This window comes from Trachypithecus francoisi, unplaced genomic scaffold (genome assembly GCF_009764315.1).
Source record: "Trachypithecus francoisi isolate TF-2019V2 unplaced genomic scaffold, Tfra_2.0 Contig01440, whole genome shotgun sequence".
Classification (NCBI taxonomy): domain Eukaryota; kingdom Metazoa; phylum Chordata; class Mammalia; order Primates; family Cercopithecidae; genus Trachypithecus; species Trachypithecus francoisi.
Genome location: NW_022681431.1, coordinates 11,943,598 through 12,087,776, shown reverse-complemented (window position 1 = coordinate 12,087,776; position 144,179 = coordinate 11,943,598). Strand labels below are relative to the sequence as shown.

Here is a 144,179-nt window from a genome sequence, read left to right as displayed (position 1 = left end):
GCACTATGGAAATGTTTTTAAGCGTTTTGTATCTGCTTTGCATGATTTGCCTAACACGAAACCTCATAAAATTAAAAAAAATTATCTTTTTCTAAAACCAGAGATTAATATGTAGTTTTTTTTTGTTTTTTCTTTTGTTTTTTTTTTTTTTTTTGAGACAGAGTCTTGCTGTGTCGGCCAGGCTGGAGTGCAGTGGAACGATCTCAGCTCAGTGCAACCTCCGTCTCCCAGGCTCAAACAATTCTCCTGCCTCAGCCTCCTGAGTAGCTGGAATTACAGGTGTGTGCCACCACGCCTGGCTAACTTTTGTATTTTTAGTAGAGATGGGGTTTCACCATGTTGGCCAGGTTGGTGTTGAACTCCTGACTTCAAGTAATCCACCCACCTTGGCATCCCAAAGTGCTAGGATTACAGGCGTGAGCCACCACACCTGGCCACCACTACACCAATATGTAGCTTAAAAAAAACAAGCAAAAAGCAATACATATACTGTTCCTGTATTTTTGGGGATGTACAGTGAAGCAACATTTTGCATATACACGTGGTAGGGAATGTATTGGTAGAAAGGAGGTTAAATATATAGACAAACATGCTATGACATGCTATGCATGTCAATGAGGCTATCATTTTGAATTTGAAATTGCTATAAGAATAAGAGGCATATGTAAGTGAGTCAATATATGGGTAAATATTGGAAACTTGCCTAAGATCATTTAGCTAGCTAGCTAGCTAATTTATTAGATGTGTTTTATTGGCATGTATCATTTATGTCTATCTATACTGTGTAGCACATAGGTCAACAGGAACCTTCTTGCCCCTGGGGGAAGTAGGAAATCCTCCTCACAATTTTTTGTGTGTCAGTTATTGCTGCCTAGTCTCTCATGGCTTCCTCTATCTTATCTTATAAACGTAGTCTTTTAATTGTACTAAGTAGCCAAAAGTGGAAATCAATAGCTGTTAGAGAACTGACCCCCTCCACACAATCCCAGGCCAAAGAATCCACAGGTGTAAAGATATCAGTAAACCGTGGAATTACTGAAGTTTTCATTTGGGAAGAGTATAAATCACAACATAGAACTTCAATTTTTTTTTTTTTTTTTTTGAAATGGAGTCCTGCTCTGTTGTCCGGACTGGAGTGCAGTGGCTATTTAGCTCACTGCAAGCTCTGCCTCCTGAGTTCACGCTATTCTCCTGCCTCAGCCTCTTGAGTAGCTGGGATTACAGGTACCCACCACCATACCGAGCTAATTTTTTTTTTTTTTGTACTTTTAGTAGAGACGGGGTTTCACTGTGTTAGCCAGGATGGTCTCAAGCTGGTGACCTCGTGATCCACCCGCCTCGGCCTCCTAAAGTGTTTGGATTACAGGCGTGAGCCACTGCGCCCTGCCGAAATATATTTTTTCTAAAGTTCCTGCCAGAGTCTCGCTTTCTGATTTCCCTAAGCATCTAGCCTTCCTGTTGTGTTCTTTTGTCTCTATTTTTGTCTAAAGAACTTCAATTCTCTTGTTCTCAATTGCAGAGTAATTTAGCAGATTTGCATCTCTCATATTTGCTTATCTAAACCTATCAATGTGCTCTCAAAACAGGGCTTTTCTTATTAACATAATTCATCCTCCTTAGGAACAGTTGGGGTTATGTAACATAAGCCTTTTCTTTTTAATTGAACACACAATGGTTTTTCTTATGCATGAGTGCACCTGGGTTCCATTTTTTTATTATCTTCTCACACAGTGTTCTTCCTGTGTACGCTCTCCATCTCTAGTGGCTCAAACTCCTGTTTCTATTATAGTGATTTGCAAGTTCCTGTCTCACCTTCTACCTCCACCTGCGTCACAAACCCACACACAGATCTGTATCCCAGACATCTAGACTTGGAGGTCACTGAGCACCTTAAATTCAACATATTAGAAACAAATCTCTCTATATATCCCACAGGCAACATGTTTTTATTTTATTTCATTTTTCTATACTCTTTATATGTATTAATACTACCACTATCTTCATGAGCACTCAGAAGTCTTACCTTACAATTAACATTGGATTTCTAATGAAAATCTGTCCCCTCTAAATTTGTCATTTCCTTTGCAACCTCATTAGCCTTCCTTGAAACCCTCATTATTTTTCTCCTAGACTCTAGAAACCAACAAAGTAGTCTTTTTTATTTGGTCTGTTTCTACGTCAGTCTCCCTCTTCCACTTGTGTCAGAGATATCTTTCTAAACTATAAATCTGACTTCCACTCCTCTGTTCCTCCTCTAGGGTCAAACCCAAGGACGCAATTAGAGTACAGTGTCCATCACAATCTGGATCCAGGTGACTACCTGCCTTACTCATTTCCATTCTTCTTCAGGCACCCCATCTGGGTCCAGCCTCTTCTTGCATCTCTCAATGAGCTATCATATTTGTTTTGTATTTCTGAACCTATATAAGTGTTGTTACTTTTTCCTTGAACGATATTCCTCAATTTTATTTTTCTGATCTGCAAACTCCTACCCTTCCGTTAAGACCCAAACCAAAAGAATCAACTGCTGTGAAGACTTCCATGACCCCTGTATTTTTCTCTTCTCTTCAACATCAATTCCCTTCCCTCCTTGTGTTTCATAATATGTTCTTTACCCTCTATTAAAGCACATGCTGTATTACATTGTGATGATTAATTCACACTTTGGTCTCTCCACTAGAGTGGGAATTCTCAGGTCAAAATTGCATTATATTTGAATTTATTTCTTCTATATTAAGCACAGTGCCTACAGCAAGGTCAGTGGATGCAAACTGTTGAATTAAATAATGGCCAAGTCTTATTTATGATATTTGGAGACAAATGAACTTCAGAAGAGCTCTTGATAATGATCTTTCGTGTAATAAAGATTCTCTCCTTGACCAGACATTAGCCGGGCTCCTCTGAGTCGCCTTTAAGACTAAGCCTCATTCTTGGGTTTTATTTTAGGCCTGCTCAGTGCAATTTTAATCAGAATCCTACTAAGTCACTTCAGCAAGAATCTCTCCAACCTTGATATCCGATCAGCCTCGATAACTCATCAGATTTCTCATTCTCAGCCTTTGGTGCATATATACTTGGCTTACCTTCAGTAAGAATCTTGTTAAGTCAGTTTAGCAAGAATCCCACTACCCTGGATCCTAGCTGTTACCTCCTAGTAATTTTCTTTTCTTTCTTTCTTCTTTTCTTTTTCTTTTGAGACAGATTTTCACTGTGTCACCCAGGCTATAGTCCTAGCTGTCACCTCCTAGGAATCTTCCTTCCTTCCTTCCTTCCTTCCTTCCTTCTTCCTTCCTTCCTTCCTTCCTCCCTCCCTCCTCCCTCCTCCCTCCCTCCTTCCCTCCCTTCTTTTCTTTTTCTTTTTCTTTCTTTTCTTTTTCTTTTCTTTCTTCTTCTTTTCTTTTCTTTTCTTTTCTTTTCTTTTCTTTTCTTTTCTTTTCTTTTCTTTTCTTTTTCTTTTTCTTTTTCTTTTTCTTTTTCTTTTCTTTTCTTTCTTTCTCTTTCCTTCCTCCTTCCTTCCTTCTTCCTTCCTTCCTTCCTTCCTCCTTCCTTCCTCCTTCCTTCCTTCCTTCCTTCCTTCCTCCCTCCCTCCCCCCTCCCTCCCTCCCTCCCTCCCTCTCCCTCCCTTCTTTTCTTTTCTTTTTCTTTTCTTTTCTTTTCTTTTTCTTTTCTTTCTTTTCTTTCTTTTCTTTTCTTTTCTTTCTTTTCTTTTCTTTCTTTTCTTTCTTTTCTTTCTTTCTTTCTTTCTCTTTCTTTCTCTTTCCTTCCTTCCTTCCTCCTTCCTTCCTTCCTTCCTTCTTTCCTTCCTTCCTTCCTTCCTTCTTTCTTTCTTTTCTTTCGACAGATTTTCACCCAGGCTATAGTGCAGCTGTGCTATCTCAGCTCACTGCAACCTCAGCCTCCTGAGTTCCAGTGATTCTCCTGCCTCAGCCTCCCGAGTAGCTGGGATTACAGATGTGCACAATCACGCCTGGCTAATTTTTGCATATTTAGTAGAGACGGGGTTTTGCAATGTTGGCCAGGCTGGTCTTGAACTCCTGGCCTCAAGCCATCTGCCTGCTTTGGCTCCCAAAGTACTGTGATTACAGGCATGAGCCCCTGTACCCAGCCAGTAATTTTCTATCCACTGATTCCCTCACTCCATTCTTTGGCTATAAATCCTTAAAGGTCTGTTTTGTATTCAGAGGTCATCTCTCTCCTCTACTCTAATGGTGTTGATATCTATGGTAATAGCCCTGATTAAAATCTTTTGTATCCTTTTAACAAGTATCAGAATAATATTTTCTTTAATATATGCCATATTGTTTCTTATGAAGGTACTCCCTCTGCACATCAGTAAGGTTCTCAGAGACATACTGATTCTTCTAGATCATTTTAAAAATTCTTTCTATCTAAGATGAATTCTCAACCTGCCTGAATAACTGGTTAACTTGGGCTTAGAGAGTAACTTACTCATGTATCAGAATTTCACTGTCTGTAGTCAGGATAATAGATGATATTTCAGTACTTTGTTGGTACACGTGTTTATACATAAACAGAAAGGACTGATTTTATAATGAATGCATAAGAATATGTACATCTAAATAATTATTCATCACTGAGATTCTTGAAATTAGATCAAAATGCTAAAGAAAGAAAATCGCCCAGTGTCTGAGTAATTCTAAGCATTCATTTGTACATTACTTTTTCCTGTTTCTCCAATCAATAGAATGTCCTTCAGCAGCTATCCACTTAGTCCAATGATACTGACACTGACTGAATACCTCCTCTGGGAACATATAAATTACAATATTTTTAGGATCAGTTTTAAGAATTCCTAATAACACTTGATTTTTCCTTAAGTATTAAATATTTTATGACTACTTCAAGTAAGATATGAATACAGTACCTTTCCTGGGTACTATATTTAAATATTTTTCAGCACCTACTGCTAGGCGCTGTGAATATAGAAGAAAAATGATGAAATCCTTGTCCTCATGGAGCTTATGTTGCTGTGCAAAAGGATGACAATAAACAAGACAACCTAAAATCTGTTAGACAGTGACAAGAACTGTAGAGAGAAATATAGCAATGTAGAAGAGAAAGCTTGTGTGTAGAAGATGTAATTTTGTATGGGTTTAATAGTCAAGGTTCTATAGAAAAACAAAATATGTATGAGGAGATTAATTATACAAATCAGTTCATGCATTTATGAAGATGATGACCCATGACTTGCCATCTGTAAGCTGGAGAACAAGGAAAGCTGGTGGTGTAATTCAGTCCAAGTCTGAAGGCCTGAGAACCAGGGGATCCCATGGTGTGATTCCCACCCTGAGTCTGAAGGTCTGATAATGAGGGGAGCCCATGGTGTGATTCCCACCCTGAGTCTGAAGGACTGACAATGAGGGGAGCCCCTGGTGTGACTCCTAGCCTGAGTCTAAAGTCTTAAGAACAGGGTGCGTGTTTGGAGGGGGTGCTAGGGTTGTGCTAGTGTAAGTCCTGGAATCTGAAGATGCAGAGACCAAGAACTAAAATTTCTGAGGGCAGGAGAAGATAGATGCTCCAGCTCAAGAAGTGTGTGTCTGCGTGTGTGAGAGAGAGAGAAAGAGGAAGGAAGGGAGGGAGGAAGGGAAGGAGGGAGGAGACAGAGAGTGAATTTTCCCTTCCTCCACCTTTTTGTTCCATCTTGTCTCTCCATGAATTTCATGATGCCCACCTATCTTGGTGAGGAGGGATCTTCTTTACTGGGTATACTGAGTCAAATTTCCTCTTCTGGAAATAGACACAACCAGAAATAATGTTTCATCAACTACCTAGGCATCCCTTAACCCAGTCAAGTTGCCACACAAAATTAACCATTGCAATGAGAGTAGATTAAGAATGTCTTTGAAAAGGTTATAATTGAGAATAAAGCTGAAGAGAGAGCAAGAGAAAAATTGCTGGAAGACAGTCTTCTGAGACAGAGGAAACACTCAGTGCAAAGGTGCAGAGGGCGGATGCCAATGCTTGCTGTATTCCAGGAACAGAAGAGGGCAGTAGTAGAAGAGGAGTAGAGAGGTAGTGTTGGGGCCAGGTCAGTGTAAGGCCTCTGACTTTCACGTTGAGTGAGATGGGACCTCTGAGGTTCTGGAGCAGAGAGCTGACATTGCTCATTAACTGTTCAGGAGAATTACTCAAGTTGCTTTTTGAACAATAGACTGTATGAGATGGACGTAAGCAGGGAGAGTAATTAGGAAGTTTTTGCAATAATCCAGGGGGAAAATGGCAGCAGTTTCCACCAGAGTGATAATCACAGTGGTGATTATGAGTGGAAGAGGCTGGATTGTGAGTGGATTTCAAAAGTAGGTCCCCTGTATTTGCTGATAGAATCAAGGTTGGGTGGAGAAAAAGAGGAGAAATAAAGATGACTCCAAGATGTTTTGCTTAAGCAACAGGAAGGATGGGATTGCCATTTACTGAGATGAGAGAGGTGGGGATTTGGGAAGGCTAGAGTTGGGTAGAAAGAATATCAAGAATTTTGCTTTTAGATATGTTAAGATCTATACCTAGAACTCTCTCCTAGAAAATAAATCTGTTGCATTTTTTTTTCTTGCCAAGATAGCAACAGACTTGAAGCTATAGATGTGCCTATGCAGTGGATTGTATACTTAGATGGCTAGACATTGCAATGAGTAGTGGGATACTTTCTTCAAAGTCTTGTGAGCTTGAAGATAGGATTGGAAACTCCCAATGGGACAAGCAGCCTAACTATACTCCACAAAGTTAAGAGAGCTATTCTAATTAGATAATTAAGTCTCAAGACAGTTTGGCTTGGATAGAACTCTACCTCAAGAAAACCTGTATCTTCCTCCCTAATATTAAGGCAGACTGCCTTCTCAGTTCCTGTTTTTTTTTTTTTTTTTTTTTTTTTAACATATGGACATATCACATCTAGCAAGAGGATTTCTGTGTTTGCTTATAAAGGGTACTAATGTTACCTCAAAAAGGGGTCATAATGTCATCTGTCCCTAAAATTATAGAAAACCATAGAAGTTGAGGTAGATGTGATATCTTTCAGAGCCCTTGCATATTCGATATTTCATTGGATGCCCTTGCATGCAAAAATTCTGTGGAATAGGTAGGACTGCCACAATTATCATCATTTTTCAGCAAGAAATAAGAATTTTGAAAAACAAAAACAAGATGAACTTAAATCCTAGAAGTGGTAAGTAGAAGCACAAAGTTGCCAAGATGATTGTATCAGAGCTTGGATTAGGAATGAGATGTGTTAACTTATAGTTTAATATTCTTTCCAACATAGTACACAAATATAATTACTTAGAATTTTACTCTGCATTTCTTAATCTCTTATGTAGATTTTCTCTTGGAACAAGCAGAAATCCCTGCAGGCTAGTTTATGTATGAGTTTGTTTGGAAATAATTCTAGGCTATTGGCAAGTCAAGAAGGGACTTGCTTTTACTGAGTGATCATAAAATATCTTATATAAGCAATTGGAGACTATCCAGTTCTTTCTGGTTGCAGAGAAACTTGTCCTCCAACTCCTGGAAACAGAAATTTTAGACTCAACCAATGAAGCTTAAGCAAATAGCATTACCTCATCAAAAGAGTGTTTCATTGGCTGTTCGCTTTCCATGTAGCTTTAAGATAGTTTTTAATACTTTAACCCTTGTGTGTATAAATCTATGTAGTACAGTGTTGGAGCTAACTCTTGATTCTAAAGACTTTTCGGTGATATACATATAGCATATGGATAGATTAAAGAAGTGAATGCCATTTATTTCCTTTCAAAACATACAACAATACTAATAATCAATTTGACTTATAACAAAAACTTTATTTTCTTTTTGCTGACTCATAATACCCCTATTTGCATACTAAAAAGATATCAATTCTTGAAAAATATAAAAGAGCAAGGAGAACTATAGACTGATGCTCTTCTATATGTACTAAACCTTGTGACTTCAGAAACATCGATTTCCCATGGATTACACCTCCTTAACCATCTGTCTTTGGTAAACTGGGAGTTAGTGTTGGAGAGGGGAATAGAAATCTATGCATGTGGGAATAAAAAGGATGAATACAGCTAAAGAATTTGAGCAGCATTGGAAGGATCCGTGAATTTAAAATCTATAGCTCACTTTGGGAGGCCGAGGCGGGCGGATCACGAGGTCAGGAGATTGAGACCATTCTGGCTAACACAGTGAAACTCTGTCTCTACTAAAAACACAAAAAATTAGCTGGGCGCTGTGGCAGGCACCTGTAGTCCCAGCTACTCAGAAGGCTGAGGCAGGAGAATGGTGTGAACCCGGGAGGCAGAGTATGCAGTGAGCCCAGATCGCGCCACTGCACTCCAGTCTCAGTGACAGAGTAAGACTTTATCTCAAAAAAAAAAAAAGAAAAAGAAAAAAGAAAAAAAAATCTCCTATGGTTAACCATTAGCACCTTACTCAGTCTTCTCTGGTATAGGAATGTTTTTGCCATTACCTCTCTTTCTAGTCCCATGAATCCTTTAGGTCATAATAATATCTCTTCTAGTTAAAGCAGTTCCTGTTAGTCTGAGTTCACATTTTTGACTGCTTACATTTTTTCTTCTGTCCTGCTTCTGGACTAATATGGTGACCTATTTACAATATTTATCTTGTGCTGCCAATTAGATTATAAACCCTATGAGGTCAAGATTTAGGAGTTAAAAGTTTTCAGTCTCTCTCAGAATCTAGCACAATATGCATCTGAAGATTGGTTAATAGGGATGATGACTGGAGTCAGACTCCAGAGTAAGGGCCTGAAAATGATCACATTTCTTAATAGCTAACAGGTGAGGACAGCCCAGTCTAAAAAAGAAGGGCAGACAGTGTCTTCTGTTTTTGTTGCAGTTCATAGACTTAGATTCTCAGAGTCTTAAGTTAGCTGACAGTACCATAAGATTGAAAAAGATCTACCTTTGATACCTATCTCTGTCTCTTCCTGTATTGTACATTTTTATAAATTATTTAATTTCTATGAGCTTTAGTTTCCTTGTAAAACTGGGAGAAATGAAATCTAGATCACAGAGCAGTTGTAGGGATGACAGGCAGGTACGTAGACCCGCCCTCTCTGGCATCTTCTTTACCATCTCTCCTTTACTCTAGATAAGGTTCATTCATCCTAGGTGGTGAGAAAGAAAATGTTGCACTTAGCAGGAATTTTTTAGTATTACTCTCTATCTGTCAAATTACAATAAATATAAAGCCAATACATAGATTTTACAGAATCCACCAGAAGCGTCTGTTTAAAATGACCTAATGCAAGGACAAATACCCCAGTGCCTTTTGTGACTCCCCACTTATTTCTGCCATGGGATACTGAAGCCCTCACTGCGCCCTAACTTCCCTCCCAGTTTGTAGCCAATCCCCATCAGAATAGAAAGAAGTTCAGTGACAGCATAGGTCATGAATTAAATTTGTTGTCATTGATCTGCTTCAGCTCTCATGAGCCGTGAGCATCTGAAAGCCACAGGGCTACAGCCTTCACCTTTGCCTCTGAGGTGTAGGCCTCTTTGTTCCTCTTTATCTTGTCTTCCTGCTCAACTTTTCATTTTCATGGTGAGATAAGAGATTTAACCTCAGCTGTGGCTCAGCACTATTAGAATCTAGACATCGTTCCTGTCACTTGTCTTTTCTGAGCTGTGCCATCCATTCAAACTATGGAAACTCATGCCAGGAACCACAGGTTTGACCTGATTGTATGTTATCACTACATACAATGTAAGTCAAATGCCTCGGCCTATTTGAGCATTATTTGATATCACTGGTTAGCTGATTAACAGACACATCCTTCAAGATTATTTAATTTGTTCACTTTAAACATTTTTCATCTGTTGTTTCATCCGGTTTCAGAGCACATTCTCTACTTCAAATTCTTGCCTAAGCCCTAGGATACAGAGCTAAATATATTAATGTTCATTCCATTGGTTTTGATCTGACCATGCCTCAGCTTCACCTTGAACTGTACTTATCCCAGAGTGACTCATAGCTCAGCCTGAAGTATCCTTAAAAACTACCTCGTAGTGTTTTTAAAAATTTTTTCAAATAGAAAATGAAGATGTGTTAATAGATTCAAATGTATATTGAGTATTTTTTATATTTCCTGAAGTCTTTAATTTACCTCAAAGCAAATAAGCAAATAATCTTTTTAAAGTGAAATTATTTACATGAAAAATAAAGATATTGGCCAGGCATAGTGGTTCATGTCTATAATCTCAGCACTTTGGGAGGCTGAGGTGGATGGATCATTTGAGCCCAGGGGCACAAGACAAACCTGGACAACATGGTGAAACTCCATCTCTACTAAAAATGCAAAAATTAGCTTGGCATGGTCATGCACACCTATAGTCCCAGCTACTCAGAAGGCTGAGTTGGGAGTATTGCTTGAGCCCAGGAGGTCGAGGTTGCAGTGAGCCGTGATCATGCCACTGCACTCCAGTCTAGGTGACAGAGTGAGACCCTGTCTCAAAAAATAAATAAGCGCTTTTTTGTCTTTCTAGATTATTATTTTGTTAATCTCTTTTTTTTTTTTTTTTTTTTTTTTGAGACGGAGTCTTGCTCTGTCACCCAGGCTGGAGTGCAGTGGCCGGATCTCAGCTCACTGCAAGCTCCGCCTCCCGGGTTTATGCCATTCTCCTGCCTCAGCCTCCCGAGTAGCTGGGACTACAGGTGCCCGCCACCTCGCCCGGCTAGTTTTTTGTATTTTTTAGTAGAGACGGGGTTTCACCGTGTTAGCCAGGATGGTCTCGATCTCCTGACCTCGTGATCCGCCCGTCTCGGCCTCCCAAAGTGCTGGGATTACAGGCTTGAGCCACTGTGCCCGGCCCAATCTCTTTATTTTTATTGGTTTATTTATTTGAGACAAGTTCTCACTCTGTTGCTCAAGCTGGAGTGCAGTGGTGTGAGCATAGCTCACTGCAGCCTCGATCTTCCAGGCTTAAGGGTTCCTCCCACCTCTGCCTTTTGAGTAGCTGAGACCACAGGCGCTGCCACCACGCCCTGCCCAAGTAAAAAAAATCTTTAGAAGAATAGTTAAGCAACATACTGTGTTTGTTTAGGGAGAGACAGAGATTGGGACAAAACAATTTTAATGTGGGACTCTGTCTTCTCTATACAAATGCTGTAGTCTTAATAGATGACTGATTTGTTATAGTCCTAATGAAGTTAATGGAAAGAATCAAACCCTTTCCAAGGTTTTTTTTTTTTTTTTTTTGCTTTTACTCTAAAAATCAATACCCAGCTTTCCATCAAATTACAATAAAAATAAAACCAATACGTAGATTTTACAGAATCTGCCATAAGCGTCTGCTTAAAATGACCTAATGCAAGGACAAATACCCCAGAGCCTTTTGTGACTCCCCAAGGCTTGACCTATTAGCATCATACTTTCTGTTCTCTAAGCAAAACAAGAACAGGGGATATCAGTGGTAGTGTCTTCTCTTTGGTTAGACTTGGGATTAAGCCATATGCTATGCCCTGAATTTCAGTGGTCCCATGGAGTCTCTGCCAGGTTGACCTTGGGTATTGTCCATGGAGGTGAGTCCATATCACACCCACAATTTCAACCTGGTACTTGCCTGATTAATTAGTTCCCTTATGAAGCTTTGCTTTAGTGTTCTACCTAGACTCATGGCTAAGATACTGCTGTTTGTGTAGCTTGTTGGTTCATTTGTTTATATAACAATTATTTATTGAACAGCTACAGTGTGCCTGCTGGGTACTGGATTAGCGCAGGATAAGGCTGAGATCCCCTTACCTTCACAAAGTTTACAGTCTAGTGAGGTGACAGATAATTAACAAGAAATTGCTATAAAATGTGATGAATGTTTATGGAGGAAGTATAATTCCTAATCCCTAAAGAGGGTAGGCCTAAAGTTCTCAATGAGGAAATTTCCTGGACTCATAGCAACAGTTTCTCTGATTGCCAGGAATGCTACTCCCTCGTCCTTGGATTTTTCCATACTATGCTCTCACTACCTCATTCTGTTCCTCAACACTGACCACTTGGAATACCTTAACTGAGGCCAGTTTCACTGTGCTGGAACCTCCCTGGTCATCTCTGCTGCTGGCCTTTCTAGCAAGGTCAGATTCTTCTAGAATGGCTCTGGTGTGTGTGTTTCAGGCCAGCCATTATGTCTTACTCTCCCTCTCAATTGCATGTTATACAGATCCTATGCAGATCAGTCCTATGCAGATCAGTCCTGAAGGCTGCAAAGACCCCTGCAAGCGTATCTTCATATAAATTTTAACTTGGAACTGACTTTCTCTGCAGCCAAACTGTGTGGTAACTCTTAAGATACAATGCAGTGCTTCTTTAAGGAACTTGGAAATTCTTGCAGAGAGCCTAAATCACTTTAAAGCCACTGATATACTATTTAGTACCTTAATAAAGGATGAACTTTTATCATGTACAAAACGAAGAAAACAAATATTGATATAAGGATCAGAAAGAAGGGAAGACTTCTAGCTGCAATGCACCATGACATGTAAAGCATTCTTGCAGTTATTTGCTAAGGAACACCCTAGTAGCATAAAAGAAGCCTTGTATCCACCAGGATGAACTTGCTTACCCAAGAGAGTAAGATCTGTGGCTGGATGACTTTCTGACATTAACATTGATTCCATGAAACTATTGTATACTAGAAATGCTTAAATATTTCAATAAGATCAATTCATAGAGAAATCTACTATCTGCAAACATTTATTACACAAAAAGCAACTACAAGGAAGCATATCAAGTGATTGGGACTTACAATAATTTGACGTTGGATCATGACCACTGAGGGGCTTACCTATTTTAAAAGACAAGCGGCATATACAGAAAAGAACAACTGTCAGTCCTCAGTTAAGTGTTAAATAAAGGATACTGGAAGCGAATAATGGGAACAAATTCACAGGGAGCCAATGCTTGTGTATAATGTAATCCTCGTAAAAAGTATGCAAGATTTATATTGGTACCTCCATCTTGGAGATGAAAGACGTGAGACTGAGCTAAGTTCAATCTAATCAAGGCGAAATAGCTATTAGCTATCCATATTCAAGTCAATTATACAACAAAATGTGAGGTTTTCCACTCAATTGAAATTTCGATAGTTTGGAAACTATAGGTTTCTTACCATATAATCTACTACCCAAACTGGGAAGCGTTTGAGAGTGAAAGGGGCTATTGTCAATAATTACTCTGGAACAACAGAAGTAAAACGGTAAGGACCTGGGAAAATGGAGACATAAGATCATCCTACCTATCAGATTTTATTTAAGTTATATCCCATGGGAAAAAAATAAAGATATAGGAATGATTTAGAGCAGGGTCAAAGGCAGGTGTCTCAATCAATAACTTAGGGAGGAGCCATCTCTATGACCCTGAACCTACGAGATTCAGCTGTGTTCTTAGACCCACAGTACTTGAGTCTAATATTCTTTAGCTGCATAGTCATAAACCAACCAGTTATTTGCTTGAAGCTTATAGCAAGTGAATACTGTGTTAATGAACATGAGGTCCCAAGATGGGTCCTCAAATGAACCTGTGAACTTGCTTGGTCACCCCTGCCCCTTCTCTGCAGCTAGCTGCCTTATATTTGTTACAGCGGTGCTCAGGACTCACTAACTGGCCTCGATTTGAATCCTCATCTTTCTCTTAAATGTGTGATATTTGGCAAGTTATGTAACTTGATTTTGCCTGAATTTCTTTATCAATAAAATGTGGAAAATAATAGCATGTGTGTCATAGAACTTGAATTCCAAATGTATTCACAATGTTTAGTATTAGCATTGATTAGAATTATCATTACTTTCTATCACGCAAGGTATGGGATAAGTAGCTCAATACGTATAATCTTCTGATATTTTGCAAAGAGTATCATTAGTAATAGAGTGGTGAGTTTGGAACTGAACATCTTGGGTTAAAGTCCTAACTCCTCCACAGAATGTTCCTGAACAAGTCATGTTACTTCCCTGAGTCTCAGCTTCTCAAATGTATAAATTGGAGCTAATACCTACCTTCAGAGAGCTTTGCCTATCCCAAAAGGTCATTGTAAGCATCAAGATAAGGTATTTTATATTCTGAAAAGTGATATATAAAAGTAAATTATTGTAAGTTTTAATTCTAACATGTTTTATTATAAATGATTTAATAAAGTTTGTATGGCCCTTGGCAACTTTCAAATATTTTGGAATAATAATTCCTAGCTCTTGGATCACCTTTGAAGTAACTGATTGATTTATCATTGCAGAGTTGGCTCAAGAGCTAAAAATAAAACCGCTGTTGTCAATTTTCGTGAAGTAAACTGGGTTCAGAGTTGGCTTATGAGACAAAATAATGGCCAGGAGAGCAACTGGCTACAAACGTCTCATTATATCCAAGCCTTTGAGAAACAGCTAACTGAATCCTCCCAAACGTGTAAACTGAGTCCCAATATTAAAATATATTATAAATGATGAAAACATTGCCAGAGTTAGAACTCACTGTGCTTGGGAGAGAATGCTGTGCTGCATTGCAGAGAAATATGAATAGCAAGGCTGAAACCAGTTAAAGAAGTCAGTTTTAACCCCCATTTTCTCCCCTATTGAAGGAACCAGAGCAACCAAGAGTACCAGAGTTCAGCGGTGGGCCAGAGGGGTCCCCAGGGCAATTTCCAGGGAAAGATTATAAATCAGGCACAAGAAAAAGGCCTCTACTATATGCAGTTGCTATAAAAATCAGATTAAATGTGGAAGTTTCCAAGTGAAAATCTTGTTAAAACAAACAACCAAAACATGTAATTTTCAGGGAAAAATCTGTATTTTAAAAGGTCATAGTGAGATTAATATTCACTACACTTGAAAAAGATGCAAGCACTTTCATCCACATGCCCAGAGCTGGTGTGGAGTAGGGATGCTTGATGCTGTAATACCAATCCCCTATTCATTATTCACATCAAGTAAGACAATCTCATTGTCCAGTTAGAGGAACCAGACTGAGTTAACTTCTCTAAGCTCACAAGCTGGCTGTTTTCAGGCTTGTTCTTTCTCACTAGTAAACTCTAACATCATTCAAGTATATCAAGCAGAGAAATTTTGTAAAATGCACTTAAAACTTAAGTGGTAGAAAGAGCTAATGGTTGCCTAGCAACAGGGCTTCCAGAGGTAAGCAGAGTGACAAGCTGAAGAGATCTCTAGAGAAAAGAGGAAACCTGGCTTCTTGCTGCAGCTTTTTCTGGGTATATTAAGTGGGAAAAGCATTTCAGCAGTTGGAGGGATGCCCCTATAAAATGGCATGCTTGAACTAGATGATCACTGGAGTTCCTTTCACTGTTTTATTTATGATTAGACGAACCGTCAAGTTATTAGAGTCTTAGCCTCTGAGACATGACACCTGGGTTTAGATTCTGATGTTATCAGTGAATACAACTTCTTCGGTCATTCCCAATAAGTTCTAGACTTGTCTAATTCTTTATATAAAATACCACCCTCTCATTATATGATTCTTTTGCATGATTTACTTAAAGAACACACATTTCTAGTGCAGTAACTGTGTGCAAGGCATGGTGCTTATGTTAAGGGACTTAACGTGAGTAAGTCACAAACTCCATCCTCTAGGGGCTTGTAACATTGCAGAGGATGTACACAGAGATTTATGAAACAGGGAGAAGCTTTAGAGGGCACCTAGCAGAAAGTCTTTTTGTTGACTCCCAAGGCTCTGTTGTGATCTGGAAGGCTTTCATTTTAGGATGGAGTTTATGTTGTAGTAAGTCCGGAAAATTTGCAGCCATCTTCCATATTTTGACATAATAAAAAAGGCCAGGCACAGTGGCTCACACCTGTAATGTTAGTACTTTGGGAGGCCGAGCTGGGCGGATCATAAAGTCAGGATTTCGAGACCAGACTGGCCAGCATGGTGAAACCCCGTCTCCACTAAAAATACAAAAATTAGCCAGGCATGGTGGCGCATGCCTATAGTCCCAGCTGCTCGGGTGGTCAAGGCAGGAGAATTGCTTGAACCCAAGAGGCAGAGATTGCAGTGAGCTGAGATCACACCACTGCATTCCAGCCTGGGCAACAGTTGAGCAAGACTCCGTCTCAAAAAAAAAAAAAAGAAAAAATTGAAGCTAAATGACTTGCCTCAAATCACACACTTAGTAAGCAACAAAGGTAGGATTCAAACTACTGCTTTCTCATTCTACATTTAGTATTTTTTTTGAAATTAGGCCCTTGATAAAAGGGAAACATTGATAAACACATATAAAAGATATAAAAATAAAGTGGTGATGGTCCTTGAAAGGAGGGAGAAATTGCACCTGGAAGGAATGAGGAAAAAAAACTTTTATCAAAGAGGTAACATTTGAATTAGACATTGTGGGATACGTAGAATTAGGTCTCTGAAGATAGGAGGATGCAAATCTATGGCAGAGGGCCAATTATGAATAAAAGAAACAAAATATGATTAGTAAGACTAGATGCAGCAAATGCTGAGAAAATCAGTCTAGTTATATGAATCAGATATGAGAAGTAGAGCAGCAAAAGGCCTAAGTGAGATAGCTTGAAACCAGCTATGAAGGCCAGGCCCAGGGGCTTTGATTTCATTCAATTAGCAATTGGGAGACATTAACACTTAGAAGCAAAAGAATGGTGTCAACATGTTTATGGTCTTGAAGGAGTCACAGTTATGATGGATACAAATTGTTGTGAAGACCAATTAGGTGGTAGCTACAATTGTCCAGGAAAAGGCATGAGATGGCAAAAACAATGATAATTATCAGGGAGGGGAAGAGAGAATGGACTCAACAGATTGTAGAGGCAAAAATAATCGTATTGTGGACACACTGTCAAAGTTGAGGAAGTGTTCAAGTGGTCCCGTGTAGCAAGTGTGCTTGACAGCAGGGTAGGGATCTCAGGGCTACAGCTATAGACTTTGGCATCATCTGCCCACAGAATAATATTGGTAGAATGAGGGTGGATAAATAACTAAGGGGAAGGTTAGGTACTATTTATAAGTCTGTAGCCCCAAAATTAAATAGCAGGAACCTTAACTGCAGGAGGTCATATTTTTATCTTTAATAATGTTATAATTAGAATACATAGTCAGAAAAGTACACAGATATTGAATGTGAAATGTCTGTCTTTTTACTGAGAGACTGCAATGAAACATTATCTACATCCTGGGATGCCTCAAGTTCTTCTTTTGTCAAGTTATAGCAGCTGGATGACAATTTCCAGGACTCACTGTAATATAAACTCTATCATAAAATAAAAGCCTTCCAGATCTCTAGGGAGCCTTAGGAGTCAAAGGAAAGGCTCTCTGCTTGCTGCCCCCTAAGGTGCTACTTCCAATTTCATAAACCTCTATGTACATTTTCCTCTTCTCTGCAGGGCTGCTAGCTCCTAGAAGATGGAGTTTGTGATTTACTCATGTTTACTTCCTAACTCTTGTTCTCTGTGTCTTCTCTTCTGTTTCCCAGAGGTAGTCACTATAGCCACTTAGTTTTGTCTGTTTTTGCCCTTTATATAGACACAACCACTGAGAATATATCCTTTTGTGTTTGGCTTTTTCTGCTCAGTTATGCCTACAGAATTTATCTATAATGTTGCATATATTGATAAATTATGTTTATTATTGTGTAGTACTCTATTGTATGAATATCCCATGATTTATTTTTACATTGTTGTTAAATGATTTGAAATAAAAAATAATCCTGCAATGACATTTTTGTGCATGTGTACATGTATTTCTATTGTGAGTAACTCTGGGAATATTATTTTTGTGTATGTGCATGTGTGTGTGTGTGTGTGTGTCTGTCTGTGAGTACGTGATTCTAATTTTTAATGAAGTAGGATTGCATTAGGCCCTTCTATGGGTCATGATGAACTAACCCTCTGTAGCTGCTCAATGAGGACATGAGTGGGTAGACATAAGCCAGGCCAGAACTAACAAACCCAAATGTGGTGCTATCTCTGAGAGCTTAAATAAGAATGAGAGTATCCACAAGTAGCATTAATTATTTCTTGATTTGAGCTGTCAGTTTACAGAGGAGTCTGATCTAAAGAGTGGTGCAGAAGAAAGAACTTCGATATAGTGGAGATATGACTGGTAAATAGAAATCAATGTCATAGTTCCAGGTAGTCCATGTGGTTTTGAACAAAATAAAAACCAACATATGAAATAGAGAAAAGTGGTCCAGTCCCCAAAGCAAATAACAATGGGGGTAAAGTTGTATGTCAGAGTCCTCTCTATTTCAGTTCCAATTTCCAATGCTATCAGGAAACTGGATTACAAATGGAGTGCAATTCAGGAAACAGGCAGAAGACCAGGTATGTGGTCTGGAAACTCATGGTAGAGGTTAATGCAAGATTGCAACTCACTGACAAGCAGATGTCTATGAATCACTGCAGAACAAACCATGGGCTGGTTGAAGCATGACCAATTCTTGACCCTATCCAAGGGTGGCTACCAGTTTTCTTATGGTATCCTTTGGTTTAATCTAAATTGGCTCAGAGCTGAGTCTTTACAGGATAGATCTAAGAGCTATAGTCCAGCCTGGAAGAATGGAGCAGGAATTAGCTCATAATCACGATACCCTAAGATGTTTCAAACTTATGTATTCAAAGAGAGATCATTCTAAGCAGATTACCTATGCATTTTAAAGGCAAAAATAGGAAATTTATTGCCTTATTCTTTTGGAAACAATTTCCTTTGCTCAGTGGAATGTGAAAGTAAGACAGACAAACCTCTAAGCTATGTGTAGGCTATAGGATCAGAAAGTTGCTTCCCTAGTGGAACTGCAATGGGAACTCAAGGGGAGGGAGTGTGGGCAAATTAAAGGCCTCAAAGTGAAAGCTTATGATAAACATGTTATGCCTAGGTTCTTCTAGTAAAAAATGCTGCACACTGTAATACTGAATTCAAACAAGGAAATTAAGTAGCATACCTGCCCTTCTGTTCCTTTTTGCAGTTGTGAGAAAATGCATTCTATTTCCAGATTCCTAAGCTAATGAGTAATGCATTGCGTTTTACAAAGGAGCCTCCTTGAAATGCATTGATTGGTTTGTATTCTAGGACATGAGAGCAACTTGGGAGATCTGGGGATGTGTAAAATGTTTATTCTTGCTCCTTGATTGCGAATCTTTACCTTCACTTTCCCCTGCTCTTCACTGGGCAATTTCAGTATTCATAAATTATTTTAATAGAATATTGTCAAGAAGGGAATAAACAGGAAATCATAGAGTTAATAAAGATCTTTTTAACAAGGTCAAATTTAATAACATGTACTTGTGTTTTCTCTATGCCAGGCTCTGCCCTAATTGCTTTACTTATATTTACTCAGCTAATTATTATAACAATCTTATGATGTAGGTACCATTATTACAACGTACCCTTGATGAAAGTGAGGCACAGAATGGTTATGGAACTTAACTGGGTTTACATGTATAAGTAGTGTAGTGAAGAGTCAGATACAAGTTTTCTGGGTCCAACCTGTGCACTTAACCACCATTCTATGCTGCCTTTTAATTATGTGTGAGCACCACAGGCAATAAGAAGACCAAACCCTAATTTATTCAATAGACCTAACCTTAGTGTCATCTATGAATTAGATAATGCTGTGATCTAAGTGTGGTAAATATGACCAAAACATGTTGTCACTAGAATTGATAGATATACGCTTCAAACTACAGATGTGAAAATAGGCACTTGAGTTCAAATTTTATGTCCAATATTTTCAAAGAATCAGAGCAGAGCTAGGAGCAAATCTATGGTTCTTTCAGCGCCTGGCTTAAACTTTAACTGTAGCCTCATAGATTTTAACCACAATATTTTACAGAAGAACTTCTTCCTGCAACTCTCATATCTGCTGGTAAAATTCCTTTGTTGGGATTTCATTTCTTGTTCTTATTCTGCTCACAGTCTAACTGAGTTTCCACTGACTATTTATTTCTGTAGCTGGGGTTAAATGAGTAAACGCCTATATTTTAGATATACCTTTTAGCACCTTGGCTTTGCTTATATGTACCATTCCCAAATATTGAGTTTTGGGAGCTGCAAGACTGGAGTTGTAAGGAAATTGGTGCTGCTTGCTAGAGGTCAGTGCAGTGTAAATCAGACTAACATTTATGTCGTGTATATGCATAGTCACACTATGAATGAAGGAATGCACACTATAATGAAGCCGAAGGAAATGAATATGAAAGCAGTCATTGTGTTGGCCACTGTACAAAAGTGTTGTAACACCATGACACTAGCACCTACCCCGCTGAACCCCAGTAGATTTTTATTACATTACATAATACTGGGTGACTTAAGGCCAAGCGTTCATTAGGTTGCATGGAGGCATTGACATTTCAATGTGATAATGAGTCTTCCACAAATCACAAACATCAGTGTCTGTGACTTTCACATCAATCTTGGTAATGTTTTCCACTTTGCTCTGTAAAAGAGACGCCTAGTACTTTATTTATTTTTATTTTACTTTTTTTAGACAGGGTCTCATTCTATCACCCAGACTGGAGGGCAGTGACGCAATGTCAACTCACTGCAGCTTCAAACTCCCAGTTTTAAACGATCCTCCCACCTCAGTCTCTTGAGTATATGACATCACAGGCAAGAGCCACCATGCTCAGCTTATTTATTTATTTATTTATTTATTTATTTATAGATACGAGGTTTGTTATGTTGCCCAGATTGGTCTCAAACTCCTGGGCTCAAGCAATCTGCTTGCCCAAGCCTCCCAAAGTGCTGGGATTACAGGCAGGAGCCACCACATCTGGCCGAGACCTGGTATTTTAGACAATAGCTCCCAGTGGCCCTGAGGAGTCTACAACAATTCTGGAGCTGAGATGGATGGGTTTACCAACCTAGGACATGGACAAAACCCAGGAAACTTTAAAAGCTGTAATTCATCCCTGCCTCTGAGGCCATAGAATGACAAAGTCAGTTCTGTTCAGACCACTCTACTCCTTGCCAAAAAAAACCAAAACAAACGAAACAAAACAACAAAAAAAACACTATGACTTGCAAAGTCACTTATAAAGATTTTCTCATTGATCAAACAAAAAATTACGGAACAGTTGGGAAATACAAAATGTCGTATCCGTTCAAACATGGTTCTGTTAATTTGAAAGCCTGAAATATACACATATATTTACACTATACGAAAACAAATATTGTTTTTGCTTAATTTCAGGGCAGAGTTGGAGATTTCAACGAGTAACCTGGTACAGTGTAAGCAGCAGGAATTTAGGTTCAGAGAAACCAAAGTTTCTCACACACCACATACACACTCGTCATGATTTGTGAGGGCTGAATGAGATAACTTAGGCAAAGTACCCAGCAGAATTTCTCTCTTGCAGTTTCCATAAGGTTTTCTATATAAATCACTAGAGGAGATCATGTTCAATACAAGAAACAGACTAAGGTGGCCCATCCCAGTAGAGGTGCCACAAAGAGAAAACCCTGTTTGTGTCATTTTTTCTCATTTGAGCTCCCTGCTTGGAATAAATATCCATGTGGACTCATAATAGTGTTTAATGAATAGATGAACACATTTTGAACCTCGTGCCATAATGGGTCACTATGAGTTTATTGATAATGGAAAAATTACATTGGAGAAGATATTGCTGTGGGTCAGATGTGGCTTGTTCCTGCCAAAGCTCATGTTGAAATTTGATTCCCAATATGGCAGTGTTGGGAGGTGAAGCTTAGTGGGAGGTGATTGGGTCACAGCGATGGATCCCTTATGAGGAGATTAATACCATCTAGGGAAGCGAGTTCTCCCTCTTGCAGGATTTGATTAGTTAGCAGAAACCAGATTGTTCTTTCTTGTGTTTGGTCTCTTTACACATTACCCTTCTCTTCCCCATCCATCCCCTCTTTCTACCATGAGTTGAAGCAGCAAGAAACCCTCACCAGGTGGGCTGCCTGATTTTGGAATTCCCAACCTCCAGAACTGTTATCCAAATAAACTTCTTTTGTTAATAAATTACCCAGTCCCAGATATTCTATCATAGCAGCACAAAACAGAGTAAGACAGGTATCCAGATAATATGTTGTAGCAGAAGTAACACCAGACAGGTGCTAGGTATTTAGGAATCTAGTTTCATCTGGCAGCTAGCTAGCAAGTCATCCAGTTTCTCTGAGTGTCAGTTTCCACACCTGAAAAACGAGAAAAATGGTCCAATGACCATTACTACCCTGAACCACTCTTTGAATCTGTGAAGTAAAATTCCTTTATGAAAGCGTGAGTTCTGCAGCTCAGCAAATGGACCAACTGCTATGGAAGATTTAGAAGGTTTTAGAGGAGTCAAAACACCTTTCTCTATTATTTCCCAAATGTGGGTTTAGCTTAAGGAGTTTCTGGAGCACTGGCTGATAGCAAAGCAGTGGCTCCATCACTGAGGAGAAAAGTGCAAATGAGTTTATTCCAAATGGGAATATTGCCTGCAATGCAGCAGTATTTTTCTAACAGTGTCATTAATGAAGCTATTCAATATCTTGAGGGTTTTACAACAATGTCATACGAATTTGATAGCATTTCATTGGGAATGTTTTATATAACACTCGTGCATTTTAATAAGCATAATGGATAATTAAGATGCCACAATATATTTATTATTCTCTCCTAATACCCCTGTGAATCCAAATGGATTAGCACATGTATTGCTTTGCATTTTACCCTCTCCCACATTAAGGAGATTTTTCTAGGTCAGGGACTGTGTGTCACTTTTCTCCTTACACCCAGCACATAGCATTTTGCTTAAACTATTATTTATTTGGCAAATAAGATAAAGAATCAATATTGGGTCACAAAGATCTGAGGAAGTACTGATTTGGGAGTTAACAGACATTCAGTTCAATGACAATCTACCAGGAAGTTTAAATTTAGAAAATGTAGAATTCAGGCCCTATCAGATCCAGGTAAGTAATTTTCACCTATCTGAGCTTGCATGTCCTCCTTGTCAAATAAGAGGATAGAACAATATAATTGTAAAGGTATCTTTCCGTTCTAAATTCGGTATTTTCATGCTACATACATATTGTATTTAGAAACTACACATATTCAAGGAATATTAAAATGTCCTTTCTCCTCAAAAATATAAAATGACTGTCCAGCGCCCAGATACATTTCAGTTCCTTAAATCTGGCATTCCATTCCTTCATCAGAATATACAATTTATTACATTTGACATGACACATTCTGCAAGATTACTTTCAACATACAATATTCACTATTGAATATACAACTTTAGAAGATCACAATTGTCCATTCACTTTATTTTAAACTTCTCAAGTGAGGGATTGTAGTTTTTATTTTGATTCTCACTGATGCCCTCCATATAAGAGGTGCTGAAATATATGAAAGTATGGATGAATAAATGATATCAAAGCTTATCTTCCTTCAAACACACACAGTGAATGAATAAAACAATGAGTAAAACCAGTTAGAAAAGAGGAAAGGACTATAGAGGGCATCTCCTTTAGCTATAGGCTTGATTTAATTCAGAGAGACTTAGCTCAGCAGTATGACTGTTGAAAATTCTTAGAGTAAAACAGATCAATTGGGCTGACCACATATATATTCAAATAAATGATTTCTGTTAGTTATACTAGGCAAGTAACATGTGAAAGGTATTGATTATGAAGACTGAGTGTCCTAATTTAAAATCTTTTTGTGTGATTTTGAGCAAACTACTAAACACCCATAGACTTAATAAAGTTGTTACTAAATAAGGAAATGCACAGAATATCACATAACCTTTTTAAAAAATATTCTAAATAGGCTAGCTTTCCATTTTCCTCCAAAGATTTTGTATTTCTTACAGTTGTCCATAAGGGAAAAAGAAAGTATCATATGCAGAAAATTTAGATAATCAGAAAGTATAGACCACTTTATGACCTGTAATCTTATTGGAGTCTTTGTCAGAGGAACTTTGTAGCCATTTCTAATCCTTTTCATCCCTTTGCCCTTTTTCTACATTATTGCTTCTTTTAGACTACATTTTAAACCATGTGTCATCACAGAGGTAGCCTGGGCCTAAAGAATTATTATCTACTCACTTTTCAAGAAATAGGAATTAAGGAAACTTTCTTATATGGAAACTACTTCTGGGTGAGTTTCTGAACATTTTGTCAGCTTTGCAATTTCCAAGTGCAGAGCTGTGTTGAAGGCTTATTTATCTGTCATCTCTCTTCTACTGAGCGGAGCTTTAGCAAAGTGCCATAATTCCTTGTAAGGCTCTCTTAACTAAAGATTTAAAGATTTCCACAGCTGCCATTATGAAAGAATGAGCTTGGCTTCTACTGGTTTCTACATTGTCCAGAAAGTTTAAAAGGGCGATTTTGAAGATAGCGCTACCAGGGCTCCAAGATCTCATTAATTAAACCAAAACTACTACAACAGAATTCCTTCCAGTGGCCTGTCACTTGTCTCTTCAGGTTGATTTTATACCTTCAATGTCTTCCTTTTGCTGATTACATCAAATGTAAATACTTCTATGTAACTTTCTTTTTTTTTTTTTTTTTTTTTTTTTTTTTTGAGACGGAGTCTCGCTCTGTCGCCCAGGCTGGAGTGCAGTGGCCGGATCTCAGCTCACTGCAAGCTCCGCCTCCCGGGTTCACGCCATTCTCCTGCCTCAGCCTCCCGAGTAGCTGGGACTACAGGCGCCCGCCACCTCGCCCGGCTAGATTTTTGTATTTTTTAGTAGAGACGGGGTTTCACCGTGTTAGCCGGGATGATCTCGATCTCCTGACCTCGTGATCCGCCCGTCTCGGCCTCCAAAGTGCTGGGATTACAGGCTTGAGCCACCGCGCCCGGCCTACTTCTATGTAACTTTCAAGATCCGCCTTCGAGTGGCTTTCTCTACCCATTTGACTTCATCTTCCATTGCTCCCTAAACCCCACTCCCCTCAATGTATTAATGTCCTACCTCATTATCTTTGCACAAATGTTACCTTTCCCTGAAATACTCTCTAAACTTCTTAATCCTTTTTATTTGTCAAGGTCAATTTCATCTTGTCTATCTTTTCTGATTTGTCCAATCTTTGTAATTATGTTTCTTACTCCTCCTGGCTTCTATTATTGGAACTGAGAACGTTCTGCTTGGATAAGCTAATGCTCTGTAAGCCAAGCCTTCCCAACTCATGCTCGCATCAGCCGAGCCTCTTTGTATCCAGAGGCAGGCAATGCAATTTTTGTTTTATGCCTGGGAGGAATGTTGTGATCATGAGCAGGGTTTATGAAGAGGATAGAGGATGGGAAAAATAACTTGATTCCTCATTTTTATTTTTTTTGCCTCTTTTCTAAGATTATAGGGAATTGAGTTTTATGAGATTTGGTGTAACTACTTGACTTATCTGGATATAAGCTTATCTGCTTTGGGCTCCATATAATTGCATGTGACACCTTTCAATTATATGGAGCATCACCTTGGCATGAAACGCAGCAGAATTTTGACATTTTGACATTGTGACATTCAGAGTCCAGGCAGGTCACAAGTGCTGCACTTGAATGGGGGATAATTGATAAGTGTGAATGAGAGGAGTAGCAGGAAGAGGATGATGTCCCATTTTGCAAAACGGTATACCTAGAGTTTCAGGAAAATCAAAAAGGATGATGAAGAACCCCAACACTATCAACAGCAGCTAGCCCTTACCACCCTCACCCTAAAGGGCAAAGGGAGTGAACTGTTGCTGGAAGAGAAAGGTGTGGGGGAGTTGCTCTTAGGGACAAGGCCACTTGACAAGTGTTGTGGACTTTAATAGAGTAGCACAGCAACTTCCCAAGCCATAGCCCTGTGCACAAGGAGTTGGGAGAATGCAAAGCCCAATCCCAGTCTTTCCTTTCCAAACTTCAGCCTATTGTGTCTCCTGTTGGACAAACTCCAAAGGAAGCCACAGAAAGGAAATGCTCATTGCTGTCGTCCACAGCATTCTTGAGGATGAAAAAAGGTTGTAAAGTGAATCTGAGAATCACCTAGGAGGCATCCTGATGATTGAAAGTTTTGAATGATCTGGAGAAGGGGTGTGCACAGTGCTGGGATGAGACAGCAGAAAGGAGCAAGCTTGAGCCTGGGTGGACAAACAACATAAACTTGCATGACTGTAGCCAATTCTGTGATTTGTTGGATATATGTGAGAATCCCTGTAGGACTCCCAGAACTATTATAAATTGAGGAAATTTAAATGAGAGAATAATACCTACCAGTGAAGCTTATGGGGAGGCAGTGAAAGGTTTAATAATGGCCCAGGAACATGCCACCTAGTATGTGTCAGAACTGAGAAGTCTAACTTGGGTGGTTTCACTGCAGAGCCTGCAGTTTTAACAATTTCACTCCTCTACCTCTATTTTGAAGTCACAGTGTAGGGAGACCTGGGATATCCACATTATATAACACTTTATATACTGTGCACTAACATCCAGCTTTGGATGACATACTTTGTATTATTTATAGGTAGATCTTATTTTCAAAATCCAAATAGAAGCGTAAAAACTGCTTATCTTTTTTTATCATGAGAAATAACAATGAAATTCTAAGCCTCCCAACTGACTGAACAGATCCCTTCTTGGCCAAGGGGACCTCAGAGAAACCTTGAAAACTGAATTCTCAGGCATGATGAGATGGAAGGTTAGATGTGCCTCGTTATACCCCTTCCTTTGCAAACTGCTATTAAGCTTTCTTCCCTAAGGGAAAAACAGAAACCAACCCTTTCAAAAGACTCTACCAATAGTGTCAACCAACTGCTGGACACTGGTCCACCCTTTTGCAGTTTCAACAAAACAACCAACCACATTCCTTTTGATAAGAGTCCACCAACCATGGAGTGGCTCTGGCCAGTCTACAAAGAATGTGTAATGAGGGTTTTCATATTCTCTGCTTCACCTTTTGCCATTAGAGGGCTGAAAACTCTGCCCTGGGGTCATGCGCTTGCAGCCATTTATACTTGTGAAGGGACATGAAACTCAACTGTGTATGCACACATTTCTCTTTTCATAAATATACACGGCTACCACAGCTTACCAACAATATATATTTGGCCACCCCGCTCAGCATAAATTCCTATTCCCTTTGCCCCTCCCTTGAGGTGTCTGTTTTTGGCTTCTGACCAGAGGCTATGCTTCCCAGTCTATCAGAATGGTCACTCTGTAGGCTGCAACCCTTTATGAGAAATAAAGTTCTCTTTTCCAAATTGATAAACCTCATTATTTTAACATTAACAAAAGTTATCATGTATATGTAGTAGTATTTCTGAGGGCTGAACACATAGTAGGTGACAATTAAATATTTGTTGATGGCTTAGTAGCCTTTGAAAGCTAAATTTTATAAAATTTAGTTATGTATAAATAAAAACAACTATCTGGCTATGGCTATTTTACCCCCATAGAACTTCTAATGAATGACACAGACAATGACAATAAGTATCCTTGCTTGAAGCTACTTTCTGTGTATCTCAATTTCCATGTGTTCGTACATTTAACATGGGGAAGAACAACTGTTACAATTTCTATATATGGCATATATTCTCTCACTGGTAAGGATGTTAGAATGTCATGAACAGGAATTACAATTACTTTGAGACTTTTTATGTAAAGTGAATTGAAGGGAAAGATCACCAAAGCAAGAACCAATGCTTTGAGATATATATACAGCAGATCTAGTTCCATGTTCTATAAATGAGTGCTTACTGCATAGCACAGTATTATAGCAGGAGAAATGGCTATTCTCATTCACAATCAAGTGATGAAAAGCTGAGAAAATAAAACAAGCCAAAAATTTCCCCACAACTGGATATAGAGAGCTTCCTATTTAGTATAGTGTTCTTCCAACTTTTTCTTTAAACTAGGATTTTACTCTGGTGCTTAATATTCAATACAGAAGACACATTTAAGTAGGCTTCATCAGGTATCTTCATCCTAAGTGCATCCTCTCCAATGATACACAGCTGTTTTGAAAACTCCAAGTTGATTTTTTACTTGTAGGAGTGGTGGGCAGTGGGGTTGGCAATGCCCTTCATGATCCACATTCTGTGTTAGAGGAAGAGTATGCGATGCCCTTGTTATGGAAGGAGAGCCTGTGTTATGGTTCTGCATCTGTTCTAAGATCTCAGATGAGCCATTTGCTGCTCTAAGAATGAGGATGGCAAGTCAGGTGTCTCATGTTTCTATCTTAAAAATAATTATCTATTTGTAGATTACTACAGGTAGTCCCCATTGATTTTAACTAGTAAATCATGCAACTTTGTAAAAAGAAATTTAACATCTCTGCCTCTTTCATTTTCCATTTCCCACAATGACCCATGTTTAGAGCCTGGAAAATAGTATTTCACAATGGCCTTCAGGTTCAGACACACAAACTCACATATAGGGCTAGATCGCCCTGTGCACCTCGTTTGTTTAAGGTTAATGTGTGCCACTTACCACGGGATTGTTTTCTTGTACATATTAGTCCTTCTTCCTAAGCTGGTATACGTTCCTGAGGACAAAAATGATTTAGAGTATCTTTTCTGCTTCCTTTCAGGTAAATATGATCCCATCTCCTAAGCCAATTCAAACTCACTTAATGCCAAAGTGTACTGCTGACCCTGTCTTGACATGACCTTTTCAATCATACTCTGAGGACCTATTAGAAATCCTAATATTTCTGTGGCTATCATTGACTTTCTTAAAAAAAAAAAAACTAAACTAAAACTAAACACCACTTGTGTTTCTTTTATTCTAATGTCTTGCCAAAATGCAACTTTCGCAAGGAGAAACTTTGCACCTCTTGTAATGGTGGAAAAACTATACATTTCACATGTGTAAGTAGGAAATTTGACTGTGAAAAAGGGAAAGATTTTAACAAATGAATGCAAGTATTAATATCACTAGCTTAGTGAAGTTTTAAATTTTTCTTGCAGCATAACTATTCTAAAAACCATCTTCCACTCCTCTTATACATATGCACAGCCTCTGAATACACACATAAAAATTATTATCTTAATGACTAAAGGAAAATTGCATTCTCATATTCTAAGTACTGCAATGTAATGCAAGCCATTCTAATCATTGGTTCTAATTAAAATAGTAAATCTCTTTTAAAAATCCTTGTGTTCTTGTTAAAGCCTTGATTTTAACACTCCTATCTTAACAGTGCTCCTTAAAGCAAAGAAGTGTGCCCATTACCTAGAAGAAATGAACCCTCAGTGCTAGGCTTTTTAGTCAAAGGCAGGATGCAGATATTTTGTCAAGTGAGTCAGATACTAGTGATGCTGTCATCCAATGATGCTGTCTCATCAACACAACAAAGAGTTTTGTCCTGATCACTTGCAGACTGGTCATCTCATCTATTTCATCTATTTGGAGGGCTCATAGAGACCATGGATTGAATTTCAAAATTCAATCCTTTGTGTGTTTGGGTGTTTGGGTATATATGTATTGGTTTTAAATTTGAGGCCTCCCATCATATGACAGACTAAAGTCATTTTTTTGTCCCATCCTTTTTAAATGGAAGAACTCACTTATGCAAACGTATATGGAGAATTTGTGCAAGCCTAGTGGTAGACATTGGCTCTCATGTCTGGAATTATTCCAGGCCACTTCTTATTTACTTCCCTCATTTCAGCCAGTTCTCACCAAATTGCCTAGCTCTCCAATTCCAGTTGATCTCAATATGTGGACCCTTGACGCTTCCTCTATTGCAATTTTAAGGGCCCACTTGGCACATGCCTCTCTGGCTCAGCCTCAACTTTTCTCTCAGTCACAATTTCATGTTGTCCTCCTGGCACTAAGTAGAGATGACAAAGGGACAGTCCTGGTCCTCCCTGGACTTCTATGTCAACCTTGTAGACATCCCCCCTCATCCTACCCTGTATGAATTCTCCAATGGGGAAGTCAACTTGAAATTTTAAAAAAATCTATATCTATATTATCTATCTATCTATCTATCTATCTACACATCCATAAGCACCAATATATATGAGATATAATATTAGATATTTTGATCTTTATACATTGAAGACCAAAAAAATTGCATCTCTTGGTATTTCAACCAGAAAATAAAATTATTAAGATTTTAGCAAAATTGTCTAAGTTATTTACTCATTTGTATGAACCAGAAGTCGAATGTCTTTTTTTTTTTTTTTATTATACTTTAAGTTCTAGGGTACATGTGCATGACTTTTATATCATGTATAACTCCCCAATGCAATCCCTCCCTCCTCCCCCCTCCCCATGATAGGCCCCAGTGTGTGATGTTCCCCTTCCCGAGTCCAAGTGATCTCATTGTTCAGTTCCCACCTATGAGTGAGAACATGCGGTGTTTGGTTTTCTCTTCTTGTGATAGTTTGCTAAGAATGATGGTTTCCAGCTGCATCCATGTCCCTACAAAGGATGCAAACTCATCCTTTTTTATGGCTGCATAGTATTCCATGGTGTATATGTGCCACATTTTCTTAATCCAGTCTGTCACAGATGGACACTTGGGTTGATTCCAAGTCTTTGCAATTGTGAATAGTGCCGCAATAAACATACGTGTGCATGTGTCTTTGTAGTAGAGTAATTTATAATCCTTTGGGTATATACCCAGTAGTGGGATGGCTGGGTCATATGGTACATCTAGTTCTAGATCCTTGAGGAATCGCCATACTGTTTTCCATAATGGTTGAACTAGTTTACAATCCCACCAACAGTGTAAAAGTGTTCCTATTTCTCCACATCCTCTCCAACACCTGTTGTTTCCTGACTTCTTAATGATTGCCATTCTAACTGGTGTGAGATGGTATCTCATTGTAGTTTTGATTTGCATTCTCTGATGGCGAGTGATGATGAGCATTTTTTCATGTGTCTGTTGGCTGTATGGATGTCTTCTTTTGAGAAATGTCTGTTCATATCCTTTCCCACTTTTTGATGGGGTTGTTTGTTTTTTTCTTGTATATTTGTTTGAGTTCTTTGTAGATTCTGGATATTAGCCCTTTGTCAGATGAGTAGGTTGCAAAAATTTTCTCCCATTCTGTAGGTTGCCTGTTCACTCTGATGGTAGTTTCTTTAGCTGTGCAAAAGCTCTTTAGTTTAATTAGATCCCATGTGTCAATTTTTGCTTTTGCTGCCGTTGCTTTTGGTGTTTTAGACATGAAGTCCTTGCCCATGCCTATGTCCTGAATGGTACTACCTAGATTTTCTTCTAGGGTTTTTATGGTATTAGGTCTAACATTTAAGTCTCTAATCCATCTTGAATTAATTTTCGTATAAGGGGTAAGGAAAGGATCCAGTTTCAGCTTTCTACTTATGGCTAGCCAATTTTCCCAGCACCATTTATTAAATAGGGAATCCTTTCCCCATTTCTTGTTTCTCTCAGGTTTGTCAAAGATCAGATGGCTGTAGATGTGTGGTATTATTTCTGAGGACTCTGTTCTGTTCCCTTGGTCTATATCTCTGTTGTGGTACCAGTACCATGCTGTTTTGGTTACTGTAGCCTTGTAGTATAGTTTGAAGTCAGGTAGCGTGACGCCTCCAGCTTTGTCCTTTTGACTTAGGATTGTCTTGGCAATGCGGGCTCTTTTTTGGTTCCATATGAACTTTAAAGCCGTTTTTTCCAATTCTGTGAAGAAAGTCATTGGTAGCTTGATGAGGATGGCATTGAATCTATAAATCACCTTGGGCAGTATGGCCATTTTCACGATATTGATTCTTCCTATCCATGAGCATGGTATGTTCTTCCATTTGTTTGTGTCCTCTTTGATTTCACTGAGCAGTGGTTTGTAGTTCTCCTTGAAGAGGTCCTTTACATCCCTTGTAAGCTGGATTCCTAGGTATTTTATTCTTTTTGAAGCAATTGTGAATGGAAGTTCATTCCTGATTTGGCTCTCTGCTTGTCTGTTACTGGTGTATAAGAATGCTTGTGATTTTTGCACATTAATTTTGTATCCTGAGACTTTGCTGAAGTTGCTTATCAGCTTAAGGAGATTTTGGGCTGAGACAATGGGGTTTTCTAATATACAATCATGTCATCTGCAAACAGGGACAATTTGACTTCTTCTTTTCCTAACTGGATACCCTTGATTTCTTTCTCTTGCCTGATTGCCCTAGCTAGAACTTCCAACACTATGTTGAATAGGAGTGGTGAGAGAGGGCATCCCTGTCTTGTGCCAGTTTTCAAAGGGAATTTTTCCAGTTTTTGCCCATTCAGTATGATATTAGCTGTGGGTTTGTCATAAATAGCTCTTATTATTTTGAGGTACGTTCCATTAATACCAAATTTATTGAGCGTTTTTAGCATAAAGGGCTGTTGAATTTTGTCAAAAGCCTTTTCTGCATCTATTGAGATAATTATGTGGTTCTTGTCTTTGGTTCTGTTTATATGCTGGATTACGTTTATTGATTTGCGAATGTTGAACCAGCCTTGCATCCCAGGGATGAAGCCCACTTGATCATGGTGGATAAGCTTTTTGATGTGCTGCTGAATCCGGTTTGCCAGTATTTTATTGAGAATTTTTGCATCGATGTTCATCAGGGATATTGGTCTAAAATTCTCTTTTTTGTTGTGTCTCTGCCAGGCTTTGGTATCAGGATGATGTTGGCCTCATAAAAAGAGTTAGGGAGGATTCCCTCTTTTTCTATTGATTGAAATAGTTTCAGAAGGAATGGTACCAGCTCCTCCTTGTACCTCTGGTAGAATTCAGCTGTGAATCCATCTGGTCCTGGACTTTTTTGGTGGGTAGGCTATTAATTGTTGCCTCAATTTCAGAGCCTGCTATTGGTCTATTCAGGGATTCAACTTCTTCCTGGTTTAGTCTTGGGAGAGTGTAAGTGTCCAGGAAATTATCCATTTCTTCTAGATTTTCTAGTTGATTTGCGTAGAGGCATTTATAGTATTCTCTGATGGTTGTTTGTATTTCTGTGGGGTCGGTGGTGATATCCCCTTTATCATTTTTTATTGCGTCTATTTGATTCTTCTCTCTTTTCTTCTTTATTAGTCTAGCTAGCGGTCTGTCAATTTTGTTTATCTTTTCAAAAAACCAACTCCTGGATTCATTGATTTTTGGAGGGTTTTTTGTGTCTCTATCTCCTTCAGTTCTGCTCTGATCTTAGTTATTTCTTGCCTTCTGCTAGCTTTTGAATGTGTTTGCTCTTGCCTCTCTAGTTCTTTTAATTGTGATGTTAGAGTGTCAATTTTAGATCTCTCCTGCTTTCTCTTGTGGGCATTTAGTGCTATAAATTTCCCTCTACACACTGCTTTAAATGTGTCCCAGAGATTCTGGTATGTTGTATCTTTGTTCTCATTGGTTTCAAAGAACATCTTTATTTCTGCTTTCATTTCGTTATGTACCCAGTAGTCATTCAGGAGCAGGTTGTTCAGTTTCCATGTAGTTGAGCGGTTTTGATTGAGTTTCTTAGTCCTGAGTTCTAGTTTGATTGCACTGTGGTCTGAGAGACAGTTTGTTATAATTTCAGTTCTTGTACATTTGCTGAGGAGTGCTTTACTTCCAATTATGTGGTCAATTTTGGAATAAGTGCGATGTGGTGCTGAGAAGAATGTATATTCTGTTGATTTGGGGTGGAGAGTTCTATAGATGTCTATTAGGTCCGCTTGGTGCAGAGATGAGTTCAATTCCTGGATATCCTTGTTAACTTTCTGTCTCGTTGATCTGTCTAATGTTGACAGTGGAGTGTTGAAGTCTCCCATTATTATTGTATGGGAGTCTAAGTCTCTTTGTAGGTCTCTAAGGACTTGCTTTATGAATCTGGGTGCTCCTGTATTGGGTGCATATATATTTAGGAGAGTTAGCTCTTCCTGTTGAATTGATCCCTTTACCATTATGTAATGGCCTTCTTTGTCTCTTTTGATCTTTGATGGTTTAAAGTCTGTTTTATCAGAGACTAGGATTGCAACCCCTGCTTTTTTTGTTCTCCATTTGCTTGGTAGATCTTCCTCCATCCCTTATTTTGAGCCTATGTATGTCTCTGCATGTGAGATGGGTCTCCTGAATACAGCAGACTGATGGGTCTTGACTCTTGATCCAGTTTGCCAGTCTGTGTCTTTTAATTGGAGCATTTAGTCCATTAACATTTAAGGTTAATATTGTTATGTGTGAACTTGATCCTGTCATTATGATATTAACTGGTTATTTTGCTCGTTAGTTGATGCAGTTTCTTCCTAGCCTCGATGGTCTTTACATTTTGGCATGTTTTTGCAATGGCTGGTACCGGTTGTTCCTTTCCATGTTTAGGGCTTCCTTCAGGGTCTCTTGTAAGGCAGGCCTGGTGGTGACAAAATCTCTAAGCATTTGCTTATCTGTAAAGGATTTTCTTTCTCCTTCACTGATGAAGCTTAGTTTGGCTGGATATGAAATTCTCGGTTGAAAATTCTTTTCTTTAAGAACGTTGAATATTGGCCCCCACTCTCTTCTGGCTTGTAGAGTTTCTGCCGAGAGGTCTGCTGTTATTCTGATGGGCTTCCCTTTGTGGGTAACCCGACCTTTCTCTCTGGCTGCCCTTAAGATTTTTTCCTTCATTTCAACTTTGGTGAATCTGGCAATTATGTGTCTTGGAGTTGCTCTTCTGGAGGAGTATCTTTGTGGCGTTCTCTGTATTTCCTGAATTTGAATGTTGGCCTGCCCTACTAGGTTGGGGAGGTTCTCCTGGATGATATCCTGAAGAGTGTTTTCCAACTTGGTTCCATTTTCCCCCTCACTTTCAGGCACCCCAATCAGACGTAGATTTGGTCTTTTTACATAATCCCATACTTCTTGCAGGCTTTGTTCATTTCTTTTTCTTCTTTTTTCTTTTGGTTTTCTCTTCTCGCTTCATTTCATTCATTTGATCCTCAATCGCTGATACTCTTTCCTCCAGTTGATCGAGTTGGTTACCGAAGCTTGTGCATTTGTCACGTATTTCTCGTGTCATGGTTTTCATCTCTGTCATTTCGTTTATGATCTTCTCTGCATTAATTAGTCTAGCTGTCAATTCTTCCACTTTTTTTTCAAGATTTTTAGTTTCTTTGCGCTGGGTACGTAATTCCTCCTTTAGCTCTGAGAGGTTTGATGGACTGAAGCCTTCTTCTCTCATCTCGTCAAAGTCATTCTCTGACCAGCTTTGATCCGTTGCTGGCGATGGGCTGCGCTCCTTTGCAGGGGGAGATGCGCTCTTATTTTTTGAATTTCCAGCTTTTCTGCCCTGCTTCTTCCCCATCTTTGTGGTTTTATCTGTCTCTGGACTTTGATGATGGTGACGTACTGATGGGGTTTTGGTATAGGTGTCCTTCCTGTTTGATAGTTTTCCGTCTGACAGTCAGAAGGACTGTCTGTTGGTCTGTTAGAGATTGCTTGAGGTCCACTCCAGACCCTGTTTGCCTGGGTATCAGCAGCAGAGGTTGCTGAAGATAGAATATTGCTGAACAGCGAGTGTACCTGTCTGATTCTTTCTTTGGAAGTTTCCTCTCAGGGGTGACGCCACCCTGTGAGGTGTGGGGTATCAGACTGCCCCTAGTGGGGGATGTCTCCCAGCTAGGCTACTCAGGGGTCAGGGACCCACCTGAGCAGGCAGTCTGTCCGTTCTCAGATCTCAACCTCCGCGTTAGGAGATCCACGGCTCTCCCCAAAGCCGTCAGACAGAGTCGTTCGGGTCTGCAGCGGCCCGCTCTTTCCCCTAATGGACTGCAGCTGTGCGCTGTCGGCAGCGGTAGAGTCTACAGAGACAGGCAGGCTTCCTTGAGCTGCTGTGAGCTCCACCCAGTTCGAGCTTCCCAGCGGCTTTGTTTACCTACTTAAGCCTCAGCAATGGCGGGCGCCCCCCCCCAGCCTCGCTGCTGCCTTGCGGATAGATCGCTGCAGACGGCTGTGTTAGCAGTGAGGGAGGCTCCGTGGGCGTGGGACCCTCCCGGCCAGGTGTGGGATATATTCTCCTGGTGTGCCTGTTTCCTTAAAGCGCAGTATTGGGGTGGGAGTTACCTGATTTTCCAGGTGGTGTGTGTCTCAGTTCCCCTGGCTAGGAAAAGGGATTTCCTTCCCCCTTGCGCTTCCAGGTGAGGCGATGCCTCGCCCTGCTTCAGCTCACGCTGGTCAGGCTGCAGCAGCTGACCGCACCGATTGTCCGGCACTCCCTAGAGAGATGACCCCAGTACCTCAGTTGAAAATGCAGAAATCACCGGTCTTCTGTGTCGCTCGCGCTGGGAGTTGGAGACTGGAGCTGTTCCTATTCGGCCATCTTGCTCCGGAAGAAGTCGAATGTCTTAATAGCTCGCTGTATCTTGTGATGGACAGCTACCTTATCTTCTTTTTTTTTTTTTTTTTTTGAGGCGGAGTCTCGCTCTGTCGCCCGGACTGGAGTGCAGTGCCGGATCTCAGCTCACTGCAAGCTTCGCCTCCCGGGTTTACACCATTCTCCTGCCTCAGCCTCCCGAGTAGCTGGGACTACAGGCGCCCGCCACCTCGCCCGGCTAGTTTTTGTATTTTTAGTAGAGACGGGGTTTCACCGTGTTAGCCAGGATGGTCTCGATCTCCTGACCTCGTGATCCGCCCGTCTCGGCCTCCCAAAGTGCTGGGATTACAGGCTTGAGCCACCGCGCCCGGCCTACCTTATCTTCTTTGAAAATATTTTTTTCATAAAATGTACACGTAGTTTAAAAATCAAATAATATCCAAAGATTTATAATGAAATACAGGAGCTTCTGCCCCGTATGTTACCACTTCTGATGCTCATTTGTTATATACTAGATATTCCATACTTTCCTATTCCCACTACCAGCTACCTCTGTATTTCTAAGTAAGTTATTTCTATTTCCATTTGTACCTTTGTCAGTTTTAGGAATTATATGCTGTCTTGCAACAAAGAAAGTGCAGTCTGATAAGCATTTTCCTTCAACTCTTGAAGCCTTTGCTCCATTTTCTTCTAACTTCCCAAGTTGCATTAAGAAATATAATGCCATCCTATTCGTAATTCCTTTTTTATAACCTGTATTTTCTCTTGGAGGTATTGGATTCTTCACTTTAAACCCTATGATTGAAATTTTACTATGACTTTTAAGAAGAGTATTCTTACCTGGAAACTGACATGCTCTAGTTTTGAAAACATTTTTTCTTTTCTTTTTCATCTCTTTCTTTTTAACGTTACTGGAACATCTATATCCATCATTACTTGAATAATGTCAATCCATTGTATCATCACTTCAGTTAGATATGTTACATCTTTTCACTTTCTTTGACATCTTTCCTAGTCTTTTATTTTTCAACTATATTTATTTTCAACTATATACTGTGTTTTGGAATAACTTCTTTAGAATTGTCATAAAACTAACTGTCTCTTTGTTTATGTTCAAAATACTGTTCAACACATCGACTGCATTTTACATTTCAACTATGTTATGTGTTTTGCATTAAACAGACTACTTTTATTTACTATTTCTATTTTTCTGGTCATCCCATAACTTTTTAAATACAATGAATGTACTTATTTTATATTTTGAGTCTATCCCAAAATTGATTATATCTGAGAGGCTTTTTTTTTTTTGATGGAGTTTCACTGTTGTCACCCAGGCCGGAGTGCAATGGTGCGAACTTGGCTCACTGCAACCTCCACCCGCAGGCTCAAGCAATCCTTCTGCCTCCTGAGTAACTGGGACTACAGGCAAGCACCACCACGCCCAGCTAATTTTTGTATTTTTAGTAGAGATGGGGTTTCACCATGTTGGTCAGGCTGGTCTCAAACTCCTGATCTCAGATGATCCATCTGCCTGGGCCTCCCAAACTGCTGGGATTACAGGTGTGAGCCACTACATCTGGCCATATTTGTGAGTCTTAACATTGTTGTTTACTTTTTCTACTGACCCTTGTTCTGGATGACTTAGTTCCAATTCCATTCTGTGATTTTCTAAAACAATCTCATGTTCACAGGAACCTTATTGTGAGATGACACATTGAGGTTGTGATTAAAGTGGTTTGTATTTAGCTTACATTTCTGGATTTATGTTTCTCATTGTTTCTGGACTCTGAGAATAACCTTTACTTTCTTATCATAACAGCAATCCATTGAAAAGTTAATCCATTGAAAAGTTAAAAAAAAAATTCCAGAACTTTTCAGAACTTTCTGATGTTTTGTACCAGGTATATTTCTTTAGCTTTCTTGTTCACTATTTTGCCAGCTAGGGAAGCTACAATTCAACTTCACTCTTTACTTGTATCCAACCAGGCATTAACTAGAGAAACAAGGACCAGATTTACCTTCTTATCTGGAACAACTGTAAAAACTTGAAGGGCAAACAGTATGAAAACAACAGTTTAAGGCACAAGCCATCCAACAATGAAAGATGATGAATCCTGAGAGACTGGAAATGAAGGATCTGAACTATTTGGTTCCCCAAATTCACTGCCTTCAGAGTTTTCAGGTTGCGGCACACAGAAAGGGGAACCCAAGCAGAGCCCAGCGGATTCCCTGAGGTAAAGAGAAGGAGCTATGGATCCAAGTAGAGTAAGGCAGCTGTATTTCACAGTATGTATTAGTTCATTCTCACACTGCCATAAAGAAATACCCAAGACAGGATAATTTATAAAGAAAAGAGTTTTATAATCCCAGCACTTTGGGAGGCGCAGGCAGGCAGATCACTTGAGGTCAGGAGTTTGAGACCAGCCTGGTCAACATAGTGAAACCCCATCTCTACTAAAAATACAAAAATTAGCCTGGTGTGGTGGCACCTGTAATCCCAGCTACTTAGGAGGCTGAGGCGGGAGAATTGCTTGAACCGGGGAGGCAGAGGTTGCAGTGAGCCGAGATTGTGCCACTGCACTCTAGCATGGGCAACAGAGCGAGACTCCTTCTCAAAAAAAAAAAAAAAAGAGTTTTAACTTTCTCACAGTTCCACAGTTCCAGTTTGCTATGGCTTTACTCATAGCAAAAGGTAAAGCCAAAGTCGGGGTCTTACATGAAAAGAAAACTTAAAATTAACCTAGAACAGACACAGATATTTGATTTAGCAGAAGTAGGCTCAGAACACTCATTAAAATAATATTCGATATGTTCAGAAATTTAAGTAGAGACGTGGAAGATATAAAAGATATTAAACATTTGCAGTGGACTTAGTGTTTCAAGACGGGGAAACAAGGAAGATTGTGTTGGGTAGAATAGCATAAAATTGTCATTTTGTCTTTTCAAATAGAATGACTTTCTTGCTTGAGGGGACCTTAACTTTTCCCTTGAGAGGCCTTTATTGGGGCTTAGAGTGAAAGTTACAGAGGGGCTTACTCAGGAGAACTATAAAGTCTTTGGGGTTTGTAGAGAATATTTGGAATAGCCTAATAGTCTTTATCTCACCAATGAGTCTGCAGATGGGCAGGGACCATGTACTACATAAGAAGCTAGGAGAGTTGGGTCCTGTTTGCACAATTATCCATATCTTGTTTATTTTCCACTAGTTGTTTAACTTCACTGGGCTTTGTTTTCAAAAATTCTAAAAGGAACAAGTTGCTTTTAAATCTAAAACTATATTTGATAAACCTACCCTGTACTACATACCCTCTGCTCCTAGTCCAAGGTTCTAGATAGTCAACTGTTAGCACAATAACTGGGTAAAATTGAATGCACATTTTTAAGTAATTTTTTAATGAAAACTTATCTGAGTATTTCTCAGTATACTTTTTTTTTTTAGATTTTTTGGTTGATATACATGTACATATTTTCAGCATACATGAGTAGGGTGTCTACACTTAACATTCATCAACTGTATATTTCAAAGTAGCTGGAAAAAATAATTTGAGAGTTCCTCACATAAAAAAGATAAATGTTTAAAGTGATACATATCCCAGTTACCCCAATTTGATTACATAAACTTACCAGTATACTTTTTATCATATTAATTCACTATATGTATTTACATAAGAAAGTTAAAAATGCATCAAACTTAAGCTCCATTGTCATCTCCAATCTAACCTGCTTCTCTCTTACTTTCTTTTCTTGGTTAAGGAACCAATAAAACTTCACCTACACAAATCAGAAACATAGAAGACAGCATCAACTCTGCCCTTGACCTCATCCCTGTTCCCTTACCCAATCAAAAAAGAACTTCTTGTAGCCCTCCTTTAATCTATGTTTCTACCACCACGGTCTCTCTGAGGTTTTATATCTTCTAACTTGGACAGTACAGTACCCTTCTCTCATCCAACCTTCCAAATCATGACTTTTCCCCCCTTAAAACACAAATTTTACCTCTTTACTTTCATTTAAGTTATTTTACCAAGTCAATTGCCTTTAAGATATCCACAGCAGGCCAGGCACAGTGGCTCATGCCTGTAATTCCAGCACTTTGGGAGGCTGAAGCAGGCATATCACTTGAGGCCAGGAGTTCGAGACTAGTCTGGCCAACATGGCGAAACTCTGTCTCTACAAAAAATTAAAAAATGAGCTGGGTGTGGTGGCACACGTCTGTAGTCCCAGCTACTCAGGAGACTGAGGCAAGAGAATTACTTGAACCCAGGAGGCAGAGTTTGCAGTGAGCTGAGATTGTGCTCCTGCTCTTCAGCCTGGGCAATGTAGCAAGACCTTGTCTCAAACAACAACAGATAACCACATCATAGAATATCCAGTGTAGCCTATCTTTAATGTACTCTCATACCATGCTTTCCTATATACCTTATGATACAACTACACTAACCTACTTTCTGTGATCAGACCCACCAATCTCAGGAATGCTTAGACTCACTGCTTCTCCCTGGAATGCTAATTCTCTGCTTGGCAAACCTTTGTACTTTTGTTAAGACCTTGATTAAAAGTTACCTCTCTGAAGCCTTCTCTATTCCAGCAGGCATTACAAGGCTTCTTCTCGTTCCCCTGGGCATTTTCACTTACTGCCTTCCTCTTTGGTGCCATGTATCACGTTAATTTGTTTTTCTAACTTTTTTCAGAATTTCATTTTTCATGTACAAGTGGCAATGCATTTTATTTTTAATCTTTTAATTTTTGTGGGTACATAGTAGGCATATATATTCAGAGAATACATAAGATGTTTTCATACAGACATCACATAATTTATGACCACCCATTTAGAAGCCTGTTTTGCTTGCTCACGAAGCTTGGTTTTCTTAGGGCAGGGCTGTGTATACCTGCATATCTTCATGTCCCTAGAATAATACCTCTAACACAGCCAGTATGCGATGGTACATGTTGAACAAAGAAATTAATGGATAAGTAAACAGAACCTACATGGTATCAGTTCATATTTGTTGTTTATTTTTGTAAGTTTTTTTCCTCTGAAATCTGTAAGCGTGCTTGATCACTGCCTCTGCTTTTTTGTTGTTATTGTTTCTATTTAGAGGAGTCTAAGAGGGATCCTAGTGAAAAGGGTAATAACTTTGCCGGTTTTGTGATGCGGGAGGTGACGTCATGTGGTTCTGCCATTTTAACATTGTTCCTTCTGAGCCTGAGTGTTCTTTCTCTTGAAGATTCAAGTGAACCAGGGCAGGAGGATGACATCAGACTGTGCTTGTACCTGATAATTCATTTCTGAAGGTGCAATATTAAGTGTCACACTGTCCAGCTGGTGATATTTTCAGCACAGAAACCTGTTAGACATGGCAGCATTAATGAGATGGAATGAATTGATTTATTTCTCTTCTGAATTGCTTGCCAGTGCCTCAAGATTGAGGCATCAGATTTGCACAATGTGCTACTTAGGAGATTATTTCTTCCTTCAGCCAGACAAAAGACTACAGTAGGCAATGACAGCTTAAACTTGGGAAATGTCCTTCTTCAGAGACAGCATGAGGGACATTTCAGAGAAGATCAGATTACTCTCCAGCTGCTTTCCCTGGTGGACCTGAGGAGGCACGCCCCTGAACCAGGTCTTTAAGGGAGAGGGTAGAACAACCTAGAAGCTCAGGAGGTCACTCCAACTATTATTTTCCCATCTGTGGCTTATTGAAATACACTTTGATGTCAAGGCACTTTTACTGATAATGTGAGAGAAATGAATAGATTAATTATGGGAGGAGTATTTTAAATGCTACAGGCTTTGTCTAAAATAATTCACATTTTTCCATCCAGTGGTTCCTCTCTTTGAATCCTGTTAGAATGACAGTAGATCTTTTCATTCTTTCCTCACTTTAGGCATGACTTTGAAGAACCTGAAGATGTGAAAATGAAATGGATACTGTGCTCCTTTTGGCTAGGATTGGAGAGGGTCCACTAACTGATCTCTGCTACGAGCCACTTTCAACATCAAAGCTACTTTTTTCTTTTCTTTTTTTTTTTCTTTTTTTTTTTTTTTTTTTGAGACAGAGTCTGGCTCTGTCACCGGGCTGGAGTGCAGTGGTGCAGTCTCGGCTCACTGCAACCTCTGCCTCCTGGGTTCAAGGGATTCCCCTGCCTCAGTCTCCTGAGTAGCTGGGACTACAGGTGCATGCCACCACACCCGGCTAATTTTTTGTGTTTTAGTAGAGATGGGATTTCACTATGTTGGCCAGGATGGTCTCAATCCTAAGCTACTTTTAGCAGGATTGAACTCTGAGGTCATCCAGTAGCCAATTGTGATGCTGTTGTCACTCTTAAAACTGGAGTGACTTACCGTTTTTGGTGGTCTAAGGCCTGTGATTCCTGTTTTGCCATTTCTTGGCTGTGTGTTTAAGGACCTCTTATCCCCAGCCTCCTCATTTGTAAAAGAATCCTTTCCATGGACCTTGTGCATTTCATGGACATGTAATATCATCTTGCAGGTGCCTGGGGTCTGGAAGATGCTTTGTAGGTGCTCTCCCTTTCCCTATATGTTCCAAGTGACCCTCATCTGGTGCATTCTTCATTTGATTAAAGCAAGGAAGGAAGCTTTAGCAGAGGGCTCTATCTCTTGATTGGCCTCTGCCATCCCCTGGCCCACTGTCTTCCCTATTATGCACACTGATGGCAGAGACAGCAACAGACAGCTTGCCCAAACACACCAAGCTGAATTAAAGCACTACCCAGGTAGAGGTCTATTCTATTAAGAAAGGATCATCCAGAAATTGAGGTCACTATAACACAAGGGAAAGATTCAAGGATCACAAAGTCCCTGCTAGGAAGTGACCAATGAGAGCTGCAAAGGGTGTTTAAGTTTTGGTCCATCCCCAAATATAGTTCTTTCTTGGACAACAGCATCTCAGCTATGCTCTGGCTGAACTGGGAGGTGACAGCTGCCTAGCTTTGCTCTTCCTACCTGATACGTTAACTCATGCACCATTGTTACTGTGGTTGGGAAGTATGGTGGACCGTAGATGGAAGAAGAGAATGGGAGTGAGATATTTACACAGTTCTGAATTTTGGGGATGAGGGCTGTGCGTTTTTCCTGTCTATGTTGTATTTGTATCAGCAGTATAATAATGATTAAAAGCATACTCTTTGGAGGTAGACTTACTGGCTTAGAATTGTGAACATACTACTTAATCGGCTATCTCTTTTGGCAAATTATTTGATTTTTTGATATCAATTTTCTAAGCTGTAAAATGAAAATAGTAATAGTATTTAACTCATTGTTTTAGGTTAAATGAAATAATACATATGAAGTGCTTAGAATAATGTCTGACAAATAGTGTCCACTCACAAAATGCTATGTTTGTTTTAGCTGCTGTAGTAGTATACCTCTGGTATCCTTGAGCAAGAGACTTTGGCTTTTGAATTTATTTATCTAAGATCCTCTAAGACAGCTCTGATATAATTCCCTCCCAGACAGCATTCCTGCAATCCCAAAGACCCCCCTTTTCCATTTTTTTGTCCTTGGAGACTTCTAAGGTTTAAAGTTATATGTATCTTCTTTCCTTAGCAATCAATACCCATTACATATGTCTCACAATTATAACTTTTCCTGGAAACAGATGTTAATGGATTCTGTCCAACCCAAAAGACCCTCACTTCCCTATACATCAGCTCTTGAGTTTCCTAAAAGCCTGACCTTCAGTTAGAAAATGATCAGGAAGCTTCTCAAAAAGCCTAGGAATCTAATCAATATTTCTCACTCAATGGTGATGATTAGTAGAGGACATCAATTGTCATCAACAGTGCACCACAATGTCAAATAAGTAACACAGGATGCAGGCTTCTGACATTTACCATCCATTATACATCCCCCAGGAGGTGGGAGTGCTTCAGGTTTCCATGGCAGCAGTCAGCCAAGTTAATGTGATGGCCTTCAAACAAAATGAACGGATAATATATAATTAAACAACAACAACAAAAACTAGACACCCACTCGCAGTAGTTTTCAGGAGCCTGAGTTTTCTTTGGGTCTATCCAAATGCCAATGTCAAGAAGATTGGACTTCACGACTGAGAGTAAAGAAGATTTATCCATTCAGTCTAAAATCTCCATTCCAAGTTTTCTAGCTGAGAGCCCAATTCCCCTTTTGTTTAGGGATATGGTCCCTGTTTGTCTGTTTCTATCCACAGCTCTGCCAGAGACGAAAGCGGTGTTTGAAACAATTCACCCAGATTTCCATCTGTAGTCATCAAGAATGGAATTGATCAAATTCCTTAAGATATTTACTTAAAGTCCTGATTTTGAGGGCCTAGTGCTCTCTGGAAAAGGGACAGCAGCAGCCTGCAGCAGTTTTCCAGCTAACAAGAATTTCGTTAGCTATGTGGCCATCTAGTGGCTCTTCCATGAATGTCACTGATGGATTGTCAGGTACACAGACAATTGCCCACTCATAAGGAAGTTGATATCTTTCTTGGAATATGACTTCCTAATTTTAGCACATGCGATGTGAGTTTCTGAATTCTAGAATCATCCGGCAGGACAGATGCTTTGAGAAAAAGGCAGAATAGCTATGGGGAGATGTTTGATATTTGGGAATGATTGCTGGTATATTGGGCATGCTGATGACAGGTCATCCGTCGGTGAAGTTTTTGTTTTGTGTCGTCATTGGTGTATTCCTGACAGAACTGATGTAAATATGCGCATGAAGATTCCTTGGTACAGCAGCATTTTGATAATATCATATAGCAAGTATGGATTACGATTTATTGTTTTGAGTGTTTTAAAAAGTGGCTGAACTGGACTTAAACTGCACAACCGATTTCCTGCATCCTCTCCCTTAACTCCCTTCCTGAAGTGTACAGCCACGGACATCTCAGCTTGAAGTGTATAGCCATGGACATCTCTGCTCAGGTTTTAATTCTCATGTTTATATTTTATCTTGTTTTCCTTTGGGTTGCCCTAGTGTTGGCATGTTATAGTGGTCAGTAATTTGGACAGAGGTTTTGCTTAAACCCCAGGGACCTGTAAAACTTCAGCCCTCAGGCCACTGATCTGTGTGGGTTGGGAGTGTAATCGAAGCCCATCAGCTTTCAGTCCTCTCTTGGATTTTACTCTCCGCGGTGCTTTCTCGGGTACCCACTCCCATGCATGTCACATGGGTGAGTGGAGAGCTTGACAACCTTTCCATGCTTCTCTCATTCTCAGAATGGCCCCCCAGCTGCGGCCCTAATTCCATCCATGGCTAGTCCACTCCTCACCTCAGCTGCACCTCCAGTCCCAGGATAGCCAAGTCACATCTTTGTCCTATTTGTTTTCCATAAGTTTTAGTATTTTTGCTTATAAATCATTTGAATTTCTCCTTCCCAACCCAAATCCAGTCCATGGAAGACCATTAAAAATGTAAATATACAATTAGAAAAATGGTGTTGAAAAGGACAGTATGTATTATGGGCTCTAAAGGGCAAGATCATTTGCTTCCAGATAAATCTGTGTCTGTTCAGAGCAGAGGGGACATGACCCAACTGCAAGGACAACTCTATACCCTAAAACACACCATCTTCAAATACAACAAACTCAAGTTGAGTTTGGGCAAGTGCCAGCTATGTCCATGTATGGGGTGGGGACTCCCGATGTCCATTCCCGGGAAATCATGGCCAGTAACTGGCTCCACAGCCATGGCAGAACTGGGCTGACAAGGGGTCAACAAGTAACCAGGAGCTGTGATGTTTGATTCTGCTCTGTAGACGTTGGAAGGAGAGGCTTCCTAACAGCATTTAAAAGGAATAGAAAGTCCTAAGGCTTGGGGTCTACATATGGACAAAACTTGGAGAAAGTGACCTAAAATTGAAAAGGGGCTTAACTGTCAGAGGCTTCTGAGATTGTTGAAAGGAAAGGGAAGCAAATTAGAAATCCAAAGAGATCTGAACAGGAAGCAACGAGTTGGGAGAATGGGCAGGTACAAGAGATGTTTATTATTGGAGAGAGAGGAACTTCGAAAAAAAAATCACCAGAAAGTAGCAGTTAGTTAAATATGGAGCCCAAGACAGAAGTAATGGAGGGAGGATTTTGTCTGAAAGAGATATGGAGACAATACAAAAATAATGAATCAGAAAGGTGATCCTTTTATAAAGGAAATACGATATCATCAAAATGTGCTTTGTTCATCCACATATGCAGCGTTCAGGAGAACAGGAAGATGTGGCTGTTCCGTAATTTTGGACATCAGAGGCTTATTGTTTGCTTTAATGAGGAAAGCATATATCAGATGTGGAGTTTCTGGGGTTTTTTTCCCCTCAAATTTACATAAAACGTTTAAATTAGTTTCCTTGGCTTTAAGTACACATTTGTCAACACCCATTCTTAAAGTGGCAGCTTTGATTAGAACAACAGGCGCCGAAGGAAAGCTCCTGTGGTATCCAGTGCTGAGTCACTGCTGTGCTGTGCTGCAGGCAGGCTCCGCTCCAGGAGAAAGACAAGTCAGCAGAGCAACAAAAATGTCAACAAGGACAACAGTCTTTCTTCCTTCCGTTGTAGCCTTTATTTATTTCATCGAGTCAGAACATTTTTATTTAGCACTTGAAAACTTTATTTCAGTAAATGGAAAAAAAATATATTGCATGTAGCTTTAACAGTTCACAAGAAGAAAATAGAGGACACAAAAGAACACCTTGAGAGGCATCTGTGTAAGCAGCAGCTGAAATCATTCCCAGGGTAACCCCCCATCCCATAACAAACGGACAGGGAGGGGGTGGAGACAGCACAGAAATGGCACGTTGTCAAGTAGCACATGATAAAGACCTTAGAAACCCTTCGTAGGAGTTTTGAGTATGTCCTCACTTGGAGTACCTTTTCTGAAATTCTTGTAACCTTCTGATTTCTCTGTCAGCTTCTTGAGGAATTCTAGAGAGGTAAACCTAGGAATTTAGAATTGCCAGGAGCATTATGTGTTTTCCTTTCCTACCACCGTTATTTTAAGGACTATCCTGCAGTTCTGTCCACTATTCTTCTGCCTCTTTCACTTTTAATTACCTAGTAGAATCCATGCCACTCTGCCCTGCCTTCTTTGGCATTTCTGCAGGAATTTCATTTAAACCAGAGTTAGTGCTGATGATTTCAAGTTTTAAAAAGTACTTTTACATTTCCAAAGAAGTAACTTTACATATGCAATGTTTTCTTCCTCGACTGTAAGTTATCATCCTCAAAGTTTGGACTCTTAAAAGAAACTAGAGTAACATTTTGTAGGAAAATACTACGGCAAGGGTACAAATTTTTATATTGCAGTAAAGAGCATTTGAAAGACCACGAGAAATTTTTTTCTGCAGCATATGTTTATGATAGAGGGTGTGAATTCTACCGGTAAATATTAACAGGAAGAAGGTGCTTCTCTTAAACATTTTCTTTCAGGATAGAGGACATTTGAAAAACTACCAAAAATTTGAGTAGCAGATATCTAGGTAAGGTTGTAAAGATCTTGCATCCAGAATCCCAAGCCCAGGCTTGCACAGCCATTTTGGATATCCAGCTTCAAGCTCTAAATAGAAACAGATGGTTAAAGATAAGTTGTTTACTATGAAATATGTGAGCCATGTATTTCCATTACTCATTTATATCTACTAATTAGAATAACCTTTCTGGATTCCGTAGTCCTACATTTATTCATGCTTTTATAGATCTGCCTAGCCATTGCTAATTAAGCAGTTATAAAATAAATAGGCCTATTATGAAAGAAAGAAGATAATTTTGTTTTCCATTATGGGATGCCAAACAGTTTGCTGGCACTAAGGAGTGTCTTCACTTTCTACTGTCTGTGGGACAGGTTTGTCATTGTGGAGTGAAAGGATCATTAGAAAATACCCTGCTTTTCAGTGGAGAGGGGCGGTAGGTCTGTATTAAGCAAGATTCCTCATAAGAATGCTCTGTGGAAGAACCTTCACACTAATCCAGTGCCTACTGCACTGTAAAAACTCAGCAAAAATAAAGGAGGAAGAAATGAAAACAAACTCAAAATGTGCTCAAGCCATGCTCATTTTCTTTCCCTTTGACATAAATCACAATTTGTGAATAAATTTTCTAATATAGACACACTAAGTCGAATGTGAAGTCAGCCCTCCCATTTATTGATTCGATAAATAAAAAATTTAGAAAAGCAGTCATGAAGGAAACTGTTTCTTTTCTGTGATTTCCAACATTACTAAAGCCCTTTAACATACTTGAAGAAAATCTGTGGGTATGTATACTCTGACCAACAAAAGTCTGAAAGAATAGTGCTGCCTTCATTATTCCTAATCTGTATTGAGACTCTGGCACTGTTGAATTCTAGATTGCTCCATTGGTCTGGTTTGAAAGTTTTGGATTAAAACATCCTTAGCAGAATTATATATTAGAAATTTAAGCATATCAGCAAAAAAAAATTCTAACCTTCTTAACCTGTTGATAAGTACAGAGGATGTCCCCAGTGAATCAATGAGTAGGTAAAGAACACATAACTATGCCAGCATTTGAAAAATAAAAACGGGAGGTACTATCTGTCAGGGTAACCTACCACTTGGCACTTTGATTGGGATCTGCAATTCCTCTTGAATCTTCCCTTGCAGGTTTCTATAATAAATAAATTATGTTGTATTAGGAGCTGCACCAGATGTTGCACGCATGCGCATCCACACACGGACATGCATGTACACACATACACATGAGCACGTACACACGCAGACCACCTCTGCTTGCTCCTTGAAAAATCCAAGACTGTTTGTAAATTGCTTAAGACAGTTTGTAAATTCCTATGGGACTGGGGGAAAGGAGAGTAGATAGTGCTGGTTAAGCAAAGCTGTACCAGAAACCATTATTGATTGTAAAACTTGTGAATCTTCCCTAGAATACATTAGGTAAGAGATTTACAAACACTTTTTAAGTATTAGCACTTTCATTCCGATAACATCTCTATTGGAATCTCAGTAAAATTGATTTTAAACATGGACTGCATGGGTTCAAGGAAGAATTCATTCATACAACTCTCCCGGCTGTCTGCCACTTTCTGTAATCCTTTCGTGTGATCGAGGATCATGTGCAACCACAGATTATAAACTAATCAACTAATCACAGCATTGTAGTCGTCCATAAAGAAAGCTTAACGAGAATGGCTGCTTTTAAAAATACAGAGTTGAAAATCTGTGTGCATTCAGCACCCAGTTCTGAGTAAGAAGTGCTCTACTGAGTAACCTTGAGGATGTAGAGATAGAGATTCTAGTCATTTGGGCAATCCCTAGAAATCCTGTAGTGGTTCTATTTTATGAGTGTGTGTGTGTGTGTGTGTGTGTGTGTGTGTTTGACTCAGTCTCTAATGCATGTGTATGCTAATATGTGCTAGCATTTTGTTTCTCCCTTATAAATAAAGATGCAGGCATTATACTGCCTCGGCTAACTAAGGGTTCCAGGGGAGAGCCTCTGACTCACTGAAAACCATTGCTGTGTTTTACCTTTCAGAACAGGGGCCAGGACTAGAGTGAGGTGAGTGAGGCATTGGTCTCAGCGGCAGAATTTAAGGGGAGAAAACTAATTCAGTAATTCAGATAAATTGTGTGCTAAAGTGTTTGTTTAAAATATCAAAATTAACTTGCAAGCAAATGTTTATCAAGATAAACAAAATGCCAACATTTTCAACAAAAACTGTGTCTGCCCCGGGACTTACCTGACTCACTTCCCCCTCCTCACCCTAACCCCCACCCTGTTAAGAAGTAGGTCTCTATGCCAGAGTGTCAGGGTGTCCCATTTCTACCTCCAATCAGAGAGCTATCCATGTTATATTATTGGTCCTTTTCAAGGAACCAACAAATGATTAGGTTTCATGAAAATTAGTATTGGAAAGGACACAGGCCGCTGCCAAGAGGAAGGGGAGGGGGACATACCAGTGTGATGTAGTGGGGACTTGAAAAACTGGTGGACAGGCTTTCCAAGGATTCTGGAGTTCTCTGCTAGTGAAAAGAGATACTATTAATCTGCAATTCCTAGTAAGTATACAAATACTAAAAGACCCAGACCTCATATTCTTGCCTAGGTTGTTATCCTACAATACATGAGTCTATTTCAGGACCTCTCTATAAGACAAATTTACATATAAGAAGAGTGGGGATTTATGCGTTGTGATATGAATATGATGAGGCAGGTCTGTTAGCCACCAAATCTTACTATCGCTAATTGACTATATGCCTGAAATTCCCCAACCAGCCACATTCTTTTGGGCCTTGAATGTCTTTGAGAAACTCCGCAATTTCCTATCAAAATATAAAAATTCCTAAATGAAGTTTCCCTCTTTAAAGTGTGTTCTGTTAACTCCCCAGTAGATATTAATACAACTAGAAAGCATGGTTCAGTGGAAGCAGGATCTGGGAGAGGCCCTGGATGCCAGAGCAGGGAGAGTAAAAACAAACAAAACACAAGCATCATTAACATAACAGGTAAAAGACGTCAAAGATAGACTTCTCCCAAACCCCAGTTTTGCTGAGGACTGGTCTTTAGTGGGTAACTGTGTCAAATAAGCATCAGTTAAATCATTATTGTTTATAATATTTCATGCCAAAAAATATAAAAACCCTAAATGTGATGTTTGAGGATCCAGCTCTGCTATCTGTGTTAATATCATGGTGTATATGCTATCAGCAGTAAATTGAATTTATTCACATATTCAGCAGATATTTATTCTTCTTCTCTTCTGGGTGCCCCTCATTTAACCAAAAAACCAAAAGCCCTTAAAGGAAGCTTAGAATCAAGAATCGTAACAAATATGTCCTAGGCTCTATGGTTATTCATTACTGACCAGTACTCAGCCTACCTTTCCTGACTCCTCTCTCTGGAAGTTCACCTATTTTAACGTATTAATTTAAGGAAAATGTAATTAGGGAAGTAACTTTAACAGCACATGAGGCATAGTAGATTAAAATAACACATATTAAGTGCCAAGTATATACCCATCACTGTGCTAGGTCTATTTACATACAATTTCTCATTTAAACCTCAAGACAAATGAATGAGAATTATATTAGCATCATGTGGTTTCATTCCTGAAAATCTCAATGTAAACTTAAAAAAAAATCATACACTTTTTTTTTTGTTCATTCTAATGGACAATTAAGACTCAGTTTTACCTTCTTGGAGTCACAGCTGGCATAATAAAGAGTAAAAATGGATAAAAATGATAACTAACAAACATATATAACCAGAGAAAGATTCACTATCTCCATACTCCAGTGAAATTCAGCAGAGGCATCTCCACTAAAATGTCACATATGTGTTCTGGGGCATAGAGTGGGGACATGCTCTGCAACATTGTGCAGTAAAAATCACAAAGCTTTTGGCATGCCTAAAGCCATGGCAAAGCATTCAAAACCTCTGGAACTGTATAACCAGACCAGACCACCCCACCAACCAAAAATACCCTGATTTAAAAATACTGGCAACATGATATTTTTATTGGCACTTGCATCTACCAACAGTCAGTTAATTATTAACCTTAAAATTGGGGCCTTTTGATCCCTTCTTCGTGACTTAAATCCTAATGTGCAGTTTCATCATTTTAAAGAGATAATCTTATCAAGAATGATGCTTTCTTCATTAGCTAATTTTTTTAAAAAAGCTAATGCCTTTGTAGTTTCTTAATCTTTGCTTACAGGTTTTGTCTTGATCATTGTTGTTATTGGTTTTTTTGAGACAGGGTATCACTCTGTAGCCCAGGCTGGAATGCAGTGGCATGATCATAGCTCACTGCAGTCTGGAAATCCTGGGCTCCAGAGGTTTTCGGTGCCTCAGTCTCCCATCTAGCTAGGGACTACAGGTGTGCACCATTATGCTTGGCTATTTTTTTCTTTTTTTATATAGACAAAGGCTTGCCATATTACCCAGCCTGGTCTAGAACTCCTTGCCTCAAATTACCCTCTTGCCTTAGCCTCTCAAAGTGCTAGAATTATAGCTGTGAACCACTGTGCCTGGCCACTCTGTTTGTTTGTTTGTTTGTTTAATGTTATGTTATTTTTATACTTGAAGTTCTGGGGTACACCTGCAGAACATGCAGGTTTATTACACAGGTATATATATGGCATGGTGGTTTGCTGTACCCATCAACCTATCACCTACATTAGGTATTTCTCCTAATGCTATCCCTCCCCTTGTCCCCCATCCCCCGACAGGCCCCAGTGTGTGATGGTCCCCTCCCTGGGTCCATGTGTTCTCACTGTTCACCCCCCACTTATGAGTGAGAATGTGCAGTGTTAGGTTTTCTGTTCTTGTGATAGTTTGCTGAGAATGATGGTTTCCAGCTTCATCCATGTCCCTGCAAAGGACATGAACTCATCCTTTTTTATGGCTGCATAGTATTCCATGGTATATATGTGCCACATTTTCTTTATCAAGTCTATCATTGACAGCCATTTGTGGTGGTTCCACGTCTTTGCTATTGTGAAGAGTGCCACAATAAACATACATGTGCATGTGCATGTGTCTTTATAGTAGAATGATTTATAATCCTTTGGGTATATATCCAGTAATGGGATTGCTGGGTCAAATGGTATTTCTAGTTCTAGATCCTTGAGGAATTGCCACACTGTCTTCCACAATGGTTGAACTAATTTATACAGCCACCAACAGTGTAAAAGCATTCCTATTTCTCTCCATCCTCTCCAGCATCTGTTGTTTCCTTACTTTTTAATGATCACCATTCTAACAGTTTTTTGAGTGAGTGAAATGTATTGGAAATTATAGCTGTTGCTACAATTATTGAACAAGCTGTGATTTGCAGGGACTTCTGTGGGATTTTCAACATTTTTCTTAGATCTTCATATATTGCTTACATTTCTAGTTTACTGAATTTTCTCAGGAATAGATAGAATTTTTTCAAATAATTTATCTGAATCTATTGATATGATCATATGATGTTACACCTTCCCTGATAATACAGTAAATTAGCCTCATTGCTTTTTTGAATGTTAAAGTTTCTGTGCATTATTGCAGTAACACTTGATAATGACTTATTATCCTTTATATATGATCATGATGTATTATCATTTATCATGAGATTCAATTGGCTAAAATCTAATAATAATTCGTGCACCTATATTAGTTAGTGTATTAGTTAGTAGTGCTTCCTTCTTGTAATGACTTTTATAAGTAGTTGTCAGAGAAATATTGGCCTCATAAAATAAATTGGAAATTTCCCCCTTCTCTCCAATTATCTGGAAAAATTTATGTAGAATTGGTGTTATGTCTTCATGAATTTTTAAATAGAATTCACCAGTAGAGTCACAAGGGTCAAATTTTTTTTTGTTTGTGGAAAGGTTTTTACTACAAATTTAACTTATTAGATACAGGGTTATTCAGGTTATCTGTTTCTTCATGAGTAAGCTTTAGTAATTTTTATCTTTCAAAAATTTCCATTTCATTGCACTGTCAAATCTATTAAAATAAGGTTTTTCATAATATTTTCTAATTATCAACTTAATATTTATAGTATCTTCATTGATGTTGCCTTTCTGATTCTTGATGTTAATAATACGTACTAACTAGTTAGACTGGCTGGAGGATTATAAAATTTATTAATCTTCTCAAAATACATTTTCTCTGTTATTTTTCTATTTCGTTAGTGACCAATCAGATATTTACTTTTTCTTTTCCTCTGCATATATTGGGCTTCATTTTCTTTACTTTTCTAGTTTCTTAAAGTAAAAGCTGAGGTCATTGGTCTTTTACTTTTCTTCTTTTCAAACATAAGCAGATAGGCGGTATAAATTTTCCTTTACTGATTTTACTACACCCACATGTTTTGGTACGTGGTATTTAATTTTCATCCATGTTAAAATACTTTCTAATCTCCCTTTTGGTTATTCTTTTGAAATCTGAGTTCCTTAGAATTTGTTATCTAATTTTCAACTGAGAATTTTTCTAATTAGTAATATCTTTCCATTACTTATTTCTATTGTAATTTAATTCTGAGAATATATTTTATATGGCTACAATTCTTTTCTTTCTTGTTTCTTTTTTCTTTATATTTTTAGTAGATACAGGGTTTCACCATGTTAGCCAGGCTCGTCTCAAATTCAGGTGATCTGCCCATCTCGACCTTCAAAAGTTTTGGGATTACAGGCGTGAGCCACTGTGCCTGGCTCAATTCTTTCAAGTTTGTTAAGACTTGCTTTATGGCCCGTACTGTGGTTTATGCTTGTAAATTTTTACAATAGTGCACAAATTAATATTTTATTCAACCAATATATTCTGCTCTGCTATAGCATCTTGGTTATTGTTCCATATTTGTTTTGAATCCTGTCCTCTTTTTTTTCCCTACATGAAGATTCAAAGCTTCACGTATATGTGGAACCATGTTAAATTGCTCCTCTGCACCTCCCACGTCACTTAGCTTAGGACGGGTTCCATTTTAAACACACACAGCTACTTAAAAAAATCAATTAACTAACTGTTGCAAATGGAAGTTTCTTACATTTAGGAAACGAATTTCTGGCAGGATTGGCTCAGTCCTCATCTGCTGCTCATCACCAAAGTATCCTTTATTCTCCACTCCCAGGGTTTCTATAGGTGGGCTGTCAAGAAGGAAATTGAACACCTAATTTATTAGATACAGGGCTATTCAGGTTATTTATTTCTTCATGGGTAAGCTTTAGCAATTTTTATATTTCAAAAGTTTCCATTTCGTTACAATGTTAGATATATTGAAATAATGCTTTTTATATTGGCTAATTATCAACTTAATACTATACAGTCTTCAGTGATGTCACCTTTCTGATTCTTGATGTGGGAAGAATCAGAAACTATGGGATAAACAAACTATGGTATGTACTTATGGCTAAAATTAAATCATCTACAAGATTTTTAAAATACTGATGCTCAAGTTAAACCCAATGACAATTAAATCACAATGTCTTCAACCCACATCGGTATTTTTTGAAAGATCCATTGGTGATTTCAACGTGCACGAAGTTTGGGAATCATTGATATTAGCATCTGGATAGGAGCAAGTACATAAAAGCTTGAGTTACTACTATTCTTACCCCATCTTCAGTAAGAAGCTTATACTTCCCCCCATCGAATATCCTCTGTAACTACAAAGCTTATATATTCTCAGTAACAATTCCCTTCAACACATAGAAAATGCGTATGTACCTCTGAACTTGCTTCAACTTGATACATTTTTGGTAACGAATTAATAGTATGAGAACTCCGATACCGACAATAACCAGGACAAGCACAACAACCAAGATGACAACATCTGCAACATGAAAAAACACGGACTTCAGCCAGGGTATCAGTTGTAAAACAGTGGAATATTAACATTTAATGGAGCTGTTACAATGCTCCTTATTCCTTTCTATAGGACTTTGATTCTCCTTTCAATTATTTTTATGTAAAGTAAAAAGCCCAAACATTATATAAATTATCATTTGTATTTGCAACTGACACTCCACCCAGTATTCCATTATATTTAAGGGAACCACAATCATCAGGAAGAGATTTGGTTGTCAGTTATTAACTACAGAAAAGCCCTTGTGTGTTGAGGGTTTGTGGAAGACCTAAGAAAATCTAATTGAGCTAGAAGAGACTACACTGGCTCTAAAAGGGAATTGCAGTAAAATCAATTTGGGTATTTATGCAAAATAATATGAAGACCATACAAATCCATATCAAAACACAACAAATAAGTAGCAGACTTGAAAAATAAGAAAAAACAACTTTTTTCGCTGGGTAGGCTTTTGATATATGAAAGATTTTGTTTTAGGATGCTCACTGGTAACATTTAAGGTTTCTTCCCAGGCTACAGGTGCCTGTCCTTCCTCACACTGGCAGTGGAGTCCATGGTCATCCATCTGGAAGAGCAGTCAACGATATTTTCTCAAATGACTGATATAAGTTGTGTTCTGCAACTCACTTACTTTAGTACTACCTCTACATCAAACATACATGCACACAAGCACAAGCACAAACTTTTTATTAGTTAATTAAACTACCTAACAAAATCAATGATGCAGAAAAATAAGTAAACAAAATACAAGAAGCAACTATCTTTGAAAATGGCCTTTGAATAAGAGAATGATACTGACAAATTCAAAGGCAAATGAATGAGAGCATGATTTATCTTTCTGGATAAATATATGATATGTATGATAAATATGGTAACCTACTATATATATATGTGTGTGTATGTGTGATATGTGTGTGTGTGTATATTACTATATAAGTGTTACTGATTAACCCAGCATATGAGTGATATTAGGCACAAACTGTTAGTAATTGCTGGTATTAGTGTTTATTAAGTGAAAAAATATACAATGTTTGCCAATTTTCTCAAAAGCTTAACTTGACATTGGTGTGTTTTAACTATAAGACATATTGTAATAGATTCAACTTTAAACATTGGATTTAAACTTTATACATACATTAATCACTGAATTTCTAGATAACCAGTACCATAATGAAAGCTTTACTTGTAACACTGACTGTGTCTGTGTATAATAATATGTGGTTTAGTTCCTTGGATCAATTTTGTTGATAACACATGAAAAAATGAATCCCAAATATATATTTGACTTAGAAAGCAGCAAACATACATATATACATGCACATACAGGCTGAGGAATAAAGTAAATACATGACTGATAAGACATTAATTTTAAAAGCAGTCATATCTTACAGGATTTTCATGGCACTGAGAGGGGCAATTGGTTGAGTTATAGACCTTTTCCATGTTTAGACATTCACCATTGTTGCACACCTAGAAATAAAGTAATCAAGCATGAATTAAAATGACTTAATGTGAAATTGTAATTTCATGTAATGCATGTGAAGCACACAATTTTGCATGTAATTTACATATGAAAATTTTCAATTTACATGATTTAATTATAAGTTATGTAATTTTTCCTATTGTAAAATTCCCCATGTAGTGTCTTCTATGGATAGAGAAATCCTCTATAAATGTTTGAGGAGTGTACTATACATGCAAACAAATATTTTAAACTCATTAAAATGTTTATGTTCTGAGTAATTATTTCAACATTAATCTGTCAAAGATTCTACAACTATAATTGCAACAGTTTCTTTCGTTTCAATGAAGTTTTTCTTTTGATTTTGTTTAACAATGTATGTTTATTATACCACAGTTGATGGTTGAGCATTTTATTAATATCAATTAATCTTATTTGTGTTTAATATTTTTGCTTTAAATTTTCCTTTCTCTTGGTAAATTTGATCACCAAAATATTATTGGTTTTGTTATTTTTGGTCTTTGCCTGGTTCATCCTTACTCATTTATTTAATTTTTAATGGTTATTTTTAATTTTATTTATAATTAAACATTTATTGCCTCCAATTCAAAGATTATATTTGTATTTTCTATAGGGAGAACTTAATATAGCCATATTATATTTACATTTTCTATAGGGAGAACTTAATGCATCCATATTTATTGGAATAAGTGATATATATACTCTTACTCCTTTCATTTTAATTACTTGATTTCCAACATTAGACATTGTAGCTTACCTTTTACTATATTTATCACTTTTATTCAGCTCTTGTTTTCTCTAATTTGAAAGCTATATATGCTAATTTCTAAAGGTTAATTTGGTTAACATTAATATATTTGAATCTAAATAATTCTATCATTTTCAAGAAAAAAATCACCATTAATTCCTCCTTCTGTAAGATAAGAAATTTATCATGTTTTTACTTCTTTTCTCTTTCTCTCAGTTCAAGTTTTTGATTGAGTAAACCAGATTCTACATTGTCAAAATTATTTATTATTCCTGAGATTTTTTACATCGCTGTAATATATTATAATTAATAACTAGAATTTACTCAAAAGTCTTATAGATTTTGTTGCTTGCAATCATTTCTTTAATATCCTATCTCATTATTTTACCTTCTAAATTTAAATTTATTTCTCTGTTGACTGGAATACATTTTGAACTATTTGTCTTTTCAAAAAACAGGTGGAGTCTATATATTACTATATATTTTATTAGTTATAATATGTGTGAGAGTGTCATTCTATTGCTTTTCTGTCTGAATAATAACTTGGCTGTAAATATAGTTTTAGGGTCTCAACAATTATGTTCCCCAAAGCTCTGTAGATGTTGCTCCATTGTCTTCTGGATACTTGTTGTAGACAAGTATTATGGTAACCTGATATTTCTTTCTGTAACAAGTTACTGACCTTTTCTCCTTTGTACTTATGGCATATATTCTTTATTTTTGACATTCAAGGCATGAGGGTAAGTAAAAGCACTCATCTCTTTCTCTAAATTTTTCCTGGTACTAAGTGAATTTTTTCATACATTCTTCAGATCAGGGACACATTGTGATTATTTCATTAATTATATTTTCACCTCTCTTCTGCTTTTTTAAATTTAGAATTCATATTAAATCTGTGATGAATTTTTTAGAAATCTATTTCCTGCTTGTATTTATTTTCTTTGATTTTTAAAATTCTTTTATCTTATTGTGTTAAGAAGTTTAGCATCTAACTTATTGATTTTTTTTGTAATATCCATTCAGTGGTTTACTGCCCACATTACGTATAAACCAGTAATCACATTTTGTACTTTGAGGGCAATGCTCATTGATCTCAAATTACACGTTTTAATATAGATTTAATATTTTTTAAAATTTCATTCAACAACTTTTTCTTGATAAAGGAGGAAATTTTTTAACATTGTATTAGCTCGTTTTCATGCTGCTGATAAAGACATACGCGAGACTGGGCAATTTACAAAAGAAAGATGTTTAATTGAACTTACAGTTCCACGTGGCTGGGGAAGTCTCATAATCTTGGTGAAAAGCGAGGAGGAGTAAGTCACGTCTTACATGGATGGCAGCAGGCAAAGAGAGAACTTGTGCAGGAAAACTCAACCTTATAATAACCATCGGATCTCATGAGACTTACTGTCAGGAGAACAGCATGGGAAAGACCTGCTCTCACGATTCACTTACCTGCCAGTGGGTCCCTCCCACAAAGTGTGGGAATTCAAGATGAGATTTGGGTGGAGACACAGTCAAATCACATCATTCCATCCCTGGCTGCTCCCAAATCTCATGTCCTCACATTTTAAAACCAATCATGCCTTCCCAACAGTCCCCTAGAGACTTAACTCATTTCAGCATTAACTCAAAAGTCCACAGTCCAAAGTCTGGTTCAATACAAGGCAAGTCCCTTCCACCTACAAGCCTGTAAAATCAAAAGCAAGTTACTTACTTCCTGGATACAATGGGGGTACAGGCATTGGATAAATACAGCCATTCCAAATGGAAGAAAGTGGCCAAAACAAAAGGGCTAATAGGCCCCATGCAAGTCTGAATTCAGCAGGGCAGTCAAATCTTAAAGCTCCAAAATGATCCCCTTTGATTCCATGTCTCACATCCAGGTCACACTGATGCAAGAGGTGGATTCCCAGAGTCTTGAGCAGCTCTGCCTCTGTGGTTTTACAGGGTACAGCCTCCTTCCCGGCTGCTTCCATGGGCTGGCGTTGAGTGTTTGCAGCTTTTCCAGGTGCACAGTGCAAACTGTGGGTAGATCTATGATTCTGGGGTCTGGAGGACAGGGGCCGGGCCCTTTTCTTACAGCTCCACTAGGCAGTGCCCCAGCAAGGACTGTTGTGGGGGATCTGACCCTACATTTCCCATCCACACTGCCCTAGCAGAGATTCTCCATAAGGGCCCCACTCCTGCAGCAAACTTTTGCCTGGGCAGCCAGGCATTTCCACACATTCTGAAATCTAGGCCAAGATTCCCAAACCTCAATTCTTGACTTCTGTGCACCTGCAGGCTCAACACCACGTGGAGGCTGCCAAGGCCTGGGGCTTCCACCCTGTGAAGCAACAGCCCAACCTGTACCATGGCACCTTTTAGTCACGGCTGGAGTGGCTGGGACGTAGGTCACCAAGTCCCTAGACTGTGCACAGCATACAACACGGGGACCCTGAGCCTGGCCCATGAAACTGTTTTCTCCTAGGTCTCTGGGTCTGTGATAGAAGGGGCTACCATGAAGACCTCTGACATGCTCTGGAGACATTTTCCCTGTTGTCTTTGGTATTAACATTTGGCTCCTCATTACTTATGCAGATTTCTGCAGCCAGCTTCAATTTCTCCTCAGAAAATGTTTTTTTTTTTTCTATCACATTGTCAGGCTGCAAATTTTCCGAACTTTTATGCTCTGCTTCCCTTATAAAACTGAATGTCTTTAACAGCACCCAAGTCACCTCTTGAATGCTTTGCTGCTTAGAAATTTCTTCCACCAGATACCCTAAATCATCTCTCTTCAGTTCACAGTTCCACAAATCTCTAGAGCAGGGGCAAAATGCTACCAGTCTATTTGCTAAAACATAACAAGAGTCATCTTTGCTCCAGTTCTACCTTATGTTCACCTTTACTTGAAATAGCAATTGAGATTAAATAATTTTTATTTTTTTCTTTAAATTCATTGAAAGAATGATTTCTTCGATTCCCTACATTTTTCTGTTGAACTCATTCACTGAATTTTTTTATTCCCATATTGTAATTTTTCAGTTCTAAAATTTCCATTTGGCTCTTACTTATATTGTATACATCTTTGCTGGAAGTTTGTTATTTGCTGAGACCTTCTATTTTTCCATTTATTTCAAGTGTGTGCATATTTGTTCACTGAAGCATTTTTATGAAGGCAGCTTTAAATTCTTTGTCAGGTAATTCCAACATATGTGCCACCTTGTTGTTGCATCTAGAGATTGTCTTTTGTCATTTCAATTGAGATTTCCCTGGTTCTTTGTATGAAGAGTGACTCACTTGTATTCTGGATACTTTGGGGACTATGACCTATGGGATCTTATTCAAACCTGTTGTTTTAGCAGAATCACTGCCTCACTCATGCCAGCTGGGGTGGAAACCCAGCCTCCTCACATACTTTCATGACACTGTGAGGCTGGAAGAATTCATCACCACTGAGCTGTGGTGAATGTCCTGACTCCCCATAAGCCTCCACTGAAACCCTATCTGGAGCCAGGGCATCTGTTAGAGCTGGAAGAAAATGGAAGACTAGGCTTCCCACTGGATCCTTGCTGATGCAGAAGGAGTCAGACCACTGAATTTTTCACTGCTGTTTGGTTGGAGTGGGACAATTATTACCAAAATGTTTTCTGTCTCGTTAGCCTACTCCTTTTCTTGTCCTTTGGTTTTAGAGAAGCTCTGCTAAAACAACAGATTCGAATAAGGTCCCATAACTCATAGTCTAAAAATAGCATATCAATGCCAAAATGAACATTTTTTTTCCCACTCACATCATTGTGATACCTACATAGACCAGCATTAACTATGCATGAATTTCCTCCTTAGAATTTGGCTGAAGAACTGGCACCGCTGTGACGGACGTACTTCTGCCCTAAGCCTTCTCTTGCAGGAATAAGCTCTCTATGCAGAGTACATGGTCACAGTGTATTTAGGAGATGGAGGTGGATTTCTTCACAACTGCCTTTCTATCAGCCCCTTTCTTCAGTCCTTGCCACTCTTCAAGAAGGAAACACTTTGTATTTCAGGCTGGTTTTTCATATCTGAGGTGAATAGCAAATCTTTTGGTATTTTCATCCACCTGAGGCTTCACACTTTGTCTTGCTGAATACCTTTGAATTTTTTAGCTTGTGGTTAGCATACGTAGCTTAATCTTCACAAACATAGATTTCTTAGCATGTTGATATTCATTTAATCATTTTAACAGGAAGCAGTATAGTTAAATATATAGACTCAAAACATAAGTCTCTATTAAATATTTAGTTCTAGTTTTTTTTTTTACATTCTGAACTTTGGTTTTCCAATTTATTTCTCTATCACACTATACAAATATCACTGTAATATTTTTGGTGATAGTGTAGAGAGAGAGAGGAAGACATATCACATAGAGAAACTACTCAATTTCAAATAGCTGATTTTAGGGGTAAGCTATCATGTGTTTTCCATATATTCTTTATGAGCCAGCTATTCTTTAGAGTATACATTCTAATATTGTCATCTTGCCATAAAAAACTCTTTCCAATTCAGTCCCATTCTGTCTTCTCTTTAATTGCATCTTTTGCCATTTAACCCAAAGAGCAAGCCACTCTGAAATTGATGGTTATCTGAATTATGCCATACACTTTGTACCTTTGCATATTGTGCAGGCATTTTTTGCTAAAATGTCTTCTCCCGTTTCCTGTGTGTTAAAATGTTCAAGTCAAAGCTGAAATGTTGTTACTCATTGAAGATGCCATTTCGTCTTCTCTAAGCAAAGTCAGCCACTTTTCCTTTAGACATCAATGTACATTGGTCACACCACTAAGAAAGCAATTTGTTGAACTGTAATCATTTAATTTTTACTGTGTGAAATTCTCATGTATGCTTATCTTTATTGTACAGTCAGTGGCACCATAGTATATGGCTAGTAAATATGATTGAATGAATAAAATAAATGAAGATGTGAGGCTATTTTATAGTCACATTAATTAGAAAAATCCATGTCTATAATTTCATTAGATATCCATTGTAAGTTACTAATTAAGCACATTTGTAACAATTATGTGTCATTTGGCATGACTAAAATTAGGCAAAATGGATATTTATTAAGTGTTATTGCCACTCTGCTCCTCATTAAAAAATACTTGTCAATATTTTTTCCTTTTCCATATCTAGGCCTCTTTGGAACCAATTACAGTATCCAATAATGTTTTTAAAGGATTGAACTAAGACGTTTTAATAAAACAAAAGGCTTTTGTCTTACCATTCCATCTCCGCATTTTGTTCCTGACGCCACCAGGCCAATGTCTGTAGAATCACGGTATAAAAAAATGGTTTTGCATATGACAGTAGCATTCTGCTGGGGATCCTTAAGGTGATAGGTCTTGTCTTCTCCAAGGAGATAGGAAAGCTCCCCTCCAGTGCAGTAGATCTTTCCACATCTGACATCTCTGAAGGAAAGGGAGAACATTCAAACTTGGAACTAGAAATACAACTTTTGAGACTAGGCTGGCAATGAAGCCTCCCATTCACTCTTTTTCTAGATCCAGGTTTCTCACCAAGTTAAGGAGGCTGGAATGGGCAGAGAAAACCACTGAGCAAAGTCTTGGCCCTGAGAACTGAGATGAGTCTGTATAAAATGTAAAATGATTATGTTTCTTTTGGATTTCCCTGTGAACCTCACAAATCAATACTGGCTTAAGTTTACAGGGGAATTTTTTTATTAGTAATTTGAATTAGCATAATTTTAATCAGGACTCCAAGATTTCCTTATTTCCCTCTTCTCCCGATCTCAGTAAAAAGAGGTTAACAGCTCTGGGGACAGGAGCCATTCTGATTTTGACAAAGTGCTGTAAGAAGGCAAATTACTTTTTTTCCACGGGGCACTTACTTTTCCTCACAGGGAAGAAATTTGTTTTCCTTGTTTTTGCAGTACCCAAATTTATTTCCTTTTGTATTCATCTTGTAGCAGATATCATGACTCTCTATTGCCTCTGGGGTAAAAAATGGTATAAAAGTAAAACAAAAGCATGACTACCATGAATCATAAAAGACCTTATTTTTCTAATGTAATTAAACTTTCAGAATCATGTCATAGTGAAGTAGAATGGAATACATTATTTAAAAACTATCCTGTTGCCTCAGGAGAATATTTTAGGCTGGAGATATAAAACAGTAACAAATATACATAACTCATATACTGAGATAGTTAATATCAGACTTAAGATCAACGAATATGACAGGTAATATACAGAGAAATGCTAAGCATTATCTTGGAATAATGCCACAAATGACATTATCTCTGATCTTGACCCAATTCCTACAGGGCAATAACAGAGAAATAGAGGCCATCATCTATGTGAATCCTTCACTGTGATTATCTCTCACCATCATCAAATAATTCAGAGCACTGATCCCCACGAGTGGGACATTTCCCCATGAAGCAGTAGCCTTCTGAGTTATTGCAAGGAAATCCATTGACTCTGAACTGGTCCTTAGGACATGCAGGCGAGTGGCCAGTGCACATCTCAGGAAAATCACATTCATCTTCTGCTGGTCTGCATATGGACCCTGCTTTTTTTATCTGTTGAGGAAATACAAAGAGACTAAATCCTGGATACATTTAGGTAGGTAAGGTTTAGTAAGTAGACAGAAAGTTGACCCATTTATCTAAAAAACGTTTTAAGGATGGATCATAGCTTCCTTCTGCATTCCACCAAGAATCATTCTCATCTGTAAATGTGTTGGCACTCATGTAATTTTAGGAATGACAAAATGATGTTTTTGAAATTTGGTATTAGAATAGCCTTAGGGAGAGTTGGGATGTACATCAAATGAAGAAATGGGCAGGTATTCTCATTTATCTTGTCTTTTCTTTGTTCCAAGGGATCCAGTACATGCCCTGCCTATCCCTACCCACCTCAAACTGGGAACCCCTGCCTATAATGAGGAAATCTCCAGTCCTAATAAATCAGATTCCTGCATATGAAGTGGAGAAAAATACCCTTGCTTTCATTGCTGGAGGGAAGTGCATAGAGATATTCTCTCATCCAGCCATTCAATATGAATTTAATTATGCTGGGGTCTGGATGAATTTGAAGATGCATAAGATATGTTTGTTTTCTTTGTGAGTTCACAATAAAGTTGGGTGAAAGAAGTGTCAATAAACCCTCGGACAGAGCCACTGGGGTTTCTGGTTGTCTTCCTCAGGAACGTTTCTCCACTTACTAGCCACTACCACTTTCCAATCCTGATATAACCCCTTTCCCTTTTAGCTCACCCTTGGGATTTCAACCATCCTCCCAGCTGAGGTTAAACAGATTGGTGATTATTTACAAAGGAGCAAGAATAGAGCTGGTCATGTGACTTCCCTCCTAAAACTCCAATTGCTACTTGATGTTTCTCCACTCCCCAGGCCATAGCACAGCCCACTGCTCAGATGTTGGAGCATCTCACAAGAATCTCTGTTGGGTACTTGCAAGCCTAGCTTCATTCTGGAATCAGTAGTGCAGGGTTGTCCAGTGGTTAGAAAACTCTTAGATCCTACATATTCTTAAACTGAAACAAAACAAAACAAAACAAACAAACAAACAAAAACCTTCTCCTGGGACACGACCTTACCTGACAAGATTCACAGCATTCTCCTTCTGCACAAGTAAATCCTGGCTTCAATACACATGTGTGTGCCTCACAGCAAGGATTAGTACACTCCTGGCAATAACCACAAAAGAAATATGAGAAGTCGATATGTGCTTTGACTCCTGTTTGAAGAATTAATTAGTTGTGCTTCTGTGTAATCTGTTACACTTAAATGCTAATGCATGATTGTTGGCTGTGGTACATACATACAGATTACTATTTAGAACTGGTGTTTGGGACTTCTACTATTTCTCCTTCTCTTGTGCTGTTTGATACACTACAGATAATGGATTCTCACTGACAGAATTAGAGAGTCCAACATTTACAATCTTCAATTATCCTAACGATCTCCATTTCCTTGAAGGGCCTTACTGCCTTCCTGTACTGAAGTATGATGTGAGACAATTCAACTGCTGAAGATCTCATTTTACTTTTTGCTCAAGCTGCTCATAATTTCAGGCTGACTTTTATTTTTTAATGTATCATTAGATAGCATCAAAATGGTAACCTGTGCCCTATTTTCTCAAACAAAATTAAAACCTCAAGAAAATGGAGTGTGGCCAGATAAGGTACCTCATGTATTAGAATGAATCCATGGAACCATTCCAAGGAATGCATATGGACAGGAGGATCCGTTTCCAAAATTAAGAGCCTCTTTATGTTTAACCTGAGACATTTGAAGACATTCTTATAACCTTTGGACAGGTCACTGTCCCCAGTCTGATTATGCAGTCTCTAACTGCTGTCCTACTAGGCCTCCTGGTATTGTGCATTATCTAGACTGTAATTACTAAAATTGTGGTCCTTGGGCCCGCAACATCACTGTAACCTTGCAGCTAGGTAGGTGTGCAGAATCTCAGAACCACTCCATACTTACTGAATCTGAGTCCACATTTTAACAACGTCCCCTGGTGATTCATCTGCATTTATTAATTTGAGAGGCAGTTGTGTAGAACACATACCTATGTGATAAGCTCTTGAAAGAAATAGCTTCTATGATGGGGAAAAGCATATTAAGAATTACTTTAAAATCTGCCTCAAGGGCTTTCCCTAAATGCTCCAGAGACCACAACTATGATAAATACATGAAACATTAGAACGTTTGTGCTCCATTAAGAGTTTTCCAATAACAGGAACTATCCAACTGTGATACAGGCTAGCCTCATAAGTTAATAAATAAAACTTGATTGAGTAAGAGATTTTGTAGAGCAGACTCTGCATGAGACATCAGACTTAAGGACAATAACTTATGGGCCCTTGTCACAAGCAGAACCAATTGTATATAAACAAGAAAAGGTGATGCTGCTGATCTCCAGCAAGGTCATTACACACGTTTCATGACTCAATAAGAAGTCTTGGAATGAGGCTGCACCAATAATTTGTTAAAAAATAAAAATAAAAATGGGAAGCAAAAAATTTTAAAGCTTTACAAGGAACACCATGGTTGGTTTGATTAATGGCCACATCCCTACCTAGGTTCTACCTGATCATAAATTTTGCAATTTAAAGATAGCATCATTTGTAAATACCTGAGGAGGGCCACAGTCACACTCTTCACCCTCATCCAACTTCTTGTTTCCACAAAATTGGAAATCATCGAAATTGCAAGGAAATGGAATGTTGAGCAGGCATGTTGGCTTATAATCCTTCAGGTACTTGTGGTATTGGTTTTGGCTGCACTTACTGAATTTCAGTGCAGGAATGCTAGAGATAGAATGAAGTAAAAATAAAGATTAATCCTATCAATGCATAGTGGTGCAACAGCTAGAGCATTTTATGAAGGATTTAGAAAGAACAAATGTAAATGTTTACTGTTAGAGCAGGGAAGTAATTGGGTTCTTTATTATAGAAAATATCTTCTCAAAACACAGTGAACACATGCTATTTTAGTGAAAATATCTTGGCTATAGATCCTCTAGCAAATCCTTCCTGAAGCCCACATTATAGACTGATTGTGTATGTTTACTGCTTCCAAATCCTCTTTAGTTTGGTCCTCTTCAAATAACCTATATACTTGTTTATCATCTCTACTAGATTTCAAGCATCTCAAAGCAATGATTATATCATGTGCGATTTTAAAAAATAAACATTGGTTAACACAGTGCCTGGCACAAAGTGGTTCTCTATAAATTTGTTAAGACAAGCGGTTGGTTTAATAATGTACATATCCATAGGAATGTGATATATTTCTTAACCTGAAATTTATCTCCCTTCCATCTTCCTTTTCTTTTGACTTCCTTAAGATTATTATTGTCATAATAATTAAATACAGTAGGACTTTAGAGTCTTGATTACACTAGACTGAGATGGTAGAAGTCTGTAAAATATTACTAATTATGTAAATAATAATGTAAACTAAATATTAATTACTGAGTTCTTATTCTATGCCAGTCATCTCATTTGGCCGTGTTAGCCACTTTACTTCATTTAATCAAAGTGTGGAAGCATTGATCACCAAGAAACTTTTCTTACTATATACAATGCTTTACGTATACCTGCTCTGAAGGGATTCAAAGATGTGCGAGACTTAGCACCTGACTGCCTGGCAATTTACAGTACAGTGGGGAATGCTGGACATGCTTTTATTCTGTAACTATTTATGGAGTATTTAATATGTGTTTGGGACTTTTCTAGTAGAGTGGTGATATAACAGTGACCCAAACAGACAAAACCCTCTGACCTTATGGGACTAGCTTATATTTCAGCAGAAGAGTAAAGTTATAAATAAGCTGAATGCATGAAACAGAGAATATGCTAGATAGTAATAAGTACTAAGGAGAGACAGAAAACAAAAGGAGTGGGAAGTGAAATGCCAGGATATGTGTGTGATCTAGATCAGGTGGCCAGGGAAAACGTTGGTGGGAATAACATTTGGATAAAGATGTGAAGGAAGACATTATAGCTTATAGAAAAGATGACAAAACAAAGCATGCAGAGTCTATTTCTCCCCTAATTGCCGTGGTAGTGATTGGTACTAATTGTTCAGGTGTACTTTTGCAATGTGCCCAGAAAGAGTTTTGGGATTTCTCTCATGGTATCACTAGAGAGAGACACTATCAGTTGGCAAGATTTAGCCCCAGAAAGGAAACTCCCATGCCTAGTTATGTAATAGACTTTTTAGGAAATTCCATAGCTTTACAACATATCCTACAATAGTGGGTTTTGACTCAAAATCCACTTTTGAAGTACATCTTTCTTTCTTTCTTTCTTTCTCTTTCTTTCTTTCTTTCTTCTTTCTTCTTTCTTTCTTTCTTTCTTTCTTTCTTTCTTTCTTTCTTTTTCTTTTTTCTTTTTTTTTTTTTTTGGAGATGGAGTTTTGCTCTTGTATCCCAGGCTGGAGTGCAGTGGCGTGATCTTGGCTCACTGCAACCTCCACCTGCCGAATTCAAGCAATTCTCCTCCCAAGTGGCTGGGATTACAGGCATGCATCACCAGCCCGGCTCATTTTGTATTTTTAGTAGAAATGGGGTTTCTCCATCTTGGCCAGGCTGGTCTCGAACTCCCGACCTCAGGTGATCCACCCACCTCGGCCTCCCAAAGTGCTGGGATTACAGGCATGAGCCACCACTCCCAGCCCACTTCTGAATTGTTTAAGTGTATTCTGTGTGTTGTTCGAACCTCACCTTCCATCACTGTCCATCACGCATTTTCCTGAAGGACAGGTGCATGGGAACTCATCATGCTGCATCCCAAGGTTATGCCCCAGTTGATGTGCCATTCTGTTTGCAATTATGTTTGCGTCAGGCAAAAGATCCTGATGAAAAAAAAAATTGCATTAGAAATTTTTGAAAGGTAGCACACTGTGTACATAGTGCTTCAAACTAGTGGTTGAAAGGCCTGGCTTCTGGCTCCTAGTTAACTGGTACTTATTTAAAAAGGCATGGACTCAGTTACCTCTCTCCCCTGTACCTCAGTTTCCTTAATTATATAAGAAGCCCAAGAAAGTGACTTTTAAAATATCTCTAGCTCTAACATTTTGAAATTCTTTCTTTGTGGCGTGGTGATAGTCATTGTTAGATTTATAGAAGCTCATTCTTATAAATAGTTAAAAACTGTTAACTAATATTATTATGATTTTTACCTCTTCAAAATTCATATGTTGAAGGTATAAAACTAACTTCAAGGTGATGACACTAGGAGGTGAAGTCTTTGGAAGGTGATTAAGTCTTGGGGGCAGAGCCCTCATAAGTGGGATTAATGCCCTTATAAAAGAGGCTTGAGTGAGATTCCTGCCCCTTCTACCAGGTCAGAACACAGCAAGAAGGTGTCAACTATGAGACAGAGAGGCTTTAATCAGACTCTGAATCTGCTAAGGACTTAATCTTGGATTCTTAGCCTCCGAGAAATAAATTTCTATTGTTTCTTACCTGTTCATTTGTGATATTTCATTACAGCAGCTAGAATGAACTAAGATAAATATCCTACACAATATAATAAATAATATTGGTTGTCTTCTTTGTACTAGATATCCAAATTCTATGCAAACGGAAATGTGAGGTTCTTGTTTTCAGCTTATAGTCTCCCATTGCACAACAATGCTATACAATCTTAAAGAGGAAGTTTCTATTATGAGAAAAACTTTAATGTCAAATATATCAAATCCACGGAAGAATTGGTTAACTTGGCTCATCGTTCTATTGTATGCTTTAATTTCTATGTTAATACAAAATTAATTTCCAAAAAGAGGTGGGCTATCAGATTACTATAAAGCTAATAAAACATACCTAATTTGGTCATCTCATCTTACTCACATAAAGTTTAAAATGTGTCCTGGAGTGATTATAATATCATAATCTAAGTAGCATATATCATAGTCTAAGTAGCATAATCTAACAGCATATATCAGATGAAATTGACTCTATGATCCAAAACTTATGTTACTAAAATACCATAGGAAAAGTTATAAGCACAAAATAACTATGTAATAAATAAGTCATGTGGTCATTTAAATAAGTGCTAGCTTTGAGGTCTTTGATCTTAATAACAGACAAAATATAGCAACAACTAGGCAGCAACATAAAGGAAATAAATAGAAACCTTTGTGTTTTCAAGAATCTCTCAGATGGGGTTACTTGGACAACATTTACTAGAAGCTTAGAGACTTTGGAAAGGATCACATAAAAAATGGAGTCAACAGTTTTTAGGTCTTATGCTTTCTAAAAATGAATTGACAGGTCGTCTTGATACGATATATGAAGTGGTTTATGTACCTTATTATCAGCACAAGAACAATTATCCTCACTTGCCAAATGAGCCATCAACTTGTGTGTACATTATTTGTCCTTATAAGTGGCTATATTTCATCTGCAAAAGAGCTTTACTAATCATTGCGTGCTGATCTGTGGTATACCATCCGTTTAAACTCTGAGCAAAGTGAGTTTGCCTTCAACATTTATAATTTTTTAATGAAACATTTTTTATTCATTTAATGAAGAAAACATAACAGTCTGTTCATGACACATCGTAGTGAGTATATATGACAAAATGAACACAGAATTTCTTTCCATGGAACCCAGGACATTACAAAAATTTTATTCAAACATTATCAAGTAATATAAATAAAACACAGCCCACCTTAACGATACTGGTCGAATAATAGGGCAGGCACATACCCACTGGATAAGAAATTCCTTGCACATGTGTGTAGATCCACTTCCCACTATGAAAAAGATGCAAATATACTCTTCAATCTGAGTTAGTAGTTTAATTAACACAAAGATCAAATTGCAGTGAACCCCAACAATGCCAATGCTTTTGCATGTGAAAATGTCTTCTTATTTCTGGAGTTTTGGAATTGAGGCTGACCTTAGTTGATATTGAACTCATCTTTAATCTGTGGGATATTCGAGGCATTAAAAAAGCCAGTGCATTTGGGAGGCTGAGGCAGGTGGATTCATGAGGTCAAGAGATCAAGACCATCCTGGCCAACATGGTGAAACCCCATCTCTACTAAAAATACAAAAATTAGCTGGGCATGATGGTGCACACCTGTAGTCCCAGGTACTCGGGAGGCTGAGGCAGGAGAATCACCTGAACCCAAGACGGGGAGTTTGGAGTGAACTGAGATTGTGCCACTGCTCTCCAGGACACAGAACGAGGCTCCATCTCAATTTAAAAAAAACAAAAAACCAACCAACCAAAAAAAACAAAACACAGTGCAATCTTAAACTGAAATTGTAGAAAAGTATAAAACAAAAACAAAAAATACACATCAAAAAATAAAATCGAAATCCCATTTTACTTGACTCTGTCTACTCTGCCCTCAGCCTTGGCTAAAACCACTTACAAGACCAGAAATTAATTAATTAATGAAATGTAAAAGTGCTTAGAAGGAAAAACAAAGTAACACAGTGAATGGACTTAACACCATGATTGATTAGCTACAAGTGAAAAATGTTAAGACTTTTAATCAACCATAAAAACTCAGGTATGGTTTGATAGCTACAATAAAACACTTAAATGAGTTGTCAGGTAAAATGAGAACTGTTCTTGGATTACTTGAAAAGACAAATGTAGATATTTACATTATAGGAATCCAAATTTGATTTGATTTCAGGGATATTATTTAAAGTTGAACCACTTTAAAAAGAGCCATTAAGTGCTAAAGGGTCACACCTGGAATGTAACAGAACTCAAAGACGAAAAAGGTGGTCAGACTAGATGACCCCTTTCAGTCTAGACCTGTTTTGATTAAGATACACTCCATTTTTTTCTTTATTACTGAAATGTTTCTCTTCCTACATTTCAGGTATCAATATTTGACTATGCTTCTTGGAAAGATAGAATTCTGGTCTTTTTAAACTCTGGGGATATTGAGAAAACCACATATATAGAGGGGAAGCACCAGGACAAGAATAATCTCGAATGTTCTCTCATGGTCGCTTGAAATCAAGTAACACATGTTAATGCTGTATATACTGTCTTGTCACTTCTACATCTAAGTGAATACAGAAGGACAGATACCCAAGAAACTTAACACACAAGAAGTCCCAAATATGATGCTCAATTGGCTATTTAGTAGCATTTCACCCCATCTCCTTACTTGCAGACATCCTATTGATATGAGAAGCTACTGGTTAGAATAGGAGATGTTCTAACGTAGTTAAAAGTTTTCTACTTACACCCATTCAAATATTTTTGGGTTTATTTATTAAGTATTTAAAAATACATGTATAAGGAGAGAGCAAAAGAGTTAATCTTGCCCACTCTGAAGTTTATGGCGATGTTTTACTACGCTTCATTCCCCATGATTTTGGGGCATGCTAATGCGTGAATATTCAAGTACAAGCCAGGCACAACTATGCCTCTGGAGATAGATGCTATGGGCCATCCCAGATATAAAAAACAGGAATTACGTTACTTTGGAAGTCTGATTCAATCTCATTAATCTGCCAAAGGACGGAATCTGACTTCCAACTACAGGTATCGGAAGCTTCAGGTTTTTGAGTTCAGACGGAAAGTCAACATCTAAATAATAATAGAAGATTAGCAGGCTGGATTTGCAGACCTTAGGAGAAATACCGATATTATGGGTATATAAAGTAGGAAAAGTGGGCACTATTCTAATACAGTAGCTTTAAGGGCATCAGAAGAGATGCTAAAAGATGGCGTCACTCTAAAGGACTTCTTCCACAATTTAGCATTCCTTAGGATAACAGGACTGTACTAAATATTAGGTTGTATTACATTCAGTTCCATAATTACTTATCCTTTTCTTCTGGGCTAAGTACTGTGCTAGGTATCTTGAATAACAAAAATGATAAAAATAGTCCCCTTTTTAAAGAAATTAAAGATTGAGTAGTCTAGACAAAGTCACACTTTTACTTAGGAGTATTAAAGCTCTGACAGGTTTCACTTATCAGATTAGTTGTCTGTTCAATTGTAGAGTAGAGAAGATGGTATTGAAGGGTTGGTCACCAGGCAGGCAGATTTTGATGAGGGGAAATGTTCAGAGAGTGAGGTGCTTTCCAAAAAAGGCAGATTTTGGTAGAATATTGGAATGGTACAACATGGGAGGGTGAGATGAGTTAGCACTGGATGTTGATAAAAAATGTAAATGGATTCTAAAGGCACTTTGTTTACCTAATGGCATTTTTAAGTCTACCAAGGAATATTAATATATCAGATTTTTTCTTTTCTAGTATTAATATTAGAAAGATCATTAAATAGCCCACTTGAAAACTTTCTATTTATTTATTTATTGAGACAAGGTCTCACTCTGTCACTCAGGCTGCAGTGCAGTGACACAACCACAGCTCATGTTATCCTTAACCTCCTGGATTCAAGAGATCCTCCAGCCTCAGCCTCCCAAGTAGCTAGGACCACAGGTGCATGCCCCCATGATCAGCTAATTTTTAAATTTTTTGTACAGATAGGGTCTTGCTATGGTGCCTGGGGCTGGTCTTGAACTCCTAGGCTAAAACAATCCTTCTACTTTGGTCTCCTAAAATGTTGGGATTAAAGGTATAAGCCACTGTGCCTCGCTTAGAAATTTTCTGTATAGGTAAAAACAACATTTTGTCCCTATACACTACCCAAAAGTCAACTGCTTAAGCAGTTTTTTTTTCTGTTAATTTTGTTTTGTTTTCTTTTGTAATAATCCACCAACGGTATGCAAGAAAATAGAGCAATCACCAACCTGAGTAATACAACATGATCAAAATCCTTCCTTGTTTTAAGAATCCTTTCTTGCCAAGATGAAAAACGCAATAAAGTAGTTTCTATATTTGAATGTAGTTCTATTTTATCTTCATGTGTCCATATTTCAATGCCAACCAACGTCACATGGATGTTTAAGGTTTTATAAATCTGTTCAAAGAAGAAACCATTTTTCACAAAGGTTGCTGGAAAGATTCTGCAATATTATTATATTCCTTTACATTTTCCCCAAAACAATAATTTGAACTTGTGAGGTATATAAGTAAACAGTGCAAGCCTCATGTTACAAACAGATATATCAAAATGGGACAGAGTGCATTGCCCAGAATACCTGGTGAATTTTCTGGGCAACAGTGAAATTTAATCAGAAAGATATGCCTCCTCAAACTATCATAAGTCTTACAGGCACTGTCTCAAGATGTGCTGGAAGAATTTATTAAAGTTCTGAGTTTAGAACTGGCCTAAAAGCATAAGGTTACTAACAGTGGCAGGTGGTGTGACTGCTCCTTATTCACCTTCATACTTTAAGCCAAGGGTTCATTCTGTGACAGGTTAGAAAGTTGGTATTGGTTTTCAAAAACTTACCTGCTGTGTTCGATCTTTATGTTTGATTTCTGTAACTACCTTTTTTTTTTTTTTAAATCTGAGAAATGTTACTAGGGATTGCTCTAAGCAGGCAGAAATAGTTGTAGCCTATAAACCTCACACCTATTTCTACCTGCTCTGTAAACACCTGGGTGATAGGTAGTTTTATGCCAGGACAAAAGAAGTTGGAGTTTATGCAATTGTTATGGGAATTTTGAGAGAAAGGACTATGTGTTGTATCAGTTTTATATTCCACAGCAGTCAGTACAAGTAGGTTGAAAGACAGTGAATGATAAAGTATCAACACTGAATGAACAGAAATGGAACGATCATTCATACAACGTTACTAGGCAATGTAACTAGTCAATAAGAAGGGTAATACTTATATCATTCCTGTAACAATAAACTTGTGTTAATATTCTACTTTTCTTAATCTACAAGATATGAATATACTCAATTCCATGTGTCAATAGAGGCCAAAAAGGTCAGTTCATAATCATGAGAATTAGATGCCTTTTAAACTCTCCTGAAGTTAGACATCTAGTCAAACTCTGACCTCAAATCTACAAAGTCTGTGATATGCATCCTTATTCCTCTTGGCCCTGAATTTTTTGTTTGTTTGTTTTTCAGATAGGGTCCCACTCTGTCACCCAGTCTGGAGTGTAGTGGTGCAATCATAGCTCATTGCAAAGTTGAAATCCTGGGCTCAAAGGATCCTCCCACCTCAGTTTCCTGAGTAGTTGGAACTACAGGCACACACCACTGCACCTGACTGTCTTTTCTTTCTTTCTTTCCTTCCTTTCCTTTCCGTTCCCTTCCTTTCTTTTCTTCTATTTTTTTTTTTTTTTTTTTTTTTGTTGGGATGATGTCTCACTTTGTTGCCCAGTCTAGTCTTGAACTCCTGGGCTCAGTGATTCTCCTGCCTTGATCTTCCAAAGTGTTGGGATTACAAGCATGAGCCACCACACCAGGCTCTTGACCCTAATCTTAATGTGTGGTAAACTTTAGAAATTAAGTACTACATAGCAATAATTATTTTAACCTGGGATTTTCGGAGCCTCTCTATTCGTAAGTGGGCTTTACATTTGCAAGACTATGCACAAGTGCAAACGGAAATATTATTTGTCATTCTGATTATATTTTCTTCTCATAAGAACAAATCTTATAAAATAAAAGCCATGCTTTATTTGCTAAATTCTTGGATAGTTTTGGATACACACATATGGAAGGTTGTGGAGACTTGAACTGCTCTTTATAGTAGGGAAATAACTATGGAATCTCTAAGTTAAAAGGGGTGAAGACATAAAGTCAAAATAAGAAAGGACCCAGTGAAATAATATGAGTATGGGCTCTGTGAAGGATAATAAAGGGTCAGTAAGAAGGGATACAATGGCCAGGCACATGGGCTTTTAGACTTTGTTACCTTAAATTGTTTGTTTTATAATGTGCTATGTAATCTCCCAATCTAAACTACAAATCTTCAGTAAAAGTTCAGTAATATGCAATGGTTTTATATGTATGTTTATTTGAAGATTAGAAACCAAGGAGAGAGTTTTAGTCTTGAGTTGGGGTCAATGCCAGGGAAGTGATAAAAGACATAATTACAAGATAAAAGGAATGGAAGAAAACAGAAGTAATTATGAGATGTAATCATTGCACTCCATACTGTTCCTTCCTCCCTCTTACAAAAAGGCATGGGGAAAATTTTCAATTTCCACAGACATAAATTGAAATAGTTGGGAGAAGTTCTGCTTCTGCCTACAATGTAGGAAGTTAGAAAGAATGTTGCCTCTACCCTGACAAAAAGGACAAGCCAGAGAAACTACAAAATCATATATTTTTTTCTGAGTCCACCAGAGAACCGAGGCAATAGGGCCAAGTGTGCCTGAACCTTAAGCAAAGACAGTCTCCTTCAAGGAGAGATGGTGCCAGAACACCTCCCTTGTGGCAGATAATGACAAAGAAAGATGTTGAGCACTTTATTAATGGGTAGAAGTAATTGACCAAATATCATTAATGAATTGCTTAAGGCCAAGTATGGGATAGAAGGAGAATGCAGAGCCCCATGGAGATCCAGACACAGGGATCTCAGGTCCGCACACAGATTGATCTCCATGGGCCTCCATGGATGCCGATAACCACAGTGGGGGACAGAGAGGGAGTTTCAAGATGGCCTCCCTCAGTGGTGCGGGCCTGAAGAAGGGGAGAATTGCTGCTTTGCAAAAAATTATAAAATCTACCGAACTCTTTCCCCAAGGAACACAAGCCTTAAGCTGCCAAGGGAGCTATAGCAAATTTTCCCCCCAGAACCCAAATTAAAATGTATTACAGCTGAAGAAAAGGAAAACAAAACAAAGCAAATCAAAACAAAAATAGCCTTCTACTCCTGGAGGAGAGGTGGGAAACTGTTCTGAACCCAGACCATTCGGGATCTCCTACCAATGGAGAGGAAAATGAACACTGAGAAATACTCAGCCAATGACCCATGGACAGGGCTTCCCTAAGACTGAGGTTAAATCAGGATAATAGAAAGTGCTCTGGGCCCCATAACTAGGCTAGAAAGCACTGAGGAGCAAACAACAGGCCACTATTGAAGAAGGGGTGAGAGTGTGAAGGGAGGTGCTGGCTCTCAAAGCCTAAAGTTGAGAATGGAACAGAAATAAGGGGAAAAGCTCTCCAACAATGCAGGACCCATCATATGCACAAAGTAACACTAGATGAATACGCAGTTGATAGTTCACTGCAGGTAGCAGTAGCAACAGCAAAACCAGCTCAATTTCTGACCAGATTAATCGACTTCCACATGTTAACGACCTAGCAAAAGAAGAAGTGCACCATTTCAGGCATAAATACTATTTTCTTAGACTCTATTATGCATACTGTCTACCATCCAATAAAACATTAAAGAACATATAAAAGAGCATGAAAAGCCAACCCACTGTTGGAGAGAAAAGAGCTGACAAAACTAAACTCATAGATGACCCACATGCTGAAATTGTCTGACGGGAAATTTAAATTAGTTATCAATAATATGTTGAAGGCTCTAATGGAAAAGATGGATGTGGTTTGCAGAATTCTAAGATGGCCCCCAAGGATTCCTGTTCCTGGACACTAACACACTGTGGAATGACCTCCCTTTCAATGCGGGCAGCACTGTGAGTATGATGAATTTCACTAGTATATTTAGGTTATGATACAGCACAAAGATAAAGGGAGCTTACAGCTTTTCAGATGCAATTAAGGTACCCAAATCAGAGGATTCTGAGTTGAATAACAGTGAACTTACTGTGGGTAGACCTAATTTAATCTTTTAAAACAAGTCTAGTAATTTGAAGCAGCAGCATTTCTCCTGGTGGCCCAAAGAAGAAACCTGACATGTTGTGAAAGGGTCCAAGAGAGCACTGTGTGGTAAGAAATTGTCAGGGCCCCCAGTAACTGAGATGGCCCCAGCAGACAGCCAGCAAGAATTTGAGGACTTCAATCCTGCAACTGCATGAACTAAATTCTACCAACAACAACAAGCTGAGATCCCCAGGCCCGATTTCCTCATTCTGAGATCCTGAGCAGAGAACCCAGTTATGCTGTACCCAGATTCCTGCCTACAAAAATTGTGAGATCGTTAATGAGTATTGTTCTAAGGTGCTAGGTTTGTGGTAACTTGTTATGTAGTAATAAAAAAAATGAATATATTGAAAAACAAGCTTGAAAAGATGAGGGAATTTCAGCAGAGAGGTGGAAACTATAAAAGAGAGTGGATGAAAATAGCAGAGTACATATATAGTGGTAGACACAAAGAATACCATTGATGAATACATCAGTAGGCTAGACATGGGTGAGGAAAGAATACTGTTGGCCCAACAAAAATTAGCCAAATGGAAACACAAAGAGTTAAGAGTGAAAACCACATAGGGGAAGGTCCAAAGCTGTGGGAAAATCACAAGATCTAATATTCCTATAATAGAAACACGACAAAGAGAAGAGAGAAAAAAGGCAGAAGAAATATTTGAAGAGATCATGGTCAATAATTTTTAAAAATAGTATAAAACAGCAAATCACAGATCCAAGAAGTTCAGAGAATCCAACACTATAAATACCACACACACACACACACACACACACACAGACACACATACACTGATTAGGGTATGCCAAAGGGACACATAGACCAGCTGAAATATTGCCCAATGGACGAAAGTGAAACAATTTGAGCAACAAAATAAAGTAGTGTTAGGTTGTAACTCAAAGTACAAAATAAATATCCACTGATATAAATAAATTATTAAATACATGTTAATGGAAGAAAAGAGATAAATCTCTTGCGTAGAAAAATTTCAAGCAATTTATGTAGATGCTCCATTGTCAAGGAGGAAGAGCATAATTTATACTTCTTAAGTGTGAGCTGTGCATAGTAACTTTCTTTCAAAGAATATATTACTGTAAGGAAGCATACACTTTCCATATGACCCAGTATTTCTACTTCTTCGTTATTTACCAAAGAAAAATGATATTTTATAATTGCACATACAACTATACACAAATGTTTAAAGCCATTGTATTTACAATAGCCAAAAACTACAAGCAGATTAAATGTCCCTCAACTGGTGAATTAGTAACCATTGGCCTAGAGGGGCCTTCCGTACTGCTTTTTCCTATGGGGTCTCTTTATCCTAGTAATAGGGCTGAGGTGTCTCAGAATGAGTCAGCAAAAAAACAAAAAAAGTGTTGCAATTCACAATTTGTTTTTTTTAAAGGGTTATATACCTCATTCTAATTTAGACAAATTAAGCATTTTAATATATTTTACTGAAATACTTACTCCACTTTCTATGCCAAACCATGGACAACAAATTATAGCTTAAAAGACTTTTCATTATACAACTTCACAGAGCAGTGATTTAAAGTAGTGCGATTTGGTTTACAGTGATTGATTTTCATATTCTTTGTACATTGCTTCATAAATTTTGTGGTTAGAGACCAAGTTTTGAAACTTATTTCAATATTAAATGCCATTTACATCGAAAATTGAAAATTCAGAGCTGTGGTTTGTTGTTATTATTTTTTCCTGTGGATTTTTGTTATGAGTCCCTTGGTGAATCTTTGTGCTTTGTACTCCCTTAATATCAGGTGACTACAATAGTCCAGCAGAGATCTATGCTGAAAGGTTCTTTGCATGCATATTATTGGTTTGATTCAAAAACTATATCAAACCTTACCATGTTGACAAAATTGACCATTCCCCAAATTCGGTTCCTTAGTTTATTGTGAGGATGACTATTCCTGCGATACTGGAAATATTAATATCATATTAATATTCATTAATAATAGGAGTTGCATAAAAGCTCAACAAAATACTTCATTCATCATCAGCTATTACAAAGAAAAAAAAATCATTGGCCTAATGAAGAAAGAGAACTCCTTTCATTCAGCTAAACACCAGACAACTTAAATAAGTTTTTGATATAAAATAACTAAATACAGCCCTCCTAAAGACATGCTTAGGTTTCGTATTACTTCAAGTTTTTCTTTCTAATTTTGTTTCGTTTTCACATTACATTATACTACATTACATTAATTTATTAAACCAACTGATTAGTGTTCTTTAGAGTCCATTTTTTAATCACATAGATGAAACAAACCTATTAAACCTACAAAGCAATCAATATATGGCAAAGAACAGCAACTTTAGTAACCCTTCTGTGTCCTTGGTGTTCACAAAATAAAGAATATATAATAAAAAAAACCCACTGGAGCTGGAGATATGCTGAACAGGGACAGGAAAGTGTAGCTATCCCTTCTCTCCAGGAAACAGCTATGAGGGCAAACCAGACTTTCATGTCCCGTCTATTCTGACTTTTGTTCTCTCTTTTTAACTGCATTCCCTTTTTGTACCATTGGGATCTTGTATCAATTATCAATTTAGACTTGATCAAATGTTCTTAATAATAACATAAAGTGTACTGTAGGGATAAATGCAAATGGTCAAACTTCTTTCATAATAAAAATAAGAAATTAACCTGTCTTTCCTGAATCTTACAAGTATCTACTTGTTACCATCCCATTGCTCTCCTGTTACGTTAAATATCAAAATACTGCTAAGATATAGCATTCTTCAATTTTCATCTCCCACCTACTCAACCTACTACACCCTGATTATAACTGCCACTATTCCATTGAAACTATTTTTTAAAACCCACAAATATTCTCTTAATTATCAAATAAATTGTGAATATATTTACCTTTCTGGTCATCTTGTCCACATGTAATGTTGACCATTTTCAATTTCAACAAATTTCTTAACTTCTTGGTTTCTATTACCCCGTACTCTCCTGCTATTTTATTGTGCGTTCCCATTATCCTTTTAAATACTGGATGACAAACATGTTTCCCAACAGGATTTCCACTGATTGCTTGATAGATAAGAATTACCCAAAAGTCACTGCCTAAAATTCACTGTGGAGAGAGATTCTGAGGCTATTTTAGGGATCACAAAGATTAGGTACTTTATCAATCAGTGATTTTCAACCAGAGGAGAGGGAGGAGGAATGGTTAGGTGTGAGCTTTGCACTTTTATTGTCAAATCTTTATTTAGTGGTTGGTGTTTCCCAGGATTCAGACATTTGTGTTCTGCTCTTCTTTTTCAGCTTGCTAGCTGTCAGTGTATCATCCATATCCTCACTTAACTTCCCTTCTGAGGATTCCACACTATCTTCAAGATATGTAAACTTCTCAACATGTTTCCAAAGACTGCCTTTGGTTTCCTTATTTTATTTGATTGGAATGCTCACATTTTCTACCCTTCTCTTGCTTTCTTGCCCTTTATATTGTTGTTGTTCCTCGAGACAAGGTCTTGCTCTATCATCCAGGCTGGAGTGCATTGGCGTGAACATGACTCATTGCAGCCTTGACCTCCTGGGCTCATTTGATCCTCCTGTCTCAGCCTCCCGTGTAGTTGTATTCACAGGTACACACCACCACACCCAGCTATTTTTTTCTTTCTTTTTTTTTTTTTTTTTTTTGTAGTGATGGGGTCTCGCTCTGTTGCCCAGGCTGGTCTCAAACTCCTGGTCTCAAACAATCCTCCCACTTTGGCTTCCCAAAGTGCTGGGATTACAAGTGTGAGCCACCGCCCCGACCTCTGCTGCCCTTTTTATTTGGCTATCATATATATCATTAATTCTCAGAACCTAGCATAATGAATGCACATTAACTATTTGTCAAATGAAAATGGATGATTTACCATAGGAAATTATCTAAATAAAGAAACCCTTAAATATTTTAAGACAGTATTAAAGCAGCACATGCAAGAGCTATACACGTAAAGCCCAGTTTAATGAAACTAAAATAACACCAAGCAACCCTTCTCCTAGTATCTGAGTAAAACTTTTAATAACCTGTCCTTACTCTTTGATAACACATATATTATTATTAAGAGCAGTGTCTCTTAGCACTCTTTTTAAAATTTCTCAGCAACATGACAATGTAAGCCTATCTGTTTAGTGCTTAGAACTTAGAATTTCGATTTAAAATTTTTTTAGTAGGTAAACTAGTTTCTTCTATTTTTAATGTGTAAAAATGTTATATCTTTTCAATTAAAATGGGTCTTACCTTTTTTTTCTTATTACATTGGCTGGGAATTTCAGTAAAAATGTTGAAAGAAATCTGGTGACAATGAGCAAATGTTCCTTATTCCCAGTTTTGGAGGAAAACTGCCAACATTTTATTAATAAGTTTAATGTTTATACTGAATAGGAGTTTGGTAAATATTCTTTATTTTCTTCCACTTTTTATATCCCAAGAGTTTTATTATGAATGAGTGCTGAATTATATGTGTGTGTATACATACACAAACACCTACTATATACATACATATATATATATATATTTGAGATTGTTACTTTAAAAAAATCTATTCATGTCAAAGCAAAGCAATATTCACATCACTGGAGGAAACCATCACTCTCATGTAAACTTTTTATGGATATATCTTGGCTTGGGCTTGCAAATATTTTTTGGACATTTGAAGTTGCATTTATAAGTTAATTTAGCTTATAATTTTACTTTCTTATAAGATCATGTCTAGATTTGTTACCAGTATTATCAGTTGTCATAGATTGTTATTGTAATAACTCAAGGAATCACTCTTACTGGTATCTATATCTTTTTATAAGTTTCCTCCAACGTTGATTCTAGGCTTGGACATATGACTTACTTTGGGTGAGACATGTAAACATGTACAAACAGAAGCTTGAAAAGCTCTTGCACCTGGAGCCTCTCCTCTGTTTTGATGCTTCGATGCCCAGCTATGATGCAGGAAAGCACAACCAGCTAGGCTGCTGGAGAGACATGGCCAGCTGAAACCCAATACCACGTACCAGGCAAATGACTGTGGCCATCTTAGACTAGCCAGCCAGTGGAGTCAACAGATTATTGCAGCTGCATGAGTCATTGATTACCCGCCAGGTTTTGATTAGTTTATGACACAGTGGTAGATAAATAATACAAAGATTAGAATAACCATCTAAAATGCAGGATTTTTTCCTCTTTTCCTATTCTGTGAAACAGTTTGTAAAAGATAAGGTTATTTATTACAACAAACTTTGGTAAAACTTGTCATCAAACTAGTCTGAGTCTGGTGTTTTTATTTGTTGATAGGTTATAGACTCCTTACGTAATTTTTCAAACTTGTAAATCTTTTTGGGATTTTCTATTTATTGTTGAGTCAGCTTGATAACATTTAACTACATACTTCTGTTTATAAATTTATTGGTACATAGTTCTTCATATATTTTTAATGATGTGTAACCTTAATTTTATTTATAATTGTGTTTTATTTTCTAACTTTACATATATTATTTTTTTTTAATCGGCATTGTCAGAAGCTTGACTATTTCATTAATGTTTTCAGAGAACTAGTACTTGGCTCTGTTGAACTACTCCATTGGACACTTTTTTGTCTTTTGTTTCGCCTTGTGGTTTTATTGATTTTTCTCATGGTTTTATTGATTTTTCTCATTGTTAAATTACTTTCCTCTTTCTATCTTCCTTGGATTTATACTGTTCTGTTTTCAAATCTCTCTAGTTGGACTCTTAGCCTCTTTATTTTCTTTCTTTTTTCTTAATAAAACTGTTTAAATTGACAAATGTCTAAATACTGGTATGCTACCTGTATCGAGTAAATTTTACTTTAGTGTTTTTTTTTTTTTTGGTCAGTTATAAATAGTCCATAATTTCAGATTTAATTTTTTAGACAATTAATATTTGGAAATATATTTTACTTTAAGTTTCCCAACCAACGGTCTTTTAATGGTCTAATTAAACAATTTTTGTTATAACTTCTAATTTGGTTGTGGTAAAAAAGAAAAAAGTCGGCCGGGCGCGGTGGCTCAAGCCTGTAATCCCAGCACTTTGGGAGGCCGAGACGGGCGGATCACAAGGTCAGGAGATCAAGACCATCCTGGCTAATACGGTGAAACCCCGTCTCTACTAAAGAATACAAAAAACTAGCCGGGCGACGAGGTGGCGGGCGCCTGTAATCCCAGCTACTTGGGAGGCGGAGGCAGGAGAATTGTGTGAACCTGGGAGGCGGAGCTTGCAGTGAGCTGAGATCCGGCCACTGCACTCCAGCCTGGGCGACAGAGACAGACTCCGTCTCAAAAAAAAAAAAAAAAAGTGATCTTATGATATCTCTTTGCTATTTCTGTTTATTTTCTTTGTGGCCAGATACCCTGTTAATTTTTTCAAATATGTTATTTGTACGTGAAAAATATACATATTCTTTTTTTTAAAAAATGCAAGGTAATATATCAATTGGTTAGATCCAACTTACATTTATGTAGTTCAAATCTTATCAATTTTTGCTGAAGCTATTCCTCTGGACTTAAAATTTTCTGATAGAGAAGAGCTAAAAAAATACCCTACTTTCTCTGGCAAACCTGTTACATTTTTGTTATCTTTTTAAACTTTGTTGTTAGGTGTTTTCATATTTTATGTCCTTCTGGTGCTCTTTTTCTAATTAATTTTCCAATTTATCTCAAATAACTTTTTAAATCATAAATTATCCTTTACATACTATTAAAATAATAAGATATCTTTTTGGGGGGAAAGAACTACTTTATCTTATCATTTAATGAGATTTTTCAAGTTTCTGAGAAGTTTAGCTATGTTTCTTATGAATATCATAATATCCTTTTTTTTATATACAGTTTGAGACTTTCTAACTTCTTTTTTTGTTGTTGTTTTGTTTTGTTTTTTGGGAGATGGAGGGAGTCTCGCTCTGTCACCCAGGCTGGAGTGCAGTGGCGTGATCTTGGCTCACTGCAACCTCCACCTCCCGGATTCAAGCAATTCTCCTGCCTTAACCACCTGAGAACCTGGGATTACAGGCACGTGCCACCTCGCCCAGCTAATTTTCATATTTTTAGTAGAGACGGGGTTTCACTGTGTTGGTCAGGCTGGTCTTGAACTCCTGACCTCAGATAATCCACCCGCCTTGGCCTCCCAAAGTGCTGGGATTACAGGCATGAGCCACCACGCCTGGTCAAGACTTTCTAACTTCTAACAGGCAGATGTGATTGTTATATTTACTCTAATTTCTGACACATTTGGAATTACTTTCACATATTATTTTGTTTTTGTATTTACAATTCTATATGTATGTATGTATATATGTAATATAGTCATACATTGCTTAACAACGAGAATATATTCTGAGAAATGGATTCTTAGGTGATTTCATCATTGTGCAAACATCATAAAGCATACTTACACAAACCTGGATGTTATTACCTACTACACATGTATACCATATGGTATAGCCTACTGCTCCTAGGCTGCAAACCTGTAGAGCAGGTTACTATACTGAATATTGTAGGCAATTGTAACATAATGTTTTTTGTATATGTAAACTTAGAAGAAGTGCCAAAAAAAGTTATAAATGACAAAAAATAAAAAATAAAAAACTGGTATGCCTCCTAGGGAACTTACTATGAATGGAGCTTACAGGACTGAAGGTTTCTCAGAGTGAATCAATGAATGAATCAGTGAATAAATGTAAAGGCCTAGGACGTTACTGTACCTCACGGTGAACTTTATAAACACTGTACACTTGGCTCCACTATATTTATACAAGTATAATTTTATTTCTTTAATAATAAATTAAGCTTGGCTTACTGTAACTTTTTTACTTTATAAACTAAACATTTTTGAACTTTTGACTTTTTAGACAATGGTTTAAAATACAAACACATTGTACAGCTGTACAAAAATATTTTTTCTTTATATCTATATCCTGTAATCTTTTTTCTAATTTTTATTTATTTTTTACTTTTTAAATTTTTGTTAAAAACTAAGACAAAAACCACACATATTAGCCCAAACCTACACAAAATCAGGATCACTAATATCATTGTCTTCCACCTCCATAACTTGTCCCCCTGGAAGGTCTTTAGGGGCAATTACATACACATAGCTGCCATCTCCTATGATAACAATGCCTTCTCCTGGAATACCTCCTGAAGGACCCACCTGAGGCTCTTTTACAGTTAACTTTTAAAATATATCAATAAGAATACACTATAAAATAACAATAAAAAGTATAACATAGTGAATACATAAACCAGCAACATAGTTGTTTTTTATTATCAAGTATTGTGTACTGTACATAATTGTATGTGCTATACTTTCATATGACTGGCAATGTGGTAGGTTTGTTTACACCAGCATCACCACAGACACATGAGTGAAACATTGTGCTATAATTTTATGATGGCTTTGATGTCACTAGTATAGGAATTTTTCATTATCATCTAATGGGACCACTTTCATATATGTGGTCTATTGACCAAAACATTGTTATGTGGTGCATGACTGTTGGCATATGTGTGCGTGTGTGTATTTTCTTTGAGGCTTTCTGTTGGATTGGTCTTTTTTTTTTTTTTTTTTTTTAATGTTCAAATCCATCTATCCCCCTCTACTCTTTCGGGATATTTACATTCTAATTGCTAGGTTAATAGTGATTACAATTAAAATTTTAACACCCATACTTTACTTACCAAGTGTAAAATTGTGACTACCTTTACATTCCTAATCTAAAATTCCATAGAACATTTTAAGTATGATTTCTTTCTCCCAACCTGTTATCCTTGCCTGATATTTTAGTACTCAATTTAAATTTTACAACATTTTGCATTAGCTGTTTGAACGTATTGTTCTAGAAACTATGTCTTCTGTTGTTTAAAAGGTATGCTCTGTTTGTGATTTACGTATAGTCAATCTATCTCTTATAGTTGATTTTAAAAGGTTTTTTCTTTGTCTTTGATATTCAGAAATTTTTCTACAATGTTATCGGATTTGTTTATTCCTTTCCTTCTGGAAGATTCTCAAGAATTGCCTCTCATTTGTCATCTGTCATCCAGTCATTCCCACTCACTGTTTATAAACTTCATATTCTGAATTAATGTCTCTTATGTTCTCTTTTACAGTTTCCAACTTATTATTTCTCTGGAGAAATGGTTGTTTCTCTAACTCCTCCATTCTCCAATTCACTAATTATTTCTTCACATGCATCTAATCTTCTGTTTAATTTTTCCAAGGGTATATACTTTTTCCTTTTATAAATGTTAAAACAGGTAGTTTTTCAAGTATGCCTGCCTTGTTTTCCAGTCTTTTCTAGTTATTTTAACATCATTTTTATTCATCTTTACATCTTTAATAAGTTAAAACATATAATTTAATGTTACAGCATAGTCTGAAATATCATTGGATGATTTACAGATCCTGGAGAGCTTATTTTCCTTTTCTTTGAGTTGGTTGGCTTCCTTATGTAGTTGATTCTATCTTAGATTATTAAAGAGTCATTTTAGGATATTTTTGACTTGACCTCCAGCAGTTTAGCAGGTCTCTAGTAAGTTTTTATATTAAAAAGTTTGCTTGGCAATGCTGTATCTGAAGAAATATATAATATCATGTCCCACATCTGTGCATAACACAAACAGGAGATTTGTTTTCCCATGTGTAACATTTTACCTGCTCCTGACTACAGGCAGACAGAAAATTTCCTTTATTTCTTGCAGTTTCTGTGGAGCATTTCTAGTTCCCTTTTCTGAGACAGGCAGCCCTTTATGAGTCTGAGAATGATGCAGAGGTCTCATTTCCAAATTTCAGTATTTTGCTTCTCAGGGGTTTAATTTCTTAATTGCCTGTTTTTGCATTCTATACATCGGGATCACCAGGCCTTTAAATTTTACTTACTGTTCTGACAGAGATTTTCTTCTTCATTTTTAGTACTTGTAGATTTTCCACTTTTTCTTTTGAGCTTAACAATAGGTTGCTAAAATATTTTCAATTTTTTGTATGTCATTCAGCATTTCCATACGTTTTTAATGGGGACAAGTGTTCTATTTTGGGTCAGTCTGCTATTGTGGCAAAGGACCCCATAGTCTCTTATGTACATCTGTTTTGGAAAACTAAAAATAGGACTTTGAGCCTAGAATGGAACTCTGATTAGAATGCCTTTTTCTCTATGCTAGAATCATAACTACAAGTTCTACAAGGAAGAATAAAGAGAGATAAGTTCAGCTGAAAACTTACCACAGTATCATCAGCAACAATGAACAATTCAATGTACTTTTCATTATGGATAGCCTGTAAATTTAGGGAAAATCCAGTTGAAGTATATTTAACACTTTTTATCTTAACCCTTTAAGTTGGAAAAAAATTCTAATCTTTTCAAGATAAGAAATGTTAATATTATTGATACAAAATGGGGAGGCACATGAATATATAAAAATTATATAAATTTATCTAAATGAAATCTACTATATGATTAAACATGGGGTCCTATATATTGGATTGTAGTATTTCCTATTTGTTCTTTTTATCTTTTCTTTTTTAAAAAAATTTATTTTATTTTTTAATTTCCAGGCTACATGTGCAGGATGTGTGGGTTTTTTACGTAAGTAAATGTGTGCCATTGTGGTTTGCAGCACCTATCAACCCATCATTTGGTATTAAGTCCAGCATGGATTAGCTCTTTTTTCTAATGCTTTGTTTAGGCTTTCAGGTCAAATAAGAGTTGTAAAGAATCATAAACTCATACTTTAACATTTAGGTTTTGTTTTCTTCATTTACTGAGTCAATGCTTCATTAGTAAGCTTGTATGAAAAACATCCATCCGTACCTGACAGTTAAAACACAGGATGGAGTATTAGGACTGACTGCATTTCTTGTACTCCTTCCCCTGCCTCCCAACTTTCTAATTTTCAGTAGTCTCAATTCCAAGGAAACATGTATAAATTTTGCTAATTATAGATCTTTTATTTTTTATTTTTATGTATTTATTTATTTTTCTTTTGAGACAGGGTCTCACTCTGTTGACCAGACTGGAGTGCAGTGGCAAGATCTTAGCTCACCGCAGCCTCCACCTCTTGAATTCAAGCCATTCTTCTGGCTTAGCCTCCCAAGTAACTGGGATTATAGGCACACGCCACTACTGCCCGGCCAATTTTTTGTATTTTTAGTAGACACGGGGTTTCACCATGTTGGCCAGGCTGGTCTCAAACTCTGACCTCAAATAATCTGCCTGCCTCAGCCTCCCAAAGTGTTGTGATTATGGGCATGAGGCATGAGCCACCATGCCTGGCTGATCTTTTATGTCTATAAAACACCAATACCAGATCTTTTATGTCTATAAAACACCAATACCAGGAGATTCTTCTAAGTGTTCAGTTTTCAATGTGCATGCACTGAGGTATGTGCACATTCTCTGAGGACAAACCAGAGGTAAATTGTTCAAAGATTTGGCTAAATCATTTTTCTATGGATGAAGTAATCATTTATTTATTGATTTATTCAATCAAGAAACATCCATTAGGCATATAGTATGTTTCAGACACTATATGAATCAAGGACATATGAAAAAGAAAAACAACAATGTAGTTTACAGGCTAACATCCACTGGGAATTTAAGGAGATATAGATTAGTTGTGTAGAAAAGCCTAAAGTACCAAGGACTACGTTTATACAACCATCCCACCGAAAACTGAACTTGTTTTATCCTTAATTGTCCTTAACCATGAAAATATTTGGATGATAAAAAGGGCAGAACATAGCTTGCCATCAATACCTCTGCAAAAAAATGTCAGGGAAGACAGGGAAAGACAATATCTCTAGATTATGTTTTAGGACATTGAAAATTCCATTATTTCCAACTACTCATAGCCCCAGTGCTATCAATCTATACGTAGGATTGTAGAATCATCCTTTGTTGAAACTCATGAAACAAACTGAGATTTACTCTATAAAAAAACTTTTTACATAGATAACTGAAACAAAAGCTTTCAAATTTCAAATATCAGATAAAGTGCCAGACTCAGAGTAACACATACATTTCACCAGCTAGACTCATGCTTTCTCTCTAGACATCATCAAGAAAATAAAAGGTGTTTCATTTGGGGTAAAGATGACTTAATAATACTCACTTTCATTTTGGGGTCTCCTTCAGATTCAGTATCACCTGGAACAGTTTTCCTGGTAAAATTAAGCTCTGTACAGGAATAATTGGCAACATATGGCACCCGCGGGTTATATTTGAACACCAAATGTTCTCCCTCATCTGAGTATTTCACTGGTTCAATGAGGTATCTTTGGTCATTTACTCTGAAGAATCCCCTGTAGAAATTGGGAACACAATGTATATTCAAGGTCTATAATTACTCTACCACTGCATTGACTTTGTCTTTTCAAGAAAGAGAAACTACAAAGCCAGCGCCTCATGAACATGTAGGAAGGTGCTTTCAGTGGTAAGGAAATGTGATGATACGTGGCCTTTGACTGAATCAATACTTTTTTCTAAGAGTCACCTTACTAGATTTTCAGAAGTTGCACAGTCTCATATCTGCTTTGAGTACAGGTAGGGTAGCAAGTCCCACTGGTGGTTGTGGACCGCTGTCAAGTCTTAAGACTTAGTGCAAAAATTATGTGAGTTTCTATGTCTGTCATGACGTGGAATATATGTAAAAGTAAGTATATGAAAGTAAAAATACTAATATGTGGTAATTGTGTCATTAAAGGGGTTCTCATTCTTGAAAATACTAATAACTAGTCAAGTAAATTTCCCATAATTAAAGACAAAACTTCCTTGTTCTACTCTTTACCTCTCCACATCATCCTTCCTTGTCCATGAGCCTATGATCTATAGAGAACTATAGGCCTTACTTCTGAATTTTTACTTTCAAGAGGCTGCAAACACAGCTTGATTTAGTAAAAAGCTAAATGAATCAAGCCTCGTGGCATAATGGGAATTCCCAAAACCAGCATTCAAAAGACCTGGGTTTTGGACTCAATGTTACCACTAGCAAATGAAACATTCAGGAGAAAGCTTCTAGTTTCAGTCAGTATCCTGATCAAATGGGAGGCCAGACTAAATGATTTTCAGTAATCTTCCAAATATGAATCCCTTATTCATATACTGCAAAGCATGTCTTGTTCAGAACTATGCATTAGACACCTGTTTGTCAAAACTTAAATCATAGGCTAGAGCTGAAACTGCTAAAAGTGCACAGCAACTTTTTTCTTATTCATTTTTCTATATACCAGGAGTGATAAAAGAAAATCAACAAAGTTAATTTCTTTGAAAATCCATAGGAAAACTCATAAAGGAAAATGAAAGATATTCTGCCTTACCTTAGACCATTACACGTACTGATACTGGCAGCTGAATCATATTCATGTACTATGGATCCTTGGTAAAAACAGTGATCCTAAAATAGAAGAAGACTCTATTACTATATATGTAAATATTGATATTATATAGATATTAATATCTAAATATTTTCTGTTCAGAATGTATCAATATTTTATTTTGACACATTGCATTGATATTTGTTCATGCATTCATTCATTAAATTCTTTTGAGCCTGCTTCAGAGGCCTTTTACCTTAATTATGTGATTATTTTGTGTAAAGCAAAGTATAGATTCTTCCTCTACAAATTTTATAGTGTATTAATGATGATAGTAGTTTTAGAATTGTGACCCTTTTCCTTAGAAATATAACTTAATCCGCTCTATAATTTTTATCAAACTAACCCTTCTGTGATAATACTATAATTTTTCCCAGTTGCCCATGAAATCAAGACAAATGCTTGATGATCATGAAAACTAGGTCTCCCTCTCCAACCAGTTCCCCTAACGCCTTTCTCTCTGGCCTGTTTCAATCAAGTTGGTGTCTTTTTTACTCCTTCCTTGATGCTCTGCCCGTGGTAGTCCAATCAGATAATTATTTTTCCCATCATTTCCATGTGTTCAAATCCTACCTATGGATGACACTTTCTATGGTCTTCCAGTGACCTCACACTCTCACAAATAACCCACCCCCTGCATCAAAGAATGTTACCCAGTTTTCCTCTTGTCCTATTTTGAAGATTGCATAAAGACTTAGCTCTCATAGAAGTTGGAAGTTGCAGCCGGGCACAGTGGCTCATGCCTGTAATTCCAGCACTTTGGGATGTCAAGGCGGGCGGATCCCAAGGCCAAGAGATCGAGACCATCCTGGCCAACATGGTGAAACCCCACCTCTACTAAAAATACAAAAATTAGTCGGGCGTGGTGGCATGTGCCTGCAGTCCCAGCTACTTGGGAGGCTGAGGCAGGAGAATCGCTTGAACCCGGGAGATGAAGGTTGCAGTGAGTTAAGATTGTGCCACTGCACTCCAGCCTGGTCAAAGAGTGAGACTCCATCTCGGAAAAAAAAAAGTGACACTCCATCTCAAAAAAAAAAAAGTTGACTGTTGCTTTAAATGGAGGAAATACTTTTTTAAATGTATAGTTTTGGTAAAAGTAATGTTCTTGGAAGGTTACAGAGGACCTGTTTTGCAAAAAAGCAATGAGGGTATAAAAATAAAATCTATATCTAGATTTTATTAAAATTAATGGAATTATATTAATAGTAAATGAACAAAAAGTCATTTGAGGATTGAAGAAAAGACCTCAATATTGGTGCATCAGAAAAACTGGGTAAAGGGGTGAGAATCACAAAAGGATCAATGAATGGAGATTTTCAACTTGTTTCATAGCTTCAGATTTTATCCATGTAGCTTGATCACAGCCTCATAAGGTGCCTTATATTTTTGGTGTCCTGCTTTACCCTCTCCCAGACTTAACACCATATTGAGCGCATGGAAATCAGTTTAGGAAAAGAAAAGATATATTAGCAGTCAATGATTTGCTTGTTACGCAGTAAGAGGTTAGGGTCCACACAATCGTATTTTTATACTACAATTTTTCAGTGAGAGTAATCAATTCAGAACTTATTTCTGACATAGTACTTTCTGGAGCAGCTTGTACAGATAGAAGAGGGTTTCAAAATCACATCAGGAAATACTACTTTTAGAGAAGAGACACAGGAAAGTTCCATAAAATACCATGATCTGAAGATGCCTGGTGAACGCCTCTCCTTTCATGGAGTAGAATGTTTCACTGTAATTGGAGCCTAGGAACTCCCTGAAAAAGAGGGCAGACAGATGGTGAGACTTGTTCACTCTAAAAATCTGACAGATAAAACCAATAATGTGATGGAGAAGTGTCCAGTTTGCTTCCACATCTCAGCAAGATCCTCTTCTGCTAAAAATGGTAAAGCAAAATCAAGCCCACTCATATGAAAAGCCTTTCTAACTAAATATCATGGAGACTCCGTCTCAAAAAAAAAAAAAAAAAAAAAAAAAAGAAAAAGAAAAACTAGAAAATAGATTCTGGCAGTTTTAGCAAAGCAGTATTTTTTAAAAAGCTTGGCGAAAATGTTATCTAAGTAAAAACCTGAGACCAAAATTAATGCAAAATACATGCATTAATATATATGATGAAAATGTCTTATATTCATCACATCATAAGATATATGTGGTGAATATGTCTTAATATATAGTAACCTAACAGCTACATATTTAGGTAAATGCAATATGTATTAATTATAACAAATTTACACTAGCCATGCTGTATTTGGAACTGAGCCCAATCTCTCTACCCCATGGCAAGACCTTACCGTTGCAGTTGTGTCTATATCTATAGTGATGGGCCTGAATAAAGCCTGCCTTATGGTGCTTTAACAACTGTCACTGAATAATTTTTTCTTTAACGTCTTTTTGGACTATCCATGGCCACTTCTTGATCCCAATTTGAACGTAAGAAACTTGTAGAAGTTCTTCTAAACTCAGTGCAAAACATACTTCCTGACGCCATCAAGCAGATTTTGAGATCCCTTCCTAAGGTGTATTTCACACTTCCAAAGATGTTCATTTTCATGTCTGCCACATTTTCATTATGTATTTTAGAGGTCACCAAACCTTTGCTGTACAGGTGAAGATAATAAGCATTTGAAGCGGCCGGGAGGCTGAGGTGGGTGGATCGTGAGGTCAGGTGATTGAGACCATCCTGGCCAACATGGTGACACCTGGTCTCTACTACAAATACAAAAATTATGTGGGCGTGGTGCAGGCCTTTAATACCAGCTACTGGCGAGGCTGAGGCAGGAGAATCAATCACTTGAACCAGGGAGTCAGAGGTTGCAGTGAGCCGAGATCGCACCACTGCATTCCAGCCTGGCAACCAAGTGAGACTCCGTCTCAAAAATAAATAAATAAATGAAAATAAAATAAAAATAATAAAGATTTTAAAACATACACATTCAAGGCTATATGGGCCACATACATGGCTGCTATTACATGTTCTTTGTCTGATTCTATTTTTTGTTATTGTTGCTGCTGTTTATACTCCAGATATTCCAAATTTTAAACATTACTCTTAGATTAAGGGGTATGCATACATAGAAAACATGTCCAATTTGTTGTGCCAATTATCATTTGTTCACCCCTGGTATATTTCATGTCAGTCTTCAAGGTTACCTATGAACTACCTTAGGAAAGGGACTTTTTCGTTTTTATTTATTTGTGTCTCCTGGTTTCTAAGGTAGTATTTGGAATACTAAGAGTGGTCAAAAAAATGCTGAACTAATGTTTAAAATGAACTAAATATAGCATTTCACTACTGCTATGGCTGAATAAGCTACTATCAGACAGACATTCTGTATATAGTTATTTAGTTCTGGATAACATAGAAAAAGAAAGTACCTAAAGGGTCTAGGTATGGAGCAAAAACAGCATCCTCCAGGAAAGGGAAGGAGGCACAGGGAAGAAGGCACAGCATGAGATGAAGTTTCCAGTTTTACAGCATTTAGCCTGAGGTCAGGCTGAAGTCTGCCTTATAGAGGATGGATAAAACTCGGCTAGAAAACCACAGTTGTTCTGATTTGAAAAGTCATATAACAGAGTTTAGAGTAATGACAGTAACAGAAATGTACACAGTAATCATGGAAAAAAAATGAGAGAGTGGGGAGAATCCTCAGTTCTGTAAACAAACTCAGTTTGAAATTCAGAATTTTCCCTGAACTATGACCTGTGAGGGATAGACTAAAAGTAGCCATGCTAAGAATAAAACTACTGAGCTAAAATTTGAGCTGCCACCCAGAAGACAGAATTTGCAGTTTAAGCCCAACAAAGTTAATCTCCAAATACAATGAAAATATGAGAACTCTTCAGCAGAACATAACAGAATTCAGAGTCCGTTTCACATAATATTCAAATTGTTCAGTTCATAATTCAAATTTACACAATGAAGAAACATAAAACATTGAACTATTGTCAAGAGAAAAGATGATCAGCAGAGACTTATCTCAAGTTAATCTAGAACTTGAAATTATAGATAAGACTTTTAAAGCAGCTACTATAACTATGCTCAGCAAAGTAAGAGAAAGTTATTTGCAAAGCATGCAAAAATGTAGAACTGTGGCAGATAAATGGAAGTTATATTTTTAAAAAACATTTAAAATGTTATAACTAAAATCTACCTAGATAAAAGTTTTAGTTGATATCCTTAAAATGAGAACAAAACTGATAAAGAAAGAGCTGACAAACTCAATGAGAGTTCAATAGAAATTATGTAATCTGAAAAAGAGACAGAAAAAAAGTAGAGCTTCAGAGTCAAGTAGATTATGTCAAAGGACTAACATACTGATAAGTGGAGTGCTAGAAAGTGGAGAAAGGGTATAATAGAAAAAAATGGAAAAGTAGTAGCAAAAAATGAACCCAATTTGGAGAAAGACATGAATTGTAATTTCAAGAAGTTCAGCAAACATCAAGCAGCATTTATATGAAGAAAGTCACTCCTTTGCACATCACTGTCAGATTGCAGCGTATCAGAAATAAAGACAAAATCTTGAAACCAGCAAGAGAAAGACAACACGTCTTTCTGGGGAAATTTATACGACTGGGGAACAGAAATTTATAGACTATTAACATTGCATTAGAGACCATGTGAGCCAGAAGAGAGGAGAACATCATCAGTCATCATCTTTCCTTAAAAAAATACAGAAAATGGACCAGGTGCAGTGGCTCACCCCTGTAATCCCAGCACTTTGGGAGGCCAAGGCGGGTGGATCATGAGTCAGGAGATCAAGACCATCCTGGCTAACATGGTGAAACCCCGTCTCCACTAAAGATACAAACAATTAGTTGGCATGGTGGCGGGTGCCTGTAGTCCCAGCTACTCAGCAGGCTGAGGCAGGAGAATGGCCTGAACCCGGGAGATGGAGCTTGCAGTGAGCCAAGATCGCACCACTGCACTCCAGCCTGGGTGACAGAGCAGGACTCTGTCGCAAAAAAAAAAAAAAAAAAAAAGTAAATTGGTGAACCCAGAATTTATATGCAGCAAACTGCACCAAAAATAGCTTTCAAGAAGGAAGACAAAATAGACTTGCAGATAAAAGAAAATTGAGGTAAATTTTTGCCACAGATCTATACTACAAAAATTGGTAAAAGTTCTTTAGTTTGAATGAAACTGTAACACATGAAAAACTGAACCTCTAACAAAAGGGAGAGAGAAGAAATGATAAATAAATGAATAAACTAAAACATTATATTTTCACATAAGATACATATAAATGTTTAAAGTCAAAATTATAGTTATACATCATGCGATTAATAATCTATATAAATATATGTATATGGCAACTTTGCACAAATAAGTAGTATCTGTAAGTGAACATATTGCAATGTTTTTACATTTTATGTATAATGGCATGGTATTAACTGTAAATAATAACTTAATTAATTGTAAATATATGCTGCAATTTCTAAAATGAAAATTAAATCTAATGTAGAGAGTCATTGTTACAAATTTAACAGGTTAATAAGAAGCCAGTAGGGAAAGTGAAAAATAAAGTAAGCCAAAGATCAAAGGAAAAAGGATAGTAACAGAGGAGATAAACAGAAATGAAATAATTCCAGCCATACAAATCATAACATTTAATGTAATGTTAATAGGAATGGTAACATTAACATTAAATGTTAACCTACTAAAAAAGAATAGGCCGGGCATGATGGCTCACACCTGTAATCCCAGCACTTTGGGAGGCCGAGGTGGGCGGATAATGAGGTCAGGAGATCGAGACCATCCTGGCTAACATGGTGAAACCCCATCTCTACTGAAAATACAAAAAAAAAAAAAAATTAGCCAGGCGTGGTGGCACGTGCCTGTAGTCCCAGCTACTCGGGAGGCTGAGGCAGGAGAATCGCTTGAACCTGGGAGGCAGAGGTTCCCTCTGGGAACAGAGTGCAGTGAGCCGAGATTGTGCCACTGCACTCCAGCCAGGGTGACAGAGTGAGGCTCTGTCTCAAGAAAAACCAAAAAACAAACAAAAACAAGCAAACAAACAAACAAAAAAAAGAATAACATTAACGTTCAATGTTAGTATTAACATTCCTATTGAAAATCAGAGATTATTAGAATGCATTAAAAATCAGGACCAAACTAATTTCCATCTTACAAAAGACACATTTTAAATGTAAAGACACAGATATGTTGAAAGGAAATGAATAAAAGAATAGTATCTTATTTATATAATAAACATAAGAAGGCTGGAATAGCTGTGTTAATATCAGATAACAAACTGCAAAATACACAAATGATTGGCCCAAAGATACGTTTTAAAAAATCAAACAAATCCAAACATTGGCAATTAAATAACATACTCTAAAATGATTCATAACTCAAAGAAGAAATCCCAGAAGAAATAAGAAGATATTTTGAAATGAATGATAATAAAAAAATCAAGACTTTTGAGATGTATCTAAATGAAGACTTGAGAGAAATGCTATGACTTCAATATTTTAAATACTTAGAAAATATTAAACATTTCTATAACCAGAGAAAAATAAACACCCAATAAGAAGAAAAAAGAAAATAATACAAATGATAAAAGAGATCAGTGAAATAAATAGACAACCAATTACAGTTATTCACAAAGATAAAGGAAAGATCGGGCCAGGCATGATGGCTCACTCTCATAATCCTGGCGCTTTGGGAGGCCAAGGCAGGAGAATTGCTTGAGCCCTGGAGTTCGAGACCAGCCTGGGCAATATGGTGAAAACCCATCTTTACATAAAGGGTTTTAAAAAACAAACCAGGCATGGTGACACCTGCCTATAGTCTCAGCTACTCAGGAGGATGAGGTGGGAGGATGCCTACAGACTGGGAGGTTGAGGCTGCAATAGCCGTGATTGCACCAATGCACTCCAGCCTGGGAAACACAGTAGGACTCTGTCTCAAAAACAAAAAATAAAAATAACTAAATAAAAGGTCGACAATTGATAGTCCCTTTTAGATTGGTAATATAAGAAGAAAAACCCAAATTACCAATGTTAGAAATTAAAAAAGAGTTATCACTAAATAATTACTTTTTAAAATAATTATAATATTATAAAACACTTTATGCCAAATATGGGGCAACTTAACTGAAATAGACATTTTTCTTGAAAACTGTAATTTAAAACTGATGCATGATAGAATAGAAACTTTGAATAACCCCGTATCAATAAATTGAATTTGTTATAAAACCTCTTTCCTACACATACACAAAAATATGCTCAAGGCACATGCAGTTTCACTTGCAAATTCTATCAAATGCTTTGAATATAAATAACATCTTTTAGAAAATACAGGAGAAAATATTTCCCAACTCAGGAGCCCAACATAATCTATTATCAAAATTTGATAAATCTATCATAAAAACTAAAATTTTAGTTTTTTTGGGAATAGCCATCAGTTACATAATTTCAAAAACCCTTAAGATATTGACAAATTAAATACAATAATTTATTGTGAAATAATATATAATGTATAATGATCAAAAATTAGTGTACACTGCCATATGGACATTTCAATGGATTCAGACAGAATACTTGCAGCAAACTTTTCAAGGAACTTTCTTAATCTGATAAATAAATGGCAAATCTACAGGTACTGTCATATTAATCATTTAATACTGAATACTTTCCCTTTAAGATCAGGAAAAGTGTAAGGTTGCCCTCACTCCTTCTAGTAAAATTGTAATGAAGGTCCTAGCCACTGTCATAAAATAAAGTATAGAAATAAAATAAATAATAATCAGAGAGGAAGATAAAACTATCAGTATTTTCAGATGACAAGATGGTAAATTTCCTAGAAGATTTCTAAGTACTCTATAAAACAATCAATAAATTCATTTACTAATGCTTCTCAAATCCAAAGCCTAAATAAAATCATCCATTTTGCTTTTATATTATAGATGCAAATCACAGAAAAATGAAATAATAAAAACAATTCTGCTTATATAACCACCACAACTAGTAAATATATGGAAATAAATTTAACAAGATGGGTGAGAGCTTCACATTGTAAACTTTAAAACATGTTGATCAACATTAAAGAAGACGAGTTATAATGTGAATACTCAGCACTATTGAGATATTAGTTCTCTCCAAACTTATCTATAGATTCAATAAGTTAAAATGAAATTCAATAAAATTCCAGCAGGCCTTTTAATAGAAATTGCCAAGGTGATTCTAAATTTTGTAGAGAAATGCAAAGGACCTAGAATAAATAAACAATTCTGATTAGAAGAGTTACACATTGTGCCTTTAAGGTATACTAAAAAACTGCAGTAATCAAGGTAGTTTGGCCGTGACTTACAGACTGTACATAGGTCAATAAGATAGAATAGAGAGCTGATAAACAGTCATTTGATTTTGGCCAAAGGTGCCAAAGTAATCCAATAGCACCAGAAAGACAATTCATCAAAATGGACTGGAATAATTGGCTGTAAATATGGAAAAACAAGAATATTGACTTCTCCAGCAAATCACACCCACACATACTCACACACACACACTCACACATATATGCACATACACAAATTTAAGGTCATAACAGACCAAAACTAAAAGCTAAAATTATGAAGAGCTTAGAAGCAAACATACAATATCTTTGTGATTTGCAGTTAGGCAATGTTTCTTAGGTCCTAGAAAGTGATGACCATAAAGAAAGAAATTGATAAATTGAAATTTATTTAAAATTATAAATTTTTACTTGTTTAAAGACACAATTTCTAAAAAATGAATTAAAAGGTCACAGACAGGAACAAAACATAACAAGAACTATATTTGACTAAGGGCTAGTCTCCAAATTATATGGTGGCTCATGCCTGTAATCCTATCACTATGCGAGGCCAAGGCGGGTGAATCACCTGAGCTCAGGAGTTTAAGACCAGACTGGCCAACACTGTGAAACTCCATCTCTACTAAAATACAAAAAATTTGCCGGACATTGTGGCAGATGCCTGTTGTCCCAGCTACTGGGGAGGCTGAGGTACGAGAATCACTTGAGTCCAGGAGGCAGAGGTTGCAGTGAGCCAAGATCGCGCCATTCTACTCTAGCCTGGATGACAGAGCAAGAAAAAAAAAAATCTCCTCGAACTCAATAATAGCAGTACAAATAACCCAATAAAAATGGGTAAATATTTAAAGGTAAAAAAGATATAAAAATGATAAAATAAGCACATACATGAGTTTTCAACAGGAAACAGAATATTTAATAAAAGTTAAATATTACAAGTAACCAACTACTATAGCTAAAATTTTTTAAAGTGACAATATAAAATGATGAAGAATATATACAGCAGCTAGTATTCTCATACGTTGCTGGTAGTTACTAAAATTTTACAAACGCCTTGGAAAAGAATCTGTCAGATTTCTATGAAACTAAACATATACATATCCTGTGACACAGAAGTATCACTCCTTGGTGTTCACCAAAGAGAAATGAAAACATATGTTTATAAAAAGGCTGTGCATGAATGCTCATACAATTTTTACTAATGATAGCCAAACACTGAAAACAGCCCACATGTCTATCAATAGGAGAATGGATGAATGAACTGCATTATGTTTATTCAACAGAATACTACCAGAAAATAAAGACAGTAAACTTCTGATAAATGCAGCAACATGAATGAATCTCAGTATCAGTATGCTAAATTTTAAAAGTCTTAACACAAAAGAGTACATGTAGTATGATTCTCGTTTTAAAACTTTCCAGAATGGACAAAAGTAATCCATGGCGAAAAAACTTCCAAGGACAGATTTTGAGAGGAGGTGGCTAACAAGAAGCTTGAGGAACTTTTCTGAGCGATAGTTCTGTATTTTTATAGGAGGTTTATAGGTATGGGCATTTGCCAGAACTCAATGGATGGACCCAGCAATTCCACTTCTGGGTGTTTACGTAAAAGATTTGGAATCACTATGTGGAAAAGATGTCTCCTCCCCATGTTCATTGCAACACTATTCACAATAGCCAAATTATGGAATCAACCTAGGCGTCCGTCAGTAGATGAATAGATAAAGAGAATATGGTAAGGATACACAATGGAATGATGTTCAGCCTTAAAATAGAAGGAAATTCTGTCATTTATGACAACATGTATGGAATTGGAGAACATTATGCCAAATGAAAAAAGCCAGGCAAAGGAAGACAAATACTGCATAATCTCATTGATATGTGGAATCTAGAAAAATTGAACTCATAGAAGCAGAGAGTAAAATGGTGGCTACCAGTGACTGGAGCTGTAGGAAAAAGGGGGAGATGATGGTCAAAGGGTACAAAGCCCAAGTTACATGGGATGAATAAGTTAGTTTGTATTTTATTGAGATCCATTGCATAGCACGGTGAGTTTACTTAATAATAATGTGTTTTACGATACAAAATCTTAATGAGTAAATTTCAAGTGTTTTCACGACAAAAAAATAAGTATTTGAGGTGATAGATATATTAATTAGCTTGATTTAATTATTTCACATTGTATTCATGATCATAACATCACTTTGGCCACATAAATATATACAATCATAGTTTGTCAAATTACAATAAATGAATATATGCATGCATACATACATACATAAAATTCAACAAATATGTAGATGCACATTTAAGATTTATGTATTTCATTTTATGAAAATGTTACACAAATAAAAAATTAATTGTAAACATATATATTAGGCTGGGTGCAGTGGCGCACCCCTGTAATCCTAGCACTTTGGGAGGCCAAGGCAGGAGGATTGCTTGAACCAAAGAGTTTCAGACCAGTCTGGATAACATGGTGAAATGCCATCTCTGCAAAAATACAATTAGCTGGGTGTGGTGGCATAGGCCTGTAGTTGCAGCTACTTGGGAGGATGAGGTGGGAGGATCACCTGAGCCCAGGAGGTTGAGAGCAAGGCTACAGTGAGCCGTTATTATGCCACTGCACTCCAGCCTGGGTGACAGAGTGAGGCTGTATCTCAAAACAATCAAACAAACCAAAAACAAATACTAAACTTGAATGCTAAGCTTGTTCATGTATTGAGAGGAAAGTAAACTGATGTCTGTAATATAATTTGAAATGCATAAAAATAACATGGAAGATGAATTGATCGATGGATGAATGGATAGAGGAGGAAGATGATATAAAACATAAATAGTAAAATATGAATGAATATGTGTATGTATGTGTACCTTAATGGGTCTATGGGTATATGTATATGTTAGTGGGTATATGGATTTTTTCAATTCTGCCCTGTGTGTTAAAATTTTATCATAGTAAACTTTTTGGGAACATTAACTAGATGCGACAGGTAAATAGAATATACTTATTTTGTGGTTGTTTTGAAAGAGCAAATATAAATTGTATGATAAATTGCTTGGTTGTATAGCAGATTCTAAATTAATATTTCTGATGAGTCATATACACATACAAATAAAACTCTTCATCTATTAATAGATTTATTACAGCGAACAGAAAGTTGACCCAATCAATGTTTCCACGGAATGAATATACAATCTGATTTGACATTGTTGTCATAGAAAAATTCATCACTATTTCTCAACATGAGTTTATAAAATAAGTATGTATTATTATCAAAACCAAGCTGAATGAAACTTAGAGGGGAAACGTTGAAAAGTGTGGTCATGGAGAAAAAGACAAATAGAAATCTAAATAAGATCAGTTTCTGTTTGTTACTGTATTATGAAAACATCCAATTACGTAATATTCACAGGTTTGGAGGCTCTGTGGTATGCACTAAATTCATTTACTTTATAGAACTGAGGTAATGAGGCCATGTTGCCTGTTACACACGTTGAAATTAGATTAAACTGCTCTGTGTGTGTGCAACCCAGTAACAGGCCATGCCAGGCTGATTAGCAGGATCGAGCAGTGGCTAGTACAATGAAATTGACTCAGAGGCCTAGGCAGCCTGGGGGAATTGTGAAAGCAACTTGAAACTCCTCAGTCAGACCATCTGCGTCATCGTGTGCTTATGAGTATTGTAACCCCGGACAAGTTATCTTTTCAGTGTACCTATGATTCTTCCTCAGTAAAGTGCAAATTAAACAGTATCTGTCTCATACACATTTTTGAGGAATGAAAAAGCAACTTAGGGAAACAGAAATCTCTCAATAAATGTTAGCTTCTTTCATGCTGAGAAGGTAAAAATATGCAGTCTAAATATATTATCAGTATAGTTATGGAATTAAGTTTATTATTCTGCACGTGTGTGTGTCTGTGTGTGTGTGTGTTATTTTAACTAATAGACCAGAGTCTCAATTCCCCAGCAGTGTCACTCTTTCTTTCTACTTAGCATTTGACAGCTCCTCATCCTTTTAATATTTGGAACTCTGAGACAGAGCTATGATGTGTAGAAATGGGCCAATGGAGAAACAATGAAAATTAAACAGCAGCAGCAGGAGAGATTATTTTGAAGAACGCCATTGAAGAAAGTTATAGGCATTGCAATTACAGTATTTGGCTACACAAGATGTCTTGACGAAGCAAATGCACTACAGTTCGTAGTTTACTCTGCAGTGGAACTTGGTTTGATATCTAGTTTGCACAACTTAGAAGTCACTTTAAAAGCCATGTTTTTCAAATTTCTTTTGTTCCACTGATTCCCAACACAGTGATGTATTAACCCTGTTCTTAGAGTGACTATATGGAGTTCAAAAAATTCTGAGTATCCAAAGTAGGGAATTATTTAGGAATGGGAGAAGAAGAGCGGCATCTATGATTGTCTTTAAGCTTTTGAGATGTGATTGGCTTACACATGAAGAGCTTTCATTTGAAGAGGAAAAATTCAGATTACGTACAAATAACAATGACTTAAGGAATCCACTTCACTGGCAGTTTTTACGAAAATTGGGATACTGTAGTTACTAAAATCTATAAGGTACTGGAATCACAATAGAACTTACCTGGATCTTAGAAGATGAAGGACTAAGGTTTTTCTATTTAGTTTTATTTCATACAACAATTCTTCTTCATACGTTTCCTGAAAAACAAGAGGTATCACATGACTTCAACATGGGCTCATTTAGTGTGTATTGAGCAAACAGTGCTTTGGGTGAACGTTCCCTCTCTCCAATCCACTCAGCAGTCCTTTCAGCCAAAAGGCAAAATACTGATAAAGATGAATTGAAAGAGAACTAATACTAGAAGAAAGATTTTACAAACCTCCTTCTAGTTATATTTTAGAACTGATTTCTTCTAGTTACATTTATATTAGAATAAGATATAAATATATTTAGTTGTATTTATTCTTTTATATTTTGTATTATTTATATTTTATAGTTTATATTATTAGTCATATTTATATTATAGGTATTTATATTATAATATAGCATATTATAGTTTAATATAATTATAATTAATAATATAATATAGCATATTATATATAGTTTCTAGTTATAAAATACAATACAATGGAAAATGCAGATTCTCTCCTCATCCAAGGATACACCATTTACCATACGTCCATGCAGCAGCCCTATACACAGATATCCTGTTCACGCATTTTTACAACAAATTTTATACATACTGTTTTTTCGTCTACTTTCCACTCAATGATAAATCATGACTATTTCCTATTTTAATAAATTTTTCACAGTATATGTCTTTAGGCAGCTAAGCACAATGTGAGTGAAACTTCATTTATTTAATCTATATTTACTATGAGAAATTTGGTTTGGGGTATTCCTTGTAGTTGGGCAGAGCTGCATTTTCAATGACATGAAAAAAAAAGTAAAGCTTTTGATAAATATTGCCAAACTATCATAAAGAAAGGAAGTGGACATATTTAGAACTTCACCATCAATTTATAGCAGTTTCTGTTTCCTCACCTTCTTACCAGTAATAGCTATTATGATTAATATGAATATTTCAGACGATGAATTCATAACTTATTGTGATAAATTGTTTTCCTGGATGATCATTCACATCAATATTTTTCCTTTATTTATTGAGTTATTTGTAGTTTTCAAATGGATTCTGATTCATGTTCTTTCACCATTTTCTTTTGTGGTATTTTATTTCTTCATGCTTCATAAAAATTCTCTATAATTTAAGATTCACAGTTGTTGGTCATACGTGTTGCACATTTCTTTGAGATGACTGTTCACTCATTTATTCAATGCCTGCTATTTCAGGCACAGTAATATGGAAAATACAATGGTGTAGAAGGTGGAGGTCTCTGCCCTCATGGAAGCCTCTGCTTGGCAGAGAAAAACGCTGGATAACCAAGCACACAAAGTGGAGTGTAATGAGCATTATCATAGGAGAGGTGCGAGTACTGTGCCAGGGATATTGCAAGAAGTTGGAGGCAGGGAATAGCACATGCCAAGGCCCTGAGCCAGGAAGGAATATGACACATTTGAAGAACAAAGAGAGGATCAACATTGCTGGAAAATCAAATGTAAGTTGAATAGAAATGAAAATGACAAGGTGGGAAGGAATAAATCATGCACAACCTAGTAAGTCAAGGATTTGGGCCTTATCCTAAGGACAAAGAGAAGCTAAATATCTAGGCAGAAACGTGTGGTATCAAGCATGGTGTTTTAGTACTTTACTTATTATAGATAATGGATTAGCAAAACTCAGTACTGTAGCCAGGAAAACCATTTAAGGCTATTGATGAATGCAGGTGATTTGAGCAGAGGAGTAAGGAGTAGATAACTTTAAAAGACATTTACATGCTATTTTTTTTTTTATTATTATACTTTAAGTCCCAGGGTACCTGTGCACAATGTGCTGGTTTGTTACATATGTATACATGTGCCATGTTGGTGTGCTGCACCCATTAACTCGTCATTTACATTAGGTATATCTCCTAATGCTATCCCTCCTCCCTACCCCCTCCCCATGATAGGCCCTGGTGTGTGATGTTCCCCTTCCTGTGTCCAAGTGATCTCATTGTTCAGTTCCCACCTATGAGTGAGAACATGCGGTGTTTGGTTTTCTGTTCTTGCAGTAGTTTGCTGAGAATGATGGTTTCCAGCTGCATCCATGTCCCTACAAAGGACACGAACTCATCCTTTTTTATGGCTGCATAGTATTCCATGGCGTATATGTGCCACATTTTCTTAATCCAGTCTGTCACTGATGGACATTTGGGTTGATTCCAAGTCTTTGCTATTGTGAACAGTGCTGCAACAAACATACATGTGCATGTGTCTTTATAGCAGCATGATTTATAATCCTTTGGGTATATACCCAGTAATGGGATGGCTAGGTCAAATGGTATTTCTAGTTCTAGATCCTTGAGGAATCGCCACACTGTTTTCCACAATGGTTGAACTAGTTTACAATCCCACCAACAGTGTAAAAGTGCTCCTATTTCTCCACATCCTCTCCAGCACCTGTTGTTTCCTGACTTTTTAATGACTGCCATTCTAACTGGTATGAGATGGTATCTCATTGTGGTTTTGATTTGCATTTCTCTGATGGCGAGTGATGATGAACATTTTTTCATGTGTCTGTTGGCTGTGTGAATGTCTTCTTTTGAGAAGTGTCTGTTCATATCCTTTGCCCACTTTCTGATGGGGTTGTTTTTTTCTTGTAAATTTGTTTGAGTTCTTTGTAGGTTCTGGATATTAGCCCTTTGTCAGATGAGTGGATTGTAAAAATTTTCTCCCATTCTGTAGGTTGCCTGTTCACTCTGATAATAGTTTCTTTTGCTGTGCAGAAGGTCTTTAGTTTAATTAGATCTCATTTGTCAGTTTTGGCTTTTGTTGCCATTGCTTTTGGTGTTTTAGACATGAAGCCCTTGCCCATGCCTATGTCCTGAGAATCTACAAGGCTCAGTGATAGTTAGAGATGGTGTAAGAGAGAGTAGTCAAGACTAAGCCCAGACTTCTGATTTGTTCAACTTGTAGAGCTATGCTACTATAGCAAGGAGGATCTGAAGAGGGGCAGCTATGAGGTTGGGAAGAAGAGTTTTGTATTTGCTCAATGTTAAGTGTGCATAAGTTAAGGCTGTTTTGACTGCAAGTTGAACAATAAAATTACAGCTTTATCATAAAGACACAGAATTCCCAGGCGGGGGGCCGAGAAACTAGACTAGGTTCTTAATCAGATAGAAAGCATTTGGTCACATTTTGCAACATGATGAGTTGTGTGTGTAGAGGTGTGTATGTGTGTGTGTCTGTGTGTATGTGTACATGCATATATGGGTGTAATGGAACTTTTTGGAAATTGAAATGTGGATTTTATATTAACAAATATTAAAAGATTATTGTTAATATTGTCGATATTGTTAATATATTTTAAATTGTGTCATTAATATTGTTTTTAATAAGAATTTGGTTTTTAATTTTTATTTTGGAATCATTTTAGGTTTACAGAAAAGTTGGAAAGACAGTGCAGAGTTCCACATACTCTGCACTCAGGTTTCCCTGTTCGTTAACATCTGACATTACTATAGTCTATTTGTCACAACGAATGAGAGCCCAGATTCATATAATATTATTAATTAAAGTGTATAGTTACTCAGATTTTCATAGTTTTTCCCTAATGTACTTTAAGTCTTTCAGGATCTGATCCCAGATCCCACACTACATTTAGTTGTCATGTCTCCTTAGCCTCCTCAAGTCTCACAGTTTCTCAGGTTTTTATTTTTTTATTTTCTATTATCTGGACCTTTATGAGGAGTGTCTGTCAAGCATTTTGTAGGATGTCTTACAATTTGTTTTTGTTCTGATGTTTTTCTCATGCTCAGACTGATGTTATGGATTTTGAGGTGAGAACCACAAATAGAAAATGCCATTTTATTACACCCTGCTAGCCACAGGACTTAACAAGTGTTACAGTTGATTACGTGGCTGAGGTGGTGTTGCCTTCTTTCTCTCTGTAAAATTACTCTTTCCCTCCTTCAATATTGTACTCCCTGGAAGGAAGTCACCACCTACAGCCCACACTTAACAGGTGGGGATTTAGGTTCCACCTCCTGGAGAGGACAGCATCTACATAAATTATTTGATTCTTCTCCCAGGAGAATTGTCCATTTTTTACATTTATTTATTATAATTTATTCAATGATTTATTTAGATCAGTATGGGCTCATGATATTTATTTATACTTCATGTTATAATACAAAACTGTTATTTATTTTGTTCTTCAAATTATCCCAGCTTTGGGCATTGGGAGCTCTTTCTGTTGGCTTCTGAATTCTTTTGACAAGACCCCTTCAATGTGGTTTGAATTTTGTTTTGTCTGTTTGAGCACATTCTGGTACTACAAGAAGTTTTAGGTTCATTGTTTATATTTCTTGCCCTTATCCAAGCTTATCTGGCATATTCATAGTGATATTTTTATTTTATTTTATTTTATTTTTTTGAGAGAGTCTTGCTCTGATGCCCAGGCTGGAGCACAGTGGCATGATCTCAGCTCACTGCAACCTCTGCCTCCTGGGTTCAAGCAATTCTGCCACTTCAGCCTCCGGATTAGCTGGGATTAGAGGTGCACGCCACCATGCCTGGCTAATTTTTGTAATTTTAGTAGAGATGGGGTTTCACCATGTTGGCCAGGCTGGTCTAGAACTCCTGGCCTTGAGTGATCTGGCCGCCTTGGCCTCCCAAAGTGCTGGAGTTACAGGCGTGAGCCACTGCACCCAGCCGTAATGAGATTTTTAACATCAGTCTTGATTAAGTCTTAAGACAGTAGCTATGAGAAGAGCCCACCAGTATATGCACAATGGGTGTTAGACAACTGGTGAAAGCCCCCTTAGCTGAGTACCAATCTTCAGCCAAGACAAAGTCTGAGACAGTGAGAAAAGAGTTGGATATTAAGAGAGAAATCTTTCAAAGAGAATTGTTGAAGAAAAATAGTTACATATTACTTCCAAAGGGGAGGAGATGAAGAGTTGCTTTTTTATTTTAATCATCTCAAGTCACAGGAAAGAGATCTCAATGGGACTGTTTAGAAAATCAAAATGTATCTAACGTATGACTGAGAAACCTAACAAGTGAGAACGTGAAAAACTGGCTGTTCTAATGGTGGACAGAAGAAACTCACTGGGAAGGGTTGGGACTTCCATAGCACATTTGGACAAAGTGCCTGTCAATATTCTCCATGAGCCAAATTAAAACCTAAGGCTTAAAAATCAAGTGCCTAATGAAAAATATCTAAGGACATTCATCTAATGTCTTTTATAACAGTGGAAATTGAAAACATCCTAATTTTCAAGTTTGTTCCCACTTATATATATTCCCTATTTTCTATGATAAGCATTCGTTACTTTTGAAAGTAATATTTCACCTATTTTTATTTAATTTTTAACGTCTGAATAAATACCCTTCTAGGCAACAGACCAAGCAGGTCTTTGAGTTCCTCTGAAAGTTATACATCTTTGCTGTAGACTCTATAAACAAAAACCTGCATACCAGACCTCTGGGAAAGCAAAATGCTCAAGATGACATTCGCCAGGCACTGGCTCAGAACAAATGAGGTTGTTATAAGTCAGCCTGAAAAGCCGTTGGTGGAACTCCGTAAACTGGAAAATTTAGAATGGTATCCCCTAAACCTGAGCTTTACTCCTTTTTGTTTTCTAACCCAGTGAGAGGTGGCTTATTCCTAAGCACAAACTGTATGCTGAATGGGAGTCCTTAGAAACATTGAAACTCCTCTCTCCCTATTTGCTTTCGGTTGGAGCCAGAGACAACTGTCTACATGCCTGTGAAAGCAATGAGTCTTATTTACTAAATCAAAACCTGTACCTCTATGTCATCATGATGGGTGTGTCCAGTATCTCGCTTCTGTATCAGAGGAAGCTTTTTAGGATGAACCAGTTGTTGACCCTCTACTCCAAGGATGACCTTTTCTACAAGGAAACATAGGGGAAAAATCCGTCTGACATTAACATTCATCCACAGTGGCTGAAAAACAGAATTGTTATAATACAGTTCATTTGCCCCCAGTTAGCAGCCATGGACAGCAACACTATGAAATATTATTCCCACTTTGCTGGCAAGGAAATTGACACTGATATTTACAAATCAGGAGAATATGAGGAAACTTGGAAAGGAGCCAAATAAATCAGTGTCCCTCCATTTCCTCCATATTTTTGCCATGTTCTGCAGCTGTAATTTTATTTTTTATTTCATTGATTTATTTTTTTTGAGATAGTCTCACTGTGTCGCCCAGGCTGGAGTGCAGTGGCGCGATCTCAGCTCACTGCAACATCCTCCTTTTCAGTTCAAGCGATTCTTCCACCTCAGCCTCCCGAGTAGCTGGGATTACAAGCACACGCCACCATGACTGGCTAATTTTTGTGTTTTTAGTAGAGACGGGGTTTCACCATGTTGGCCAGGCTAGTCTCAAACTCCTGACCTCAGGTGATCTGCCCGCCTCAGCCTCCCAAAGTGCTGGGATTACAGGCGTGAGCCACCATGCCCCGCCTGCAGTTGTCATTTTATTATCCTCATGCCAACCTCTGGATTTTGTCTCATGTCAAAGCCTGCACTGTTGGCCTGTTTCAATGTAAATTACTGAATTTGGTCTTCCAGGGATGTTTGCATTTAAAGTCTTACCTTCCATAGTTAAGTATAAGGCCTCTACCTGTTAAAGAATTTTGGTCCTGAATCAGTGCTAATCATAATCTTCTATTCATGACCTTAATAGTCATCTGTGAGGTGAGCCCTGCTTAATTAAGGTGTGGTACTTAAAGAGCGATAAAGAGGAGAGGGCAGGGGCTTTTTGGAATATGCTCTGATTTGAATCTAGGCTTTACCAATTTATTGGTTGTGTGGTCACGAGTAGCATATCTAATCTCTCTGATCTGTAAATACTCATCTCATTTTCTTTATCTTGTAAAGTGGGGATATTAATTTCGAATTTTAAACTCTTTAACATACAAAACAGCTAATGGCCAGCACAGTGCCTGCCATGCTGCAGGTATGCAGTACTTGTCCACTCCCTTCTCCTCCTTACTGTGGGTCAGAGTGTTCAAGAGTGATATAGCATTACACAGATGCATGGACTCTCATGATTAGCCATAATCTGGTCGAAGCTCTCGGCAAAATCACCAATGCATAGTTAGTGTCTTTATCACTTACAATTTAAAGTTTGTGACTAACATTACCTCATAGCATAATAAGAAAGTCCTGATAAAAGGAGCGAGACATACCTTTAACCTGAAGAATGAGTAAAATCATCAAGAATATACACCCGGGAAGCATTCTGAGTGATTCTAGCAGAGGAGAGCACAAGTGCTTGAGAAAAGGTGTTCACCTTTCTTCCTCCTCGCTTCCACTGCAGGGATGAAGCACCTCACAGATAGGTGGGCAGTTTTGATCCAGCACAAGGAAATGTTTCTCGAGGGAGTTACACAACATGCGAGGTGCTTGAGGCTAAAACCTGGAGGTTGAACATCATGTTCTAATTAAAGACGACGACCAAGGTGGTGGTGGTGAAGATTGGCTGGACATAGATTCCTACTTCATGTCTAATATAAATTTGATACCAGATATCTGAAAATTTCAAAAGTGGGAAAAAATCAAAAATGTCTTAGAAAAAATGTTGAAAAATATTTATATATGCTCTGGTTGAAGACGCTTAAGTTCTTGCTATACAGATTATGCCATATAAAAGCTATAAAGGAACATTTGTTAAAATAAATGAGAAATACTGAAAATTTATATGGCATAAATCACATATTAAAATTAAAATATCCAAACTCCAGAAATGTATGCAATAAATAATTAAAAGGTGGGAGTAAGTGTCCTTATAATATAGAACTCTTTCAAATAAATACAAAAAGGATAATACTAATGGACAAATGTGCAAAAGGCCTAGACAATTCTATCTGTATGTCTGTGTTCTCTTGTTATGTTAGCAGAGTTATCTCATGGCCAATATAATCTTTTTATCTTCATTTGAGATTCTATGTCTTGCTTGCATCTATATCTCTCTAATATTTCCAAAAACTGAACCAATCTATGTCAAATTGGAAGCTTCCTTTTGATATTTAGACCCTCTACTCCAAGGATAACCTTTTCTACAAGGAAACGTAAGGGGAAAAATCCATCTGACATTAACATTCATCCATTGTGATTGAAAAACAGAATTGTTCTCGTACATTTCACTTGCTCCCAGTTAACAGCCAAGTATAGCAACATTATAAAATATAATCCCCACTTTGCAGATGGGGAAATTGACACTGATATTTACAAATTGGGAAAATATAAGCAACCTTGGAAAGGAGGCAAAGAAATCAGAGTCCATTGGCTTAAAATGGGGGTACTGTTTTAAGTCAAGTCAAAAGTCTCTCCTTTTTGAAAAATTCTCTCTGTTCTATATCTCATATACCCCTACTATCACCTTTCTTCCCATTTCCTTTACAGCTAAATTTCTTACACAGTATTATCTGGACTTCTTGCAATTTTCTTACCTCCAACTTATCCTACCACATCCCAGTTCTAGCATCTGCCTTTATTATTCTACTGAAATGGCCAATATCTCCAGTGATTTTACGATTTCTATATCCAAGAGATATTTTGTTTCTCATCTCATTTGCCCTCTTAACAATTTTTGGCACTGTTGACCACATCCTTCCCCTTGAACTATTCTATTTAGCTCCCTTGCCACAATAGCCTTCTTAACTTCTTCCTGGTTCAGTGGCAACTTGTAGGCATATCCTCTTCTATGTAGCATTTAAATTTTTGAGTTCCTTGAGGTATTTATTCAGTACCCTCTTTTCCTCCAATGATGCTTGTTCCAAAGCCATCTCATCTTCAGTTATGGTTTAATTATTGCTATGCTATGCCTCACATTTTATATTTTTAGCCATTTGGGCAACAGATCTTTACAACGAAGTTTCTACTTAACGTCTTCAAGGGAAGGATCAAAGTCCCTGTAAAATCAATATGTACAAGACTTAAAATACATTTCCCCCCAATTTGTTCTTTGTCTTGGCCAGCAGTGCCATCGTCCCTTTAGCATTGCAATTCTGAAAGTCAGTATCATCATTGACATCCCTTATAATCAGTCCACCATTAAATTTTTTTGCCTCCATTCTAGTCCAGGACATTCTTTGGTTACATTGCAACAAGCATGATTATTTATTTATTTTATTATTTTTGAGATGCAGTCTCACTCTCTCACCCAGGCTAGAGTGCAGTGGTGCAATCTCGGCTCACTGCAACCTCTGCCTCCTGGGTTCAAGCAATTCTCCTGCCTCAGCTTTCTGAGTAGCTGAGACTACAAGTGTGTGCCACCACACCGAGCTAATTTTTGTATTTTTAGTAAAGATGGGGTTTCACCATGTTGACCAGGCTGGTCTCAAACTCCTGACCTCAAGTGATCCACCTGCCTCAGCTTCCCAAAATGCTGCAATTACAGGTATGAGTCACTGCGCATGGCCACAAGTGTGATATTTTTAATAGGTAAACCTGACCATGTCACATGCCTGTTAAAAAATGTTTCAATAGTTTTTCACTGGTGTTAGAAAAAAGACTCACTTGACTTAAATTGCATGACACTTATTAACTCTGTGGCTTTGGTTAAGGTATGAAACATTTCTATACTTCTGTTTTCTCATCTATAAAATGGGCACAATAATATAAATCTGATAGGAATGATGTGAATATTAAATGAATCCATACTGACAAGCCATATTTTATTCCCTAGTTAATTCACTCCCCACTTCTCTTAACATTGTACACCCTTTCTTCTTTCCCTAAATCTCTAAATCTTCTCTTCATCACTCTCATCTGACCATCTTGCTTTTCTATTTCGCTGGGAAAAAATAAACCATTATAGGAACTCTCACTTTCTCTCATTATGACATCTACCTTACAATGTGTGCCCATATAGACTCATTCCTTCCTGTTTTTATGCATGCACTGTTCACGCTTCTAGGGTCTATTTCCCATTAATATGCATGATTCTATTCCTTCCTGTCCCCTCAATGTCATCACTCCAGCAATTGTTCCCCATCTCTACTCATTTAATATATATATATAATATCATTTTTTCTATCCTCTGAAAAATGTTTATTCTTTTACATCACTCTCCCTTCAGTTACCACCCATTCTTGGATTCTAACAGTAAAATTTCTAAAATAAATAAATAAATAAAATAAATAAAAAGTCTACAGTTTGTTTCCAGTTCCTTTCTCCTTATTTGTTCTTCAGATTAGTGCTGTTAGACTTTTTACCCTTTTCTCAACAAGGCAACGTTACAAATGATCTGTACCTTGCTTAATTCAGTGATCAATTTTGAATCCTCACTCACTTGATCCTTTAGCAGCATTGAACACAGTCAATTATTCTAATTTTTTAAAAGGAATTGAGTCCCTGATGCACCATGGATTTCCTCCATACTTATTCACTGCATCTTCTTAGTCTCCTTTGTTGGTCCTCTTTCTCTGTGCGGTGTGTAAACGCTAAAGATTCCCATGGCTTCATTCTTGAGAATTTCCTCTTCTCTATATACTCATGAGGTGGTTCCTCATTCAATCTTTTGGTCTTCAATGTTATCTATAATATCATGGCTGCCAAATTTATTTGTCTCACCTAATCTTTTCTGAATTTCAGACTCATAGAAGGAACTCTCTTTTCAGCATCTTCACTTGAAAGACTAATGGATTTCTCAAGCATAAGTACAAAGCCGGATTCTTGCTCTCCCCCTCCAAACCTGGTGTTTCCATAGTCTTTCCTATCTTAGGATATTGCAACTCCATTCTTTCAGTTACTCAGGTGTCATCTTTGATTCGTCTCTTTTCTTCACCCTTTGCATCCCATCCTTTAGCAAATCCAGTTGCCACTATCCTGAAAAGGCATCAAGGCTCTGACCATATCTTACCACATTTACTGCTACTTAAACTGATTCTTGGATAATCTAGACATTATCATCTCTAGCTTAGTTTATTGAAGCTAAACTCTTAATTAGTCTTACTGTTTTTCTCTTGGTCCCTCACAATGTGTTATCCACCAATCACCTAGAATTGTCTTAACATACATCACTTTATGTGATTCCTTCTGTCCAAACATTTCAATAACTTCCATTTTCAGAGTATTAGGCAAAGTTCTGATAGCCTCCAGGATCTACATGGTCTAGCCTGGTGTTCTCTGGCTTCATATCTTACTACTCTCCCCCTCCCTCACTCTGAGCCTATTGCCAAGTATCTTTGGCATCTATTGAACATGCCAAACACATTCTGCTTCAGGGGTCTTTGCTCAGTGTTCCTTCTTCCTGGAATGTAACCCTCTCAGTCACATATCTATCCTTTCCTCTCCTTTCAGGTCTCTATTAAAATGCATCATTCTGTGAATCTTCTCCAAGCACCCTATGCAAAGTAGACCTGCCCACTCACGCCCTGGCACCTCTAAGCCCTTTTGTGCCTTGTATTAGTCACCAACTAAAATGCTATATATTTACTTTTTTGTTTACTTATTTTTCATAGCCAGACTCCTCTCCTTAAAATGTAGCTCTGTGAGAATAAAAATTGGGTCTGTTTTGTTTACCACCGTATCTTTATTGCCTAGAACTGTAGATGGGCAATAGATTTTTATTGAATGAACGTATAATATACATTTGCAAAGTTGGAAAGGTACCTGGTACATAGAAAACACCCAATAAAAGTAAGCTATGGGCCTTATCCTCTCGGAACTCCCCTCTCTCTCACTGGAGAGAGAGAGCTGTATTCCTTTCTCTTTCTCTTGCCTATTAAAACTCTACTTCAAAAATAAAGAGAGTAAACTATGATTATTTTAGATTCTAATGATGCGGAGGTTGTAGATTACAGTAAATAAAAGTACACACTAAGAACCACACCACCTGGGTTCAATTTCCAGCACTTACACTTCCTACCTGTAAACCCTGGGCAATATCTGATCTCTCTCTGCTTCAGTTTTCTTTTATCTCCCGAAATGAGAATAGCAATGTTACCTAACTTGTAGCAATTGTTGTGAGGATTCAATGAAGTGATTTATGTAAATCACTGAAAACAATGCCTCCCATATGTCAATAGATAGATAAGTGTTGATTTTCTAAGAGCTATATAAGTGTCGATTTTTGGTATTATTACTTTTATTGGTCCAATTGTATCTGCTACTATTTTTTTCTCTCTTCTGCTCTCCGAGCTCCAGGTTTTCTGGCTTCCCCTCTTTATTCCAATATGCAATGCTTTCTCCCGTTAAAGGGCCTCTAGACACATTTACTTTTTTATCTGTAGTCCTGTCCTCTCCTCCTTGTGGCCAAATTAATTTCTCCTTTTTCAGTTCTCAGTTCAATGTTCACTATCTCAAGAAAGTCTTCCCTAATGCCTAAGTCTAGGCCACATTTCTCTGTGAAACAAGATTCTTTTACTTCTGAAAATTTATGTTGGTGTGTTCTACACTTGTTAGTCTAAATATTTGAATATTTGTCTCCTCCAGAAAACCAAAGCTCCATAAAGTAAAAAGTGCAGTTGCTTTGCTTACTCTAGTACCACAAACCTAACAAGGTCTTGCATATAGACATTGCATTCAATATAAATTTGTTAAACGAATTACTAAATTAATTTGCAAAATAATTATTTTCTGATTAGATCCTTACATATTTTCTTTCCAGAAATTTTGAACCTGTCCTTGAAACAGCTTTAACTCAAATTATCATCTTTACTGGTAGAATTTCTAAGACTCTTTCAGGTCAATAGAAGAGACAGTTGAGGGCCAATGGGCCTACCAAGTGTATCTGACCCTTCACCAAACAAACATTCATTCATGCATCAAGTGGAAATTGTCAGCTTTATTCAGTGACCATTGAAAAAAACATTTTATGTTGGGTGATGGGAAATATGTTGAACTTGCCTCTATTAGAGTTAAGATTGTGGAAAATGAAATAAGTCAATTTTTAAAATACCAGTCATGGAATCTTAGTTATTTATAGTGTCATATTAAAAGATAAGGTTTTAAGGCATTTGTCTGATGTCTTTTAGCAACTTATGGTCAAGCCAAGTTTCTAGTGTATCTGAAATATTACATATGACATTATCTATGATTACCCCAGGTGAAACAACCAAGAACTTTAAGGAAATTCACAGAAAAGTTTTTGTAATTTATTCAAACAACATAATAAGTGGAAAGCAGAGATGAAAACAAAATTTCTGTCTAGCGCTGTGTTATTTTTATTATATAGTGAGGTCTTTCTTTTTTGATCTGGGAGAGGAGAAGCTTTATTCCTTCTCACAATCATACTATGATCAATTTTTCCAACTTGAGGAATATGATCCCTCAATTCTAAACTCTACCAGGTCATTGGTATGGGATAGGAAAAAAAAAATGAAGATTTTATAACTAGCCCATAATAGATTCTCATCTCAGGTCACAGCTTTCTATATTTAAATTAATGATATTATTAAAGTATACAAAGCTTTAAAAAAATGAACCCTGAAGCATTTCAATATCAAAGGAACTCTGTGGAGTCCAAATGCCGAATGAAGGCAGATTTTAGAGAAGATTAAACAAATATGAGAACGCGCTGTTCTCTTCTTAATTCTCTGCTGTAAATTAGTGAAGCAACCTCTCACAGCAGGTGCTCTGATTGAGTCCCATCTAGGTTTCCTTGAGGAGTTTTGTTTTGTTTTGTTTTTTTAGGCTGTAGATTCTTCCGTTCATTCCTTATTGCCACTGGCATCAGCTCTTTAGAAAACAGTCAGCCAGGATTACTTGTCTTGGAGGCCTCACAGCTCTGCACACAACTTGCCTTTTTCTCCCTTTGATTGCTCTCACAACTCAGATACTCCTTCAGGCTTACCCTAAGTCTCTTTCTCTCTCTAGTGCCCTCATTCCCACTCCCACTCCCAGCTAGCAACTTGGAGAGCAATTTCTTCAACCTTCTTCAGGACTTAAAAGACTGAATTCACAATAATGGAGGCCTGGGAGGAATGGCAGTTGATAAAGAATATATTCTGTGTCAGAAATGGAAAGGTGCCCACTTTGTGGACCCAAAATACTTACCCTTGTGCCACCTTTGTAAAAAGAAACATGAAGAAAAGCTGCAATGCATTCAAGTGAATGCAGAGACTGAAGAGAATGAATAAAAGTATCTTATTTAAATTATAATTGTAATGGCAAAAGAAGGTTCATATAGAATTACTGGAATAAAAATCAACATTTTCTATCTGACTTTACAATAAATATCATAAAGTTCTCCAAAGACATGTTATTCCAGGAGAATTTGTAATTTTCTTCATAGATTCAGAAGCTCTTTTCAGCTCAGTAATTATGTTTTAGTATTCTGAAAAGAATACCAGATTCTAAATCAGAAGCCCTGTATTCTTCTCTAACTAATTCAGCAAACTTCAGTTATTTCTGGGGGCCCCTGCACCTTATTTATAAATTGGGATAGTTATGCTTGATCCCGTAGATTGTTTTAACAACAAAATACTATGTTTCCATCGCTCTATTCTTCAAATGTGTGCATCTCTTTACTGATTTTTTTTCTTCTCTTAGACCTTCTTCATTGTAAGTATAGATTTTAACTTACCATAATAATAAAAAACTGGGGTCATTTTATCACTATCGTATTTTCCATTTCCAACCACAAAGTTATTAATTTATATATAGTAAACATCAAATAATAAATGCAACAAGAATTAAAAAATTTGACTCACTCTGCTGCCCAAAGGGACAAGGTTATTCCCGGGGTGTGGCAGGCCCAGAGTAAACAGAGTGTATAACAATTTTACCTCTTAATTATGGTAATCGTATTATTTAGCTAGCGACATTGAACAAACTACTTGATATTTCCATTAATGATCTTGTTTAATTTACACAGTGATCCTAGCATTCTATACAGGATCACTGTGTACATTAAGCAAGATAATTAATGAATAGTGCATAGCACATGTATAACTCTCAATTTTGTGAAAAGATTGATGTTTTTCTCACTTTCCATCTGACTCTTTCATAACAGCTTTAAGAATTTCCCTAAATTCAGTAAGGTCAAAATGGTTTTAATAACACAGGCTTAAAGCCAGGTGGTGACAGGGTATAGAAGGTAGTATAATTAGATTTTTTTCCCCTGTTGAATAACTGGGCCCAAGGTGATGGCATTCATGCTTCTATTCATAAGTTTCATCTTCTTCCAAAACTCAGTCACAGCTTCGCCTCACTCCTCAATCCTCCAATGGCTCTTCCTTCATCTCTAATAGCTAATTACCTTGCTTCCAATTTACTGAAACAAAGAGACAATCAGAAAAGCATTTCTACAAACCCCCACTACCACATCTACCCACCTGTCTGTGCTCAGATCCTCTGTCTTACAGTTACTGAGAATGAATGAGTCATGCTTCTATCAAAGGCTGATACATCCACTTCTGCATTAGACTCTCACTCTTCTTCCCTATGGAAGGACATTATGGCAATATGAAGGGAAAATCTTGGGACCCCAAAATACCAAGCTAAGGGAAAAGTCAAACTGGGAACTACTCTGGACAAACCTGCCTTCCATTCTATTCAAAGTTATCCCTCTGCTCATTGACATAGATGCATATTCTGATTGCCTCCTTTGGAAAGGCTTATCAGAAACTCAAAGAATTCATACATTTGTCTCTTACCTACCTGTGACCTGGAAGTCCCCTCCCTGCTTCCAGTTGTCCCTGCCTTTCTGGATGGAACCAATGTACTTCTTACATATATTGATTGATGTCTCACGTCTCCCTAAAATGTATAAATCCAAGCTGTGCCCCAACCACCTTGGGCACATGTCTGCAGGACCTCTTGAGGCTGTGTCATGGGTGCGTGCCCTTAATTTTGGCAAATAAACCTCCTGAAAACGATCGAGACTTGTCTAGTCATTTTTCTCAATTGACAGCTGCAACTCACCCCCTCTTGCATCCTTTTCCCACTCTGTCCTGGAGCATTTCCATGAGCATATAAACAAGTCGCAATTTCCTTCATCTTTAAAAACTTACGGTAACTCTCTTGATCTCACATCTCCATCCAGCTACCTACAGTTTTCTGATCTCTTTATAACAAAATCCCCTCCAAGAGTTGTCTATAATCATTGTCACTAGTTCTTCTCATCATTTGCTCTTTAGGCCACCCCACAGGTTTCTGCCCTCATTACTCTGCTGAAACTACTTATTAAGGTCAGCAAGAATCCCCAGATTTTACATTCAGTGGTCTGTTCTCAGCAGTCCTGACTTCATTTGACCTCTCATTCAAGTTTGATTTGTTATTGATCATCTGCTGTTTGGATACACTTTCTTTATATGACTTTCAGCTCAGGTTTTCTTTCTCATTAGCTGCTCACTTTCTCCCCAGGCTCCAGACACTTAAACATGGGAAGAGCCCCAAAGCTCCCTCCTTTTGCTTATTCTCCTTTCTATCTACACTTATTCTTTTGGAGAATCTCAATAAACTGCATGTCTTTAAAACTATAGCTGGATGGTTGATTGTCAAATTCATAGAACCCAGAAATATTTCCTTGACTTCAATTATCTATCTATCATCTCTTCATTTTGGTCTCTAGTAGGCATTTCAAATTTAATATATACAAAAACCAACGTCGTGATCTTCATCCTCCAAGTTCTTTCTCCATTTGTCTTTCTCACCTCATGTAAATGGCAATGCTGTCAATGAACCTACTCAAGCCAAAGATGCTGAAGTCACCATTGACACCTTGCTTCCTCTCACACCTCATAATCTGTCAGGAAATCCTGTGGTCTCATCCTTCAGAAAATACTCCAAATCTAACCACTTCTCATCTGCACTGCCCCCACTCAGCTAATCCATAATCATCTCTCACTAGGATTTCTGCAATAGCCTCTTTATTGGCAGTGTCATCACTTTTGTCCTTGCTTCTCTCCCATAATTCCTTTTAAAATGGACACAATACTATGCCATTCTTTGTTGAAAATCCTCCAATAGCTTCCCACCCCACTGTGAGTAGGTGAGTAGAAGCTAAATTCCTTGCAATGATCTTCAAGTCCCCACTTGCTTTGGGGCCTTGTTGTTCATGGACCTTATCCCTTACCCATTCCCTGCTCACCTTCTCTGCCCTTCTTGCTGTGTGTAACATGCTGTGTTCTTGCTGTCAAATGCTAGCATGTTGTCATCCCAGGGCTCCTTCCTCCTGGCTCTATCCCTTACCTCTTTTAGTCCTTTCTTTAAATGTCACCTTTGCAGTAAGACCTTCCCACTTTTCAGAAAATATCAGCACTTTCCACACTACTTTAGATTTCACTCCCCCAACACACATGCATCTAAACATGCATCCCTCTCCCTGCTTGGTGTCTCATCATAGCAGTTCTTAGCACCTGCTCCATGAAGACTTTATTTGTGTATTTTTTCATCTATCCCTCTGTACTACAATGCAACATAGAATTTCATCTGTTGTTCTGTGCTACACCCTTAATGTCTAGTATAGTTCCTCACATATAGTAGCCTCTCAATAAATACTTTTAGTGTAAATTGACCATTTTAAGGATATTGTCCTTATATTACATTTTCTTGCATTTCTTACAATAGCTTACATTCTCTTTCCAAGAACTGAGTATTATTAATAAATAACCAAGACTCCAGATGATTCTTCTGGCTTTCTGAAGAAAATTTTCTACTCTCATAAATGCTTAAGTGTAAGGAGACATAAGTTATCATGCCCAGTCACTGTTTGGAAAATGTTTTAAAATCATCAACTAAGAAAAAGTAGAGATGTTACTTTTGGCCAACGATCAATTGGTTGTTTGGTCTGCTCAGTTCTTGATGTTCCTGCTCCTTTTATGGCATGTCTGTGTGAATTCTCCCATGCAGCTGTCTTTGCTTTCATCTTCCTACAGATTGTGCTGGACGATAGTTTTCAAGGTTGACCGAACAGAACTCCGAGGGCACCTGTAAAGCCTTTTGCAGCCTAATCATATTTTTGATTCCATGTCCCCTTTCTCCTCCAATTTGACAATATGATAAATCATCCTCCGGCATGAAGGGCTCCCTATCCCATGCCCATCACTTTCCCCAAACCCACACATGTAATATCACATTCTCCAGGAAACCTCTGTTACCCCTCCCTGTCTCCTAATACTCTGCCTCCCTCTGCTCTACAGTCTCCCTGTTGGTGTTTGAGGGTGTTTGAGTCTTCAATCTTTTCTTTCCTCATTATTGTGGACTAGTTGTAGTGAGGTGTGAGGTGTTCAGTTAGTTTGTTTGTTTAGACCTTAATAAAGCGATAAATCTTAATTTGCAAGTCCTCTGCCTATTCCTGCTTCTGAACATTTGCAATGCCAGGAATCATAGATCACATTCTCATATTTTTTTCTATAATATATGTAGGCTCTTTGAAGACAGAAACCATGGCTAACATTCATGTGTCTTCTGCAGGGTCTGAAAACACCAGACCATGCACATTGTTGGGACTCAGTAACTAGTAGTTTAAGAAGTTAATTGATTTATCATAACTTTATTGCCACACTCAGTTTATAGAATAGATGATAAATATTATGGGTTTGATATGACTAAAAAACAATTACCACTGTAACCTTTATTTTCCTAAGAATATATACTGCTCTGGGTCTCTACAGTTAGTCCAAGGCTGCTGAAAATCTCCAGAGTTATCCAGGATCAAGAGCTATTCATAAGCCATCGAACACCAGAGCCAAGGCCATGGTGATAGTTGTAACTACCTGAATATCCATAATCGCTTTGTTCTGTTTTGTTTTGTTGTCTTGAAAGGAGAAATGAATGTGATAGCATCTCTACAGTCTGCTCATTCAAACTCTGTAAGATCACTTTCACCCACAGTTGTTCCTTTGGGCACAGCTTGATCTCTGTGTGCCTGTACCAGCAGGTCTCCATTAATCATGGGTCAGAGGCTGAGTGTGGCCCTCAAATTTGTGCCAGAAGCTCCCTGCTGCTAAGATTGTCCCCTGGGAAGAGAAAGTGAAGGAGTGTATTTGGCACCCAGAATGCCTTCCTTTGGTTGGAAAGCGTGCACTTGAGGCAGGTTTGAAATTGATCCCTCTAGCTAACCATGAAATATAACTGATATCCTGAGCATTCCCTTTGTCAGTCTCAGTCATTTTCTAATGACTAATATATGTTAGTTATTGTTTAGCCATTTTACTAGTGAGAAAACTGAGGCTCAAGAGAAAAATTCACCCGCTCTAGGAAAACCAGCAAATGGGGGAGCTTTGTCCTAGCCCAAGTCTCTTAGACAATTAATTTACTGGCTTTCCACTATTCTAACTCTCACTTCCGCGCATCACAGAGAAACCCTTTATCAATGATAGTCTTTAGAAAAACGTTTTTGCTTCTCAAGGCAACCACCACCTGCACAAGGTTTAAAATTAAGGAAACCAGTCTCTTCCATTTTCAAATTCTAACCGCAAATGATACAAAGGTCAAGGGCATATTTGGAGCCTCTGCCTCCCTCTGTGCCTTGTTGCTGGTGCTGCTGTCTGCTCATGCCAGTGGTTATCCTCAGAAATCTAAGAATTTTTGAATTTTCTTTCATCAAATTTCTTCCTTAAAAAATCATGCTTATGTATCCCTAATTATTAAGGAGAATTCACAAAAAAACTATTCTCACTCTCTTCCTGTGAAGTCAGGAGGTAGGTTTTTGTTTTCTTTGTTCTCTTTTGTTTCTTTTGCTTTATTTTGTTTGTTGTTATGGTTTAAGGCCCTGCAGCATTGGCTTCCACCAAAATCCTTGCTGGACTTTCTCTGTTGCTTCGCCCGAGTAATACTTGCTTGCAGCAATTGAATAGTTTTCTAAGAAGATTAAAAAAAAAAAAAAAAAAAAGCCAGTCGCTGTGGCTCACGCCTGTAATCCCTGCACTCTGGGAGGCCGAGGAGGGTGAATCACAAAGTCAAGAGAGTGAGACCATCCTGGCCAGCATGGTGAAACCCGGTCTCTACTAAAAATACAAAAATTAGCAGGGCATGGTGGTGCGTGCCGGTCGTCCCAGTTACTCGAGAGGCTGAGGCAGGAGAATCACTTGAATCCAAAAGGTGGAGGTTGCAGTGAGCCGAGATCGCTCCACTGCACTCGCGACAGAGCGAGACTCCGTCTCAAAAAAAAAAAAAAATTAAAGAAAAAGTTAGATGTTAATGGGAAGATGACATTTGCCCACAAGTACTCTCTAGTACAGTATTGTTATGAATTGAAATGAAAATGCTTGAAAACAATATAGATGAAGTCAATGCACATATAAACTCTGACACATTCCTGGAACTGGGAGCTCAATGGAGATGTGTTTAGCAATGGAATCGGTTAATGGGTTTGGGGAAGAGGAGATGGATCATGAATAAGTCAGTTTGCTAGGGTAAAAAGATAATTTATCCTGATGGCAATAGCTGCTAAAGATTTTAAATACAGACATAAAATTGTTCAACCTTTTTTTTTTTTTTTTTGGAATGATAAGGATATCTGGAATAATGGATTAGAATGGGGAAAGAAGAAAATGGTTGTTATTGTGCCTGATGTCATCTTAATTTAGTTTTTTCTCCCACTGATATATTTTATTTTTATCCTTCAGGCTCAGAGATTTTATTCCTGGAGTTTTCTTTTGCTGGAGAAAGGGTACCCAAACTGTGTTTAACATAGGATATTAAATGTGATGATTTTCAAGGCATTTTGGAAGATTTTCTCAGTGATTTGGAAAACTGCTGCATGATTTTCTCCAAAATGAAGAAACAAAATGACAGCCATTGCATTTCTTAAGCCAGGGGAAAGGATACTGCAATATATAGAACACAAGTTTCATAAATAAAGTTTTATTGAAACATAGCCGTGTCTACTTGTCTGTGGCTGCTTTCATGATACAATGGCAACGTTGTTGCAAGAGAAACCATATGGTCTGTGAGATATAAAATATGTACATACTATCTGGCCTTTACAGAAAATGTATATCAACCTCTGGCTTCGGCGATTTTTTTTTTTTTTATGTTAGTGTTATTTTGCATTCTTGTAAGCATTTTAAATTTGGGGAGATATTTGAACAACTGAAGAGAAAATTTTTCAATAGTATTCATTTAGGGCGACCAGATTCTGGGCCAGGTTTTGGCCCACCAACAAAAGAGTAATGCTAAGTAGATTAAACTCCAAGGAAATAAACATGGAGCATAAACAAATCATATTCCTTCTAAAATAGATTTTCTACCAATTATACAACTGCAGTTAAAACTCACTATTATATTACAAGAAGGCAGGTGGAGAGAAGGAGGAATCATTTTCTTAAGGACACACTTCCGGCTCAAAGTATCTGTTGTCCCCAGAGGTTTACTGCATTACATTTTACTATCAAGAGCTCTTAAGAACTGAAATGGAAATTTGAAGAAAGAAGGTGTATAGAAGGCCTCTCAAATAGTAAAAGTAACAGAGCACTGCACATGTACATGCAGACACGTGCATGTGCAAACACATACGCACACGTAAATAGAAGAGCGTTTAGAAAAGACAAAGCAAGAAACAAAGATAAAATAATTTGTTTGACCTACTGTATAACTTAATGCTATATTTTTTTTGTTAGAAAAAGCCAAGTTTGTCTCTTAGAATATCCAACCTCAAAATAAAGCTTCTGAGACTTCTTTGCCTAGACACTGGGACACCCTTCTTTGTTAAAGTGTGTAAAGGACTGTGTCAGTACATGGGACACAGAAGAATGTAGGCCCCAAAAAGTGGATTTAGAGAAGGTGCTCATGTGCCCTGGGCTACTGGTTTAGGTCAGGGAGATAATGGTGCAGTAGAAAATCAGCAGAACTGTGACATTACATCTGAGATTGAACAAAGACAACAACCATTTCTATTATTGATGGTTACTAATATTACCTTCCATTTGCTGAATGCTTACTCTGTCTCACACTGCTAAGCAATCTCTATTAAACCTTTCAAAGATGGTAAAACATAACCATGCTTTATCCAGGGCTTGCATATCCTATGTCCTCATCTTTAAAATGGGAGGATGGGGTGGTAATTTTATAGATAAGTAAACTAATTTTCCTTTTGAAATTCACACAGATAGTAAGTGGCAGAATAAGGATTCCTGAGTCTATGTCCTAAAAATCCAATTGTTTTTCAGGATATCACAGTAACTCTATTAAAAGTAAATAACTTAAAAAAAAAAAAAACAAGTATCTATTTCTTGCCAAGACTTATGATTCAAAGCAGTTAGAAGTATCATTTAGGGAATAGGAAAATAGGTGGTAACTGGCAATACATACTTCTGAAGAAACACGAACTTAATCAGTACTAGGAATCAATATGTGCTCTAAATATACCTTTTTCTAAAATTAGCTCTAAATCCATTAAGGTTGTTCGATATTGAAGTTCTTTTCTAGCTCTAAAATGCTCTTTTTCTAATAATGAAATCTGACTTCAACCGTATGCCCTGAGAAAAAGCACTTTATCTGAAGAGTAAAATTACCGAGAGAGCATTTTAGGTCAATCAAATGAATGTTTCCTCCTAATGTACAACAAACTATTTTGATTCTCTAATTCTGTGAAGCTTTTTTAAATTTCCCAGGTGAAAGTAAAGCAGAAACATAAAACAATATAGTCACTTTTTTAAGGAAAAATAGTGGATTTTTTTTCATTTGCTTTCTACATGTGTACACACGCAGGCCTACATGTGAATGGGTTTTACCATGCAGGGAGAATTAATTCACTAGAAAACTGGTTGATCTAGGGGATTTACTAGAAAAGAGAATTTTAAGAACTTTACCTGGTGCTACTTTAACCTATTTTTCTTGTTAATATAGGTTCTATGATCTTTTATATTTCTGTGGAATATGGAGAAAATTTTTTTTATGTTTGTATGGATTAGATAGATTTTAGATATAAAAGCTTTCTAAAAGTCTTTACACAATTTACACCTTCAGTATTGGAAATGATGTAATAATGAAATACATAGCATAGCAAATTGTAAAAAATAACACTGACCATTTAAAACAGAGGGGTAAAAACTAAATAGAAAAATTGGACATGTGAAAAAGTATACTACAGAGACAGATTATGGTAGGAACAGAAGTAGTTCCTAAGAACTGACTGACTTTTATGATCAATAACTATATATTGAAGTTTTGTATAATGATGAATACCTGCTTTTTTTTTTTTTTTTTTTTCCTGTTAGGGCAGAGCTTTTGGAAAATACATTCACATTCATTTTCTATGTGGCTGTGTTCTTTCTGAAATTTTTCTATGAATTGATGTGCATCGATGTCAGCATTTCCTGTTGAACTTTCCTACCTTCTCTGCCATGCTTCTGTGTTGTTTTGTGAAATGAAATTTTCGCAAACCCTCATGTACAGACCACAGATTTGGTGGAAACAATACTGGTGATTGAATAGCAACACCGTTGAGTAAGTGTTTGAGATTATGATCAGCATGACTTTATGCTAATAAATATTTAAAATCTACATGAAATGGGAAAATTCCTTAAGAGATTCAAGTTGTTAAAACAAATTAAACAAGATATAGAAAATCTGAATAGATATAGCCACTAGAAAAATGAAATTTGTAGTTTTAAATCTTCCCACAATGCAAACTCAAGACCCAGATAACTTCCTTGGTGAAATTCATTCCAGCATCTTAAGAATTCTACATTCTAAACTTTTGAGCATGAAGGAAAATGTTCACAATTACATTTTGGGATCAGAATTAACCTATTGCCAAAGCCATACAAAAATATTTTTAAAAAATAGTTGGCTTAGAAAGAAAATCATTCAAAGAAAATAGTTAAACATATAAATAAATGAAAAATAGCAATATATGAATGAATAATATAACATGATCAGGTGGAGTTTATCCTAGAAATACAAGTTTGGAATAACATTCAAAAATTAACCCCTACGTTTCATCATTATGAAAGAGAAACTGATACAGGAGCTAGAAATATTATTTAGGTAGATAGGAAGGGTCAGAATTCTTGGTAAGGTTTTCCTTTTAATAAAAAGCAGCCCTCAAATAATATCTTCTTTTATTATACTTTAAGTTCTGGGGTACATGTGCAGAACATGCAGGTTTGTTTCATAGGTATACACGTGCCATGGTGGTTTGCTGCACCCATCAACCTGTCATCTACATTAGATATTTCTCTTAATGTTATCATTCCCCCAGGCCCACAGCCTGCCACAGGCCCTGGTGTATGATGCTGAGAATGATAGTTTCTGGCTTCATGCATGTACCTGTAAAGAATATAAACTCATTCTTTTTATGGCTGCATAGTATTCCATGGTGTATATGTGCCACATTTTCTTTATCCAGCCTATCACTCATGGGCATTTGGGTTGGTTCCAAGTCTTTGCTATTGTGAACAGTGCCGCAGTAAACATATGTGTGCATGTGTCTTTTTAGTAGAATGATTTATAATCCTTTGGGTATATACCTAGTAATGGGACTGCTGGGTCAAATGGTATTTCTAGTTCTAGATCCTTGAGGAATCGCCACAATGTCTTCCACAATGGTTGAACTAATTTACACTCCCACCAACAGTGTAAAAGCATTCCTATTTTTCTACATCCTCTCCAGCATCTGTTGTTTCCTGACTTTTAATGACAGCCATTCTAACTGACGTGAGATGGTATCTCATTGTGGTTTTGATTTGCATTTCTCTGATGGCGAGTGATGATGAACATTTTTTCATGTGTCTGTTGGCTGTGTGAATGTCTTCTTTTGAGAAGTGTCTGTTTATGTCCTTCGCCCACTTTTGGATGGTGTTTTTTTTTCTTGTAATTGTGTTTAAGTTCTTTGTAGATTTTGGATATTAGCCTTTTGTCAGATGGATAGATTGCAAAAATTTTCTCTCATTCTGTAGGTTTCCTGCTCACTCTGATGATAGTTTCTTTTGCTGTGCAGAAGCTCTTTAGTTTAATTAGATCCCATTTGTCAACGTTGGCTTCTGTTGCCATTGCTTTTGGTGTTTCAGTCAGGAAGTCTTTGCCCTTGCCTATGCCCTGAATGGTATTGCCTAGGTTTTCTTCTAGGGTTTTTATGATTTTAAGTCTTATGTTTAAGTCTTTAATCCATTTTGAGTTAATTTTTGAGTAAGGTGTAAGAAAGGGATCCTGTTTCAGCTTTCTGCATACGGCTAGCCAGTTTTCCCAACACCATTTATAAAATAGGGAATCCTTTCCCCATTTCTTGTTTTTATCAGGTTTGTCAAAGATCAGATGCTTGTAGATGTATGGTGTTATTTCTGAGGCCAAAAACCAAACCGCATCTTCTCCTCCAAATGATTTCTTTTCTAACAAAGAGCAGCCTGTAAAATTGAGCTGCAGACAAAAATAAGCAAGTTGGAAGCTTGTACACGTGACTGCCGGCAACTGTGCCAATAGGAAAAGGCTACCTGGGGGCAGGCATGTTCAAAATGGAGGTTCCCTCTTCTGTTTTCTTTGTTGCCACGTGTACAGTAAAAAGACAGGAAGGCTGGGCACGGTGGCTGACGCCTGTAATCCCAGCACTTTGGGAGGCTCAGGCAGGTGGATCATCTGAGGTCAGGAGTTCGAGACCAGCCTGGCCTATGTGGTGATACCCTGTCTCTACTAAAAATACAAAAATTGTCTGGGCATAGTGGCAAGCGCTTGTAATCCCAGCTACCAGGGAGGCTGAGGCAGGAGAATCAATTCAATCTGGGAGGCTGAGGTTGCAGTGAACCAAGATCACACCACCACACTCCAGCCTAGGCCAAAGCAGAGACTCCACCAAAAAACAAACAAAAAAAAAAGAGGCAGACAACATAGTAATGGCCATGTAGAGACCCCATCTTCATAATAAAAGATTAGGGTAGGATGGTCAGCTTCTTCGCACTGTGTGAATGGCACGCCTGGCTCAACCAATGTTTTGGGCTCTATGCAAATCAGACACTGCCTCCTCAAGCCCATCTATAAAACCCCATGCATTTCACCACAGAACCAGAAGACCCGCTCAAGAACCCCTTTCTCTCTGTAAGAGAGAGAGGTCTTCTCTTTCTTTCACCTACTAAACCTCTGCTCTTAAACTCACTTCTTGTGTGTCCACATCCTTGATTTCCCTGGTGTGAGACGATGAATTTTGGATATTTACCCCAGACGGCAATCCCGCTTCAAAATCAAATGACTTACTATAACAATTTAAATCATTTGATAAAGCTCTACACCCATTGGTTATAAAAGTTCTCAGCAAACTAGAAATGGAGGAGAAATTTCTTAACCTAATAAGGTGCATCTCCATAAAACCTACAGTTAAAATCACACTTCATAGCAATGTTGCTCAGCTGGTAGTGATTTTTGCCCCTAGAGAACTTTTGAAAATGTTTGGAGACAGGTTTGCGTGTCACAGTTAGGGTGGGGGATGACGTTCCCCTTGTGTTTAGTGAGTAGAAGCCTGAAGTGCTGCAAAATATTGTATAATACACAAGACAGCCGCCTGCACAATGAAGAATTATCTAGCTCCATATGTCAACCTCATCCGTATGGATTGAGAAAGCTTGCTTTATAGTGAGTGAGTGAGTGAGTGAATGTTTCCCCCATAAGATCAAATACAAGACAAGGATATTCATTCTCAACAATTCTACTAAATATTTTTCTAGAGTACCTAACATTGTGATACAATAAGTAAAAGAATAAAATGTGTATTCAATAGAAAGAAGGAAGTAAAAATCTCTTTATTTGCAGACAACATGATATTGTATGTAGAAAATCCTAGAGTCTAAAAAATGCAATCGAAACTAATAAATTAGTTCAGCAAGGCCAAAGCATCCAAAGCGCTGACATACAGATCAATGGAACAGAATAAGGAGGACAGAAATGGACTCTCATGTCTATGCTCACTAATTATTTTTGCAAATGTACAAAGGCAATTAATTCAATGAGGGAAGGATACTTTTTTCAATTAATGGTGCCAGAACTACTGGTTATAGGTATTGAAATGTGAACATTAAACCATATCTAATATCATGCATAAAAATTAACTGGAAATGCCTCAGAAATCTAAGGTAAGAGCTAAAACAATACAATTCTGGAAGAAAATATAGGAGAAAATCTTAGCAACCAAAGAGAAGCAAAGATTTCTTAGTACAGAGAAAATAAGACACAACAGAAAAAAATTATTTGGACTTCATCAAAAACTTCTTGGAAACATAACATTAAGAAAATGAACAGGGAAAAACAATAGCCTGGGAATGATATTTGTGTAGTGTGGATATCTAATATATCCGGAATATATAAAGAACTGCAATCGTTCAATGATAGGACAAAGAACTCATTAAAGACATGCAAATGATTGCAACACATTTGTGCCAATCAGCATTGAAAACTGTGCTCAATGACATAAGTCATTAAGGAAATGAAAGTTAAAATTACAATGAGATAACATTATATATACAACTGAGTGACTAAAATTTGAAAAAACTGACAATACTACTGTTGTTGAAAATGTAAAGTAACTTGAATTCTCACATATGGCTGTCGGGGATGTAAAGTGACATCATTCTAGAAAACATTTTGTCAGTTTCTTATAAAGTTAAATATATATTGCCATATGGTCTAGAAATTTTACTCTTGGTATTTACTCTGAGAAATGAAAATATATGCCCACACAAAGACTTGTACACAAATGTTCATTACAGTTACATTTGTAATAGCCAAAAACTGGAAACTGCCTAACTACCCTTGAACAGTTAAAAAATGATTTCTTAAAACATCATTAAAAATGATTTTTAAAAATGATTCCCTTGCAATTAAATACTGTGGCAGTTTTAATATATATCCACAGGTCCTTTGTCAAATTTTTTTGGGCCTTCCCTTAAATCTACACTGTCCATGATCATGTACTTAGAAGCAACATAACACAACCAAAGCTACGTAACCTCCATGTCTATGTCAGAAAAGGCCAAATGGCTTCTGCCTGGAATCCTGACCTACCAGGTAATGAGTCTTGCTATTCTGAGACCATGAAGCTGTGAGAAGACCACATAAAAGTGTTCCAGCCCAGGCATGCCTTTGAGGTCTCTACCAGTAATCAGCATCAATCCTTAGGCACGTGAGTGAAATCACCCCCATTACTCTGGCCCCCAAGCATTTACTCGCCCTTAGTCTGCCTGTACTCCCAGCTGAGGCCCTATGTATCACTGAGCTGTCCCTATTGTGGCCTGATGAAAGTCTGACCTACGGAATCAATGAGCATGCTCAAATGATTGTTCCCTGCCACTGAGTTTGAGGTGACTAGTTATGCAGCAATAGTAACTGGAACAATAAATGAACCTGTTAAACATTACACTGAGCGAAAGATGCTGGACACAAAACATGCATTCTGGATGATTCCTTTTGCTTGACACTAGAAAAGACAAACTTAATTTATAGTGATAGCCGATCAGTGATTGCCTGGGACCCCGGGTGAAGTTGGGACTGACAAGGAAGGGCCATAAAGGAATGGGTAATGGAAATGTTTTATATTGTGATTGCAGAAGCTGTTACATTTGTTAAAATTCATTGAACTATGCCCTTAAAGGAACTGCATTTTATTGTGTATAAATTATACCTTAATAAAGTCATATTTCCAAAAAAATGAGAGGCAAACATATGTAGGTAGCTAGAAACTAGAAAAGAGTGCTATCTACCTGCCCAAAGGTTGGATAGATGCCTGCAAATATTAGTCCAACTATTGGTCTCTAAATGGCTCACCACCACATCCTCATGGAAAAAGCCAGGGACGGGGAGGTAGAGAGACAGGTTTGGGGCTGTTTAGAATGTTTCAATGAAAAATGCTTCCTGCTTAACACTGGACTTTAAACAGGCTGCTTAGTACTAGACTTTAAATAGTCAGAAAAAAAAATAATAACTTATTTGCTCATCTTCCCCCAGAAGTTTTCATGTCCTAGCAGTGCTTCTTTTCCATAGAAAAGGCCTGCTTTTGAGAAGAGGGTAAGTTCTTTGTTTCTGACAGCAGGTGTCACAATTGTCTAATAAAAGAGAAGAAAGCTACAAGATTTCCTAATGCAAAAAAGCAAGCTGCCAACACCTAAAAATACAAACTCATTCAGTTAGTATTATTAACATATTGGAACAGCCATGGTAATGAGTGCAGTTCCTCCCTTCACAGATAGCATGCTGGAATAGACATGGAATAGACAGCATCTATTTCATCACACTTTTTGAGATGAAAAAGGGGAATAGTACCTTATAAAGTGTGTGTGTTTCTATGTGTATATGAATACGTATATGTGCAAAAAATATACATACATATATACTACAAGCAGTATCCCAATTTCATATATGTTAAAATGTGAAAGCACTTGAAATATGGTAACCAACCACATGCTATTTAGAAGGTACCCAGTGAGTCACACATCCCTGCCAATGCTTTCCAGTTTGCCAGGTGCCTCTTTGCCCAGTTCTGCTTTCTTTGCACAGAGGCTAACTCTGGAAGGTGCCATTGCCCCTGCTGGTCATGACAACAATGGAGAATTTTGAGGCAGTGGGGCCTGGGTAGTGGAGGATGGTGGTAGGCATGGTCCTATTTGCTGATGGATACAGGAGGTGGTACTCTTTCTTTCAACGTGTGTTTTTAGAGTAATTAGTAGGGAAATAAAGAATTATCTCTGTTCTTTGTAATCGGAGCCTATAATTAGTAGGTGCCTGCTGTCCTGGTCTAGGGTCATAGGGGAAACTAAACAAACACAGAGAAAACACAACCACTAACAATCTCTAGCTGGTGATAGTTGCCCAGCAGGCCATGAGAAAGTTCATTTCCCAGCATTTAACCAAACATTTTTAAATTTTTTTTTCTGAGATGGAGTCTTGCTCAACTGATGCCCAGGCTGGAGTGCAGTGCTGTGATCTTAGCTCACTGCAACCTCTGCCTTCCAGGTTCAAGTGATTCTCCTGCCTCAGCCTCCTGAGTAGCTGGGATTACAGGCACCCACCACCACATCCAGTTAATTTTTGTATTTTTAGTATAAACAGGGTTTCACCATGTTGGCCAGACTGATCTAGAACTTCTGTCCTCAGGTGGTCTGCCCGTTCCCGCCTCCCAAAGTGCTGGGATTACAGGCATGAGCCACTGCACCCGGCCTCAGCCAAAGTTTTTATCTTCCTGTGCTCACATGTTTAGAGAGGACTTTACTATTCAATACTGTCTGGATTTTTCTTTCCTTTAAAAAAGTAATTTAGTATTCAGTTTTTCATGTCTCTGCATTCAACCCAGGACCTTCCATTTTAGCTAAGATTATTAATCTGTTTTGGTGAATGTTCTTTTGTAGTATGAAGTCTATGTCTACTGTGTCAAAAAGATGTCCTCAGAGTAGCTGAGCTGTAAAATTCCCAGACACAAGTCCATCTTCTTCAAATTGAATATTTCTTCTGTATCTCTCTTTAACCCACTGGGGAAGGAATAGTACCCTAAGTAGTCAAATGAATGAATAAATAATATTAAAGTTAAAAAAGTATTACTCTTTTAAACACTCAGTTACCAAAGGACAAGGGATTCTCCCTGCACCACCACATAGAGATAGCACCCTCCGGGGTAAACGCTGAAATATTCATTTGCTAAATTGAATTTCTGTGCTAAAACTGTTGTCTAAGCAAATATAGATGATGCCTCTGACTTGGAGGATGAAGAAGAGAGAATGACATTCAGGTCAACAACCTGGTGCAAGGAGGAAGAAATTGAGTATGGACCAGAGGGCCATCACATGGCAGGATTAGGGTAGAGCTTCAGGATACAGAACAGGACACACGCATAGAATCCAGATCCAGTCTGGGTTGTTAATAACTGAGCTGGCTGCACAATGTGATTAGGAACAGTCATCGGTGTCTAAATAATGTGACAAGTCAATGGAGAGTCCTGGATTTACAATCTGGTAGACAAGGTATATCAAGAAAAAGCAATGTCAAAATTCAGAACCTACATAAAAGCTACTAGAATAAGTTAGTTTAGCAAGTTGCAGGATCAATATACAAATCAATAGAACAGAATAGAGAGGCCAAGAATTGATTCTCACATATATGCTTAATGACTTTTTTACTTTACCAATGTATCAAGGCAATGCAATAAAAACAGGATACATTATTTTCCAGTAAATGACGCTAGACCAACTCACCATATATATGGAATAAATGAGCATTGGACCTTACCTAACACCACATATGAGATGTAGTTTGAAATACACCATATAACCAAATATGAAATCTAAAAGAATGTCAGTTATGAAAGAAAACATAAAAGAAATTCTTATCAACCAAGAGGAAAAAAAGGTGTGTGAGTACTGAGCAAATATAAAGCATAAAAGAGAAAAGATAAATTGGATTTCACCAAAATTGAACATTTTTAACCTTGAAAACATGACATTAAGAAAATGAAAAGGCAAGCCCCAGCCTAGGAGGAAATGCTCTATGTACGTGCATATATGTGACATATCTGGAATATTTGAAAAATGTTTATAAGACAAAGAACTTGTGCCTAGAATTCGAATCCTCAAAAATGACAGTAGGCAGGGTAGTCATGATCCAAGAGATTTATCTAAATATGGGAAATGAGGCAAGCCTGCAGTTGCAAGCAGAACCATCAAGGAAAAAGCAAAGGAACAAGCCATCCTGCATCTGTGGCTTCAGGCTGAGGTTAAGGAGAAGGGAGGGGGATTATGTAGAAGGTGTGCTAGGCCATTCTTTGTGTTGCTGTAGAGAAATAACTGAGACTGGGTAATTCATAAAGAAAAGAGGTTTAATTGGCTAATGGTTCTTCAGACTGTACAGGAAGCATGGTGCTAGCATCTACTTGGCTTCTGGGGAGGCCTCAGGAAGCTTACAATCATGATGGAAGGTGAAGGAGGAACAGGCATCTCATATGATAAGAGAGGGAGCAAGAGAGGGTGGAGGGGAGGTGCCCCACACTATTAGCCATATCTCAGGAGAACTCACTCATTATCACAGACAGCACCAAGCCATGAGGGATCGACTTCCATGACCCAAACACCTCCCACCAGGCCTCACCTCCAACATTGGGGATTACATTTCAATAAGAGATTTGGGCAGGACAAATATCTAAACCATATCAGAAGGTAATGAGGAGGTAGCTTTTTATTTGAGTAAAAGGGGATAGAAAAGGTTGAGTGAACTCTAGGGTAGGAGACACTGTGGTTGGACTAATTGTGATACTTCGGAGGAACAGATGATGTTGTCATCTTGCTGGTTATTGCCCTAGTAATGAAACTCAGGGATTTTAGCCCTAAACTCCTGAAAATCCCTTACCTGGAAATCCACCTGACAAGCCTGAGCAGGCATCTTTCTGGCCAGCTGGACTGAGGTTACCTGCCTGGCTTGCTAGTCTGGGCAGGAGGTCTGTTTCTGCTCAAAGACTGTGAGATATGTCAGTCTAGAGCCGGTGATCTGCCCCCAAAAGCTTTAACCTGGACCCCTGATTCCTCTAATTCCCCTTTACCCTTTCTTTTCATACCAATGGACAATAAGCCAGAATTTCCTTAGCATTAGGAAATTTTGCACTCCTTTTGCACTCCTGAGTAGAGATAATAAACCTGTGGTCAACCATACCCTGCACAGACTCCAGGTGACAGCTCTGTGCATCTCTGTGGAAGCTCTCTGGGGTGATTTGGTGGCACTCAACTTGTGAATATGCGTGTGCATGAGGCATGTTAACAGTGCCCCAGAGACACTGTGTCCAGCGCATGCATGTTTTCTCCTTCCAAGATTCTTCTTAGGCTGAAAACTGGCCAAATCAGCCATGAATAAGGAAGAGAATCCTTGCAAACCCTTAATTTCAAATTCAGTTCCAAATAAAAAGTAGAACCAAGATATTTGGGTGGAAGACAGAGATTGATTATTTCTTCATTCAACAGGTAACAAGGGAGGAGTTGGTTGTGCTGAACTAAATGAATGAGGTTTGGCCAGAGATGCAGTTTTCAGCCCAAGAAGCTCAGCTTTTGTTAAGGTGACCTGAAAGGCATGCATAGTGGCTGAGGGTAGAGGCTGTGGGCAGGTTGTTGTTCGGGGACAGGTCCAGTGGAAGCTGTCTGTGAAGCTGGATTTCTCAGCTCTGCCACGGTCACGTGCTCACATAGGACTGGACCAGCACAAAGCCATTCAGACCTGGGCTTTGCTGCTGTCAACATTATGGCCACACGAGGGCGTACAAGGTCCTAGATTTTGCCTGTCTCTGAGTCAGATCCACACCAGGATTCAGGGATCTCCTACTGTGCCTACCTACCAGTCACAGCCCTTCTGATGCACGAGGAATGCAGAGGAAATGCAAAGGCAAAGAAAGGAAAGAAGTCCTTGGTCCTGAAGGCACTCTCCTCCCACCCTGCTCTGTGGGCACAGAGGCCTGTGGGGCTGAAGAAGTGGGTTCACCTTCCCTGTCACCTGCTAAGTGGGCTCCTGGTGGAAAGCATCCACGGAGGTCAGAGATTTTCCTGGAAGCTTATAGGGAAGGGCCTTGCCGACGGTTCACAAGCAGGATTTTTTAAAATGCAGGGTATCAGGAATTGAGGAAGAAAGATTAGGAAATCGGTAATAACATGTAGTTTCCTACCGGGAAATGCAGGAGCCGAAAGAGAAGCGGGCATGATGCATAAAGACTTGCCAGTCCTTTGGCCTGGAGCTTGTCTTAAGGTCAGAGATCTGCACCCTGGAAAAGCGACTCTATTTACGTTTTGCGTGTTATCACAGTATTTTTTTCTTGTTTTTATTGAGGACAGAGTAAAATTATTTTTTCAAAAAGCCCTTATTTAGCTTAGCTTTGTTTTTTTTGTGATTGAAGATGCATTTGCAAGAAAGAAGTCTGACTCTCTCTGGAATCGGGCTGGTGCATCTGCAGAGGGAGAGGGAGTGAACCTAAACCACGCTCAACCTGGCAGACAGGGGCTCTCTTCACAGTATTTGAAAAGTTTTGCCTTTTTCTCCTAAATGCCTCTGCTAATTTAATTCATCGGTACTGAATTTTCAAGCCTTGACTCTTCCTCTCAGCTTCTTCCCAGATGTCCATGAAAACCTCGTTATGTTTCCTTTCCTCTGATTTCTCACTGTTTTCTTGTATCCTGGGGCCATTATTATACCCGAGATAACAGCGTGTTGGGTTTTTAAATTTTTGAAAAAATCTCCGCGATGGGTAGGGGGACTCTCTCTTCTTTTTGCAGGTTTCTCTCTTCTTGCCTCCTATCCTTTGTAGATGGAGATGCTGCAATATAGGGTAATGTGATTTCAGAATGAAACATTCTGCCAATTTAGGGTTGTTACTAGATGGTGGTGGGTTTGGGGGTGGACGAAGTTAGCAAGATGTTGTGTGCAGTCCTCTTCTCCCATTCTCTCATGATGCATTGGTTCATTCTTTCTTTCTTTCATTTTTCTGGTGTCTAGCTGAGGGCAAGGTATGTGCTATGTGCTAAGTGGTGAGGTGATGGGCCTGTGGACACCCTTTTCCTTTTTTCTCAAACCCTCATTCTAAAGAAAACTCCAGGAAGAAAGTGCAATTGAGGGATATCATCTGGCACAAGATTCTAAATGTTCACCTTGGAATACCTCCCTTAAAACACAGCATTTGTTCCATACTTTTCGTCTGTTCTCCATCTGAGTGTGTCACAGCAGGTAAAGTCCTCTCTAGCATTCTTATTCATAGATATTTCTCATTTGGTATTGACTTTCTGAATCTCGGCCCTGCAAAATTATCTTCTAAACCATGTCTTTCATACAGTGGTCTTCTTTTTAAACTTTCTTCTACTTTTTAATTAATATGTCATAACTTGACATATTTTGGGGGTCCGTGTGATATTTTGATCCATGTATACAACATGCAGTGATCAAATCAGGGTAATTGGGGTATCCATCACCTCCAATAAATATCCACATTTTTTTCGTGTGTTTCTTTCAAACTTGACTTCTGTAAAAGCTCAAAATATTTGTCTTCCTTTTTAACTGGCCACATTTTAATTTCTTCCTTTTCCAAAAAGTATACTGCTACATGACTTCCTTAATGAAGGTCCTTTCTTGGTTCTAATTTTGTTCCCTCCTCTACCTTGCAATGCTACTTTAATCAGCAAACTCTTCATCAGTTCTTCATTGCATCTTCATTTGTCGCCATCCACAGCAAACCGGTTCGATCAGTGAAATCTTCCACGTGCTGTCACTTCCCTTCCCATAGCCCTGTGCCAACATCCGTGCTGCCACCTCCCTTCCCATAGCCCTGTGCCAACATCCGTGCTCTTCTTAGGTCTCCTCAGGGGTGACTGAACTCTGCGTTGACCTTATCCAGCATCCTCACTCACTGACATTCTAGGGCAGCTGGCTTCCCAGACTTTTCTTTGGATGTGTCATGATCATTCCCTGTTCCAAATGAGTACTCCAAAAAAGCACACACATGCGTGTACACATGTGTGCACAAACACATATGCACATGTATCTGACATATCCCTTGGTTTCTGTGATGTCTAAGGCTTGGTTGGATTAGTCTTTTCATCTAGTCTAATTATTAAGGGTACATATTTCCTTTTCAATTTGTTTCTAGACCAGGATAATAACCACATTTTAAAAACATGACATGACCTCTAGAGCACTTTGTATCTATTTTTCTCTTGGCCAGTTGTTAATACTATGAGAGCTTACAGAGATTCCTATGTGCTAGGATCCATTGAGCTGAAATCCCAACACAATGCTGGGACTGTGAAGAAACCTAACGTCTTTCCTCTTTTTTTTTTTTTTTTTTTTAATGATGAAGTCTGGGATCTTATTATATTCATCACCAGAATGTACATTGTAGCCATTAAGTAATTTCTGATTACCTACCCCTGTCACACCCCTCACCCTTCTGAGTCTCCAGTGTCTATCATTCCATACTGTATGCCCATGTGTACACATTATTCAGCTCCCACTTATAAGTGAGAAAATGAGGTATTTGGCTTTTTGTTTCTGAATTATTTCACTTAAGACAGTGTCCTCCAGTTCAAACCATGTTGCTGCAAAAACATCCTTTCATTTTTTATGAGTGAGTAGTATTCCATGGTAAATATATTCTATTTTTTTAACTTTTAAGTTCAGGGGCACATGTGCAGGATGTGCAAGCTTATTACGTAAGTAAACTTGTGTCATGGGGGTTTGTTGTACAGATTATTTCATCACTCAGGTACTAAGCCCACTACCATTAGTTGTTTTTACTGATCCTCTCCCTCCTTCCACCCTCCACCCTCCATTGGACCCCAGTGTGTGTTGTTCCCCTCTATGTGTACATGTGTCTCATCATTTAACTCCCACTTATAAGTGAGAACATGCTGTATTTGGTTTTCTCTTCCTGTGTTAGTTTGCTAAGGATAATGGCTTCCAGCTCTGTCCATAACCCTGCAAAGGACAAGATCTTGTTCTTTTTCATGGCTGCATAGTATTCCATGGTGTATATGTACCACATTTTGTTTATCCATTATATCATGGATGAACATATATGTTGGTTCCATCTCTGCTATTGTGAATAGTGCTACAATGAACATACACATGCATGCATCTTTATAATAGAATGACTTATATTCCTTTGGATACATACCTAATAACGAGATTGGGGGATCTAATGATATTTTAGGTCTTTGTTGAATTGCCACACTGTCTTTCACAATGTCTGAACTAATTTATATTTCCACCAACAGAGTATAAGTGTTCCTTTTTCTCAATAACCATGCCAGAATCAGTTTTTTTTTGACTTTTTAATAGTAGCCATTCTGACTGGTGTGAAATGGTATCTCATTGTGGTTTTGATTTGCATTTCTCTAATGCAAAGCTGGAGGCATCATGTTACCCAACTTCAAAGTATACTACAGGGTTACATAAACCGAAACAGCATGGTATTGGTATAAGAACAGACACATAGAGCAATGGAACAGAATGGAGAACTCAGAAATAAGACCACACACTTACAATTATCTCATCTTTGACAAACATGACAAAAACAGGCATTGGAGAAAGGTTTCCCTATTCAATAAATGTTGCTGGGATAACCAGTGCTGGGATAACTGGCTAGCCATATGCAGAAAATTGAAAGTGGGCCTCTTCCTTATGCCATATACAAAATTTAACTCAATAGGGATTAAAGACTTAAATGTAAAACCCAAAACTATAAAAGCCCTAGAAGACAATCTATGCACTACCACTCTGGATATAGGCACAGGCAAAGATTTCATGACAAAAATGTCAAAAGCAATTGCAACAAAAGCAAAAATAGACAAATGGGATCTAATTAAACTAAAGAGCTCCTGCACAGCAAAAGAAACTATCAACAGAGTAAACAGACAGCCTACAGAATGGGAGAAGATTTTTACAAACCATGCATTGGACAAAGGTCTAATGGCCAGCATCTTTAAGGAACTTAAGCAAATTTACAAGAAAAAAACAAGTCCATTAAAAAGTAGGCAAAAGACATGAATAGACGCCTCTCAAGGGAAGATATAGATAAGGCCAACAATCATAGGGAAAAAAACTCAATATCACTGATCATTAGAGAAATGCAAATCAAAACCACAGTGAAATACCATCTCACACTAGTCAGAATGGCTACTATCAAAAAGTCAAAAAATCACAGATTCTGGCAAAGTTGTGGTGAAAAAGGAACATTTATACTCTGTTGGTGGGAGTGTAAATTAGTTCAGCCATTGTGGAAGGCAGTGCAGCAATTCCTCAAAGACCTAAAGACAGAAATACCATTTGACCTAGCAATCCCATTACTAGGTATGTGCCCAAAGGAATATATATCATTCTGTTATAAAGATGCATGCATGTGTACATTCATTGCAGCACTATTCACAAGAGCAAAGAGATGGATCCAACATAAATGTTCATCAATGATAAAATGGATAAATGAAATTTGGTACATATATACCAGGGAATACTATGCAGTCATAAAAAAGAACAATATCATGTCCTTTGCAGGGACATGGATGGAGCTGGAGGCCATTATCCTTAGCAAACTAATGCAGGAACAGAAAACCAAATATGTCATGTTCTCACTTACAAGTAGGGGCTAAATGATGAGACCCGTGTACACATAGTGGGTAACAACACAGTGGAGCCATTGGCGGGTGGAGGGTAGAAGGAGGGAGAGGATCAGTAAAAACAACTAGTGGGTAGTGAGCTTAATACCTGGGTGATGAAATAATTGTACAACAAACCCCCATGACACACATTTCTCTATGTAACAAACCTGCACATCCTGCACATGTACCCCTGAACTTAAAATACAAGTTTAAAAAAGTGTTTGGAAGAAAAAATATTCTTTAGATATATTCTATACTTGCTACTTAATAATATACAGGTACATTACTAAAGTATACAGTATGTGTTCAATAAGCTTCCAGTATATAGTGCATCTGTTTGTTTATAGAAACTCAATGTATGTGTTTTTTAATCACTAAAAATGGGAAATTTTGTTTATCCTTGTGTGGACCCAATTTTCTTCCAATTAAGTACATTTCAATTTTATATGTAAATTATAAGGCTAAATATTTTTTACTTTAACAGTAAACTCCTAGTGTGAGGCAATTTGGTCAAGGAGCAGTCAGTGTTTTTAGAAAGCAAATTACTCAGCACTATCTGCAGGCATTCGTGCTTCAAGCTCACATTCATTTTTAACATCATCCTCAGTTCCCTTATGATTTATGACACCTTATATGTATCAACCAATAAAGCAGCTTCTGAATGCTTTAATATGTGGCATTCATCCACCTCAAGAGATAATTCCATCAGAATGGAAGATAAGTGGTAGAATTCCTAGCTTTAGGACTGTTTGAATTTGTGTTCTAGGTTTCTTTTTTCCCTTCCTTCCTTCCTTCCTTCCTTCCTTTCTTTCTCTCTCTCTCTCTTTCTTCTTCCTTCCTTCCTTCTTTCCTTCCTTCCTTCCCTTCCTCCCTCCCTTCTTTCCTTCCTTCTTTCCTTCTTTCCTTCTTTCTTTCTTTCCTTCTTTCTTTCTTTCTTTCTTTCTTTCTTTCTTCTTTCTTTCTTTCTTTCTTTCTTTCTTTCTTTCTTTTCTTTCTTTTCTTTCTTTCTTTCTTTCAACACAGTCTCTTTCTGTTGCTCAGGCTGGAGTGCAGTTCCAAATTCACTGCAGCCTCAAATTCCTGACTCAAATAATCCCCTCACCTCAGCCTCCCAAGTAGCTGGGACCACAGGTACTCACCATCATACACAGTCAATATTTTAATCTTTTATAGAGATAGGGTCTTTCTATGTCACCCAGGCTGGTCTTGAACTCCTGGGCTCAGGCAATCCTTCCGCCTCCGCCTCTCCAAGTGTTGGCATTACAGGCATGAGTCACTATGCCTGGCCTCTGTTTGCCATAAGTTTTCTATAGAACCTTAGATAAATCATGTAACAACCTCTTTGGCCACAGATTCTGCCCCTATAAAATTTACATAATAACGATTATGATCATATATGTCTCATTGATTTCATTAAGAATCAAACTAGATAAAAGATGTGAAAATACTTTGAAAGTCTTATCCATTGAACAGATAATTAATAGTGTTTTATTTCTGCTTTGGTTGGAAACAATTATGCCTGTGAAAAGTAATTGCTAGATGTTAAAAGTCACATCACATTTAACTGTTAAACTGTATGCATATTGTCAACCATCAAAAGCAAACCATCCAGATGTTTGGTCTACCAGCATACCAATCCTCCGGAGGTTTCCAAAAATAGTATTTACCTTTTTATCAAAGAAACGACTATGTTTCCCTAAATAATTCTATGATCCATGCTAAATTCAATAGAAAACTTTTCATTTAAGTTAGTTATTTGGTGATGTGTTAATTATGCACAACCTTTAAAAATTGCCCAAATGTCTAAGTCTGTTTTCTTAAAGAAAAGTGGATCTTTTCATGACACATGAGAAATCATCTCAAAATTGAAATTTATTGAGTAGGACATTTAGGGTTAGGCAAGGGCTTGGATTTTCAACACTAAAAGCAGTTGGGGTCAGGTTTCACTTCTGCTCCAAAATATACACCAGATTTCAGTGGTTGGATGCTATTAGGTAGAATTAGAAAGGATTCACCCTATTTCCT

At 37.5% G+C, this 144,179-nt stretch overlaps 1 protein-coding gene across 1 annotated transcript; it reads right to left on the bottom strand.

The window, feature by feature from the left end:
- Window positions 1-47,448: 47,448 nt before the first annotated feature.
- ADAM7 (ADAM metallopeptidase domain 7) lies at window positions 47,449-111,533 on the bottom strand. Its single transcript, XM_033228900.1, has 22 exons — window positions 111,369-111,533; window positions 109,960-110,063; window positions 104,167-104,243; window positions 92,943-93,021; window positions 91,206-91,282; window positions 90,002-90,191; window positions 88,113-88,166; window positions 79,739-79,810; window positions 73,921-74,090; window positions 70,857-70,941; window positions 68,906-69,036; window positions 66,812-66,986; window positions 65,265-65,354; window positions 64,032-64,227; window positions 63,535-63,637; window positions 62,908-63,094; window positions 56,821-56,901; window positions 55,918-55,996; window positions 55,296-55,401; window positions 54,616-54,715; window positions 48,682-48,737; window positions 47,449-47,670 (listed from the first exon to the last, which is right to left on the bottom strand). Coding segments are annotated over exons 1-22 (2,265 nt in total). The 5' UTR covers window positions 111,421-111,533; the 3' UTR covers window positions 47,449-47,669.
- Window positions 111,534-144,179: the final 32,646 nt, after the last annotated feature.

What these genes read in the sequence shown, in the direction of transcription:
- ADAM7 (XM_033228900.1), bottom strand. Translation starts at nt 111,420, where the DNA reads ATGCTTCCCGGGTGTATATTCTTGATGATTTTACTCATTCTTCAGGTT. An exon ending in TTGTTGCTGATGATACTGTG is followed by an intron (nt 79,811 to 88,112) that starts GTAAGTTTTCAG and finishes TAATATTTCCAG; the next exon opens with TATCGCAGGAATAGTCATCC. An exon ending in TGGTCAATTTTGTCAACATG is followed by an intron (nt 74,091 to 79,738) that starts GTAAGGTTTGAT and finishes TTCTTTGAACAG; the next exon opens with ATTTATAAAACCTTAAACAT.